Source organism: Neolamprologus brichardi, chromosome 7, assembly GCF_056152115.1.
Source record: "Neolamprologus brichardi isolate AB-2024 chromosome 7, ASM5615211v1, whole genome shotgun sequence".
Lineage (NCBI taxonomy): Eukaryota > Metazoa > Chordata > Actinopteri > Cichliformes > Cichlidae > Neolamprologus > Neolamprologus brichardi.
Genome location: NC_142110.1, coordinates 4,512,530 through 4,656,708, shown reverse-complemented (window position 1 = coordinate 4,656,708; position 144,179 = coordinate 4,512,530). Strand labels below are relative to the sequence as shown.

Below are 144,179 nucleotides of genomic sequence, written 5' to 3'. Positions count from 1 at the left end.
TAGTAAGTTTATTTTATTACTACCTGTAACTTATTGCAGTTTACTTGTATTTGCTTAATTGTTTACTAAATGTCTTTGTGGGGGGGAGGGTGTGTTCCAGACAAAATGCAGCCAACATAGCGTTTGACCACTAATGGAAACATTACACTAAAGTAAGCAATTTTCACTTCCAGAAACAGGTGCTTGCTGTGTTGTGTCATTTTATGATTCTGTAAACTTCTTGCTTTTATGTTGCTTTTATTCTACTGTGTACAACGACCTTGAGTGTGAGGCGCTTTCAAATAAAATGTATTATTATTATTACTTATTAGTAGTATATCATGATTATTATATTTATTATGACTTGTTTCAGACTATAGTGCTACTAGTCTTGTAGGCAACAAATTAGTTGCCTTTAATTCTTTCATCGGAATGATCTGATCAATATTCTTACATTGTAAAAATAGAAGGTCTCTTTAGACCTCTTCTAGCAAACATGGTTAAAACCCAGATGTCATCTCCTAAGTCAAAACTAGTTTTGGTAAAACTGCAAAATCTGCACAACAGACAGATGCATGCTAACCTTAATCCACATAGTATAGTTATGTATTCAGACCGTCTCTTACAAAGTTAGAAATGTCAATTAGACTTTTGAGAGGAAGGAATTGGATGCATTTGTCTTTTAAAAAACAACAACAAAAAAACAACTGATCTGGTTAAAACATGGCTGTGAAAAGGCAGCCACACAATGTTTCCTCCATGTACAAAGACTGCTATTTTTTAGCCTATTTAAAATAATAATAATGCTTTAGGAGCCATTAATAAGGTGGCCCAGAGAGGTCAAATCCCCCACAACTTAAGAAAACACATCAAATAGAAAAATACAGCAAAAGCAAACAAAACACAGTGGATGTTGAATAAAACACAACAGAAATGGAAAAAATGAAAGTTGAATAAGAAAAACAAAAACCCACAACAGACGTTTTTTGAGGTGATAACAACGTGACTGAACAGCTGCGGGGGTGACAGAAACCAAAACGTGAAGGATTGCACACTTAAAAGAAGCAGGGACTCATGTTGTGAGAGGGAAGGGTAATGTATGTTTTAATAATATGATGCATATAATACGCTAGATATATATTTTCCTATTAGCTTATTTTTCCTATTAGTTTCCTTTATCCCTACTGCAACCTGTCTCTTCAATTGCAAATAACTGTGCAATTGAGGCTTTTTATTATTGTTTTGTTTACTCTTCTTGTTGCCTTGCTGCTAACCTAATTTCCCTTTGAGGGGCAATAAAGTATTTGAATTGAACTGAACTGAATTGAAGCTGTTCCTTCACTTTTTTGTTCTTCCCAAAAACTTGTTTGTTTGTTTTTTGTTTTGTATATGTTTTTTTATTTTTATTGAACTCCAAATGTGTCTGTGGATCCGTTTTTGCTGTAGTATGCATTCAGTTTCGACCAGGGAAATGATGTCAGGGTTTCAACTCGGTTTGCTGAGCTGTTGCTTTCTGTATAATTCAAAACAAACGATCTACTGACAGGAGAGTGTCCTCACTGACGTTATTCATTGTTTAATATCACATCACTGCCACGATAAATTTTTCAGGTCATCTGACAATTGAAAAATTAGATAGCTTCAATATTATTGTGTTATACTAGCGCCTTGATTTTTTACATTGGATGTAGCATTAAAGCTAGAACAGGACTTTCTATCAAAAGGGTCTTTGACGATTTCAGTCATAAGTGAAAATTATGTTTGAAAGAAAATATATTTTATCGGATTGCGGTGTGTGATATCCATAGTCATTTCTAGTTAGGAAGAAATTGAAAAGATAAAGGCATAAACTGAAAAAATGTCTAAAAACAGTCTTCTCATGGTAGACAACAGGTGAAAATAGCAACACATTTGATTTATGTACAGATTCTACAGCACAGCATGTGTCAGGTGGATATTAAGCCACCTTGGAGCTATTTTACAAAGGCTATTAAGCAATATCATTCAGATAGAGTTAACTTAGCCAGCTAACAGCATTAACCTAATTTTCCTCGGGATGAATAAAGTATAATCAATCAATCAATCATTGTCTCAGTACCGCCAGGATCCATATCCATTTTTACATACAATGTTGCTTCTCTCTGCAATGGCAAAGGCCTTGCTTTTTTCTTTATTACTATCACTGTAACAATCACTCCAGCTACCACCAGCAGCACCACTACTGCCACCACCACATACGGCGTATGTGGTGGTGGACTGCTGGGTAAATTCAAAGTGATCTCTTGTTTAAAAATGCATTCCAGAGACTCTGTCCACTCTTTGTCCATTTCATCTTCTTCAGTACCTTTGTCATCATCATCCGTATAATCCCCTACAAAATCCAGGGTTTTAACAACAGCGCAAAAGTACTTCCCCCCATCTGACACCTTCAGGTCGTTGATGGTCAGCAAAGTCCCATCCTCAGATAGAGTCACTCTGCCTCGTAGATCTTTAGGGATGGGAACAGTTTGGTCCTGTGAGTCGTGGATGATCTCATAGTGCCCTGAAAGTCCATAGCGGTGCCACTGCACTATATCTGAAACATCTTGGCCAGAATCGCACATCAGGGAGACATTTTCACCTTCATCAGCAACTTTTTCTTGGAGTTTGTTTTTGGGGCAAAGAAACAATGTATAATGCATCTCACGCAAGTGGGAGATGCATGAATAGTCTCCAATGTAGTCTGCAGAGATGGCAGGTATAACCAGTGAGAAGTCATCAGCTGATATGTACATTGGACTGCCCCTCGTGTTACCATCAATTCTCCCCAGTGGAGTTTCCCACGCCTGCTCACTCTCATCAATAGAACAATTTAGAAGCACTCTGTCCCCCAGTGAGACAAAAATGTCCTTGCTTTCACTCTCATCTGGTGGGTGCATGGTTTGGAAACTAAGACAGTTGATACCTTTCATCACAAGACACTTAAAGTGTGTGGTTTTCTGTAACATGTTGTTGAACACGAGCAATGCACCGTTGTCTCTTACATCTACCACACCTGCAAGCTCCTTCACCAGAGGCTTCAGGGACACACTGCTAACCAGGAAGAGTGTGGGCTCATAAGACGGATACATTTCATGGTACCAGCGTACAGATGTTCCCTCAGAGCCAATGGCATTGCTATTGCACAAGATCTCAGTCCCTTTACCGTCTTTACTTACAATTATGTCTTTAGATTCAATCTGCTCCTTACATACAGTGAGCTGCTGTGTCTTCTGGCTGATTATCGTCTGGTTCTTCCAACATTCCCTCCTATAAATCCCAGAGTCCAAGTGAGTGAGGTTACTGATTTGAAACCCGAGCAGGCTGGGATCGTCACTGATGTGGGTACGACCCTGTAGGTCTGCAGGTGGTGTGTTGGGCATGTTCTTGTTTGAAGAGTTGCCAAGCAGTTGGTCTCCCTCTGACGCAGATCTATAAACAACAATATAATCCATTCCGAAACAGTATCCCAGCTGGATAACTTCGCCCTCTGCTCTGACAGCAGGTTCTGGGTTGTCACTGTAGACCTCATGAAGGAGGAGGAGAAGGAAAAGCAGGAGCTCTGCAAACCTGATGCAGGTCATGTTGTGTCTGAGTGACTCTGGAAAGTGTGATTACTGAATGTCGTTTGCGACTTTGGTTCTGCTTAAAGCAGAACAGGAAGTAGCGGGTTTGGTGTGTGTGTGTGTGTGTGTGTGTGTGTGTGTATGAGTGCGAGTGAGGTGTGCATGTTTTTATGATGATAGTGCTTAATAAAAAAAAATCATCTCTGAAAGCATAATTGTCTAAGAAAATATACACAAAACATAGACTTGATACATATCCAGTGACGGGGCACTCAAAGGAAAGAAAGATTTACAAAATCAAACTGGAGAAGCCGACACCATTTACAGCTGACAGAAAATACAACACAGTCTCTGCACTTCACCATTTCTTCACATCTCTTTCTGAGAAGATGTAACTAATACATTTAATTACTGTCATGGTTGTCACTCATTTTGAGTTTATTATGTTGTAATGTTTTAGCTCTCTATAATTCAGTATTGTGTTTTAGTTCCCTTTTTATAGGATATTTGGATTTCCTGTTTTCTTGTTGCGGTCTCATTCCCTGCTTCCAGTTCGAGTCTCTCATGTCCTCCGTGTTGCGTCATTGTGTTTGCCTGTTTACATGTTCCCCTCCTTGTGTGTTATTTCTTGTCTCCCCTGTCTGTAGTGTACTTTCATGTATGTTCTCCCCAGCCAGTAATGCCCCCCTCCCGCATCCCTCTCTCTTTGTCTCGTCAAAAGTAAACTGACTATCACATATTAGTCCCCCCCGCCCCGTCAGCCGTCATGTCTCTCTTTCTCTCTTGATCTCCCCTCTCTGCACCCCCCCACCTTCGCTCTTTGTCACATCTCCCTTTTCCCCTCTCTGTAAACCCCCCCCCCCCTCTCCAGTCCATCCGTTTCCTTGAGCGTTCCTTCCTCCCAGCTCCTGTGTCAACTTGTGTGTTTTAGTCTACATCTTAGTGTTTCCTGTTTTACTTTGACAGTCTCACGTCCTATGTGCAGTGTGTTTTACTTTGCTTCCTCTGTGTCATTGGGCCTTTCTCAATATGCGTACTTGTGCGTACTTGCGTTCTCGTGTACTCGTGATACGTCATCAGTCGGAGACCAAGTACTGTTCCAATTCAAAGTACGCATCAAGCCGAGAACGCGAAAAAGTCCCAGATGTGTTCTCGCTCCGCCCGTTTTATCGAGCACGCATCGGTGGTGACTTGTGTGGACTTGGTACAGCTAAATATCCCAGAATGCATTTTGTCCAAAACTCAAACGCGGCAATGGCGGACGAGCGGGGTTAAAAACTTTTAAATACTCTTTCTGGGTCACAAAATAAACTTTTAAGTTCTTTTCAAGCGAGAATGTAGCTGTGTAAACTTCAAATATCTGCTCGATTTATCAAGATATCATATATTTCCAAACAAGCTCCGACATTTTCGGAGACGTCTGTGACCCGCCAGCTCCATAACAGACAGCGAGGTCGACGATTATTACAGCCGGCGAGAACAGCGGACTCCCGCCACATCGTTTTCAACCCCCCCCGCGGTCTTTTCGCTACTCAGGTTAAACAAACCCCAGTAGCTGTCTATTGTATTGAGTGTCCACTAAAATAAAAATAAAAGCGTTCTAACATCTCACCTGCTTGTTTTTATTAAGGTATGTACACGTATGTACATGTACACTATTTTTATTAATAGAGATTTCACTACTGAGGTTAAACATGATATATAAGTCACTTAGATCACTTCTAAATGTTAATGTTTGGCTTATTTCAGCTTTTTATTTGTTCCTGAGTAAACCGGTTTGGCTGTGATTAAAGTTAAGCTTCATAACATATTACTCACAGTTAAATTAAGAGGGGACGGCAGTAAAAACTCCGGACCTGTGACATCATCAAGTACACTGGTGTTCCAATTGTACAAATCGCGAGTCCGTGCTCGCGATCTCGGCGAGTCCGTACTCCCGTGCGTTCTCAGCCTTAATAAAATGTCTCACTTTTGGTTTCAATTAAGTTCGTTTTCACGCCTGGTTGTTTGTCTGCGTTTGGGTACACTCCACACACCGACCAGACGGCTGTGACAATTACAGCTTAGATATAGATGGTAAAAGGTGATTGATGCACTGGGAATCACTGGATTACCAATGAAGTGTCGTTTGCATGATGTACGTCGGTCATTGGTTTCACTGCCTGCAGCTTAAATGTTTTGGTCCATTCTCATTTCTTTCTTTAATATCTTAACCAGAAGAAGTTGTTTCCAGTAAAAGAAGAAAAATATCCCCACCAGGCCCACTGCACACTATGTGTTCAGCACCAAACAACAAACCAAACAGCATTTAGCTGCTAAAAAGACTGATATTTCCTACAGATTTTGTGAAGAACAGAAAGGAGCAGAGAGGACAATGGATGTTTGACTCATGGTTATCGGGTAGCCAGAAACGTCACATGAGTAGACTTGTAATATATATATTATATGTTTGTTTTAAATACACCACTCTTGCTTAAAAAACAAAAAAGAAAAAGAAAAACTGATGCCCTGCAGAATGTGACAATTACAAGCTACACCTAAGCTATTAGAAGTGGCTTATAGTCAAAGTAGCCATTCATTTTATTTGAATTTCTCCCCTTCCCAATTATGTCCCTCCATCTAAATTATTACCACATTACACCTTCCTCTGTCTCTTGCTCACGTTGTTGTACGTACCTCTTTCTCTTTTCTGGTATTTCTCTGCGACTGCTGCTAGCAACAGCAGCATCCTGTGAATGGGAGGGACTACTCCATAACCCAATGTACACCTCCCAACAAATAATAATAATAATAATGGATTGCATTTATATAGCGCTTTTCGGGACCCCTCAAAGCGCTTTACAATTCCACTATTCATTCACTCTCACATTCATACACTGGTGGAGGCAGCTACAGTTGTAGCCACAGCTGCCCTGGGGCAGACTGACAGAGGTGAGGCTGCCATATCGCGCTATCGGCCCCTCTGGCCAACTCTGTAGATGGTACAAAAGACTAAGAACGTAGGGTTACCTTGTAACCTCGGTTCTCTGAGTAAAGAGTCGATTGTGCCAATTCTAGGGCTGCTTGGAGATCAAATTATCAGTGATTTCACGCCAGCACAGGTGCTCTATAAGTGAGCCAGAGTGTCTGTCCACACACCCTGAATAGCATTGGGTTTATCCTTGTACATATCAAATATGTAACAAATTGAAGATTGAGATCAACACTGCAATCTTTCAGTGTCAAAAATGAAGCAGTATACACATACCCCCACCCTTTTTTTTTAAAAAACATTTATACTAAATGTGTAAAAACACACATCCACACACAGGCTGCTATGTTACAAGAACAAATGCTGTTATTAAAAAGAAAACAGTAGGTGAAGTGTCTTGCCCAAGGACACAACGACCAAGACTGTCCGAGCCGGGGCTCGAACCGGCAACCTTCTGATTACAAGACGAACACCCAATTCTTGAGCCACGATCGCCCAGCCAAATGTAACTAAGCGTCAGGTCGATGCAGCCCACTTCAGTACAGCTGATTTCTTTCATGCATTTCCAAGTACTGTTATGCTGCAGTTTTTAACTTATCAGTGAGAGAACAACAATCATCACCTCAGTGTAAGAAAATTATTATATCATCAGTATATGAATTCACAAATGTCAATAGATTCCTGGAAGGAGAGTGCTGAAACTACTGAAATGGACTTGAGGTAATGTACAAAGAAGAAAAAAACCCTAATTGACAAATATGCCTGCCTTGCCTTTCCCTCATCTTTTTTTCTATTGGCTAGCACTGCACATAAAACACAGAGACACAACCACACACGTAACCACACACAAGCATAAATGAGGGCAAAAACATTGGCCTCTTAAGTAGGTTTCTACAAAGGCTTCCTGAAATAGTTTAAATCAGGCATTAAGGTCTGACTCAGACTTGGTAGAACCTACAATGTAGTAGCCAACATTGCTAAAAGTGACAGTGAGGTGATGGCTGCAAGTCAAACAAGTGAAGTTCATCACTGCAACAAATGAGATGAGAAACGAGACAGAATTTAGAAGTGCAGAAATGTGAATTGTTTAAGAACACTGGAGGGTCGTACTATAAAGTCCTTGGTGTGTTGTTTCATTATTTATTAGTAGTATATCATTATTAATATATTTATTATGAATGATTTCAGACTATAGTGCTAATGTAACCATGTAATCAACAAATTAGCTGCCTTTAATTCTTTCATCGCAATGATCTGATCGATGTTCTTACATTACATTAAGTTAAAAAAATGTCTAAAAACAGTCTTCTCATGGTAGACAACAGGTGAAAATAGCAACACATTTGATTTATCTACAGATTCTACAGCACAGCATGTGTCAGGTGGATATTAAGAGCTTGGAGCTATTTTACAAAGGCTATCAAGCACTAGACAGAGTTAACTTCTCAGTACAGCCAGGATCTGTATTCATTTTTACATTTGATGTCACTTTTCTCAGCAATGGCAAAGGCTTTGCTTTTTTCTTTATCACTATCACTGTAACAATGACTCCAACTACCACCAGCAGCACCACCAGTCCTGCCCCCACAGCATATGCAGTAGCATTACTGCCACCGTTGACTAATATGATCAGACTGATCTCCTGCTTAAAAATGCATATTGGTGGATTGACCCACGGGTGTTTATTGCTGGTTTCATTTTCTCCGCTACCTTTTCCATCATTATCTATATCATCATCCATAGAAGTCATCTCACTGTATTTTAAAACAGCACATATGTACTTCCCTCCATCCTTCACCTTCAGGTCGTTGATGGTCAGCAAAGTCCCATCCTCAGATAGAGTCACTCTGCCTCGTAGATCTTTAGGGATGGGAACAGTTTTGTCCTGCGAGTTGTGGATGATCTCATAGTGCCCAGAAAGTCCATAGCGGTGCCACTGCACACTTTCTGGATCATCTTGGTTAATATTGCACATCAGCGAGACATTTTCACCTTGACCAACAACTTGATAAACAACAGATTCGTCGGGGCAAAGAAACAATGCATAATGCATCTCACGCAAGGGGGAGATGCATGAATAGTCTCCAATGTAGTCTGCAGAGATGGCAGGTATAACCAGTGAGAAGTCATCAGCTGATATGTACATTGGACTGCCCCTCATGTTACCATCAATTCTTCCCAGTGGAGTTTCCCACGCCTGCTCACCCTCATCAATAGAACAATTTAGAAGCACTCTGTCCCCCGGTGAGACAAAAATGTCCTTGCTTTCACTCTCATCTGGTGGGTGCATGGTTTGGAAACTAAGACAGTTGATACCTTTCATCACAAGACACTTAAAGTGTGTGGTTTTCTGTAACATGTTGTTGAACACAAGCAATGCACCGTTGTCTCTTACATCTACCACACCTGCAAGCTCCTTCACCAGAGGCTTCAGCGAAACACTGCTATCCAGGAAGAGTGTGGGCTCATAAGACGGATACATTTCATGGTACCAGCGTACAGATGTTCCCTCAGAGCCAATGGCATTGCTATTGCACAAGATCTCAGTCCCTTTACCGTCTTTACTTACAATTATGTCTTCAGATTCAATCTGCTCCTTACACACAGTGAGCTGCTGTGTCTTCTGGCTGATTATCGTCTGGTTCTTCCAACATTCCCTCCTATAAATCCCAGAGTCCAAGTGAGTGAGGTTACTGATTTGAAACCCGAGCAGGCTGGGATCGTCACTGATGTGGGTACGACCCTGTAGGTCTGCAGGTGGAGTGTTGGTCATGTTCTTCTTTGAAGAATTGCCAAGCAGTTGGTCTCCCTCTGAAGCAGATCTATAAACAACAATATAATCCATTGCGAAACATTTACCCAGCTGGATAACTTCGCCCTCTGCCTTGAAAATGGGTTCTGATTCCTCACTGTAGACCTTGCTGAAGAGGAGGAAAAGCAGGAGCTCTATAAAGCAGGTCATGTTGTGTCTGAGTGTATGGAAATTGTGATCACTGAAAGGCTTCTTCATTGTGGTTTGCCACTTTTGTTCTGCTTACAGCAGCTGCAGAACGGGTAGTAGGGGGGTGGTGTGTGTGTGTGTGTGCATATGTGTGCACTTTTATGATGATAGTCCTTAATAAAAACAATAGTATTCATCTTTGAATGCATAATTGTTTCAGAAATTCTACACAAAATATAGACTTAATACATATCCAGTGATTGAGCACTCAAAGATTTACAAACCTAAACTGGAGAAGCTGACACCATTTTAAAGGTGACAGAAAATGCAACGCCGTCTCTGCACTTAACTATTTCTTAGAACAACCGCTGTACACTTCCTGGAACACAACCCAACACTGATGCTCCATTTTCCACAACTGCTATGTCAGCAGTGCTGCTGGCTGTTATGAGAGTCACTTTTACAAAATATCTCGGAGTGTTGTGATATTCACAGGTAAAGCAAAGGCATCCAATTATCAAATAACACTTAATAAAAGGCATTAATGCTGACTGTATAGTTTTGAGCACAGAAAAAATTGCATAGCAAAAGACTATGACTGCATTAGTCCAATAATAACTAAAGAAACTTAAGCTTGTAACTCTTCAAGACCTCCATAAGGAATTTTTTTTTAAAAATCTACTTGCGATGTTATATTTTGAGTTGAGCTTTTTAACCAGTTACCTAAAGTCCTGCTTTCCCACCATGTAACCGCATTGATAATTTCCATCCATCGCTTGTTTTCATTTAGAGTGCAACTAGTCAATCCAAATAGCGAGTGCAACTAACAAGAACTCCAGTGATAATGACTGTAGTTATCTGTTTACATTTGGGTCTCTTATCACCAACTGCTAGTATCCCCTCTCCCATACCCTGCCTATACTCGAAAATGTAATTTTACTTCAAATGGTGAAACAAGTTAGTAGTTTCCACCATTATCTGGAATTCTTTTTTGCATATATTGCAAAGCCCTGTGGTTTCTTGACGGCTGTTGAAGTAGGTCCCATTTTAAGTACTCAGTCATCAATGGATGCTGACACACAGCTTTTGTGATTGTCTTGTTGCATGCATTAGGGCACATGTGTTAAAGTCAAGGCCCGCGGGCCACATCCGGCCCGCGAGATCATTTATATAGATGTACTATTATTGTTATGCATGGCCCAGCGATATGAGGCGCTAATAATATACAAACTACAGATCCCATAATGCAGCGCTGCAGCCTCCTTGCTGAAAGCTAGGCTAACTGGGAACATTCCCATGTCAATCAAGTCAAACTTCTGCAGTGTTGGGGAGTAACGGAATACATGTACCGCCGTTACGTATTTAAAATACAAAATATGAGTAACTGTATTCTGTTACAGTTACCGTTTAAAAAGGTGGTATTTAGAATACAGTTACTTTGTTGAAATAAATGGATTACACGGCGGTACTTCCGTGTTTCATGTTGTCGCGGGTCAGGCCTGTTTCGGTTTTGTTTGACAGCTACGTTCTGTTGTTCCAGGCGGCAGCGTTACGGTTGCCATGGTTACACAGTGCCTCTCTCTCTCTGCGTGTTCCCTGGGTGAGAGAGGCCTTTTTGTTGTTGTTGTGCTAAGCTAATAGGCAGAATGCTTTAGGTATAGCTCTAAAGAATGTAGCATCATAGGCAGTGTAGTCTGTGCTGCAGGGAGAATGGACTGCCATACTCGTTACGTGTCTGTGAGCGAGGGAGGGAGAAAAAGGAAAAGTACGAGCTGTCATCGAGCAAAAACGGGAGCTGGAAGCATGTAAATATAATAATAACCACTGCAGCCAAGAAGAGAGCCTGACGAGCCCAGTTGTAAGTAAGCTATTAAGACTCGACTGTACACCGTGTTCGTGTTTTCCTCCAAAAACAATAAGTTCTGTTGGAGCAGCCTTTCAACGCCTCTCTCTGTCTCTCGCAAGCAAAGTGACCCAGACAACAAAGTAAAGCTAGTTTTCGGCTACAAGCAGAACCCACCGTATTAGCCAGAGGTCCCTTTACTACGGTTCGGAGCCGCGGACCTTCAGTAACAGTAATAAATCACAGCAATAGTACATTCATGTAGTTGTAAACAGCATGATAATATATTAAGTAATCCAAAGTATTCAGAATACGTTACTCTCATTGAGTAACGTAACGGAATATGTTACAGAATACATTTTGGGGCATGTAATCTGTAATCTGTAATGGAATACATTTTAAAACTAACCTTCCCAACACTGAACTTCTGTTATTGCGAAGCTAGCTGCTCAAAGTTTATTAAAGTTTTTTTTTAAGCTTATTTATTCTGGAATAATATTCCTGTCTGTTTTTATTCATATTTATGTTTTTAAAAAGTTGTTTTAGTGTGTTCAATAAATGTTTATCTTGTTTGACCCGCGACCTAAAGTGTGCTTTGACTTTTGGCCCCCTGTGCAATTGAGTTTGCCACCCCTGCATTAGGGGATGTAAATGGTGTTGGTGGTGTTGCTATCACATTGACGTCACAATATTACATTTTTATATCATTTCAAATTTGTAACGGGATTATTGCAGATTATATGATATTGCACGGCCCTAGGTCAGGGACACTAATTGCCTAAGCAGCTTCAGCCATGGTGGGCTGCCACAAGCCAAAATCATCCTGAGTCATAACGTTGGAGATCAGGTTATAAATGAACAATAGCAAAGTTCTGCCTGCTTCTGCTGGAGGGTCCTTCGTTTTAAAAGGATTTTCCTTCCACATGTTACAGCTACTCATCGAATTCTGTCTGATTGTTGGAGTTTGGTTTTTAATATTGGAAGGTATTTACCTGATAATATAACATGAGTTGAGGCAGCTGTTGTTGTGATTTGGTGCTATATAAATAAAAGTGAATTGAACTACATTGAATTAAACAAAGCACCAACAACACGAGCCTGCAGTACCCGTTCTAACACTACACTTGACACATTACCTTAAACATGAACAACTGTACGACTTTATGCATTATAAATTATCCACAAAGTTGCTACAGTATCTTTTCATGAATCACACTGAAACTTTTCATCGTGCTATTATTAGGAAATAGTTACGAGAGCTGTGATGTGATTTTTTTACTAATACTGTCATGGTCCCTGTGCCTCCCCTGAATTGCAGTTGATCTCTGGCTCTTCTTAAGGCTGGGGCTCTGAGCTATTCGTCGCTGGAATAGTGAGTAACCCTCGTCAGTATTGCCTGGCTTCATTGTGAATCAGTTGTTCCCGTGCTTGCCGCCGACTTGGTTTATCTGGACCCGCCCGTTTTGACTCCTGGACCCCGTGAGTGTGAGTGGGTTGCTCGTGTGAGGAGTGTTTGGACAAGGAGCGGAGCAAGTGTGAAGAAGTGTGTTTCCCCGGCCTATTGATCCCCGGGACCCTGGTGTTTTCCCCCCCTTCACGTGTACATAGCGCACCGGAGTGATTAATAAAGTATTGTTGAACCGTGCTACCTCAGTCTGTGCCTGAGTCCGTCCACCACCGTGACAAATGGTTTTTGATTGTTTTATGCTTTGCATGTTTGTTTGTTTTTTCACTTTTTATTTGCATGCTTTTATTTGGGGAATTATTTGGGATTTCAGTTCACATTGAAGTCTCCCAAGTTAAAGGCAATACGACACACCTGCTCTGTTAAACTTTCTTAATAATAGAGACAAGCCAACAGCAGGAGAGAGCCACAGCAGACCAGGCCAGGGGGATTAAAGAGTGATGTTGGAGTAAGCTACAGCAGACAGAGGACAGATATCTGGACAGATATTTTGAAATCTGGCAGAGGGGTGGCATAGTGGTCTGGGTTTTTCAAGAGAGAGAGACAGTAGTGAGAGCAGGAGGCAGACAGACAGCATCTTAGCCCTTGTGGTATTGTAACAGTAAAGTAAGTGAGGATCACCCGTGGGATCTCTCTTTGACCCTTCATAGTACTAAAGAAGGATTGGTGTTGACTCAGCACTGACTGAGTGACTCAGCACTGCATGCTGACCTTCACTCACAAGTCAGCATGCAGTGCACACAGTGTGGACAGAAGACAAACGGGTACATGAGGGATGACAGGGGACTTTTTTATTGGACTTGTAGCTCTCTTTTAGGGCTTTGGAGGCACTTTACTGCAAAATCTTTTAGTTTTGTGGGGGTTTTCTGTATATATACTGTTTTAGAACTCTTTTTATGTTACTTAGTCTTTTAAACTCTTTAGTTGTTCCTGGCCCAGCCTGGTTTTACAATGTTATTTTATTGTAAATTAATTATTTTTTTGAACTCCTTGAGATTTCAGAGATTATGAGATAATTTTTTTTAGGTGTGATCCACCTAGTCAAAATGGTCTGCTTCTCCTTTCTCTTTTATAAGACCTACTTCCCTCAACCAGGGTCAACGACACCAAGGACAAGGACCAGCAACACCTTATTCAGATGTGTGTGCAAGCGGGTGTGGTGGAACTTTGAACCAGTATGATGGTGGGGATGTGATCGCAAGGAGCTCCAATGAGAAGGGAAAATGTACTACAGCAGAAAATCTCATTTTCTAACATCTGTCCAAAAGCTAGCCTTACCACTGCCAACAACTGGAAAGAGCAAATGGATGAAGCAAACAAAATCATGCCAAGTACCTCGGTACTAGGTAAAAGTACCACTAAGCCTGTAAGCTTGGAAGCTTGCAAGCCTGTGAGGGTGAGCTGGTGAGGTTTTACAGGGCGCAGAGTACAAGCAGTGTTGGGAAGGTTACTTTTAAAATGTATTCCATTACAGATTACAGAATACATGCCCCAAAATGTATTCTGTAACGTATTCCGTTACGTTACTCAATGAGAGTAACGTATTCTTGGGAAATACCCAAAATACTTTGGATTACTTAATATATTATCATGCTGTTTACAACTACATGAATGTACTATTGCTGTGATTTATTACTGTTACTGAAGGTCCGCGGCTCCGAACCGTAGTAAAGGGACCTCTGGCTAATACGGTGGGTTCTGTGTCGGCTCGTAGCCGAAAACTAGCTTTACTTTGTTGTCTGGGTCAACTTTGCTAGCGAGAGACAGAGAGAGGCATTGAAAGGCTGCTCCAACAGAACTTATTGTTTTTGGAGGAAAACACGAACACGGTGTACAGTCGAGTCTTAATAGCTTACTTACAGCTGGGCTCGTCAGGCTCTCTTCTTGGCTGCAGTGGTTATTATTATATTTACATGCTTCCAGCTCCCGTTTTTGCTCGATGACAGCTCGTACTTTTCCTTTTTCTCCCTCCCTCGCTCACAGACACATAACGGGTATGGCACTCCATTCTCCCTGCAGCACGGACTACACTGCCTATGATGCTACATTCTTTAGAGCTATACCGGTAGCATTCTGCCTATTAGCTTAGCACAACAACAACAACAACAGGCGCTCTCTCACCCAGGAAACACGCAGAGAGAGAGCGTCACCCTGTAACCATGGCAACCGTAACGCTGCCGCCTGGAACAACAGAACGTAGCTGTCAAACAAAACCCAAACAGTCCTGACCCGCCACAATATGAAACAGGGAAGTACCGCCGTGTAATCCATTTATTTCAACAAAGTAACTGTATTCTAAATACCACCTTTTTAAACGGTAACTGTAACGGAATACAGTTACTCATATTTTGTATTTTAAATACGTAACGGCGGTACATGTATTCCGTTACTCCCCAACACTGAGTACAAGGCATCACTGGACAAGATAAAAAGAGATTTGTTAGATCCACTACTGAAGCCATAGAGAAAGCCAACAGGTAGGTTTGGATTAAGAAGACAGATTAAGCACCTTTAGGCAGCTGTTGTTGTGATTTGATGTGAAATAAATAAAACTGAATTGAATCCATTGATACCTGCTGCTGGGACATAAGCTGGGGTCTGATTAGCTCCAGAAGACGGCCTGGAAAAAGTCTGATGCTGAAAGACTGCATTACTCCAGGTTACATCACTCATCATGCATCTTTGTGTATCTGTGAGATAAACCCTTCTTCCTCCATGCAAGCTTGATTGCACATTTGTAAATGCATGCAGTTCAAGTTTTGTTTACCATCATAATGATACTAGGTGAGTGGACTAATCTGAGCTAAATCTGCATTAGAAAACTTGTATAAGGTTGTGTTTCTGGTATATTGCACTGTCACTTTTATTTATTTATTTATATTTGTCACTGTGAGAGGACACAAATTATTCATCCGTTGCTTTATCAGTTTAATAATGCAACAACTGAGGAATTTGTACAAGACACAAAAGCTGTGTCCTGTTATATCAAGCTAAGCGACATTCACAGTACATTTACAATATGAATGTGAATAGAAGACGGCGTCCTTATCAGTGTTACTAGAAGCCTTGAAATATGTTTGATTATAAAGTAACTGTCTGTGTCTTGTGTGACCTATTTTTTTGGGTAGCTGTAAAAGATTTTAAATCTGTCAATAATAAACTGCTCGGCTTATTTACTTCGCCAGCCTTCTGCCCAGTTGTTTAATATGACACCAGACTAATTAATAATAATACTGACTTTGACCTGCCATAAAACAACAGGTATCGTATTACTCCACTTTCTCATTCTATGTTGGGTGGGTGGCTGTAGCTCAGGTGGCAGAGCAGATCAACCACTAACCAGAAGGTTGGTGGTTTGATCCCAGGCTGCTCCAGTCTGCATGCCAAATATCCTTGGGCAAGATACTAACCCCATGTTGCTCTCCGATGCATCCATCGCAGTGTGAATGTGTATGAATGGTAGATACTTAGCGCTAAAGACCTCAGAAAAAAGTGCTTGTGTGAATGGGTGAATGAATTAGTTGTATAAAGCGCTTTGAGTGCTCAGAAAGAGTAGAAAAGCGCTATATAAGAACCAGTCCATTTACCATTTATAGCTGATTAATAGTACAACTATGAAAATCAATACTTCTCTCTGATGTTGGGTCCTTGGGTAAATACTTGCTTAACATTAGCAGCATACTTCATACTGTAATATGAAGCGGATTTTCTGTCTTGCAACACTGCAAAGGTAACATAAACAAGGACAGATCTTATCTTCGTGCATGCTATGTAAAATCTGCATGTTCTTCTTGGAACAAAGTAGTCATTCTCTTGGATATCTTTCTTTCATTTTCACAGGTTGTTACTGCCAGAGCTTGCAGTATGTTGAGGAGAGAGGGCAAACAGATAAGGGGGAAACCACATATCTGCACAGGAAACAGGTTAGTTGTTGGTCTAATAAGAGGACTTGGTCAAGATGGATTCATTGGATAAGTTGGATAGGTCAGTAAAACATACTGACTTGAGTCCCATTAGGCGATCTGGCGGAGATGCAAGTCTATGATTAAGAACTAGTCTATTTATAAGCGATAGAATCACATCAAATATGTTGCAATATATTTATGTTTCAGATCTTGCCAAGTCACGCACCAGTTACATCAGTTTAATTATGGAGCTTCTTATTTCAACTTGCTGATTTTCAGTTACACAACAAGGTTGTTGTCTGTTACATTCTGCTATAAAGCCATGCTATGAAAGGTGTCTCTAAAGAGAGGTACACAGTTTGTTGACTTTGCAACTAATGGTACAGCTACACTCCTGTGTAAAAAGCCCTAACATGACTGCCGTTCAATGCATTCATCACAAATTAGACCCTGCAGTCGATGCTGTAAAACATGCTCGAGAAGCCATTTTTACATATTTACTGATGAAACTCAGAAAGTGCACATAATAATCAATAAATGGGCTTGCAGATGTGGGTAAAAGAGGGCCAAATGCCCCAGATCACTGCTCCACAGGAAGCAGAAAAAAATAAATCATCAAGTGCACCCTTAGTGCTTTCATAGGAATTAAGTACCAGCCAGGTGCTGCTAATCAAATGCATTTGATTAACCAAAATATCAGCAGTTGTGGCCACCTCCATAAAAGCAGAGGTTCTGGCAGTTTGCTGGTGTGAAGCATTCAGGTGTGTTTTAATGCAATGCCAAAGACGAAAAACATCAGAAATGATATTACAGAAGCAATTGTGCGGCCCATCAATCTGGGAAGGGTTAGAAGGCCATTTCCAATTCATCATTCTACAGTGAGAAAAATTATTCACCACTGCAAAACATTCAAGACAGCTGCCAGTCTTCCCAAAAGTGGACATCGCAGCAAATTCACCCCAAGGTCAGAAATAATATGCAGTGAAATTGCAAAAAAAAACCAAGAGCTACATCTCAGACAGAACAGGCCTCAGTTAGCAATATTGGATGTTACATTTTATGAAGGTAAAGTTAGACAAACACAAGAAATGTGTCTGTTTGCTTACTAAGAAAAAGCCTCTCCCAGAAGAAGATGGGAGCACAGCTTGGATTTACAAAGTTGGATCTCAACAAACCACAAAACTTTAGAATTAGAAGAATTATGAATTATGTACTATGGACAAAATGCATCATACTACAGCTGATGAAAACCAATCACAGGATATAAGCAAAAACACCTCATACCAAATGTGAAGCGCTGTGGTGAAGAAGTAGGTTTGTTTTGCAGCCACAGGACCTGAGCACCTTGCAGTCATGAAGCTGACCATGACCTCTTTTGTTTACCTGCATTGAAGATTCAAATGTGAAGCCACCTCACAGGGAAATTAGGTTATACAACAGGAAAATGATCTCAAGCACAGATGCTGCGATGAGACCTTGAGTGTATAAACAAAGACCTCAATGAACCTCAATGAACGAAAGCAATGTTAGAACAAAAAGTGGACCAAAATTGCTTTAAAGTGATGTGAGAGACCAATAAAGTCATATATAAAAGCAATAAGAAACCAGCATGAGCTATGGGGGAGTTCACACACTTATTTAGAGTGTAATTTATTGGCAAAAAACAAATATTAAAAGCAAACAAACAACTGATCGAATCGTTTTTTTCTATTTAAATGTAAATTTTTAATTTAAAAGCTCCTTAAATTTACATGGAATCTCTTGACACTTTAAGACATTATATATTAAACACCCAGCATGCCCCTGCGGGCGGTTTATCCTTCAAGCTCGGGTCCTCTACCAGAGGCCTGGGAGCTTGAGGGTCCTGCGCAGTATCTTAGCTGTTCCCAGGACTGCGCTCTTCTGGACAGAGATCTCCGATGTTATTCCCGGGATCTGCTGGAGCCACTCGCCTAGCTTGGGAGTCACCGCACCTAGTGCTCCGATTACCACGGGGACCACCGTTACCTTCACCCTCCACATCCTCTCGAGCTCTTCTCTGAGCCCTTGATATTTCTCCAGCTTCTCGTGTTCCTTCTTTCTGATGTTGCTGTCATTCGGAACCGCTACATCGATCACTACGGCCGTCTTCTTCTGTTTGTCTACCACCACTATGTCCGGTTGGTTAGCCACCACCATTTTGTCCGTCTGTATCTGGAAGTCCCACAGGATCTTAGCTCGGTCATTCTCCACCACCCTTGGGGGCATTTCCCATTTTGACCTCGGGACTTCCAGGTTATACTCGGCACAGATGTTCCTGTACACTATGCCGGCCACTTGGTTATGGCGTTCCATGTATGCCCTGCCTGCTAGCATCTTGCACCCTGCTGTTATGTGCTGGATTGTCTCTGGGGCATCTTTACACAGCCTGCACCTGGGGTCTTGCCTGGTGTGATAGACCCCAGCCTCTATGGATCTTGTACTCAGAGCTTGTTCTTGTGCTGCCATGATTAGTGCCTCTCTGCTATCTTTCAGTCCAGCTTTGTCCAGCCACTGGTAGGATTTCTGGATATCAGCCCCCTCCTCTATCTGCCGGTGGTACATACCGTGCAGGGGCCTGTCCTTCCATGATGGTTCCTCGTCTCCCTCCTCTTTCTTGGGTTTCTGCTGCCTGAGGTATTCGCTGAGCACGCTGTCAGTTGGGGCCATCTTCGTGATGTATTCTTGGATGTTCGTTGTCTCATCCTGGACTGTGGTGCTGACACTCACCAGTCCCCGGCCCCCTTCCTTACATATATATATATATATTAGGGGTGCAACGATACAACAAAATTCACGGTTCGGTTCGGTTCGATACTTTGGTGTCACGGTTCGATATTTTTTCGATACAAAAAAAATGTTCATGCCTTTTTATTAATTTGTCATTTATTAAATTTTCACGGCACATTCTGCACCACATCTCTGTGCGTTCATCATTTGTTTGAAGCCAGCTCACTTCCTGCAACCACTTTTCCGAGAATACGTGCTTCTTTTGTGGTTCGGACTCCTTCTGACATTTCTTTGGAGGTGGAGGAACATCACAGTAATTGCTTAAAGGAGCTTCTTCGACATCTTTAAGAGTTCTAAACAAATGTCTGTCCTCCTCCTGAAAATCTTATGTACGCAAACACGCGTTGCAACTTCTTATCTTGTGCGGGTTTTTATTTTGACAGCGAATGCGCACCTGCGGACCACTTATGTGCAGCCCTGGTTATTTAGCTCGTCATATTGCAGCCACAGAAATTCTTTTGTCCATGAAACCATAAAGCTGCACTTTCTTTTTGCCTTATAGTCTGATTTGTCATAACCTTTCCGTTTTGTCACTTCTTCACGCTGACCTGTCTTATTTGGCTCAGCAGAACTAAAATATATATCCTGCTGCTTTTACACACACACTAACATAACGCTCAGCGATTCTCTGCGCGATCAACCTCTCACATGTTTAAGCTGCGGGAGATTTCACTTGTCATGTTTGCATAGTAAGCTAACGATTGATAAGACGATGTCAGAGGAATTGGTGCGCAAATTATCATCACTCACCAATCAGTACTGTCGCTTTCTATACACAGTTCACGCGATTGCAAAGTGAAAGCAAAAAACAAGCGCAAATTCAAACGCGATTTCAGTATGTCACATATTGACAGTGGCCGATGCCAATGACATAATTACCCAGCTACATTTCCGAAAGAATGCAAAAGCATTGACATATATTTTTCCTTCCTACGATAGGCCGACGGGCAGGGCAGAGATAGATTTTGGTAGCCCGACTGGAAAAAAGCCCCAGGACGTCGGGCTAGCGATTTTGCGAGCCCTGTATCTGATTGAGGAATCACTCATCTTTGGAAAAGAGAGTTTATTATGGAGAAATGTCTCTTTCCAAAATAAAAGCTATACTATACGCTTCTTCTGGGCTATATTCTCAGCAGCATATTAAACATATCAGGTCCCCATAAGGAGAATCATGTGCTAACGGCTGTCTAAATGACTCGGGTAAAGTTTGTAGCATGCGTGCTTGTTTTTGTCTGCTTCCACTTGTCTTTGCACTAGGATGATGTCGGAGTAAATGTGCAGTCATATTGGTTGTGTTCCCACTAGTGCTGTCAGCGTTAATCTGAAATGACGTTAAGGTCACAACACGGCAAATCTCCGTTAACGAGCTACCGCGGATCGCCTCATGAGTGGGGCTGGAAGACGTCAACACATTAACGAGCTAACTGCGCTAACACACTAGTTCCCACCAATTGAGCATTGCTGGCACATCCAACATACTGTTTTACTTTTGTCCATGACACGCTTACCTTCAGGGTCATACGTCACATGAAAACCAAAATAGTTCCAAACGCCAGATCTGAATGAGGGTGGGGGAGGTTCAATTTGCCATGTTGCAACGAGCTTAACTTCTGTCTAGCTAGCTTGCCCTGCGCTCAGTGAATCTGTGTTCGACTACTCCGCCTAGGCTGCACTGTCGAGCGCAGATCCACTGAGCGCTCAACACAGACAGCATCGTCAGAAGGAAAGTTGATAAAATAAATTAAAAATGTTGTATTGTTCGATACATATGCGTACCGAACCGAAAGCACTGTATCGAACGGTTCGATATCGATACGAGTATTGTTGCACCCCTAATATATATATATATATATATATTTTTTTTTTTTTCTTTTTTCTTCAGTGAATATTAACTTCAACCTTGCTTTACATGCAGCAGTAACAGCATTAATTATAACAATGTTTGAAATAAGTATGATGACAGTTCTTGTGATTTCGAGAGTCTGCCTCTGTGTGTGTAACTGTGCTACTGCTATAGATAATGAATGTGCATATGTTGATTCCTGCAGTGACTACTGTTCCTCTGCCAATAAAAGAGATCACAGGCTGCTACGCACGGACTGGAACCAATAAGTGTTTTAATGTTAGTTTTACTTGACTTGTTTATGAGGCTCCTTTTTAAATCAGTGATCATGTCCAGAAACAATCATCTCAAAGATGGACAGATTTGAAGAGGATCTGAAAAGGATCTTTTTTTCTTTCTTTTTTTAACAAAAGCACTGACCTCTTTTCCTTTGAGACGTATCATCTGTTTACTATTATATAAACTATAATGAACCCAGATACTCACTCAGCAGCAGCAGCAGCAGCAGCAGTTCCTGTGCTACTATATGGAACAGCTTGCAGAGCTGGTGATCAAGCATCGTGATTAAGCACCAACTGCGAGGAAACTCTCCGTGCGTTCAGTCCAATTCAGCCCGGCACTGATTACACTCATCAGGGCCCCGTATGCTGCAGGGTTTTGAAAGAGCACCAACTGCTGTTTGAAATACAGATTTTTGTCAAAATTATTTAATTATCGGACATATGGGCTGCAATAAAAAGAGTGCTGCTTTAAAAAAACAGAGAAGTTGGGCAAATTGGTACATCAAATAAAATAACACACTTTTACATCGACTTCTCTGCATTCTGTCTGTAAAATAATTTTTCTATTTAAGGGTCAGTTGAGTTTACAGGTAGCTGCCTTGCTTGCAGTACCAGTCAAGGCCTGTGGGTGTCGCTGTGGAACACCACACGACACAAAGTGTAGACGAAGAAATCGGTTTCATAACAAAACGTCACATCCTCTGACCGCTAACAAAGGTAATTCATTTTTGTTTTGGTTATTTTGCAAAGGTTTCCCCAGTGTTTCTAAAATGTATACATCTTTTGTCAGCAAGAATGAATAAATATTATAATAAATGAGCTGTCAGCTGTATATTGAGTCTATCTCGCATAGTTGTTAGCTCAGCTGACACGCTCTGTACCCGGCATGACTCTTCAAATGAAAATGCTCGGGTCAGTGCAAGAAGGGTTGTATTTTGACATGGTCAAATAAATGCCGTCAGTCATACAAGCAGCTTTTGTGAAGATGTAACGAACATGTTTATTTACAGTGCTGAAATAAAAAGCTTTGAGTAATAACAGGCTGCTTTCAAAGATGCTATCTACAAATAGTCGTCAATAGTGTCAGGTAATCGAGTTGGCTCTTGCTTTTCCCCTATGAAACATATGGCAGCAGCTGTACAGAGAGACCATTAAGTTCCGATAAAAAGCCTCTGTTATGCATGCAAAGATAGGATGAGTGACATTAACTAAAGGAGCATGAAGCAGTGGAGTCAGAGCTGGAAGATGATGGTACAAAATGAGATGAAAGATTTAAAGTGTGTCAGTTTAGAAATAATAAAGGTAGATGAATCAGTACAGGTTGTGCTTTAGAAATATCCCCAAGCTCTGCGTGTCTGGACCTTGTTTTTATTCGCTTAGAATTTATGGAGTTAGAAAAAACATTAATGTTGTTCTGCTGTCATGATGGGCAAAACCTCACAGAGCAAGGGTGACCACAAGTCACCCTTGCTCTGTGAGGTTTTGAAGAGTAACCAGAGCTTACTTACCTATATAAGTAACCAGAGCCTTAAATGTAAGGCTCTGGTTACTTATATAGTTTCTTTTCCTCCTTGTGTTTAGGGGATTGGTGTTAGGAATTTGCATCAATGCTGCGTTCGATCGCGACCTTCCTGTGCCTCCGGTGCCAACCTGTCACAGCTCTACCTTTAAACCTCAGATCACGTGCGACACATAGTGTAGCAGAGAACCAGCAGACTGTAGAAGCTCTTTATGATCTATCTGTGGACATCCAGAAGGTCCGGAAACTTAAAGGATGGGTGCTGCTTCAGAGTCCAGCCTACACAAAAGAAGTAGCTGAACTCCTAAAGAACATGGGGGCCTCGGGCCCCATCATTGCTCATATTTTAACAAGTCATCCTGAGGCTGTCCTCTGTAATCCTGAGCAGATTTGCACTCAAAAGGAGCTGTGGATGTCTGTGTGTCCAAACCAGAGGGAGCTGGTTGGTGTCATTGAGAAATTCCCAGCCTCATTTTTCACCTCCTCCAGTCACCATGACAACCAGCGAAACAACATCTCCTACTTCCAGAGTTTAAACCTGAACAAACGAGTCATCACCAAACTCATGGCCAGCGCTCCTCAAAGCTTCAGCCGGCCAGTAGAGCAGAACGAGCTGATGGTCCACACTCTCCAACACGCCTACCAGGAGCTCGGTGGGGAGGAGGCTAACATGAAAATCTGGCTTCAGAAGTTGCTGAGTCAGAACCCGTTTGTTCTTCTCAAACCTCCAGAGGTGCTGAGGGAGAACTTCCTTTTTTTGAGAGACAAGGGCTTCAGCACACCCCAGCTGCTCCACCTGCTGTCCAGGCTGAAGGGCTTTGTGACTGAGCTGAACCCAGACAGTATGCGTCGCACTCTGCTGTACTCTCAAGACACCATCGGGTGCTCTGAGACAGAGCTGCGGGACATCATCCTCAGGTGCCCAGCTCTTCTGTACTACCCTGAATCTACTCTGGCTGAACGTTTCGAGGGTCTTCTCAGTGCTGGGATCAGCATGTGTCAAATCACAGAGACTCCAACTGTCCTAGAACTAACCACGCAAATAGTAAATTATCGCATCCAGCAACTGAAGGCTCGAGGTTATGACATAAGGACAGGTAGTCTGGAGGTGCTAAATGGCACTAAGAAGGACTTTGAGATGAGCTTTGGAAAACTGCAGCTCCGTAGGGAGAGACCACTTTTTAATCCTGTCGCCCCTTTAAAGGCGGATGATTGACACGGGTTGTATGGACGAACACTAACTGGATCCATGTCGTTCTTATGGGTATTTGTACTTTGTAAAAGATTAAAGTGTCTTCATTACAAATGGGCTTTCACTTCCACTTACATTATAATCATATGTTTGAATTTATTGCTGTAGTTGCTGTAGGGTGGCTGTAGCTCAGGTGGCAGAGCAGGTCAGCCACTAATCAGAAGGTCGGTGGTTCGATCCCAGGCTGCCTCCTGGCTGCAAGATACTAACACCATATTTGCCTACTGGTGGTGGTCAGAGGGCCCGGTGGCGCCTGTGTCCGGCAGCCTCGCCTCTGTCAGTGCGCCCCAGGGCAGCTGTGGCTACAATGTAGCTGCCGTCGCCAGTGTGTGAATGACTGAATGTAGTGTAAAGTGCTTTGGGGTCCTTAAGGACTAGAAAAGCACTATACAAATGCAGGCCATTTACCATTTAAATTGGATTAACTACAATGATGCCATTTAATCTGTACAGTGAATTTTGCCTGTGAAGATGCCTTAAATTTGAATCTGAATACTCTGGAAAACAATCTATTAAAGACTTGCTTCATAATTTATTTATTTTTTACTTGTATGTTTAAAACTGGGTTTTAAAAACAGCTGAAGGTACAATGCAGAGAATGTTTCATAGCCTTTCTCCTGCCAAACTCTCCAACCTCGTGGGATGTAATGTAATTAAAATCCAGTTAACAAGCTATGGTGTGAAGTGTTGTTAATGTTTTTTTTTTCCCAATCTATTTAGGTTGTGTGAATTTTTCCCAATTGTAAAAAAAAAGAGTAAAATTTTCACTTGTAGTTCAGACCAAAGAGAGGTGTGATTGCACCCCAACATTCAGTTTTTACAAGTCTGAGGTGTTACAAAGAAAAAGCAGTGCACTTTCATGTAGGTGTAAATTCACACTGGAAGAGATGAGAGCGGCTATGTGCTGATTTATCAGACTGATATCAGAAAGTGAGACAAATGCAATGGCATCTTAATGTGTCAGTTTTTAGTGAAGATGCAGTCCCTTGTCAAAAAAAACCTCATATAATCACATAAAACTCTGCATGACATGACAGCTCGGTGACAGACGTGCTGATTGGTCTATCAGATGTATCACGGAGAACAAACAAGGCCTTTCAAACCATTTTATTTACTGTCTGTTCAAGTGTCTCACTTTCACACAATGTTCTCGGCTGCACAACTGTTACCCTCAGGGATGAAATCTAACTGCGCCTCAGATTTTTATTGTTACTCTACAGATGGAGACACTTTATTAGAAGCTATTTCACTTCTAAAATGTCACTTCATTATCATTTCAAATGAATTCAAATGCACCCACGCAAGATAAAAAAAAAAAAAAAAAGGAACAAAAGTGATGTGCCTTTGATTTCGGACCGGACCTTTGCAGTAGACTTTCATTTCATTTAGACTAAATCGATTTTCCATAAGGTTTGACTTCATTAATTAAAGGTTTTCATGTCTGTGTGTGTCACGTGGTTCTAAAAAGGCTTTTGGATAAGTGCCCATTTTAGCATAAGCCACAAAATCAATATACAATCATACTAGGCATTGTCTAAACCAAGAGATGGGACCATAAAATGTCTCATTTTGAATGTATCTTAATGTTTCAAAGCCAGCAAAAGCCCTTGAAACATGCTTAAGAGTGCCTTTTAATGGAAGCGAGCATCACAGCTAATGAAGTCATGACTTTATGCCTCAAGGTCCCCTCACTCTTATAATGTAGACGATGGGGGTCACAACAAAGAGACTGAGGACTTGTGTGTCTAGAGGGGCGGGGGTGTACGTTAACAACCTCCCATCTGCTGCTGTCTGAATCACTCACCATGGTCCCGTAGACACGGCCGTAGCCATTGGGCAGATGATTCAAAAAGTGAGTGCATCTGGTAAAGAATTTGCGCTCAGCAGATGGATGTTTGACTAGAGTTTATTTTCCAGTCATTCACAACACAGAAGCCCCGAGGGGCCGCAGCGTTACCTCGAGTAAACTGCAGCTGACGAACTAAAGGTTTCTAACTCTGCACAGCGCTGACATTTGCTTTAATTCATCATGTTGCAAGGTTACGGTGTTCGTCTTTAGCCGATGCTTAGTAATGAATACGAGGGAGTTAATCGGGACGTATCAAGGCGAGGCAGATGAGACGAGGTCTCAGGTGTATAAGTGGAAGTCATCTCGATTTCTTACCCAGTGTCCTATTGTCCTCAGTGGACACCCTCATCCTCCTGTGCTGAGCGCTTGAATTACACGGGCAGGCTAGAGAGGTTAATAAGTAGGAGTATAAATTGTCCTTTTTCATTTCAAACACACCAGTGGTTGAAACTCCCCGTGCTTAACATTATGCTTTTATGGGTCATATCTCACAGGAAACAGATGACATCTGCAATTAGAAGATATGATTTCCAGCTGATGCAGGAGCTCAGACGACCACCGCTGCAGTAAATAGTCCTCATTTGAAGTCAGTGTGAGTTAAGCCCTGGCATTTTCATTTAGAAGTCTATACTTCAAAAGCAGCGAAAGGAGGTGGAAAATGAGCTTTTTGCCACTTAAATATTCCACTAGGAATATTTAAGCGGCAAACAAATCAAAATGTCTTATGTTAACCAGAAAAGAGAACCAAACATTAGAATATTTAAAAAGTAATGTTTGGGTTTTATTCATACTAATGTCACTCGTGGATTTTCAGCTTTAAAATGTGTTTGACTCCATGCTGTGAGTTGTTCTGGTGTATTTACATTTATATCATGAACTGGAGATGCTGCGTGCTCTAATCTCAGTTTCTCTTCCCCCACCTACACTAGAAAGTTTGTTTTCTGTCACCCTGATGACACCGCACAAATATACTTTACATTCTGCAGGAGGGAAATAAATGTCACATTGATGGATGTTCAATAGCAAGAAGTAAATAACTTTCTATATTGAACGTTCCATCTGAGATTCACAACGTTGAAGCAGAGAATCATCTGTCACTTGGTGAAATCTCACCTGTTGAGGGCTGTGGTCTGTTAGACAGCACCATCATTTATTCACTCGTGACTGAATCTATCACTTGATCAACCATTTGAAGCAACAGTTGCCGGTGCCTAAACCTGAGACAAGTTAAAATATGCATGCCTTTAAATAGCAGTCTTTTTTTTAAACTGAGTTTTTACTGTTTCTTCAAATAACTCTTGGGCTAGGGATGCACCGATACCACTTTTTTGGAAACGAGTACGAGTACGAGTACTTGCATTTCAGTACTCACCGATACCGAGTACTTAATAAAAACATGATTTAAATTTACAGGTAACAGCTTTAGTCCTATAATTTAACAAAAACAACAACAACAAGGGACTGGTTTGGAATTAAAAACATTTATTTAAAATGAAAAGCATGTTGTATGCAACATATTACAGAATAAATAATTATAAAAAAACAAAATTTAATTTTAAATTTGTTCGTCTGTTTCTCTGTTTAGAAGTCTCACTAGCACAGTCACAGCTGGGATGACATCAGAGGCTAGTGCATCGTAGCTGCTCACTTTTTTAGTTAGTTCCTCAAAGGGGGCGTGGCAACAGTCGTCTCCATAAAAGCCCATTGGTGAGCGGTGAGATAGTCAGGGAGTTCGTACTCGGACACGCCCAGCACTCGCTTTTGCTCAATGAGGGACTGGAGCATGTAATACGTGCTGTTCCAGCACATCTGTACGTCCTGCTGCAGTCTCTTTATTGGCTGGTTGAGCTGTCCCTGAATGTCCTCGAGGCGGGAGTAGGCTAAGGCGGGATGTTTAAAATGCCCAACTATTTTCCGTCCCACTGCTATAGCATCAGCTATGCTCCTCTGTGCTAATAAGCATGGGTAAATAAGCGTGGGTAAACTCTTTGTACTCATTGTCGTGTTGGGATTTTGGTGCTTGATTAAATTACTTGTGTTAAATGCGCTACCTTTAGAGCCTCCTCCTTGCAGTCCGCCTTTGTTTTCGCGTCTTTGTTCACTTTGAAATAGTTCCACATGGCTGATATGTCTCGCCTCGCCTTCTCCCCGCTCTGAGTAGTGTTGCCAACTTAGCGACTTTGTCGCTATATTTAGCGAGTTTTCAGACCCCCTAGCGACTTTTTTTCTAAAAAAAAAAGTCGCTAAAAAAAGACGTGAAAGACATTACAAAAAACAATAATTGCTAAAAGAAATTTAATTTGTAGTTCTAAATAAATTCTAAATGCATTTAGGACGTTTTTTTGCTCACTTTATGTCTCGTCCACGATGTTATTTCTCTCTCCAGCAGCGTAGGTTACAATTACATTAGCATGACCAATTATGCAAATTAGGTGATGACGTCATTTAGCGACTTCTAGCGACTTTTAGGACAACCAATAGCGATTTTCCTTACTGAGGAGTTGGCAACACTGGCTCTGAGCTGCAGCCGGGGCCTGGGGGCGGGCACTCGGGGCCTGTGATTAACCCCTTACATGCCGCTCAAACATAGACAGGTCTCAGACCGTGGTATCGGTCCTCGGTATCGGGGGACTTTTAACGAGTACTTTAGAAAATGTGGTATCGAGGCCGATACCGGTATCGGTATCGGTGCATCCCTATCTTGGGCAGTATCAAAAATCCATCCATCCATCCATCTTCATCCGCTTTATCCGGGGCCGGGTCGCGGGGGCAGCAGCCTAAGCAAAGAGGCCCAGACCTCCCTCTCCCCAGCCACCCCCTCCAGCTCATCCGGGGGAACACCAAGGCGTTCCCAGGCCAGCCGAGAGATATAATCTCTCCAGCGTGTCCTGGGTCTGCCCCGGGGCCTCCTCCCGGTGGGACATGCCTGGAACACCTCACCCAGGAGGCGCCCAGGGGGCATCCTTACCAGATGCCCAAACCACCTCAACTGGCTCCTTTCGATGTGGAGCAGCAGCGGCTCTACTCTGAGCCCCTCCCGGATGGCCGAACTTCTCACCCTATCTCTAAGGGAGATGCCAGCCACCCTTCGGAGGAAGCTCATTTCCGCCGCTTGTATCCGCGATCTCGTTCTTTCGGTCACTACCCACAGCTCGTGGCCATAGGTGAGGGTAGGGACGTAGATCGACCGGTAAATTGAGAGCTTCGCTTTTACACTCAGCTCCCTCTTCACCACGACGGACCGGTGCAGCGTCTGCATTACTGCAGCTGCAGCCCCAATCCGTCTGTCGATCTCCGGCTCCCTTCTCCCATCACTTGCGAACAAGACCCCGAGATACTTGAACTCCTCCACTTGGGGCAGGACCTCATCCCCGACCCGGAGTGGGCACTCCACCCTTTTCCGGCTGAGAACCATGGCCTCAGATTTGGAGGTGCTGATCCTCATTCCCGCTGCGTCACACTCGGCTGCGAACCGCTCCAGTGCGAGCTGGAGGCCCTCACCCGATGAAGCCAACAGAACCACATCATCCGCAAAGATCAGAGATGAGATCCTGAGGCCACCAAAGCGAAAGCCCTCCGCCACTTGGCTGCGCCTAGAAATCCTGTCCATAAAAATTATGAACAGAACCGGTGACAAAGGGCAGCCCTGGCGGAGCCCATCACCCACCGGGAACGAGTCCGACTTATTGCCGGCAATGCGAACCAAGCTCTTGCAACGGTTGTATAGGGATCGAATGGCCCGTAGCAATGGGCCAGACACCCCATACTCCCGCAACACCTCCCACAGGACACCCCGAGGGACACGGTCGAATGCCTTCTCCAAGTCCACAAAACACATGTAGACTGGTTGGGCAAACTCCCATGCACCCTCAAGTATCCTCGAGAGGATGAAGAGCTGGTCCAGTGTTCCGCGACCAGGACGAAAACCGCATTGTTCCTCCTGCATCAGAGGTTCGACTAACGGACGAACTCTCCTTTCCAGCACCCTGGCATAGACTTTCCCGGGGAGGCTGAGGAGTGTGATCCCCCTGTAGTTGGAACACACCCTCCGGTCCCCCTTCTTAAAGATGGGGACCACCACCCCGGTCTGCCAATCCACGGGTACTGCCCCTGATCTCCACGCAACATTGCAGAGGCGTGTCAGCCAGGACAGCCCTACAACGTCCAGAGCCTTCAGGAACTCGGGGCGGACCTCATCAACACCAGGGGCTCTGCCACCAAGGAGTTGTTTAACTGCCTCAGTGACCTCGCCCCGCGAGAAATTGGCGGGTCATTCCCCTCATCCCCAGACTCTGCTTCCTCCTTGGAAGACGCGTCAGTGGGATTAAGGAGGTCCTCGAAGTATTCCTTCCACCGCCTGACAATTTTCTCAGTCGACGTCAGCAGCGCTCCGCCAGCACTATACACAGTGCAGGTAGAGCACCGCTTTCCCCTCCTGAGACGCCTGACGGTTTGCCAGAACCTCTTCGAGGCAGTCCGAAAGTCTTTTTCCATGGCCTCATCGAACTCCTCCCACACCCGAGTTTTTGCTTCAGCCACTGCCCGAGCCGCATTCCGCTTGGCCTGTCGATACCTGTCGGCTGCCTCCGGAGTCCCACAGGCTAACCAAGCCCGATAGGACTCCTTCTTCAGCCTGGTGGCTCCCTTCACCTCTGGTGTCCACCATTTGGTTCGGGGATTACCACCACGGCAGGCACCAACCACCTTGCGGCCGCAGCTCAATGCAGCAGCTTCGACAATGGAGGCGCTGAACATGGTCCATTCGGACTCGATGTCCCCCGCCTCCCTCGGAATGCTGTTGAAGCTCTGCCGGAGGTGTGCGTTGAAGATCTCGCGGACTGGGGCCTCTGCTAGTCGTTCCCAGCACACCCTCACTACACGTTTAGGTGCACCAGGTCTGTCCAGCGTCCTCCCCCGCCACCTGATCCAACTCACCACCAGGTGGTGATCAGTTGACAGCTCAGCCCCTCTCTTTACCCGAGTGTCCAGAACATATGGTCGCAGGTCTGGTGATACGATTACAAAATCGATCATCGACCTACGGCCTAGAGCGTCCTGGTGCCACGTGCACTTATGGACACTCTTATGTTCGAACAAGGTGTTCGTTATGGCCAAACTGTGATTAGCACAGAAGTCCAATAACAAAGCACCGCTCGGGTTCAGATCAGGGAGGCCGTTCCTCCCAATCACGCCCCTCCAGGTCTCGCTGTCATTACCCACGTGAGCATTGAAGTCTCCCAGCAGGACAACAGAGTCTCCAGGTGGAGCACCTTCCAGCACCCCCCCCAGGGACTCTAAGAAGGCTGGGTACTCCGAACTGCCACTCGGCGCATAAGCGCAGATGACAGTCAGGACCCGTTCCCCGACCCTAAGGCGCAGGGAACAAACCCTCTCGTCCACCGGGAAAAACCCCAACGTACCGGCAGCAAGCCGAGGGGATATTAAAATACCCACCCCAGCCCGCCGCCTCTCACCAGGGGCAACTCCAGACTGAGACAGAGTCCAGCCCCTCTCCAGGAGACTGGTTCCAGAGCCCAAGCCGTGCGTAGAGGTGAGCCCGACTATATCTAGCCGGTACCTCTCAACCTCACGCACTAACTCAGGCTCCTTCCCCACCAGAGAGGTGACATTCCATGTCCCTATTGCCAGTCTTGGCAGCCGGGGGTCAGTCCGCCAGGGCCTCCGCTCCTGGCCGCCACCCGGCACACAATGCACCCGACCCCTATGGCGCCTCCTGCGGGTGGTGGGCCTGCGGGAGGATGGGCCCATGTCTCCTCTTCGGGCTGTGCCCGGCCGGGCCCCATGGACTAAGGCCCGGCCACCAGACGCTCGCCCTCGGGCACCCTCCCCGGGCCTGGCTCCAGGGCGGGGCCCCGGTAACCCTATCCCGGGCACGGTAAACTGTTCCCTCTGTGTTTTTTTCATAGGGGTCTTGCTTTCAAAAATCAAATTTTTGAAAGCAGGAGTAGGTTCGAGTCCTATGCTTCTACTGTTCTTACTAGGACAGCTTATGAAAGAAGATTTCAACCAATCATGTCATCAAGCTCTGCTAAAAAGCAGGGCATGTCATCAAGCCTTGCTTTTTAGCAGGGCTTGATGACATGCCCTGCTTTTTAGCAGGTGACATGCCCTGCTAAAAAGCAGGGCTTGATGACATGCCCTGCTTTTTAGCAGGTGACATGCCCTGCTAAAAAGCAGGGCATGTCATCAAGTTGTATATACAAAAACGTGTGTAGACGTGCTTTGAAAATGAGTTCAGAGGAGAATTGCCAGACAGTAGGAAGGCAACAGTAGCTTAAATAACTACTCATTACAATCAAGGTGTACAGAACAGCATCTCTGACCACACAACAGACCTTGAAGATGGGCTACAGCAGCAGAAGACCACACCAGCTCCCACTCCTGTCAGCTAAGAGCAGCAAACTGAGCTCACCAAAATCAGACAACAGAAGATTGGAAAAATATTGCCTGGTCTGAGTCTCGATTTCTGCTGCAACATTCAAATGGCACAGTCAGAATTTGGTGTAAATAACATGAAAACATGACCCGATCCTGCCTGGATCAACAGTTCAGGCTGCTGATGGTATAACGGTATGGAGGATATTTTCCTGGTTCTCTTTTTGAACCCCTTTCATTTAAATGCCACAGCCTACCTGAGTATTGTTGCTGGCCATATCCAACCCCAGCGTATACCCATATTCTCATGGCTGCTTTCCAGATATTGTGCTGTGTTACAAAGCTCAAATCATCTCAAGGTGATTTCTTGAACATGACGAGGTCAGTGTACCCAAATGGCCTTTAAAGTCACCTGATCTTTTTCCAATAGAGCACCTCTGGAATGTGGTTGAGCAGCAGTTTTGTTTCATGTGCAGCCGACAAATGTGCAGCAACTGAAAAATGTTTTTAATGTTATAAAAACAGAAAAGAGCCGCCCTGACTGTTAAGTAGTTTTCTTATCATTTATTGTTTCTGACATGTGAAAACTGCACACGGATCTTGTCAAAGTTTGTTACTGTGCGAAAGGAAAAAGTGAAAAAACTTTCTTCTAGAGGGATTCAACAATGAATGATCTGTCTTTTCATTTTAAAAGAGAAAAGACTTGGAAGGATGAAGACTGAATGAATGCTTGGTGACCTTTCTCTTGACCCTTTGTGACTTCCCTGCAGGGGATGAGACAATCCAAAGCGTGGGTTGGTCATGCCCTTATTCAGGAATGGGCATTTTGGGCTGCAGACTCTTGCAACAGTAAACTACACATGTGCCAAAAGCCTCCTGTTCTAGTTAAAAATATTTCCTTGGATAAAGACCCCTTTGTATTCCTCATTGTTTTGGGCTTTTTAGCAACAAATGTTCCTCTTGTAATTGGATTAGTGAATAACTGTGCCACTGTGTATCCTGTCCCCGTATGCTCATTTCATTGGCTCTGATTAGATATCTACTCAGGTGGTGGTTGGTTAGAGATAAAGACTACATGAAGTCATCATAACAGAGGTCTAAGCAAAGCAGTGATGGATGCTAGACAGGAAGATAAAAACTCCCACTTAGGTTTGTAGTGAAACACTGATCCATGAAGTCTTTTTGATAGACAGTCATACACCCACAGACAGCCCATGGAGCTTTTTAGTGCTAAAATATATACATAGTTTACTCATAATTGAGGTGTTTTCTTGTTCTGGTTAAGTTAGATTTATTTCCTGAGCAAAAAAAATGCACTGGCTAGAAACAAGAGGTAAAATATTGATAATTAGTTAACAGCAGCGTGCTCATAAGCTTTTGGTCTCTTGCCTCATTGATATATCGCCATCTACTGGCTAAAGGGATCACGTACAGCCAGATAAGAGTAAAGTATTTTATTAAAACTGAGGAAAAACAAACAAACAGTGTCAATTACTTCTCCATTAATAATTCACCATGTACTTATGGTTCCATCTTTAAAAACATCCCAAGAAAAGCCGGTATCAACAAATACGAGTCTCACTATTTTTGAACTACCGTGGATTTAAGCAGTAACGTTTTAAATAAGACATATTATAATGTGAAAGCACACAGGTGGAGTTATTAAATCATCACTTTCTAAACAGGCACCTGTCAAGCTGACTGAAAGGGTAATAGATCTACTGCGATACCTGGAGTACTGGCATCGATGCAGGCTGCTGACTGACTCAAGCACATTTTCTGCGCTGCATTAAAATGACTGAGTGGGAGGACGAGATAGGAATACTGCCAAACGACAGGGCAACAGGAGAAAGTGACATGCCAGATCTGATTAAAGCAGCTTAAAAAAGAGCAGAAACTAAAAAAAAGTAAAATAGTTGAGCAGCAAGCACTGCAGCACCATTGGAGTGTCTGTACTTAAAGTGGCTATGGACTGCAAAGACAAAGAAGTCTCATTTATACTGTTTGAATTATTCATCGACTACATTACTAAAAGTCTTTTTTAAGACATTGGCATTTCTTTAATTAAAAAAGGTATTCTACTCAGAGTCGGCAGTGTCTCTCTTGAATACTTGGTATTTGAAATTAATGCCATTCTCCTCTTGAATTTCACTTGGCACACCGGGAAATCTTATTTGAAAACAAGAGAGAAAAAAAAGGTTAATTAGAACAAAAACAACTGATCATAATTTAATAAAACAATCAAAATGCAAATTGCAGATAGGTAGAGTAGAATTATCCTCGCATTCATTAAACTGGATATTAAGAGGTTGATTATGAAACTCCACGATAATCTCCCCTAAGTAAACATTTGCCAATTTACTAATTCAATTCAGTTTTATTACAGTAACAAAGCTGTTCAAACTCTTGGTAAGCAACCTGTTAAAACCAAATGTCTCAGGCTGACAGATGGTGCTGATGTTGACTTTGTAACAAAAAGCAAAAATCACTTCCTCACTGGCGTCACAGGCTGGCTGGGTGCACATAAAAAAAGAAGCAAACTATTTCATAACAATTTCAGTGCCGGCAAATTCACAAAGAGACACTGAGCCTTTGGGATCAGTGTGCCCTGCACTTCAGATGAGGTGAAAACTTACTCTTCCTGTAGTTGAAATAGATTTTTGTCAAATTCGGGGAAGAAAACATCACAGTCATAGTCAGCCATGACGTCTGTCAGGTAGAGCAGGTCACACCAAGGGTGGTTTAATGCATCCTGGTTAAAAGGAAAAGGAAGAGAAATGCTATTCACATTGAGGATACTAAAATACAGTTTTCCCCAAAGTAGATTTTAGGATGTTGTTGGTGGATCTTATTCCCTATGATAGCCCTGAGAAAGATACTCTAAATATATGCAAATCCTCTGACAACCAGAGAACACAGCTAATTGCTGCAGCCACTGCAACTCTGTTAAACCACTAGAAACAAATGTGTGAAAAGCTGATCAATATATCACCCACTCAATATAATTTAACTTTAATGAGGTGCTGAGGCTTAGAAAACAAGAATGCTGTGAGTTAACATGTCACTTTGGAAATAAGGCACTTTGTTATGCAATGGGAGAAAATCACCATCCACTTAGAGCTGAGTATGTGAATAATGTTCCCAAGGAGCCACATTTAAAGCCTCTTACTTTAAATGTGTGAAACTCTAAGCATGCATTTGAATTTTTCACCTGTAACCAGGATGTAGAGTCAGTAGTTAGCTTCTGGCTCCTCCAGTCTGCAGACTGACATTGTGGTGGACCACTTTCGGTCTCCCTGCTGACATTACCTCAGACAGGGGCCCCCAGTTTGTTTCTGAGCTTTGGTCTGCTATGGCTGACGGCCTGGGGGTCAAGGTCCACTGCACCACAGTATACCACCCGCAAGCTAACGGGATGTGTGAATGGTTTCACCGGTCACTTAAGGCCACGCTCCGGCTTCCTTAACAGGTGGCGACTGGGTCGACCGTGGGTTTTGCTGGGATTGCGTAGTGCAGTTAAAGAAGACCTCGGGGTTTGAACTGGTCCTCGGCCAGCCCCTCCGGGTCCCCGGGGAATTCTTACCTGAGAGCCCTCCCCCATGTTTCCATACCTCTTTATTGCTTTTTCGCCCCCCAAGGAACTCATTTCATGCTCCTGGTCCTGTGCACCCCTGCCTGCCTGACACTTTTGTTCCGAGTTCGTTGGACTCTGCTCGTTTTGTTTTCGTCAGGCACGATGCCCATAGGACTCCGCTGCGTCCACCATATGACGGGCCATACAGGGTTCTTAAACCAGGCAACAAACATTTCATTTTGGACTTTGGGGGTCGGCAGGAGGTTGTCTCTGTGGACAGACTTAAGCCTGCACATGTAATGCAAGAGGATCAGGTGGTCCCGGCCCAGGCCCCTCTCCGCGGCCGCCCACCTGCCACCGGGCTGATGGATTCTGTTTTTTCCCCCAGGAGCGACCCACAATCAACGGAGTCCGGGGCATGTGTGGTGGACTACTAGAGGGCTCCACTCACACCCAGTGTTGAGGAAGTGTGTTCCTGTGTTTTGTGGCGCGATATGTGCAGTTGATGTTGGAGAAGAATAAAGAAGGAGTGAGAACTGAGAGCTCTGTGTCGTTGATGCTTACCTCCACAACATAACCTTAGGTAAGATACAGAAGCCTGAATTGCCCCCAATGCAAATGTGTGTGTGAATGTTAGGCAAAGTGCTTGGATATAGAAAAAAGCCCTGTGTGTTTATATTACTGGGTGAACGAGGCCTCTAGAAAAAAAAAACACTTTGAGTACGTACTTAGACAAGAAAAATGCTATATACATACCAGTCCATTTACAATTTATTCAAGTATCACAGTAAGTTAGGACAGTTCAGACAGGATCCATGTTAAAAACTAGCTGAAAGGTGGATGAATTGAGGGCTTACACCAAAGTAAATATTCTTTTTGACTCCAAATCATGCAAGTCTATTATAGTAGAGTCCAAGAATAAAAATATGGAGCTGTAAATAAGCTCCTGTCTATGGTTTCTAGTGTAAGACCTGTCAATAACAGGTCTTACACTTTAAATACACTGCAGTCTAGGTGGATGTTGCCATACTGGTTTACCTTGTAAAGCTGCACTCCACCAACAATCCAGATGGTCTCTATTAAGTCAGCGAGCGGGGGCTCTGCAGCCAGGCGGATGGCACTGTCAAAGTCTCGACACAGGAAGTGTGCGTGATTGGGAACCGTGCTGAAAGACAAGACCGCAAAAAGAAAAGATGATGAAGAGAAAACGGGGAAAAACAAAACTGATTTCTGGATGATGTGAATTTGTGTGTCTGTGTAACACTCACTCCAGAGTTTTACTCAACACCACATGCAAAATATTGGGAAGCGGAAACAAAGATTCAGGGTGGGAGTTCCAGCAGAGTCTACCCCAAACCATAAAATTCATCCTTCCTGTGTTTTAAAGAATAAAACATAATTAATATCTCGGCCTTTGTAATTTCTGTTTCTTTTTAAATTATTGAACATAATATAGGGCCGGGTATCAAAATGTTCAAATGAATTAAGCCGTCCTCAAAGAATTTACACAACTACAGTAAAACATTGCCAAATCCCTCAGTCCTAATGCCAAACTGAACTGAAATGCGCACATATGAGAAATGTATGATGGGATGTGAAGAATACCTGGTCTTGACACCGTTTTGACAGTGTTCATAAAGTACTGGAATTCAGTCCTGTGAAAGTCACATTTCCAGTGTTAAGTCAGGCAGAAAACAGTTGCATTTCACAGTAAGCTCATTATTCTGAGAAAGCTGACTGCTGCTCACAGAGTACATCTTTTATTATCCCGGTTACTCAAACTCTGACTTCTAGCACTGCTGCCCTCACTGTTACAACTTAATGGCACTGATATTTACAGCACATACTGATTGTTACCTTTGTAACTACTCTTGCTGTTTGAAACATATTAGATAAACAGAAGTAAAACTCACATCAGCTGTCGCCCATGCATAGACTGCTTATTCTATTTGATTTTTTTTTTATTAATTTATTAAAAGTGTCACCACAGCGGTTTAACTCTTACGGTAAATCCCAGGGCAGTTTTCCATCTTTCCCGATCCCCATGTCGTTGCAGGCTGCTGCAATGAGGCGAACGGGTTTCTTTTGCGGTTTTTCGCAGCTCGTTTCCATCTTCAGCAGCACTCAAGCCAAACAAACCAGAAGGGATCAAGCTCTGCATCGAGAAATGCGCCTGTATGGGAACAATTTATTGGGGTTTGGATTCTATCGCCGCCCACCGAGTCTAAGCTCCTTATTGGACACGGTCAGTGCATCCACGAGAGGATTGTTCGCGTTTTTCACAGCAACGTGACTCACGACGTGCCCTCTTCGCTAATGCACAATAATCCCCCAAAATATTCAGACCTTTGTGTGTGAAAACAAAGTGAACAGTTTAGTTCAAAATCTCAACACAGCTGCTGCAGACACGGAAGCTGGTAAGTAAACAAAGATGAACTTTGATTAAATTGCAAAGTAACAAAGTGTGCTGCAGGGTTCAGACAGGAAAGTCAAAAAGACAAAACAACAACAACAACAACAACAACAAAAAAAAGTCTCCAACAAAACATAATCCAACAGAAGAACAATGTGAGGCCAGAAAGACCCCAAAGCACTTTTGGATAAATGCGTAAAGGTAAAACAGGAAACCAAACCAACAGATATGATTGGTTAACTAACTAAAAGGGCGTTATTCCTGCTTTGAGTTACACTGTAAAATGTAATATTGTGTTTAATTAATAGGCTGAACTCAGTTTTTATCAATTTGTTATCAGAACTCGATTTAAATAAGTTACCAGTACTTTTTATGCAAAAATGCTGATAAACTCAATTTATTTGAGTTGTCTTAACTTAGAAAAACTAAGTAAGCTGGAAGTTTTGCTTCTCAGGGCGGAAGGATGAAAGATTTGTTTTGAAAATACCCCATCACTACCATCCTCCTCCCTCTTGGATCAGTCCGCATGTTCACGGTGCCAGCATTTGTTATGGAATATGTTGAGCAAACCTGGAAAAGCGTCAGCTCAAGATATTATTGTTTTCACTGCTCTGAATCTTTACCTGATACACTGACTTGGTGAGTAAATGTTTACTCTTATTCAAACTGATTTTGTGGCTTCTCTTAGTTTAGCACCAGGTTTATCATCTTGCTAGCTACTTAGTGTTAGCCTAGCGTTGCTGCTGCCGCTGGGCTCATGTTACTTAAAAATTAACACCACAACCTTAAAAACCTTACATAAAACTATGTCTGTGAAATTTTCTGTTGATTGTTTGAAATAAAAAAGTGAGATAAGAGCCCAGACAAAATTCTTCGGGAGGTGCAGCCGTTAGGGGTGGGGTGTGGGGGGTATTTTCAATCCATAGCCATAACTAACTAACTGTGTGTATATGTATATATCTATACCTATATCTATATAGATATAGATATATAGATATATATAGATATATATCTATCATGTTTAACCTGAGTAGCAAAAAAGTGCAGGGGGATTGAAAAGAATAAGCCAGGAGTTAGCTGTGCTCCGGGACTCTATCGAGCCTTGACCTCCCGGTCAGCTATCGCGCTGGTGGATAACAGAGCTCTCCGAAAACGTGGAAGCACTTTTGCAAATATGTGATATTTTGATAAATTAAGTAGATATTTGAGCATTACACAGCTACATTCTCGCCTGAAAATATCTTAAAAGGTTATTTTGCGACCCAGAAAGGGTAGTCTGGGGAAAAGGATGATCGCATTTGTCGGCTGGTTGTCGGAGCACGGCAATGGCGGAGGAGCGCGGCTGAAAAACTTATTACTTTTTCTGGGTCACAAAATAAACTTTTAAGATATTTTCGAGCGACAATGTAGCTGTGTAAAGTTCAAATATATGCTCAATTTATCAAGACATCACATATTTGCAAAAATGCTCAGACGTTTTCAGAGACTTCCATTTTTTTTTCATGCTTTGTGGCAGCTTTTGAACATCTATGGCATCTTTTAATGTCAAATCTAGACTTTATTTAACAACATAAGCAAACTCTATGTTACAATAATTGCACAGCCATTAAGGATCAAATCAGTTTCTAAAAAATGTTCTGCTTTTTCTCCCTCTGCTTGCTTCTTACTGTCTTTGAGGCTCGGGACCAGCACTCCTGCTGTTGGACAGAAAGACATCAACTCAGTGGTAAGTATTTTGGTTTTCCAATATATTAGCAACTGTCGGTGACATTTATATTAATCAGCCTGTTTTACTTATTGTTTTATTTGTGCTTTGGTTTGGGGAAGTTGTTTCTTTACTGATCTTTTCCTGTCTTCTGTTATTAGACTTGAGATATGACTGCACTATGCTGTTGCTGTTGACTCCAGTTAATTCTACAAGACATGCTGTGTAAGTAAACAAACAACAACAGTTTGGTCTGCATTTCTTGAAAGATCACATCCCCCAAACTTAGTTTAGAGGGTCTACACTGTAAATAGTGAAGTCTGCAAGTTTTCTAACAGCAAAATTTGTTTTGTGCCCAAATCATTTTGCACATCATTAGAATGAAAGTTATTGGCCATGTTTGCATAGCCCTTTTTAAAATGATGCTTTCATGACATTATTGTGTGTTGGGTGGTGGTCACGGCTATCCAGACTGACAGTGGGACATTGAATGTCACCTCTCCGGTGGGGAGGGGGCCTGAGATTGTCTAAATTGGAGTCTGTTTTATGCCAAATGCAGAAAAAAATGTTTTAAGAAAGCAATTCAGTTCATGTTCCAAAAAATGATTGTTTGCTTGCAGGACAACAGGAGAGATGAGTCCTCCGTCACAGATGGTGTGGTCAGTGAAGATGGTCGCCTGCAGGTTCAAGCTCATTGCATCTCCAACCCACATCCACTGCCACTGTACTTAAGGGAAGTTAAAGACTTTCTTCTGCACCTACATTTGGATCACCTGGATCCATAACAGTCATTGAGGCAGTAATGCCTGGACTGGAAACAAGCCATCCTTAAAATAATACAACATTCCAGCTCATGTGTTGGAATGAAAAACAAATGTGTTGTTTAAATTAGAGACTGCACTTGTGACAGAACAACAAATATTTTATTTTGATTATATAAGTAATGTAAGTACAAAACAAACTTGTGGTAGGCCTAAACTTATTTTCAGAATAATTACATCTGAGACTTTGTTTCATTGTGAGATTATAACAGTGATGGCAATATAACTGTTTGTTGTTCAGCAGAACAGTGTCCAGTATGTTGGCTGTTATACTTTGTTGTGTTTGAAAATAAAAGTTGGGCTGATTTTAACATCATTACAAAAAGTATTGTTAATTATTTTTAAATCATATTCAGGTTACCACAAATTGTTTTTTCATTTAGTTGAACTTGAAATGTTTGTCAGTAAGTAAACAATTAGTATTGTACAGTCAGAAATATCAAGTTATTCTTAATACTGCAGACTTGCAATGTATAAGTTGTCCTAACAGTCATCTTAAGTAAGCTTTACTTTGTTTTTTTGAGGCAACGAGTTTCCTCAATTTTTTTGGGAACTAACAAGGCCGTACAGTTTACTCAATGAGTAAGTTGCCCTAACTTGGTCATCTTACGTAAACTTGATCCAATTTTCTTGAGTTCTGGGAACAAATGAGCTTGTACAGAGTACTCAAAATAAATAAGTTATCCTAATTTAGTCATTTTTAGCTAAGCTTTACTCAATTTTTTTGAGTTCTGGGAACGAATTCGATTTTTACAGTGTACAGGGATTCTTAATTGGATAAGCGGAAAAAAATAGATGGGTGGAAATAAACAATAACGAAAAATCCTAAACACATGGATCCCATAATAGACTTAATGTTGGTGGTTATTGTTCAATTTAGAGATGTAGACTATAAACATACTTTGCAGCAATGTGCAAACGTCTTGAGCCACCTTTTCTTTTTCTTTTGTAAAAGTGAGCAATGGTTCTCCAGCTGTTCTAAATGTCTTTCAGTTTTTCTTTGGACAATATAGGTGGTTTTTCAGTCACTTTCTGTACAGTCCTTGGACCTGACTATTTTCAAAGAAATTTCGGGGGTTTTTTGTCCACTTAGCACTGACATCTCAACCATCAAGCTTAAAAAAAAAGGTATCCAACTCCAGGGATAAACTAGGCTTGTGTGTTGATTCCCAAATGGCTACAAGCTGAAAACATGGTGTGGTGTGCAACACATCCTTAAAAGAAACAAAACAAATAAAATAAATGTCCTCCAAGAAGCCTGGAAACCCATTCCTGAAGTCTCCTTGGCTAAGCTTTCTTATTCAAGTTTTCAGGCTGTGTTGGCTTATACACCATGTATAATGTATACATACACGTTTCAACAAATCAACTATTTTCCTGTAAAATGAAGAAATGAGCCTCACAGTTCTATATTCTAAATAAACACAACTGCTGGGATAGTTTCAGTCTTTCACAATATCTGTTGCAACATTTACAGCCTGAGTTTAAAGGTGGAAAGACTTCATAAAGGATGCCGAGTGAACAAACTCTGGTTCAGACCAATATATAACTTCTGCTTAAGTGTTTTAATGCAGGTACCTGTTTTATCGGTAAAGGAGGGCCCGACATCATTTCTTACTCGTAGGTTTCAGACAAGTTTAGTGCAGATTCAGTAGGTCAGTGAATAAAGGGAAAGGCCTTTTGGCTAATCTGTCACCATGTAAATTGGATTTAAATGGTGGCTGGATAACTCCAACTTAGCACCAAACACACATGACTTTTCATAGACAAGTTGAAGTTGCACAGCAGGAAAAGCAGGTGTGTTAATGACAGCTTCATTCCTCTTAGGGGAGGTGTTGCCGGTATCCATACGGTTCCCTGGGACACTTGGAAGTGAATCATCGTGGTTAAAATGCCACAAATGCTTAATTTATCAAGTCAACATGTCTGCTGTGAAACAAATTTGAGTACGTGTCTACTTCAGGTTGGAATATTGAAGAAGGCAAACAGTGAATAAAATTAGCATGAAATGAGTTACAGGAACAAACATCTGAGGTATTACAGCACATAAGAAACGAGAATGCAATAATATTTCATCCTTTATTTCAATACAATTGTAATTTGGTAATTGATACAAAAATAACAGATTTATGATCAAATGGGAGAAGGGGGGGGGGGGGGGGGGGGTTTGCACATTTTCAGAGAACATTTTTCCCCCGGAGTTTTTTTTGTAGCTGTATTTACAAAGGAATTTAGAGATCCTGTTACCAAATATACAAAAGTTGGAAATTAAAAAGAAATATTTACAAAACGTATGACGCCTTTTGTATGGCCTGCTTTAACAATGTGCTAACCTTATTTACAATCAATATTGTATGGATGCAATAATGATGCTAAAGATACAGAGGGCTGTTAAAAAATAAAAAGAAAGTTTATCCAGGTCAGTTTAATAAAAGTGAGTGATAGTGTCAGCTTAACACAAAAACACTACGGTTCTGTCACTCTAATGGGAATAGTTTTTTTATTCTGACATTTTTACATATAGTGTGGAAGCTGAAGCATCAAATCAGGCTGTCTGAAAATCACTGATTGTGTTTCACCTTCCAATTAGAGCCTGATCATGTTCTGACCTCATTAATGTGGAGTGTAGGGCGGGTAAAGCGCACTGGCTACTAGGTTCAGCATTTGTACAATTACATATTGTAGTGGAAGACAATAGGTAGCTTCACAACATCCTGATGTGAAGATTTTATACTCAGCTTTATTTGCTGCTTTACCCCTTTTGCAGATTCCTTCTGTTAACTTTTCATCTGTTCCTGAGATCTATAATGTGTCCGATCGAGTCATGTTAACAGCTGACTGTTCCAAGTCCTGATAATTTGAATGTCATGTACTAAAGAGTTTTTAAGACTAAAAGTCAAAAGATAGAAGATAAATCCAGTTCCCCTCTCCCTTTCACACTCTACAATGGTTGGTACTTTTAGCTATTACTGTTCGTTATTTGGGGCAATGCTACCCAGATGATACAGACAGACTGAGGAATCCTTGTTCTGTCTTCAGCACCCTATTTACTCTGCTTCCAGCATTTAGAGCTGCTTTCAAGGGGAGTCTCTTCATGACGACGCTTCTGCACAGACTGTGCTCTTTCTGTTTTAAAAACATAACATACAATTAATTTGCAAACAAACCGCATATATGCCTTATGCGCAAAATGTACAAAAATGCTAAATGTTCATTTTTTTCAGTCCACAATTTCAGCTTGAAAGGTTTCCAGTAGCTTCTTGAGAACAACAGTAATTCAGCTGTCCTCTGTAATAAAGCCCAATCCTCAGTTTCTAGTTCTCAACAGTTATCAAAAAGCCTACATGTAGGGAATTCATATATTAAAATTACACTTCCTACCACTGCAGTCTCATGAGTATTTATTTTAGTGTGAGTCTGATGACTCTCAGAAATTGTATTTTGCAATAAATCAAGATTTTCAATGTTGTAGGTGTGACTATAAATAAATATTCAATACGTACCTGTTTGAGACATTCCCACCTGCACAGAAGGGTCTTTAGAGGACCCTCCTGCACCTTCATTGGTCACTGTGCCGACTGCTCTGGGATTAGTGCCATTTCCACCAAAGTTGGAGTTGGCAGGGACTGTTGCCAGCAGACCTGTGAGACAACAAAAGGATTTCAAATTAAAATAGTTAAAATATTAACGATTGGGCTATTTTATTAAAAACAAATAAACAAACAACAACAATTATATTTATTATTATTAGCCCTTCAACAGACTGATGATGAGTGTCCAGGGTGATAGGCTCCAGCCCACTTGCGAAAATTGGAAGAAAATGAATGGGATGGATATTATTATTGTTATTATTATTACTTCTGGGTTCAAACTGTTACCATGTGTCAAACATATTCTCTGTGTGTGGAGTTGCAGATGTAATTTAATACGATGGTAGGAGTATCATGGAGATTCCAGCAGTCACCTGTACTTATGAGTTAGAATTTATCCTAATACATCCTAATGAAGGTATAATAAGGTTCTGTGCATTTATCAGGAGAAAAAAAAAGTCATAGGACAAGATCAGTCATCCTCACAAACAGCAGATAAAATGTTTATCTGAATGGTACACTTAGCAAAATGAATAATGCCATGACATTTAATTAGTATCTAGCTGGCATCCATACCCAGTCCTCTGTAGCAGGAAAGCTGCTGGTAAATCTGCTTCATTCTCTCAATGTTGATGCGACTGGCCTCAGCATGGTTCACCATGGGTTTGGGGTAGTGGACTCCTATGATGCACTTGGCTGCCTTTTGTACTTCATCTGGGGCATTCCAAGGGTCATAGATATATTTGGCTGGAAAACCCCTCAATATCGGCAAATAGCGCCTGCAAGCAGACACAAAAATCAGACACAAAATCAAACGAAGATGACACAATGTAATGTAGACTAATGTAAGAGACTGGTCTAAGTTCCTGGATGTACTGCATTTCATGTTACATTAGCTGCCACACATGCAGTTAATACTGTGGCTCAAAATGCATTCTTTTTGTCTCATGACAAATTTTCATCAGTCTTTAATGATAATGGATTGGATTTATATAGCGCTTTACAATGCCACTATTCATTCACTCTCACATTCACACACTGGTGGAGGCAGCTACAGATGTAGCTACAGCTGCCCTGGGGCAGACTGACAGAAGCGAGACTGCCATATCGCGCCATCGGCCCCTCGGGCCAACACCAGTAGGAAGTAGGGTAAAGTGTCTTGCCCAAGGACACAACGACCCGGGGATCAAACCGGCGACCTTCCGGTTACAGATGCGCTTCCCAACCCCCTGAGGCACGGTCGCCCCCGTCTTCTAGTTTACCAATTACACCACATGACTGTATCACATTTCATATTCAGGAGAACTTCTGTGCAACACAGGCCACATTATCCCAAATACATGAACAATTATATAAAGTGCCATACAAAGTTCAATGTTCACTTATGTAATCTCGATGCAACCGAGACGAATTATTCCTCCCATGTGAGGCTACAAAAAAACCCCCAAAGAACAAAACCCTCCCCACAAGTTAACCATGAGATTGTACTTAGTCACTAAAATGACTGTAGGGATACACAAATACCCGCACTATTGTTTCTATTTTCATGTGATACTTCATAAAATGTCTCGCTGACCGTATAAAGTCGCCATTTGGGTCGGTGCGTCGTCCAAATCCCACGGGGCAGTAGCAGTGAAAAAACTGCTGGAAAAATGAACTGCAAGAAAGCCACATCCAGCTGCCAGCATTTACACTCCAGTCTGCATCCAAAAGCAACTCTTCAAAAACCTGTTTTATAAAACAAACAAACATACAGAAAACGGTCAACAACAAATGAGAGAAAGAAGACAACAGCAAGGTACCCAATTTACTCTGACTCTTCTTTAAGTGCACTTTTAAACAATGAATAATAACCAGAGTGACTCATATGCACTTAAATCTGGTGCAGGAAACATGATTTTGCCTTCACTGGACATAAAAATCTCTAATAACCTTTCAGGATATTGTTCTTCAATAAGGCTGGGAATAAACCTGACTCCTGTACATCTTCAGATTTATTTATTTTTTTGGCTTTAGAAAATCAAGCCTCACGTAAGCACTTGTTCCCTTTTCTCCATTCTTACCTTCATGCCTTCTTCCCAGCTGATCCAGAGGTCTCCCCTGGTGAGGAAACAAGCAACACCGTGCCTTGCCAAATGATGGATCCACCCCTCCTGCCTCAGCTGGGTCATAATAGCATCTATCCAAGGAAAGCCCGTTCGTCCTTCTGCCCACTTGGCCAGTGCCTCTGGGTTTCGGTCCCAGGGTATCTGGACACAAATGGGGTTGCCATCCATCTTGTCAAAGCAGGGGTTGTTGGTGGCAGTTGTATAGAAGAACTCTCTCCACAGCAGCTGGCCGTATAAGGACAGTGGTGGTGTGTGGTTCTTCTTGACCTGATGGGATGATTGACAGCAGATTTAGGCTTATGAAAGAGAAAAATACAAATTTGAAAACAGACGCTAAAGCCTCTAAGCCCAACAGACATAATACTAATACTATGGTATTAGTACTTTTCTGTAGAGATCAGTAAGTTTGAAGTAGAAGAGCCGGCATGAGAGACATCCAAAGCGCAGGTAGGGGCTGAGGCCTGTTGGACTGGCCAGCAGAGAGTTGGCGTTCATACGTGGACGCTCAAAGTTTGCAACCCAGGCCTGTTTAAAAAAAAAAAAAAAGTTAGTCAGCTTCATCTGAATAACTGACAATAAATGAGATGTTACATTTCTGAGTCTCCGACAGCAAAATTTAACCTTCAATAAAGTCACTACTGAAGATCATTAATGACGACAAATGACAGATATTACACTCTTGTTGCAGCTCAGTACAAAAAAAATAAATTAATAATAATTAAGCGCAAAATAATGCAAGAGGAACTAAGCTGGTTTGATACTGGAAGTAATGTGAGGAAAAAAGAGAAAACCTCTATGCACATGGTGTACTATGTTAAGAGCAATAAAGAAATGTAGTCAAAAATCTGAGAAATAGCTTATCCAGTTCAAGTGCATATTTCTCTTACACCTGTATATACACTGAACAATTCACTGCACATGTAAGGAAGACGTTTCTTTTTTTAAGACATAAAACCTGAGGAAGTTTCTAAATTAGTTTTTCACTTTGTTCTCAGTAAGATGTATTTTTACCTTCCGCTCGAGATGCCGCTCTAGCCTCATGAGGGCTTCAGTCTCTCCTCCAGGCCACACTGCTGTGGTTAAACCCTCTGTCTCAAAACCTGAAAAAGTACCACATTCAACTTAAAAACTGCAGTTTGCCCCCAGCTCTGACACTGATAGATGATAGAAAAGGCAACAATGTATTAACGTGTACATAAACATAAAAACTTACCAAGCTCTTCAAGGGAGGGCACCCCAAACTTTTCATCATGCTCTTCGCTGATTGGTGTGACACAGTTTTTGAGAACCTCAGATGTGATCGTCTCCGCTGGCATCTCGACGGCATTCATTCGATTTATTACAGCCTGGAAGCGTTTGTAGGTGAGTGGAGGCTGATTGCCATTGAGTTCTATAATCCTATGAAAGAGAAAAATGTATTAAAAGGCAGTCCCTGCAGAGACAGAGTAGGTGGCCACAATCTGCCTTAAAACTGGTTCATTACTATGAGACTTTCAGCTTAATTACTCTATACAGTCACTCACTTGTCCAGATTGTAGAGGGTGTGTGAAATCCGCACCGTGACCTCCACCCCAGCCTCGTTGGCTAGTTTTTGGATGGCAGCGTCACGTTCCTTGCCAAAAGGCTCAGAGTCATATTCATAAGATAAACGGTTTATCTGCCATTCCTAGGTAACAACGAAAAACAGTAGTGTTTACACATCTGCTGCATTTTATTGAATGCAAGCAACATTTGAAAGTCATTGACAGCAAAATGAAACGTGATTAACCTAAAATCGCATACAGTTCATTTCATACACAACTAGAAACTTGTTTTTCTAACAAATATATATACATTGATATTTGGGAAATACAGATTTTTCAGTCTGAACATCCATTATTTTATTTTTTTTTTAAATCCCTTTCATTATATTAGGTTTATTTGAAGTAAAAGTAAAGTGCAGGACTGCATTTTCTACTCCAAAACTCGTACCTTAAACAGACGAGGGAAGACATCTGTAGGCTGGCCTCTAATGACAAACAAGCGGGAGTTGAGTTTGCGCAGGCTGGCATCCAAGTCTTCTAAACAATGCAGCAAAAACCTATTTATTAAAAAAAGCAAACAAAAAGATTAAAAGAAAAACCCCAGAAGGATCAAATATTGGCTACAATTGATCGATTAAGTAAAACCGTATCAGTCTCATATGACCACTGATAACAGGCACAAGGAATGGAAAAGTTGTAATAGATTACAATTAATAAATTCAGTATAGAAATAGCTTTTTAGTAGATTAACCATTTCTCCTATAAAACAACATGCAACAAGCTCTCTGCTACCCTCACTCATGACTTTTGATACCTGAATATAGATGTTTTCTGATGACTATGAGAGTTTCCATTTTTTCAAGGGCAGAGATCACCTTCACTAATTTCTGCTATCATTTTGGGTCATCTTAGCAGGTTCTAAGGTCTAAAGAGCTAAATATGTGACAATATGGAGCCAGAAGTTTTTAAAAGTGGAAAGGTTCAAATGCACCATGTTGCACTGTTGCATGTCCAACAATGCATTGGATTGCCAAAACTTGAGTATTTTGCATTTGTGGACAGAAAACACACAAAAAAACTAACATATTTCCATTTCATTACCACCATCATCAGAAAAAATAATAATAATTTTAGAACATCACTGATGACATCATGAGATATGGACAAAACACAATAAATAAACAGCAGACTCTTTCTTTCAGCAACATAGACACTGCAGTGTATTAATGTGAACATGCAGCCCTCTTCTGGTGAAACTGCTGTATATATTACTGGCAAAAAAGCAGAACATGTATACTGTAGGAGCACTCATGACTTATGCCTTTAAACAAACATTTTCTCAACAATTTATCTACAAACCCAGCAGCAAAACAAAACTTAAAAAAAAATTGTTTGTTTTTGTTTTTTTGTTAACTGTATGGAAGTAATGAAGTAATGATACATTATGGAAGTAATGTATCATAATATTCCCACAGATTACAGTATTTCTTAATTTCCCATTGTTACACTGGTCTTCCCTTCTGACACTCCCTCGATATTCCTTTCTGGGTCACAGTGACCTATAATCACTTCTGGAGTGGCTTCCCCTCCTCCCTCTGTGTGCGGTGTGCGTCTGCTGTATTGTGGCAGTTGAAATGGGTGTGTTTGATGGTTAGTGGAGTCAACGATGTGTCAGAGCTGAGCTTGAAGAGACTTGAAAACTGACTAATGTGCAGCTGGTGAAGTTCTGCTCCAGTTTAGTGTCTCTCTACGCATGTGTGCAGTATTAGAAATTGTGCCGTCTTCCATTTACCTTGCAAATCTTCCTGCTCACTGCAGTTTTCTGCTACTAGATTTAGCTTAACACTCTGGCACTGCTTGCCCAGATCAGCTTAACTCCCTACTTTCTGAATTCTGTCTGGTCAGCTTCCCTCAGTAAACCTCTGCTCCACTAACCCCAGTATGCTTCTCTGTCTCACCACTCCAGCTCCCATTCAGACCAATCTGAGGTCACAATAATCACCTTTTATTTACAACCAGCTTTTTCTCTGTGCCTAATTTTCCCTTTCAGTTTAGTGCTTTGTGTAACAGAGTGTATCAAGGTTAAAACGGGTTTTCTTCAGCATTTATTGAAAAGAAATAATCCATCATTTTTTCCATTAAGGTTCACAAGCTACAAAGCACAAATTACTGACCAGTTTGTATTATTTCAGCATGAAAATTGAGACAAGACAGGGAGAGCACTTCCATAAGAACTCAAAGATATTCCATTCAATCTAAATCAGTGTACCAGTGTGTAGTAAAACTAAGCAGTTGTAGTTGCTTGCAACATTGTGAACAAATGCGGCTGTACGTATGGGATAAGCTAAAAATAGCGTGCACGTAATAACACAAATGACATGGTGTAGCTGACTAAAGGGGTGTGTGTGTTTAATATAGGTCAAAGCAGTGAGGATGGATGATGCAATGACCATAACAACATACTGACCCAGATTTGCAGCCCCTGATTCAGGTTTGAACAGCAGAGTCAGTAAGCAGGAAAAAATAGCTTGTCAGAGTGGCTGGGCAGCAAGCTTACTGCCTGCAACCTTTATATGTCCTTCTTTGGATATAAATGGTGAAAGCCCACTCTCTCACACAGACTCAGTAATAAAGAAATAAGTAATAAATATTTTTTTAACCACAGTGAACTGATTTTAAAGACAAAAAGAGCTGGACACTGGTGCAACATGTGACTGGTAATGTAATGTAACATATGAACATCTGCAATAAATACCTGCTCTACCTCCTGGCTGTAGCTCAGGAGGTAGAGCAGGTCACCTACTGATCGGAAGGTCGGTGGTTCGATCCCTGGCTCCTCCAGTCTGCATGTCAAGTATCCTTGGGCAAGATACTAACCCCAACTTGCTCTCCGATGCATCCATCGGAGTATGAATGTGTATGAATGTCATTAGAAAGCACTAAGTATAGATAAAGTGCTTGTGAGAATGGGTGTGATTGGGTGAATGAGGCATGTTGTATAGAGCGCTTTGAGTACTCCGGGAGAGTAGAAAAGCGCTATATAAGAATCAGTCCATTTACCATAAATATAGCAAAAATAATTCACTCACTGCTATCTTGTAACATATGCACTGTGTGCAGATTTCCCCAATATCCACTGACTATCAAACTCAAACTGTAATGTCAAAGGGTGGGTTTAAAGACAATGACTAGTTTTGTAGATTTTTACAATTAATCATCAACAATATCATCATTTATTTTTAAATTACTAAATCTGATGAAAATTATTTGAGGATTCTGGGAAGAAAAAAAAATACTATAAAACAAGAAAAAAAATATTACCAACTAGTTGGAATTGGTCAAGATCTTGGTCACTAAAGCAGCTCAAGGTGAAAACAGTTGTTGTTTCAAGACAAACTGCCACAGCTGACATATCCTCTACAAAATACCCTGTGTAGATGAGTTAGTGAAACAGACTGATCAGCCATCTTATCGCTTCTTGTCGTGCAACATACATCCTCTTTATTGTGGGTGCGAGAGTGTAGCCATTGGTACCCATGCATCTGCTTATTGCCAGCGTGTATTTTCTACAAATCTTGCCAACTCTTCCAGGTTTGTGCGTTTTTTTCCTTCTGGCCAGATGCAGCTTTCTGCACCATCTTTTCCAACTTGTCTACAAAAGGCATTTTGTAGAGAAAAAGTCAGCCTTGGCAGTTTGTCTTGAAACAGTAATGTCCACACTTTGAAATTTTACTCAAAATAGTATGTAGTAATAGCGGCAGGCTTAAAAAAAACAACAACAACATTAATCATAATGTTATAGTTCATTCATACGTCTGTCTTAATGCAGTGTTACTCATCCACAAAGCACCCAGGAAACTTCAAGCTGCATGGTGCAGAAAACAGGTGTGACTGGCACATGCAGGTGCTGATTGAGGCTCGATTTAGACTTCTGCAGGGGATCCTTGCAGAGCCTACAACATGACCTATGTAAGTGGCTGAGGACGTTGCCGTGTGCATTATGTATTAATTGTCATATGGGCGTGTACTGGTGTTTTAGCCAGTAGAGACAGATAAAATGATGGGACTTTTCACCTCCTGGGTCCCCTACTGTTTTTCAAGATTCTAGATTCCCTCACATCGATTCCTACAGTTTCAGCAATTTCACTCCAGGAATTTTAAAGCTATGATTATTATCCCTTGTACTGAGATGATGATGATGATGGTGTGACTGTCATCCTCTCACTGAGGTTCAAAAAGCATTGGAAAAAAAATTAAAGCACCTGGAGATGCACAGCAGAAATCAACAATAAATTTCCTGCTGAAATATAAAACCCCATTAGGTAGCATTTTATTTGTTCTGAATTCTATTAACACAAATTTTTAATATTGGTTGGGGCTAAAATTGTGATCAATATTAAAATTTGATTAATGTCCAGCCTTACAAGGGAAACTAGTCGGGCAGATTTATGCTTTAAGGGGACACATTCAATATTTTGTCCATGACACAATATGGTCCTCTCTCAATGTTGTACTCATTTTCCAATTACATGTACCTTTGCTGTTGGAAGAGGACCAAATAATAGGCATAAAATTATAATATTGCAGCAAATCAATGCTTAAAAAACAGCTGCAAAGTACCACCCCCTAAAGAATGAATGTAAATATTTTAAAACTACTATTTTAACGACTTGTCTGCCTGATCAAAATGAGCACTTTTTTGTTCAATCAAATTCCCATCATCTATGGAAAGATGTGCAATTACATAATTCTCCATTCTGAATTGGATAAGTGCTTCAGAAAACAAACCAAATGTTTTTTAATAAAACAGTACGCTAGTTAGTTAATGTTAGAGAGCCACAGCAGAGAGCCCTGCTTCTCGCCTCTAACTCTTCTACAAAACGTGCTGGAGTAACACCTTGCTAGTACTGTGTTGGCTCCCCCTTTGCCTTCAGAACTTTCTTAATTTTGTGCCAGTTTAAACAAGGTGCTAGAAACATTCCCGAGGGATTTCCATATTAACATGACAGCGTCGCACAACTGTTGCAGACTGGGTAACTCCACATCCATCATGCAAATCTCCCATTCCACCACATCCCCAAGGTGCTCTACTGGATAGAGATCTAGTACATGTGGATGGCAACTGAGCACGGTGAACTCATGTGATGTTCAAGAAACCAGTTTGAGATCATCTGAGCTTTGTCACTTGGTGGAAGCAGCCATCATAAGATGATCATAAAAGGATTGACACGGTCAGCAACAATACTGAGATAGGCTGTGGCATTTAAACAATGGTCAGGTACTAAGGGATCCAAACTGTATGAAGAAAATACCCTCCAGGATAAACTCATGCTTTTATGTTGTTTACACCAATCTTTGCGTAGCTTGAGTTTCTCATTTTTAAGCTTAGGGTTGTGGCACCTGCTGAAGTCTTTTGTTGTTACAGTCCATCTGCTTCAAGGTTTGACATGTTGTGTGTTCAGAAATGCTCTTCTACATACCTTGGGTGTAATGACTGGTCATCTGACTTGTTGTTACAATACCCACAAGTGTGGTCATTCTCCTCTGATCTACGCAACTCACCCTAACTGGGTATTTTCTCTTTTTCAAACAACTGTCTGTAACTAAGGATAGCTGTACTGGAAAATCACAGTAGATCAGCATTTTCTGAACTACTCAGACCAGCCCATCTGGTCTCATTAAAAGTCACTTAAATCATGTTTCTTTCCCATTCTGACGAGTCACTTAAACTTAAACTTAAACAGGGTCATCTTGACCCTGTCTATATGCCTAAAAGCATTAGGTTGCAGCCATGCAATTGTCTGATTAGATATTTGTGTTAAAAAGCAGCTGAACGAGTGTAAGCAACAACGTGAAGAGAGAGTGCATGCAGTTAGTGAAGATAAAGGTTACATCTAAAACAATATTAAGTTTTGATTGGGTGATTGCTAAAATACCACAGGTCTTGATACTAAGCAACTATAACCAGGGATTAAGTTTGACCTAAACACCCTTTGACAATTGAAAGCACACCATATTGTGTGGAGATGGAGCTCTCCACAGGTCTTAAGAATCTAAATAATATGAACTTTGTGACAGGCGCTTAAGAATTAAGTGACCAATTGTTATGATTAGGTTTATAAAGTAAATGAAGATGTTTGCCTCAAAGTCCATGTTATCTAGATTCAAGCTTAAACTACGAATACCAAGAACAAACCTTTAACCCACATAACACTCCTATATACCCATACTTAAAAGCTAAAGCAGCATGTGACCCATCTTACCTCCACCTGTTGATGCCCACATTGGAGGATCCAGCGAACCAGGGGTCTAGGATATAAATACAACGAAGGGTGTCCGATCCCTGGATAGAGTCTTTCAGAGACGGGTTGTCATGCAGCCGTAGTCCCTTCCTGAACCAGTGGATGGTATTGATCACCATGTCGCCTCCCTTATTTTTTAACCACTAGTGGGGTGAAAAACAACAAACCACAAACAACAAACGACGCCCTCTAACGTTGTTCTGTGGCAAAAACAAAGTCACAAATACACATCCAAGGCCTTGGTAGCTTTAAAGCTGCTCTGTGTTCCTGGATGGCGATAAAGGTTTGTCGGACCTTAACCAAGCTCCATGAATTTATCCACAGCGTTGGGTCTGCTGACCAGCAATGAATGCATGTGTAGAAAGGTGGAAACCGCAGCTGACGCAGAAAGGGGCTGCAACTCTTCTCTCAATTAGCAGCAACGCTGAAATGGAATAATTCAACATGATTAAGTTCGAAAACGGAACATTAACAGCATCAAACGATGTTTCAAACGGATTGTTTTGATGAGCTAACACACAGCGCTTGCGCGAAGGCCATATAAAATATGCTAGTAGTTAGCAAAACGTACAAACGCGTACATACTTACGTTTTGTTGCCACAAACGGGATTAGTCTGCACAAATTCAACGCTCTCTCGACCTTACTAACATATTAAACACTGTACATAAACTACATCACCAGCCTAAGTCGGCCATGCAAGATGTCCTCGCTATCAACATCTCCACCCACAGGAATACGCAGGGCTGAAAGGAGCGACGTGATTGGCCAGAATTAAACGTTATGCAAGGTCTTCCCCGTCACGTTTCCATAATGTGCTTTCTTACCTCTGCTTACGCGTCATCTGCGGTTATTTTTAAATCTTCCACCATCGATTTCGATGTTTTCTCGATACAATCTCTGGCAAACTCCGTTTTTAAGCGAAAACCCCGAAAATATCATCTAAACTGGGAGATTAAAGGCAGCTAATGGACTTCGGTTTCAGTTATGTGGTATACCCACAAGTACCCGGATGATCACATGCCGCGCGGCAAGGCCAGCTTCTGAATAGGTGTGCTCGATTGTTGTTCGTGACCGCCCCGCAACTGCGCGTTTGGTCGGACATAACTAACCCCGCCCATTGTCATCATCAGCGGTAATCTCTAACCAATGTGTACCCCGTGAGCCACGTTAAATTACATAAAAACTTAAGATGTGACATGACATCAGCAGTTGTTAATACATAACATTTGCTGCAGAGTTAGGTACTACTATTACTATTGCACAGAGCTTCTCTAATTGGTTTGGACATGAATTAGATTGTTTTTGTGTGACAACTTTGATTACAATAAATAAATTGCAAGTTTTATTTGAATTTTGTCTTAATTTCATGGCAGTTGTGTCTAAAGTCTGTAAAATGACACTGGCATTACATGAAAACTGGGCAAATAAGTTGAACATACCCTTTAAATAATACTGGCGATTTACAGTCTGGCAAAAGCAATGTAGCTGTTGGTCACGTGGGTTGCTAATGCCACATTAGAGGGCACAGTGAAATTTTGTTGATATCACACATTTGACTTGACAAGCTGTTCATTTCACAGTGAGCAAAACTTGACGTACGTTATCAGTTTTTAATGATAAAGTACAAACTTACACAATACTTGTGATTTAATTGATTTAAATGACACTTTTATTAAATAACCAAAACTGGACCCACATAGATCGTACTCCTAGCAGGGCTCTGGTGTACATTTGTCATAACTGGGTATCCTTTGGCTCTGAGTGAGGTACAGGGTTACTATATCAAGACTAGATTAAAATAAGGTGTTAAGAGGTATTCATTTCTAAGTTTTTGATAGTCTATCTGGTAGATTTTAAAATGTTATACGTTATGTAATTACTTTTTTTTTTATTGTAACCCTGTTTGTAATTATATGAAGAGTCAGCCTCATACATTTGTTAGAGTGTCATTAATGGTAAATTACATTTTGTTATTATCAATTGGAAAAATCAGAAGGATCATTTTGACCTTTGGTTTAATGATGGAATGATTATCGAAGGATATTTCACTCATAAACAATTATGAATGCGCAGGTTATTGAATTTTAGGTGTAAATTCAAGCAATAGAAGTTTAATGTAACTTGTTAACAGGAAGTTATAAATAAATCTTTTGAATAAATAATTTCTGTGGGATATATTGCATCCCACAGAAATGTCAGGGTTGGAGCAAAGATAGCACACTGTGCTCAGTAAGAAGAGCATGTTGTATCACCCTGGGGCAGAATGACAAGTTATATCATTGTCGCACAACCAGATCTGTGAAGCTGTGCAATATGCCTCCTTTTTTTCCCTAAGTATCGTGCATGCATGATAAGATTAAAAGCCACGGCTTTTAAAGTACATTACACATGAGCATTTCTGTTTCTGCTTTCTAAGGGAAAAACAGCTTGAAAAATCCTGCTCAGTGAAACAGAAAATAAAAAAGAAAGTAAAGCTTAATGTAAGGGAGCAAAGTCTGGACTTTAGCTGTTCTGTTATAGGTGTGGATATGAGAGGAATTTCTGTCCCTTTCTGACCGTTTGTTTTTCTGTCTGCTTGCTTTAGAAGTCCTCGATTGCACATCTCTGTCTTCTGGAGAAAATTACAGTAGATGTGCAGGAAAACCACAGGAGTGTGGTTAAGGCGTGCAATGCTTGTCACAATTATACAGTCAAAGTATTTGTTTGTTTTTTGCTTGTCTGTCTGTATTTTTTGCTGAGTGCATTGAAAAGTAATTGTTTCCGATGTCTGATGGCTTTTTCCACTGTGACCTTCTGGCTTCTCAAGGATATGCGTCAAACATTCCTGAAAAAAAGTCATTTTCCATCATTTATTCTCTGCTAATATTTGAAAAATTACTGTAAAATCAGAGAAGCCTAAAGATTTCTCTGGCTATAAGAAAGTTAGGTTACTCTAATAATTATGTTGAAAAGGGTGGTGGGGATGCAGTCAAAAACATCCTATTACACTTATACAAATTGCCACTAGATGGCAGAATTAACCAGAAATTGTTTTTGTAGAGGATCAAAGTGCACTTTAACGTTTTTGCCTTTGAGTCAGTTTTCACAAACTTTGAGGTTTTTCTGTCTTAATCTTCCTTTTTGTTTTATTAGAGCTATCTGAGCCTGTGATAATCCATTTAACTGGACATGAATGAGCAATGCAGCTTTTTCCCTTTGTAGAGCAGCTATAGACCAATCATGAAGGTTATAGTGCAGACACAAATCAATCAGCCTTTTGCTCTGTTTTTCTCAGTGAACCTGAAGAAAGAGGACATATACTGCAGTAAACATTTAATGTGTGTGCAGCCTTCCAAAATGTGTGACAGGATGAAGAAGAAGAAGAAGGGCATGCATACTTGAAGGCAGATCTTAATCTACATCAGGCCACATCACAGTGGCCCAAGAGCACAAGACCTCATTGTTACTGATACAGACGCTTCTCATTTCGGTTACATTAAAGTGTTTCTAAATCATCTCAACCAGTTTGCTTTTCTTCTGGGCTGTTGAACATTTTTTAAAACCTCTCTATATAAGGATATTATTCTATTTACCCCATTTACATGAGGACCAGAGAGAGATCATAAGACAGCTTTAACGTGTGGTTTTGTAGAAATATGACTTTGTTTGCTCACATCCCATAATCACAGAATAAAGGATTATGCTTTTCAGAAATATCTGCATGTATCATATGCTTGTATATACTGTATTTACCTTAATAAAATATATATTTTAACTGAGCACTGATTTTATTAATTATTAATAATGACTTTGCATAATATTGACTTGAAAATATGTGCTAAAATGCTGTGACATGCAGTTATGTGTTGGCAAAGACACAAAAACGAAATCAGAATGCCTCAGAAGAAGGTTTTACTTTATAATAACAAGTTAAAGTACTATAATAATAATCAGAAAGTCAGTTCTGTGTGCATCAGGGTAGCTTATTAACAAAGCTCCTTCATCTCTTTAAATGGAAAAGCTTTTGGCCCCACATTAATAAGGGATTTTGCAAACTAGGTGTACTTAATAATATAGATTGGGAGTGTCCGTGTTATCCTGCCAAATGGAGCATGGTGCATTTTAATGTGCACCACTATGCAGCACAGGTTTATGTTCAGTGCCACATTAATTGTACAAAGCAGTCATCGTCCAATCCTAGTTGTGTGATGAAGTTGTTGTTGGAGCTTGTGATTGTTTTAAAATGTCAATGTCAATAAACTGAAGTTTTATTAGCTAACACCAGGGTTCACTGTTGCTCCAAGCTGCTGTCCAGTGCAGAAAGTACTGCAACTAAAATGTAAATACCACCAGTTTAGGTTAATTACACTCAGCCATTTTTTGTTCCACTGAACCCAAAAGTTATTTGCACCAACCTTATTTTTTGTCAGCCTTACATTTCTTTCATTAGCCTACAGTGTTACTGTAAATGCACGATCATTGTTACTCCAAAGTAAAGAATACTTCTACAGTGTATCGCTCGGTGTTGCTTTATTTAATGTATTCATGCAGATCCTGCAAAGCCGTGATGGCCCATGGGAAGGGCAAAAAACTAAACGCAGAAACTAACGTTAGACCCTGAGGGATCCTAGATAATGACCTTGAAAGTAATTCCGATCTTTTCAACGAGTTCTCCTCCAGAGGAACAGAGAAGGATACATTATGCATGCAATCTATTATTAATGGTCTTGAGTCATGTTACGATCAGACATGGGCCCTCAGAAAATAACTGAAAAGTCTGTGCCTCTGGCGGGTTTGTCCTCTAAACACAGTTACATAAAAGCAGTCGCTTTTATATTAAAATATAGATTATTCAGTGCAATTTGTGTCTTTTGTCTGACTGGTCATTTTACAGGATGTGCGGTTCAAGAGTTTTGAGGAAGCAAACTTTTATAAGGAGTAGACGACAGAAAGGGGGGAAATGAGCGGAGTACTCCCGTCCTTTACTGTTTGTATTCATATTAACAATCTTTATCAGAAGCTATATCGATGGGTTTTTTTATTGATCCAATTAAAACGCTTTGCTGATTCTTCCCGAGAGTCCATTGGTTGACAGCTGCGCTCTGTTTTCTCCGGTCCCGCCTCCATCTGTCAGCCTCTGCGCTTGAACGGCACTGTGTGACTGTTGATGCACTGTAGGGAGATACTACTCTTAACTTTATGCCTGCATGGACAGTTCCAAAAGAAAACAAAAGACAAGGGAAAAGAATAAAACATTTCAGTTGACAAGCTCGTGGAAGGCGCTTGTGTATCCACACTGCGTCTTCGTCGGTATTTTCCCCCACTTTTTCCAAGCCCTCTTTTTACAGTATGAAGCGCAGTTATGGCAAGGAGTAGCAAGTCAGTAGCAAGGACCCTGGAGGATTTGACGCTAGACTCGGGTTATGGTGGAGCCGCCGACTCCTTCAGGTCTTCCAGTGCGTCGCTGTGCTGCTCAGAGGCACATGGAGGGAATTACTGGCATTTAACCGACTCGATGCACAGTCGACACAACAGTCTGGACACTGTTAACACGGTCCTGGTCGAAGACGCCGAGATCCTGGAGTGCACCGTGCAATGCGCTAAACTACCCGAGCTTGAGGATGTGCCGTGGAGCCTCGGGGAAGTGGCGAGCGCTCTGAGCAAGGACGAGGAGATGAGCCTGCCGACACCACAGCAGGACGTCCTGCACAGGCTCTCGGTTCTGGTCAGCCGGGCCCTGGTCAGGGTCGCCAAGGAGGCACAGCGCTTGAGTTTGCGCTACGCCAAATGTACCAAATATGAGATCCAAAGTGCCACAAAGATGGTCCTGGCGTGGACCGTGTCGATGAACTGCATCAGCGGGGCCCTCAGTGCATTGTCACTGTACAACATGAGCACAGAGGACGACAAGTTCACCCGCGGCAAGTCGGCGCGATGCGGACTCATCTTTAACGTGGGGAAGTTCTTCAGGTGGATGGTCGATAGCAGGGTAGCAGTCAGGATCCATGAGCACGCGGCGATCTACCTGGCCGCGTGCATGGAAAACCTCTTCCGCGATGTGTACGCGCGGGTGCTGCGCAGTGCGCTGCTGGAGCGGGATAACGGGATCCCCAAGTTTACTGTGGAGATCCTGGAGCAGGCCGTTAACAGTGATGCAGAGATATGGGGCTCTTTGCAACCCTGGCAACACCTGATCTGCGGGAAGAATGCAAATGGTAAGTTAAGGATAAAGCAGGTCAATTTAACAAGAACCCCCTCTCCACTTTGCATTCATACATGTACACATTTTAAATTATGCCACTTGCAGAGTTACTTCTCTCTCCCCACAGCAGGTTTTAAAACCAATAACAGGCTGCACAAATGTCAGAACATTGAAGATTTATATAAATAAGTAGGCTGCATTCTCTCAGGTTCACTTTCTGCAGGATTCCTGCAGCTCCTGCCTCCTCAAAGAACTGTGAAACTTTAAATGACAGGAGGAAGGGATTCCTGCAGCTAGAATAGTGCTTTTCAAGAGTACAGGCGCTGCAAGCAATTGAACACTGACCAGTTGGTCTTTGTGTGAATCTGATCCCCTTTTATCCAGATTGCCTCGTTTGTCCTCTGTGCAAAGTTAGACTGGAGCTGCTGTTCTCTCATACTGTATGTGGCTGTTTTGTTCAAAATGGGTGAGCACAGCATCCCTCATCCCTGGGTTGAGTTATTCACTCTGAGGGCTTTCAGTAAAGGGGGCTCTGCCTGCAGTGATGCTATGCAGAGATGACTTTCTGTTCTTTTCACCCAGAGAGAGGATTTTTATTTTCTGGGTATAGCAGCTGATTCTATTACAGAGTACCCAGACTTTTCAAGTGTTAATAATACTTTTTGTTCGGTGTCTTTGAAAATATCTGAATTCAAAGGACAAGTCTAATAGTATTCTGACCACTCTAAGACATTCTTGCCCCTGTTTTGATGGATGTTGTAAAAGCGCTGCTGTGACTCCTCTTGCAACAGGTTTACGTAATAAAAAAAGGCCCCGGGGACGTATGTGCTGTTGTGCATTATGCAGAGTGATGCAAATAAAACTGAGTTATAGAAAGAGAGGGAGACAGAGAGACAAAGTTAGAAAGACTGTGACTGTATTGATGAATCACCCACAGAAGAGAATAGTGCTTCATTTTACTGTGCCTCTTGTTTTAAGTGCATGTCAGTTGCTTTGCAATTTCCTTGCTTATTTGTTTACAGAGGTACAGGATTGTAGTTATTTAGTGAGACTCGTTTAGAGACATGTGACAAATTACTAGAAAAACAAAGTACCTCAGTATGGTGTAAGGCCACCACGTGCCACAAGAACAGCTGCACTGTACCTGGTTCTCCAGTTTTCTTGGAACTCTGCTTTAGGACTGAAACGTCATTCTTCCAGCATTCCCTAATTTGGTATTTTGATTAATTGCCACGAGGTGTGAGTGAATGTGAGTGTGAATGGTTGTCTGTCCCTGTGTGTTGGCCCTGCGACAGACTGGCGACCTGTCCAGGGTGTACCCCGCCTCTTGCCCTATGACAGCTGGGATAGGCTCCAGCACCCCCCGCGACCCTGAAAAGGATAAGCGGAAGTGAATGGATGGATGGATGGATTATCTAACTTGTTTAGAATCTTCCATAAATGTTCAATTGTATGGTTATGAGGTGACTGCAAAGGCTATAGCAAACAATCCCCATTTTCATACTCATCAAACCATTTGATGACCCTATGTGATCTATGGATGGGGCACTATCATCCTGGAAAAGAGCGCTCACCTTAAAGATAATTTTTCGGTGTAGGGGTCAAGCGTTCAGGCCTGCCACAAACGCTCTCGCTCACTCAAGAACACAATGAAGATTAATTCATCTGGATGTAGCCACATCTCTGTAGACCAGTGCCTAAGCTTTTTTTTTTTGCACCACTGAACTGTCAAATGTGCATTCATCTTTGTAATGAGGGGTTTATACGCTGCAACCCATCTAATATCCCTCTCTATGTAATTGTCAGGGCTGTTCTTGCTGACAGTCCGATCACGTCCTGCAAACATATTCTCAGTCACCTGAGGAAGAGATCTTCTGCTTTCATTCTGCTACACACCACACTCACGCAAGCATCATGTTGATCACATATGCTCTATGCTCAACACTGATTACTGATGTCTTTCTGATAGTTGTAATGCAGACTGAATTTCTTAATGAAACTCTACTCAGTTGGATATTCTTTGTGACTCCTGCCATCTGTGCTCCCTCTTTAAGTCCCTTAGTTTTTATGCTATCTTGACACAGAATCAGAATCACTTGAGCATGCTCAGCAGTTTTATACATGCTACGTTGCATGATTGGATGATAATTGCTTAATTGTACCATGTAGTGCACCTGTGTGGAAGCATCTGCATTCTTGCTGTGTTTATCTACTCATTTATAAAAGCTTTTTTGCATAGCGTGTGCATTTATTCGTAGTGATTGCGACACACACTGAACCTACACGTGCAACAATGCCAGAATCGCCACATACAATTAAAAGTAGCACAATAGAACGTCAGAGCTTAGAGTATGAAGACACAGCGCGCAGTACTAAATATCAGGATTGACTCAGAAGGCACACTCAGGCCACTTGGCATGCGGTGAGGCTCCAGCTGTGGAAGAGGTGTGATGAGTGCTGACTGGTGTATCGGATTAGTGAATTGGATAAGATGCAAATAAAATATCTGGAGCATATGGAATATTGACATAAAGCTCAAGGCTTGGAAAATAACGTAGTGAATGAAATCATGCAATACCGTGTAATATAGCATTTTGTTAAAGGGTTAGGTAGCAATTATTAAACCACTAGCATAAAAATAAACATCAAAACACTAAAAATCAATATTTTAGATATGAATGTTTGAAAAGGTTTACAGCTTTACAGAGCTTATTGGTTCACCTACCTGTATTAGTGCATTTTTTGTAAGTTTTCAAATACTTTTAGCCTAGCACCTCAGCAGATACATGTTAGCGGCAAGCTAATGAACGCAGTGAATCATTTAACAGCTACAGAGAGGAAAAAACAATCTATAGCTTAATTAAATTTAGAGGCAAAAGCAGTCTTAAAAGGAAAGTAAGAATAGACCTACAATGAGGAGGTGGCAGGAAATTTGACTCCAAAATGAAGACATATTTCTGTATCTACAAGATAGGAACTTGCTAGCAAACAGTTGCCTAAGAGGTGATAATATAACAGAGTTCAAAAGCTCATCCCTTACCACATTTTTATTATTTTATTTTATTTATTAATTGTGTTTTTTGTAAGGTGACCTTGGGTTTCTGAAAGGCGCCCTCAAATAAAATGTATTATTATTATTATTATTATTATTATTATTATTATTATTATTATTATTATTATTATTATTATTATTTTCTGTTCTAATGGCAAGATCTCTAAACCTTAAAGCATCCTACAGAGACAGAGAAAGCTGAAACACAACATCATTTGTTTTCTTCCTACTAAAACCAAACAGCCATCCAGTCTGAGGGAGGTTTGACCTTACCAGAGTCGCTGCCTGCCAAACTGAACTTCTATATCGCTCTATCCATTCTCTCTGTCTTACTCAGCCAAGTGGGAGTAATTTAGGTGATTTATCCATATTATGCTAAAGCTAGTGACCCAGCTTTATGAAGAGGACTTTATGAATATCTCGAGCCGAAACTTATTTCTGTTTCTTTGTTGTCACAAATTCAATAAGGTGTTTTTCTTTTTTTAAGATTTAGGTTCAAATACCTTAAGTCGTTTTTAGAAGGGGGCTTCAGTTTCACAGCAGCTTATAAAAGCTACACAGTTTGCTTTCTTGCAGCCAAATATACGAAAGGCCTGCTTGACATCTATATAGTCAGTTTTAAACTTTATCTAAAATCTCATATATATATATATATATATATATATATATATATATATATATATATATATATATATATATATATATATAAATTCCCAGCTCGCCCCTCCGGGCGGTCTATCCTTCAAGCTCGGTTCCTCTACTAGAGGCCTGGGAGCTTGAGGGTCCTGCGCAGTATCTTAACTGTTCCTAGGACTGCGCTCTTCTGGACAGAATCGTGGGCGATCGTGGCTCAAGAGTTGGGAGTTCGCCTTGTAATCGGAAGGTTGCCGGTTCGAGCCCCGGCTTGGACAGTCTCGGTTGTTGTGTCCTTGGGCAAGACACTTCACCCGTTGCCTACTGGTGGTGGTCAGAGGGCCCGGTGGCGCCAGTGTCCGGCAGCCTCAGTCAGTGCGCCCCAGGGTGGCTGTGGCTACAATGTAGCTTGCTATCACCAGTGTGTGGATGACTGGATATGTAAAGCGCTTTGGGGTCCTTAGGGACTAGTAAAGCGCTATATAAATACAGGCCATTTACCATTTACCAAGAGGTCTCCGATGTTGTTCCTGGGATCGGTTGGAGCCACTCGCCTAGCTTGGGAGTCACTGCACCTAGTGCTTCGATTACCACTGGGACCACTGTTACCTTCACATCTTCTAGAGCTCTTCTCTGAGCCCTTGGTATTCTGAACCACTACATCTATCACTACGGCCGTCTTCTTCTGTTTGTCTGCCACCACCGGTTTGTCCGTCTGTATCTGGAAGTCCCACAGGATCTTAGCTCGGTCATTCTTCACCACCCTTGGGGGCGTCTCCCATTTTGACCTCGGGACTTCCAGGAACAGCTAAGATACTGAGCGGGACCCTCAAGCTCCCAGGCCCAGGCCTCTGATAGCAAACCCAAACATATATATATATATATATATGTATATATATATATATATATATATATATATATATATATATATACACATATTCATCGAGATCTCAGGGCCTCCTCTCACCATGTGTGACTGTGTGTTATTTGCATTTGCAGGTGGGTGTTGGGTTTCCCTCCTTCAGCTGTGGTATCTTGTCAGAACAGGAAACTATTCTATATGGTGGGATATGTCTTATGGCTCCCGCTAGAGCTAGGACACAGTGATTCTTTGATTACCTTAATGACGTGTGCATGTCAGAAAATGTCTAGTGGAACGTGATATCCACCACGCAGGGATATTTTCCACCCTGGGGACCAGTTTGTAACCACACTTTATGTGTGAAATGACTTTCAAGTCTGGGCAAATCTCATTTGGTTTTTCAAAGGAAAGTTTCACCCTAAAGACATTTAAATAGTTGTTGTTAGTGCACCTTGATATACTTGATCTGCTCTATTTGTATATTTGTGGCATTTCTCTTACTCTTACTCAAATAATTATTAATGGCATACAAATTGGACCAAGTATTCATAACCTCATGGCTAAATAGCAACCATTTACAGCTGCTATAATCAGCTACTCTTTACTGTGTGTATATAAATGTCTTTAAGATCATTTCTTTGGTTTAATGGGTGGAAACTGTCAATGTTGTGGAAATAGAGTAGTCGAGAAATTGCAGCCGAGAATGAAACAGAGTTTGGTGCAAAGCAGAATACAATGCAAGAGTACTGTGCTTATTTTATAGATTTCCAGTAGCCCGACTTCGAAAACGTCAATAGGTGATAACATTAGGGGTGTTGTCTTACAGCTGAATCTGCTTCTACTTTATAAGCATGATTATGTAATTGATTAATAACAAATAGACCTTTTATACATTCAGCTAATGATTACTTAATGATCTTAACAGATGGAAAAAGACAGAACATCTTCTTATGGTTAGTATATAGAGTAACCAGAGATGCAAAATGATGTAACATTGGATTTATCAACAGAAATTCAATGCAGCAACACCGTGCATCTTTGTGGAAGTGTTGCCAGGTGCTTGGGAAATACAACACTCTTGAGAGGTAATTTGAGATCATTTGAACAACAGGCGTGCTGCTCTGTGGTATTGTTCTGTATGCATCCTTACTTTTTCTACCATGATTAAAAAAATAAAAAAAACAAACCTTTGTATTAACCAATGCACACTGTTTTTAACCACACCAAAAATAATACAACTTTCTCAGTAGGGCATACTGGAAAAATGTGTGAAATCACCAACTGAAAAGACAAATACAGAAAAAAGGGTTGTACAAAAAAAGTAAATTACAGCACTGAAGCACACCCCTTGGAGAGCATTCTGCCATTACAGTGTGAAGTGCATAACAGAGGTGGGGGTTTCCTTTTAACGTCTTAACAGCAGACCCTTCACTTAAAATTTAACATTTACATTTACAAAATTTTGGTCATCATGAGTCTACAGTATGTGTGCTTTACTGCTGTACGTTCAGATGTTTTAATTACGTTGGATCTCATCGCTGAAGTGCAAGAGCACTGGTCCAGCTACATTCCAGGTTTTTTGTTTCTTATTCACTTGCTGGTGTAGTTGTGCAAGGCTGGTGCCTGGTGCACATGTGTGTGTGGCGAAGGCAGGGAGACAGGAATGACTGCGGTTAGCAGCCGTACCACTCTGTACCGGTGGAGACCAGTCCCAATTATGTCTGGAAGAAAGATATAATATATCTGTACTAGGGAAACCCTGACACAGCAGCATAGACTTGGTCATGTAAGGCAGCAACAGACACTGGCGAGAATTGAAACACACGCTCAAAGAGCCACACATGGCCAGGGGTAGATCAGGTTTTAATTGCAAGTTTTTGGGAGGGAATGAGGAATGCTGATGTGACATGGTGTCTGGCACAATGAGGGGGAGCTTCAGCCAAGTTAGCTTCAGTTGATTAAGAGGAGACAAGTGATAAAATGTAGTTAATTCTGTACCCAGCTGGCGGTGCCTGCAATGGGCTGTGCATCATTTTTTTTTGTTCTTTAGCAGCCATCCTTTTTTCTTATGCACTTCACTGGATTGTATAAACTTTCCATTGCCCGTGCGTGCATGTGTGTGTGTGTGTGTGCGTACATACGTGTGTTGGTGCATTCGGCTAGTGAGCTGCCATTAAACTGCAGTCACTGCACACTGAAAAGGAGACACAAAATAATCGTAATACTGTTAATGTTGGCCCCTATGACTTTTCAGTGATGAATTGATGAAACTGCGCCTTGTTATTGTTATTTTTTATGAAGAACAAGAGCAGAACAGAACAATACAATCTCCTCCAAAATAATCAATATTTATGAAAAATCACTTCGAGGGTAAAACCCCCTGAGCCACTGAGTGATGAAATTTAAGAAAACACTACTGGAGCTGCGGCAGCATTGACTAATTTAGCTCATTTTTATGCTTGACCTTTCCTACCAAAAAGAGATTTACTCCATTACAGCCCTGGCAGTGTTAACCCAGAAAGTGTGCACTTATTGCTATAAACTCACTCAGCATAATGTTTTTAGTTTCATGTTTACTGTCCGTGGAAGAGCTTTGCTATTTTTTCATGCCGGGATGACAATATCAAGGGAGCTTTAGCCGTTTTATTTCTGTCTTTGGGGTAAATTTGTTTCCCTCTGGACCAAATTGTCTGAGTGTTTTTTAGTAGGTTTTCCCAAAGCACAGATGGAAAGTTTACCTTTTGCAGTGTAGACACTAAAAATATGCCACTGCTGCGCAAGAATAGTTTGATAATTACTCTGCATCCAGTAAATCTGTGGCTAAGAATGAATTGTTCAAGATGTCGACTTTGGAAGAAAAGCAATGAGAGAGGAAGCGGCACAGATGGCAAGGATCAAAACAGGAAAATCCATAAGAGAAGCTGTGGGTGACAGATGAGACCTATACAAGCGATGTCTCCTGCTTATTATAGCAGGAAGAAAAGTCTGCGCAAACAAGTACCAGCAAGTGGATTAGCTAAGGTGAAGCATCAGTATCTATTACATTTTTTTGCAGCTCTGAATTCCTTTTGCTGTATAGAGGGAAATGATCCTTTTTAAGTAACATCCAGTCTGACTGGAAAATATGAAGAAAATACTGGTAAACAAGCTTTGAACTTGTTTTCCCTCTTTGATGTGAGCCGAGCAAAACTCGAAGAAATTGTCTTGTCACTGGTGGAAAAAGTGATTTGTGTGTTAAAGACAGCTGCATGTCAGGACATACCGGATTCACAGTTGGTGAACTGTGAACCAAATTCCAAGATATTTACATAAACAGATTCATGCATGCATCGCACACACACAAATACACACATACAACACTTCCATCGTATCCCATCAGATAAATGCTGCAATCAGCAGAGCGTGCTTTCGGCTAACACAATGCGCCATCCCGTGTTGTGAGCAGCACCAGTAACAAGCTTCGCTGTGCTAATACGTTTATGTCCGTATCATCTAACCTGTTATTGTTTGATCACAGTAAGACAACGATGAGAGGCAGCAAATGTTGCAGATCATTTCATTGTGAGAAATCCATTTGCAGTGACAGTTAGCTTCCTCTAGATGGGTGTGGTTAATGTTTAGCTGATAATATTAAAGACAGTTCAGCCATGCAGAAAAAGTCAGTTAGTTTATTTGCTCAGAGGACCTAGTGACACCTGTTTAACAAATGTTTAGATGATTCCTTTGATTTAAATGCACACACTTAGAGATAAACACCCAGTTTTTCTACTACCTCCCCCACTCATGACACTTTGTGTTGTTTCCCACTAAATGTCAGAACTGTAAATAAAGACGTCTTGATGCATGCTCAATCATCCAGGTAAGTAAATCTCCAAAAGTTGATTCTGTTCATCTGGACGTAGCGTTTTGTGGGCTGGTTTCAGTCATTATGCAAATGTACTGTTTATAAGATTGGGGAAACCTGCAAACCCGGTGCGCCTAAACACGCAGTGAGGGTGTGCTGGAAACGCCTAGCAGAGGCCCCAGTCTGCAGTCCGTGAGATCAGAGTTGAGCAGAGCTTCAACAGCATTCCGAGGGAGACTGGGGACATTGAGTCCGAATGGACCATGTTCAGCATTTCCATTGCCGAAGCTGCTGCATTGAGTTGCGGCCACAAGGTGGTTGGTGCCTGTTGTGGTGGTAATCCCGAACCAAATGGTGGACACCAGAGGTGAAGGGAGCCACCAGGCTGGAGAAGGAGTCCTATCGGGACTGGTTAGCCTGTGGGACTTTGGAAGCAGCTGACAGGTACCGACAGGCCAAGCGGAATGCGGCTCGGGCAGTGGCTGAAGCAAAAACTCGGGTGTGGGAGGAGTTCGGAGAGGCCATGGAAAAAGACTTTCGGACTGCATCGAAGAGATTCTGGCAAACCAACAGGCGTCTCAGGAGGGGAAAGCGGTGCTCTACCTGCACTGTGTATAGTGTTGGTGGAGCGCTGCTGACGTCGACTGAGAAAATTGTCGGGCGGTGGAAGGAATACTTCGAGGACCTCCTTAATCCCACTGACACGTCTTCCGAGGAGGAAGCAGAGTCTGGGGATGAGGGGGATTACCCGCCAATTTCTGGGGGCGAGGTCACTGAGGCAGTTAAACAACTCCTTGGTGTGGATGAGGTCCACTCCGAGTTCCTGAAGGCTCTGGACGTTGTAGGGCTTTCCTGGTTGACACACCTCTACAATGTTGCATGGAGATCAGGGGCAGTACCCCTGGACTGGCAGACCGGGTTGGTGGTCCCCATCTTTAAGAAGGGGGACCGGAGTTTGTGTTCCAACTACAGGGGGATCACACTCCTCAGCCTCCCTGGGAAAGTCTATGCCAGCGTGCTGGAAAGGAGAGTTCGTCCGCTAGTCGAACCTCGGATACAGGAGGAACAGTGCGGTTTTCGTCCTGGTCGCGGAACACTGGACCAGCTCTTCATCCTCTCGAGGATACTTGAGGGTGCATGGGAGTTTGCCCAACCAGTCTACATGTGTTTTGTGGACTTGGAGAAGACATTCGACCGTGTCCCTCTGGGTGTCCTGTGGGAGGTGCTACTGAGTATGGGGTGTCTGGCCCGTTGCTATGGGCCATTCGATCCCTATACAACCGTTGCAAAAGCTTAGTTTGCATTGCCGGCAATAAGTCGGACTCGTTCCCGGTGGGTGATGGGCTCCACCAGGGCTGCCCTTTGTCACCGGTTCTGTTCATAATTTTTATGGACAGGATTTCTAGGTGCAGCCAAGTGGCAGAGGGCTTTCGCTTTGGTGGCCTCAGAATCTCATCTCTGATCTTTGCAGATGATGTGGTTCTATTTGCTTCATCGGGTGAGGGCCTCTAGCTCGCACTGGAACGGTTCGCAGCTGAGTGTGAAGCAGCGGGAATGAGGATCAGCACCTCCAAATCTGAGGCCATGGTTCTCAGCCGGAAAAGGGTGGAGTGCCCACTCCGGGTCGGGGATGAGTTCCTGCCTTAAGTGCAGGAGTTCAAGTATCTCGGGGTCTTGTTCGCAAGTGATGGGAGAAGGGAGCCGGAGATCGACAGACGGATTGGTGCTGCGGCCGCAGTGATGCGGATGCTGCACCGGTCTGTCGTAGTGAAGAGAGAGCTGAGTGTAAAAGCGAAGCTCTCAATTTACCGGTCGATCTTCGTCCCTACCCTCATCTATGGTCACGAGCTGTGGGTAGTGACCAAGAACGAGATCACGGATACAAGCAGCAGAAATGAGCTTCCTCCCAAGGGTGGCTGGCCTCTCCCTTAGAGATAGGGTGAGAAGTTCAGCCATCCAGGAGGGGCTCAGAGTAGAGCCGCTGCTCCTCCACGTCGAAAGGAGCCAGCTGAGGTGGTTCGGGCATCTGACAAGGATGCCACCTGGGTGAGGTTTTCCAGGCATGTCCCACTGGGAGAAGGCCTGAACCAGGACACGCTGGAGAGATTATATCTCTCGGCTGGCCTGGGAATGCCTTGGTGTTTCCCCGGATAAGCTAGAGGAGGTGGCTGGGGAGAGGGAGGTCTGGGCTTCTCTGCTTAGGCTGCTGCCCCCGCGACCCAGCCCCGGATAAAGCGGAAGAAGATGGATGGATGGATGGAAACCTGCAGTCAGCTGAGACTGAAGAAGTCACTTGGATGAGTGACGAAACATTTCTCCCACAAAACGCTACGTCCAGATGAACAGAATCAACTTTTGGAGATGTAAATAAAGATGGAAAAAAATGTTGTGTTTATTCTTTTTTGTCTTGGAAGTTAGATGAAAAATATCCAAGTTCATATACCTTTTGCAGGGTAAATGTAAAGACAGCTTGTGGACTGGAAGCGTCACATAATAATAGAAAAGGAAAGGAGCTTTGCCTGCCTGTCTAAGGAAACCACATTCATATATTATCAATTTTACAGCTTGCTTAGCAACAAAAACTGTGTTATTGTAGGGTCTACCTTATTATATAAAGCACCTTAAGGCCACTGTTGTTGTGATTTGCTGCATATAAATAACGTTGAATTGAATTGAATGGAAGAAAATAGGTTGGCTGTGTTTTTACTTATGCTAGACATTGCTTAGTTGCAGTCTGGATACCAAAACGAACAAATGAACAAACATAAGACCACTTGTATCCTTTCAGAAATAATCATCTTATTGTATCCCCCAAAGTTGTCAGTGTCCTGAACATTTACTAGGGATTATTCATAGTGGACACACTTTTGCAGTGACTGAGTCATTAGGGTGAAACTGACTTTGAATTTCTGAATTAGCATACTAACAGTATTCTGACCTTTGATCAAGAAACTAAGCTGCAAAGTTGGAAATTTTCCACTCCTGTGAAAGAGGAAATACATAGGACGCTACATGTTAGCAACACTGATGCTTGTTTTTATTTACACTTTTTCATATACAGAATTTTTAGCTTACGTTTTGATGTGACAGAACCAATTACTCATTCAAAGTTACATTGAATGTAAAAGCACTGGATACAACTCAACAAGCCTTTATCTGAACTGCAAGATTTGTTATGTAATATTTGAGGCCAAAGGGTTATATTGGATTATACTTTTTTCCCTTTGATATCCATTTCTGTAACTTGGGTCTGTATTGACTGATGCTGAAAATTAGTTTTGATTCAGTACGTCACATGCGCACTCTGCTGGGTTAAACACTTTAAATACTGTAAACAGGTTCCACACTGATTTGCACCAGTTGTCGTGTAAGAACATAACTTTGCATGCTGATAAGTAGTTTGCTATCAAAATGCAGTGGGGCCCTTAAAATCGGAGAAAACAACCAAACTTGATTACATCAACCTCAAAATGCCCACTTTCAATCAACCTGCTTCACTGGGAGTACTTGTAAATCAGTGACCGTTTTTCTTAGACTTAAACTCTGCAATCACCTGCATGGGTCTTAATTCAGTTCAATTCAATTTTATTTATATAGCACCAAATTACAACAACAGTCATCTGAAGGCGGTTTATATTATAAGGTAGAGACCTACAATAATGGAGAGAAAAACCCAACAATCAAGATGTCTATGTTCTAATCTTATATGGACAGATTAGGTAGAAATGTAACTTTCTGGGGAAATAACACACTGGACTATAGGTTTGCAACAAAACATTGTCTCAGCTTTGAAGCATGGTAGAGGGAGCGTAATGTTTTGTGGCTCTCTGTTTGTTCAACAGTGCCTTCCAATTATTGGAGTAACTAGGAATTCCAACCAAATCAATTTTACTCAGGAGAGGTTAAACAAAATGACAAGACAATAATTAAAAGCACAGAAGTAAGTCAACAACAGAATTAATGATAGTTTGATGTTGTGGAATAATCTGATCTTAATGTAGTTAATGGCCTGAAGAGCTCTTTAATCAAGGTGTTTATTGTCCTTGACGATATATTTCCCTTCTGCTGTTATTTTTCTTTGTATGTACTGACTCTATTGTACTTTTTAGTCATTTTTTAATGAAGTGTGTACAGTTGTCTTTGAACATTAAATTGACTACAAGAGAGCTACACATTGGGGCTTAGTAGTCCTCAAACAGGCAGTAGATTTGCTGATACAGTACCGATTTTCTGCAGGACCAGTATCCTATTACCACCCATTTGAGCTCATACCATTGACCTTCAGAGTATGCGTGTGTCACTGCATATACTGTCAATGTATACCTGTTTGCACAAAGTGAATGCACTGTTTCTCATTCTGTTTTTCTCTGTGAAATTGCCTCAATCATAGTATGTTGCATAAGCGATTTATCCAGCTGATTTTCCTAATCAAGATGTGAATGAACTGATGTCTTCTACTTGTCTGTCCTCACTTATTTCTCTGTCTTTTATCCTTTTGTCTCATTTATGCTGCTGCCCGATTTCTCATTCTCTCTGTTTTGCTTCTTCAATTTCCCCTGTCTGTTTCAGTCCGGCTTTCTCATTCAGTGCAGAGTTTGTGTGATAACAAATCACACAAACTCTGCCACTGCCTAGAAGGAGAACTGGTGCCGAGCTGAGGTAACCTTGTCCCGTCCTACATATCTGGCAGGGCTCTTATAGTTCTGTCAGTGTAGACATGGAAGGCCCCATTGGGGAGCCCGGGGTGAGCACACGCTACACATGCAGACATATGTGTCTGAACCGTGACAGATCTCCTCCAAATTGAACTGCAGTCTGTAACTACAGTCTGTACTGTGGAGTGGAGTGGATGGTGGCATGTGTTGGTGATGTAAGCGAATTGGAAAAGTGTCAGACATCAACAACAAAATAAGCTCCACACATACAACACCAAACAGTTGGTTTTTGCTCGAAATGTGTTGAACATCTTTTTAGTCCTTCAGTCCAGCTGAATGAGTTTGCTCAACCCCCGACTGAACCAGCAACATGTGGTACAGATTACCACAGGAGAAGGTACATGTCGATTTTGCTCATGACATTTTTTATTACTAACATATGCTGGTTCCTGCTTTACTCCCACAGCATTGTCAAAGCGGATCAGAGACTGGCAGGACAACCGCAGTGAAAAGACAGATGCCAACAGTGACTGTAATGTCTACTCTTTACTGAAAAAAAGAAAGAAAGAAACACTGAAACACCACACTGTACCTTTTGTTATTGCCGGCATTAGCGGTGAACAGTACCTAAACCCATATGATAAATATAACCGGGCACTAATGTGTCTAAGTCAGAGTTCTGCGTATTGTAATCATCATTCCTCTAACTTTCCTGTGAATAAATTATTTTCATTGCCATGTTATGCTCCGTTAAACCCACTTTGTCCTATTTTCAAAAACTTTAATAGTTTAGTAGTTTAATAGTTTAATTATTTATATAGCACATTTAATTACAACAAGAGCGTTGACCAAAGTGCTGTACAGGAATACAACATACATAATAAAACAACTTAGAGTATTAAAAGCAAACACCAAATATGAATTAACAAATAACTCTCATGCTGTATTAAAAGCCAGTAAATAAAAATGTGTTTTAAGATAAGATTTAAAAAGATTGACAGTGGGAGCCTGTCTGATGTGTAGGGGTAAATTATTCCACAGCTTGGGCGCTACGGCTGCAAATGCTCGATCACCTCCATGAACCAGCCTCGACCTTGGTACAGCTAAAAGCAAAAGATCACTTGATCTAAGAGATCTAAGGGGGGTATAAGTCTGCAGGAGTTCAGATAAACACCCGGGAGCCTGTCCATTCAGGGCTTTGTAAGTCAACAATAAAATTTTAAAATTAATTCTGAAGCGGACAGGGAGCCAATGAAGGGAGGCAAGTACCGGGGAAATGTGTTTGCATCTTTTAGTACGTGTCAGAAGACGAGCTGCAGCATTCTGGACCAACTGCAGCCTTTAGAGAAATTGGTAATTAATGACACACTTATGTGATGGCTACACATGAAGAAGATCTTTCAGAAATCTCTGTGTGTGATGGGCCGAGTTGAAAAACAGGAGGAGTCCCAGGAATTATTAGAAAAATATAGTTTCCATTTATTTAACCCCCAAAAAATTATATTTACAAAAGTAATAAATGTTGAGCTCATAAAAGATGTCAAAGAAACAAAACTGAACTCAGACAAAGACTGCAAACTTAACGAACCAAATGACTGCTACAAACAAACCTAACTGACCTAAACATGAAATGACCCCGTTCTCACTCCCGAGGCGTAACATGCCGACGTTTTGTCACGTCCCGGGGCGTTCCTGAGGAACGCAAAAGGAGACCTTCGGCGTTCTTATGGTACGCGGCGGGTTATGGCGGAAATCCAGTGCAATGACGCTCCCGTGGTAATAGACGTTCCAGTCCTGTATTCCAGCCCTAAACCTAACCTTATCCCTAGCCCTAACCATAACCTTTTTCCTGAGGTTAACCAGGACTTTAATAATGTTAAATAGCGTGTTTCTAAGCGATTTGAAGAAAAAGAGCGAACATGTATAGATTGAGTCCATACGGTTCTCATATTTCGTCATTTTTATGAGGTTGTCATTTAGGAACTTGGTGGGTAGCCGAAAACGTAATATGTTGACGATTTGTCACCTAGCATAAAATGTTACGCTTTGGGAGTGAGAACGTGTTGGAATAACATACAAGGGTATATATAATGGCTGATCAGACCATTGTGACACATGAGGGGTAACAAACAAAACACAATCATAAATCACAAACGATGCAGTACAATCTAGTTTGTTAATAAACTAAACACCAAAGAAGAAAATCAAAACCCCCATTAAACCCTAAACTCAAATATTTAATTAAACACAAATACTTTGTTTTTAAAGTAAAGAAAACACACATTCTCCCCCAGCAGGAAGTGGTGGTGTGGTCCAATTATCTTCCTTTTCATTTAATGGTTTCAAACCCTGGCTACCATCTTTTGTCCAGCAACTCCCAGGGATGATGGCAGGTAAGAAATAAAAAGACAAATGTTAGTCAGGAATCAAAGAAATGAAGTAGCATGAATACATAAGTAAACTAAATGTGCTTACAAATAGAACAAATGTATCCAATAAAGTTATTGGTAACTAAAAAGTATTACTATGTTCAAATGAAGAATGAAAATACAAAAGTTACCAACTTTAGAGTGTGGCCACGGGTTTGGCCATCACAATGTGGCAAATCATTTAGACAAAGACTTAAAGTAAAATACTGCGAAAGGGTTAAATATCCTTTTTTTACCCCTTTTTGACAGCCTCTTTGCAGTTCAGCTTTATGTCTTCTTAGCCATATAAAACAGTGCAACATAAGACAGCTTGTGTTTATACACGCACTAAATTATTATCTTTTACAATACGCACTCACGTGAGAAACTATAATTATGTCTTCGGGTTAGAGTCAGTTTAAAGCAGCTGTTGATTGTGTCGTTTAATAAAGCCTACTTCCCAATTAAGGAGTTCAGTGTAACAGAATTTATTGTGAACTTATCGACAAAGTGTAGAAACACTTTCAGACGATACTCAGCTCATTTTCTCTGCACCGCTAATTACGTCATTGCTCACAGCTAAAACCTGACAGAACACCTGCTGAAAAAAGTTAATGTGGCATGCTTTTTTTATTATACTGAGTGTGATTTCTCGATTAATTCTTAAAATGATCTTAGAATAGTTCATGTTATGATATGCTCCTCTCTTTCCTCATTCCGCTGTTTTTTTCCATTGTTGGAATACATGATGGTATGTAGTAACATTTATTATTTGGACAAAAAGTATTGGACCGTATCTCTTAATCTCTCACTTCAGTTGTTTTTAGTCCCATTGCCAAAGTTGTATACAATCAAGCACCTGGCTATGCACTTTACAAACATTTGGGAAGGAATGAGTCGTTCTAAAGAGCTCATTTAATTCAAGTGTGGTGCTCTAAAAGGACGCATGCACAAGTCAGTCTGTGAAATGTATTTCCTCCTGGTATTATTGAAAAGTGTTTAGAAACCACAGCAACTCAGCCACAAAGTAGCAGACCATCTAAAATCACAGAGCATGGGCAAGTAGTGTGTAAAAGTCGCCAGCGTGGCTAAGTCAATAACTACAGAATTACAAGCTTCCTCTGGCATTAACGTTAGCGCCAAAACTGTGCACCAGGAGCTTCGTGGTTTCTATGTCTGAACAGCTCCTTCATGTGTAATGTGTAGGTGGCCCACTACTTTTGTCAGAGTAATGTATTTGGTTAGCATCCAGTAGTTTTCATCAAGCATTGTGGGATACTTTGACTCCGCTATCCATGGGGCATGGAGTCAGTTCAAGTAAGGCGAGCTGCTTTTAAATCTCTACACAAATTAATAAAAATTAAAAGGTATAATGACAACCACTGTACTACACTAGAAAATGACAAAGTGTCTGACACAGTTGATGTCTTGTTTCAGTAACAAGCTGTATAAAGGATAGTGTTTGGCGATCGTGGCTCAAGAGTTGGGAGTTCGCCTTGTAATCGGAAGGTTGCCGTTGTGTCCTTGGGCAAGACACTTCACCCGTTGCCTACTGGTGGTGGTCAGAGGGCCCGGTGGCGCCAGTGTCCGGCAGCCTCGCCTCTGTCAGTGCGCCCCAGGGTGGCTGTGGCTACAATGTAGCTGCCATCACCAGTGTGTGAATGGGTGGATGACTGGATATGTAAAGCGCTATACAAATACAGGCCATTTACCATTTAAGTTTTAATAATACTGTAAATACTGTACGTTAGCACTGTTCTGATAATCTGATGGTCAGGAATGAGCTGAACGTAATTAAACACCATAATAACAACAATGGCGCTTCTGAGGTGCTGCTACAATCAGCTGTTGCTGCTTTTCAAACACATTGTCTTGGCATGAAGCTTTAAACTTGCAAGTCATATAATTCGTTTCAGTGCAAAATACTGAAACATTTACAGACATTTTTGTTAAGAGAGTTTTTGACCACAGGGTGCCTTTAATAATTAAAGCTAATTTCTGGGATACACTCACACTGCTACCACAGTACAATAGTGATAAAAAGCCTCTAAAATGAGTCAACGTCATTATTATACTCTGTTGTTTTAGCTTAGCTGTTGTCGCTTGTTGGACAGACAGGTTGGGTGCAGTATCTGACTCACGGGATAGAAAGGAGTTAAGAGGATGACACGATGCTGCTGAGACAGGTGTGTCTGTCAGTTTTATACCTAGCATGATGTACCAGCTCTGATGCACACATTCACACATATGACTAGAAGTCTGTTTTACTTTTACTGACTAGAAGGCTGCTCACGTTCAGATTATCTCCAAACCTAATGAAAGATGCATAGATTGGTGAATTTTAACGATTTCCAAGAATCACATGACTATTTTGTATTTGAGCATCTGGAGCTGAATCAACTCTGATGCCTCAGAGTTAAAGTATCTACACTTTCTTACTCATCTCATTTTGTAGCTCGAGGCTTCTGTTTTCTTATGGGAAACATCCCGAATGTGATAATTCAAACATTTTTTCATCCTCCGCTGGAAGAAATTCAATTCAATTCAATTCAATTTTATTTATATAGCGCCAAATCACAACAAAAGTCGCCTCAAGGCGCTTCATAGATACAGAGAAAAACCCAACAATCATATGACCCCCTATGAGCAAGCACTTTGGCGACAGTGGGAAGGAAAAACTCCCTTTTAACAGGAAGAAACCTCCGACAGAACCAGGCTCAGGGAGGGGCGGCCATCTGCTGCGACCGGTTGGGGTGAGAGAAGGAAGACAGGATAAAAGACATGCCGTGGATATATGCAGATATGATTCAATGCAGAGATGTCTATTAACACATAGTGAGTGAGAAAGGTGACTGGAAAGGAAAAACTCAATGCATCATGGGAATCCCCGGCAGCCTACGTCTATTGCAGAATAACTAAGGGAGGATTCAGGGTCACCTGGTCCAGCCCTAACTATATGCTTTAGCAAAAAGGAAAGTTTGAAGCCTAAAAAGTAGAGATAGTGTCTGTCTCCTGAATCCAAACTGGAAGCTGGTTCCACAGAAGAGGGGCCTGAAAACTGAAGGCTCTGCCTCCCATTCTACTTTTAAAAATATGACGTGGTTTATCCTGTATCTGATTACGAAGATAAGACCTTCGTCATTGGGGTTGAAGGAGATTCATGCAACAGTTGCACCATTAGTTAGATCCCCATATGCCGTTCCAAACATAAGTCTTCGATACATGGTGTACACGAACGGAGGAATGTAGCCCCAAAGAGTTTTGAAATAAGGCTTACTGGCATACAAAGGCCCAACTCAGAAAATTTCAAAATCAGACTCCTTCTTCTTCCAGGATATAAATTATTGATGATGACTGCAAAACCGATTTCTGCTGGTGTAACCTTTCGCACACCTGCAGAACATATTGTGAATGAAGTGATAACTTCAGCTGGCTGCACTAGCACAAAGACGCCAAGCATAATTTTCAAGCGTGTGCTGTGTACTTCGTGATATCATACGGCGTTATTGAAAAAGAGAAGAGTAGCAGATACAAAGTAACAGTAGAGAACACAGGCAGTGTAATAGTGGCTATGTGAGCGTGTTTGTTTGGTTAAAGATACATAGATACATAAAAACACTGGGACCGAGGGCTGGAAAACAGAAGACTGCACATTTTGTATGTCAGATGACAGAGGGCTGAGTCGAGATCTGAAGTGAACTATTAGGGCTGACACTGCTGGCAGGGAAAGCTGCATCCATCCAATTTTGTCTCCCTGCTTGCCTGTCAGTGGCTTGAACCAAGCAGTCTAAGCGCCATCGAAAAAGGCGCCGCCACAGTGACAGTAAAGTCCAGCACTCAACAAAGATGCATGACAACTACTCAGAGAGGGAGGCAGGAGCTGCAGCAGTACAATGAACTACTGATGAATGGACTTATTCAAAAGGAGACAGCTGGACGTATAAGAGGATGTCCTTTTACGTAGCAGCTGTAATAACAACACAGCAAAGATTTGATTTTTATGTTTTTCATCTCAAACACGCTCCTGATAACGACCCCTAATTAGTAGGCTTCATATTCTATCAGTCCGCGCTTCTGCCTCACAACGTTACGAAACCGAGATCAAAACTGCGATACAGATGTCCGCAGTATCCTGTCTTGGCTCCATTTTTCTGTACCGTGATTCCCATGTAGAGCTGTTAATGCTTTGGGATGGTTAAATGGTAATAATCTCTCTGGCAGCAAGTGAACTGGAATTGCTCTAAAGTAATAGAGATAATTTTTTGTTCATGATCCAATCATAATGGAGCAATCAGGCTTGTGGTAAAATTTGTAATCCATTCCTTCTAAAGAGAAAAACGAGTTACGAACTAAACCATGGTTTTGGAAAATTGTTACACCCCTAATCTGTGCTGCTCCTTTGCACTTTACAAATGGTCCGGTGTATACATCGCGTGCCTTACATAATTACGTTGCATTTCTGTGCAGAAGTGAGACAAACTTAACAGCACTGCCAAATAATTTCTTTAAGCACCAGTGTTGTCTTGGCCTTTTATCTTGATGATGCGCTCTCACACCCAAACGCTCAGCACAGTTTTAAGTTGTAGGGAAAATTCCTCTGTAAGAAATGGGTTGCAGGCACTGGAGATAAAGACCCTGCCCTTTGGCCTCTGCTGCCACTTCTGGCTGTTTGATAACAAAAACAAAGGCGGAGAGAAAAAAGCTCCTCGGGGGTTGACGAGTGATGTCGACCCCAGCGTGACCCTCTGTGGGGGCAAAGAGATTATCAGATAGACATCATAGTGTCTGTTTTAACTGGTGCAGCTGAGGAGGCGATGCTTTATCTCGAACATCAGAAACCGAATACTCTGCTTCTTCGTGCTAAGCACACTGTATATAAGTAGCGCTGATTTTCAGACTGATTGTGGCTTTAATGGATGAAATGAAGCCGGATTCACGCTGATCAAAAAGAGTGGGAGCATTCTTCTTGTCAATGTTTGGAAATTGCAGTGACTTTAGTGAGTTTAATGCTATATACCGCTGTAGACCTACATATTTAGATTTAGCCTTGTGGGCTTAGCCATGCCTTACAGTGACTGATTTGAGTGATAGCGCAGCATATTGTTCTGAAGAAGAACATTCTCGCCGCTGCTCTAATGTCAGAGCGTGTACTTGGATCAGTCAAGGATCTAAGTGTATACTGTGATATGATTTTCTCCATGGACAAGGATTACTGCTGAAGATTCAAAAGAGATACGAGTTATTTGCATATTAATTCTGACAGGATGAGAGTGACTGGAGTTTAGGTTTGAGGGATAACTGACTTGCTTGTACCCAGATTCATGTTGAGCACAGATATTGTGAAGGTTACGAGCAAACAGATGCTTGACAGAAAGGGTTATTTTATGTATAATCGAAGTCAGGTAACCATGAGTGTATAATTTGTGTGCAGAGATTTGAAATGTGTCCCCTTTGTGATGCAGACTCATGCAAATAAATCATGTCTAACTTGATGAGGTCTGCCTCTCAAGGCCTGATTGTCAGCAGGAGAAAAACGAGAGCATTGCAAGGATGAATTTGATCTGCTCAGAGACCTGGGACAGATGAATCTTTCAGTTACTTCCAGATGACAAAGTCACATTTTCAAGATTTTATATTTCTTACCAGAAATCAAGTATCATATCATATATTGGGATCAAGTAGATGGGTGTGATAAGCTTCGTGATAAGCACTTATATAGAGCAGCTAATGGTTTGAAATTCAATTCAATTCAATTTTATTTATATAGCACCAAATCACAACAAAAGTCGCCTCAAGGCGCTTCATAGATACAGAGAAAAACCCAACAATCATATGACCCCCTATGAGCAAGCACTTTGGCGACAGTGGGAAGGAAAAACTCCCTTTTAACAGGAAGAAACCTCCGGCAGAACCAGACTCAGGGAGGGGCGGGGCCATCTGCTGCGACCGGTTGGGGTTGGAAATGACTCCTAGGAGTTAAAGGTCAAACAGTTATGACTTAAAGCAGAATTTGGATATCTCAGTATAAAACAGGTTTACATAGTATATCGAGTCACACCTAAACAGACCAGTCATAATTTTTAGATTTATTGGGAAATGAGAGTTCAGCCTGTCATGTAATATTTGACTTCAGATTCAGAAGTGTAAGAGCTCTAGTATGACTCCTTGAAACTGTCAGAAAAGACTTAAAATCTAAGGCAAACCATTTATGCATCTCATCTTTGAAGCAAAACGCTTTTGTTTTTTTTAAGTGTCCACCATTTTTGAATTTCTGAGTGATGTTGGATGCATGGATTTGATGCAGCTTCCCTCAAAACCCTATAAAATTCACACATAAGTACAAATCATGATCAGAGGAGAAGTAACTCTAGATATATCTAGTGGATTCACTCTGCACCGCTGGCAGGGTCTCAGTGGAATTTAAACCTCATTAAGAAACCATGAAAATATGCTTTACTTTGAAAATCAAACCTACTATATTTATGTACACATGGAAACTGCATAACACAGCTAGCACTCTGATTTGTTGAGCTCTTCTCGTGTATTGCAAAAAAATTATGAGGTGGCAATAATACTTACTCTGTACCAAGGCGGCTGACTTCAACAGTCGAATTCAGTGGTAAAAAAATATCCTCAGTCTGTGTACAAGCCAGAAATTCTGCATTTAATATCCTAAAAAAAGCAGTTTTAACCAAACAAACACACTTACATAGCTACTATTACACTGCCTGTGTTCTCTACTGTTACTTTGTATTTGCTAGAAATGTTAGCTATATGAGGACTTTGTCTGGATCGTCAAATGTGCTTTTGATTTGTAGTCGATGGCCCCGAGGCCCATAATGATGTGTCTTTAACAGCGTACAACAGCTGAACTCTGAGGGCCCGAAACCACTGCAGTGATATCACTATGTTGCAGCTCAGGATGAAGGAAGCTTTAAAAAACATCTTTTAAAAAAAATAAAAGCAAGCCACATCATATTATCTGTTCTGTGTTTATGAAATGAGCTCCACTTAATTAGTTGATTCTGTCCTTGTAAGTAAACACAAGCTGCTCCTTCACAGTATCAGTGCTGCCTGCAGGGGACATTTTCTCATTTCTAATCATTAATTGCTCATCTGCGTCTGATTCGTATGGGTTTCACATGTTCACTTGGAGTTTTGCTAATAAAAAATTGCCCCATGACATCACAGCACAGCGCGCCTCTCCGGATCCATTTGGATGAGACAGCATACCGAACAGAGAGGACCCACATGCTTGAGTTGTGGTTGTGTTGGTTTTGGGGGTTTTTGTCCCATGGTGTAATGAGGGAAAAATGGCAAAGCTCCACATGAAGAAAGATTTGTCATGAGAACAACATTCAATGATCCACAAGCAAGAAGCCCCCCAAGCACGCTTTGCGATGACAACATTCAATTTGCTCATACGGAGGTCTTTTCTTTCTTTCTTTAGTGAGTCATTCAAGAAATGCATCTTATAGGAAAGCAAGATGAATTTCCTGTCCTTGATCATGCCTTTTGTGTGCATGAGATCAAGAGCGACTCGTTACCCCTCCTGATCTGTTATTAACGTTTCTAAGAGGAATATTGTGGCAACATAGGACAACAAGAAACTGCACAGACCCATCAATTATTTTTAATAGTTCTGTTTGACAGAGAGATGATTTCTGTCATGATCAGGCTGTGTGCAGGCAGGAGAGGACCCAAACGCAAACTCACGGGAAAACACGACTGAACTCAAAATACAGCTTTATTGCTGACAGAGGGTAAAGGCGATACAAAATAATATGAAACTAAACTGGGAAGTACTAAGGAACTGACTCACGAGGAAACACACGGAGGGGCACACAGTCACGAGGGAGAACGCGACCCAGAACTGAGGGAGACGCAGACATAAATACACAGAGGGTTAATGAGGAAAGTGGGAGCACACGGGGAATACAGGTGACGCTGATAATCATAACAAGACACGGCAGGAGTAAATGCAACACTGACGGGAGACTGTCAAAGTAAAACAGGAAGTACACAGAGGTTCAGACAGGAGGAGAGAGAGCACGGACATAACGGGCTGGGGAAAACATGGAATAAAACACAAGGAGGGGAAACAAGGGTTCACAGATACACAGAGGGGCACACAGGGGGTAACCAAATAAGGAACATCTTAACTAAACAACCTAGGAACCAAGGCACAAATAAAGAACAAAATACAAAACACACGAAAACTAAGAATACTGGGCCATCATGGCCCAGGACCATGACAATTTCTGACACTGTATTATTTAGCATTATAGGCACTCTTAGATTAATTGCCTCTCCTCATGTTTCATGTGAGATTATTTAGGGTCATATTAACAGGCAGACACAAAACTGACATACATCTGCTTCAAGGTTGTTAAAAAAAGCAAAATTAAGAATATGTCGAGACCTATTCCAAACAATAAATTTGAACATTTACTACAACAATGAGCAGTGTTGGGGAGTAACGGAATACATGTACCGCCGTTACATATTTATAATACAAAATATGAGTAACTGTATTCCGTTACAGTTACCGTTTAAAAAGGTGGTATTTAGAATACAGTTACTTTGTTGAAATAAATGGATTACACGCGGTACTATCCTGTTTCATATTGTGGCGGGTCAGGCCTGTTTGGGTTTTGTTTGACAGCTACGTTCTGTTGTTCCAGGCGGCAGCGTTACGGTTGCCATGGTTACAGGGTGACGCTCTCTCCGTGTGTTTCCTGGGTGAGAGAGCGCCTGTTGTTGTTGTGCTAAGCTAATAGGCAGAATGCTACAGGTATAGCTCTAAAGAATGTAGCATCATAGGCAGTGTAGTCCGTGCTGCAGGGAGAATGGACTGCCATACACGTTATGTGTCTGTGAGCGAGGGAGGGAGAAAAAGGAAAAGTACGAGCTGTCATCGAGCAAAAACGGGAGCTGGAAGCATGTAAATATAATAATAACCACTGCAGCCAAGAAGAGTGCCTGACGAGCCCAGTTGTAAGTAAGCTATTAAGACTCGACTGTACACCGTGTTCGTGTTTTCCTCCAAAAACAATAAGTTCTGTTGGAGCAGCCTTTCAACGCCTCTCTCTGTCTCTGCTAGCAAAGTTGACCCAGACAACAAAGTAAAGCTAGTTTTCAGCTACGAGCCCGACACAGAACCCACCGTATTAGCCAGAGGTCCCTTTACTACGGTTCAGAGCCGCGGACCTTCAGTAACAGTAATAAATCACAGCAATAGTACATTCATGTAGTTGTAAACAGCATGATAATATATTAAGTAATCCAAAGTATTCAGAATACGTTACTCTCATTGAGTAACGTAACGGAATACGTTACAGAATACATTTTGGGGCATGTAATCTGTATTCTGTAATGGAATACATTTTAAAAGTAACCTTCCCAACACTGACAATAAGGTCAGGGACTAAATTGCTTGCCTGGCTTACACTGATGATAGAAGGGGAGCTGATATGGTTGAGCAGGTGAATCATAAGCCTGTTGCAGAGCCTGCTTTGAATCTTCCCGTATGCCATTCCCTGAGTGTCTTCCCTGCTCTCTCTCCCAGCTCTCCAAAAAGTGCCCCAAAAATAATAATGGTAGATGGGGAAAGGGACAGATCTGAGATTTGGCAACAAGGCCTGTGCTGATGACCGCAAAGTGAATTTTCTGTCTTACCTGTTCTGTTCTGCTAGTGTCAGGTTCCTCGAGGGGGAAGGAGATTAATATGTCATACTGTGTCTCTGATCCTTCTCCCTGTGTGCACTTTTTAAAAGTCTATGCTGTATTACCTATCCCCATATCCTCAATTTGATCCAGCTTTTAACTGAACTTAACAAGTGCAAAATTGCACTGAAGTAAGAGTACAAAAAAGCTTCATCACTCCTCTTCCACAAAAAAAGAAAGATGTTCTGTTAGAGCCATCTTCGTTGTTGTGTGCTACGACACATGTTCCTAGAGAAAAGGGAGAAAGAGAGGCCTTATGAGACACTCGCACATGCCTTAACATAATGGAATAGTCCATGTTTGTATGACCTTTGCACAAAATACAGACAGCTAATCAGTTTCTGTTCTTTTCTTTTCTTATTGTGAACTTTAATCATCCTAAAATAATAACGTGATCAGTAAAGTCAATCCTCCAACTCTTCAAGTAGCTACACCGTGGTGTTTGATCAGCATGTGTGGGATCAATGAAAATCGCCCTGTGAGTATTCAGCTGTGTGCGGATTTGCAAAATGATGACAGCGTACTGGCTATGTATGTCAGACTGACTCGTTATTGGGGCTACACAGATTCAACACACAGGAACACAATATCAGGAACACAAAAGTCCAGTGCAATTTCATTTTGGCAACGTGCAGACACCAAAATTGGCATATGTTCACACACAGAATCTGTCACTAAACATAGCCGCAAGACCCTTCATAGAGGCAGTATTTACTGTAGAGCTATTTTATTGCATTGCCTCATATTGTATTTGTTTTGTTTTTGGGTTGACTCCCCATGGAGGCAGCTGTTTATTTGTGGCAAGTGTCATTACAGATATATGGAACAGAGAAAGGGCTGAGAGAGATTTCCATGCTCTGCCTTTGTGCTAAGCTGAGTGTCTATTGGCTATTTATCCTACATATGGAACAATAGTGGCATCGAATCCCAAAAGAGAAAAGGCGGAAGAATATTTCCCTCAAACATTTCCGTTAATTGCACGGTTCCATTTTTTAAACTAAAATCCGTATTGTAGTTTGTATTATATTAGATAGTGTGTTGAAAAACCAATGTTAGCTCAATTTTTTTCCATGCCTATTTTTGTGTAATGCTTCCAAAATATCAGAACACAGAAATATACTATATGTTTCCAATAAGTGCCCATATTCAATTCAATTTTATTTATATAGCGCCAAATCACAACAAAAGTCGCCTCAAGGCGCTTCATAGATACAGAGAAAAACCCAACAATCATATGACCCCCTATGAGCAAGCACTTTGGCGACAGTGGGAAGGAAAAACTCCCTTTTAACAGGAAGAAACCTCCGGCAGAACCAGGCTCAGGGAGGGGCGGGGCCATCTGCTGTGATTGGTTGGGGTGAGAGAAGGAAGACAGGATAAAGACATGCTGTGGAAGAGAGACAGAGGTTAATAACAGATATGATTCAATGCAGAGAGGTCTGTTAATACATAGTGAGTGAGTACATATGGTGATTACAGTTTAACTTCATACTTTGAGTGACTATCTCTGTTGAAACATGACTATTATATGATGTAAAAAATTACATTCATGCCACATAAAACACAGAAGTAGCAAGAAGTATCCAAAATCATTCCCGATTATGCGGTGATGCTGAAGTATGATTTTTAAGAGAGAAGTCTCCCACCTGCTTCAAACACTTTCTGTAGTGTCATAGCCTCTCCTCAACAGCCGAGGCCTGTGGGACAGTATATATTTGGACAAGGACAAACAGGCTTTTCACACCTGAACACCTGCAGGTTAGAAACTGTACACACCTGCAGAGAAAATCAGCGTGTGACCTTTTGAACTATACTTCATTCTTCATTGCTGCTCTGGCGGTGTTGTTTCTTGTTGTCTTCACCTGGTCACATGGCAAGTGCGGGTTGGCAGGTGTTATGGGCGGTATCAGATATAACTCTCCCCGCTGAGGACCTTAGACAAACCACTCAATTAAATTTTGAGATGAAAAGTGAACCAGAGAAAAGTCATCCCTGCTCATTAACCGCTGTAGCTTATAAATCTGCATTAGCATAATACTGTTGACTTTGACGTGACAAGGACATTAACATTGTGACTTTTGTAAAGGTTGGATCAGGTTCCAAAAAGTGCAAACAGAATAACTTTGTGTTCACTGTAACTTCCATAAATGACAGCTTTGTCCTTTTTGTTTTTTTGTCAAGAGATGTGGTTTTTCCCAAGGACTATGCAGAAAGAGGGAGAAAGAAAAAAGGGGGGAAGGAGGGACTGTGCCCAGCAGTTTGCATGCTGTAGTCATTAGTTGGTGTGGTGGGAAGTTTTATTGCTTCCCACTTTTGTCAAGTCAATCCAACAATTTACTCTGCTGCACTCGTTCCCTTTCCCCTGTCGATTTCATGTACAACTCTTTCTTCTGTGGACATTTCTGGTCAATCAGTGTAATGTTCTGGATGGGTGACCCAGTGGTCTGTCAGCCCTCCGGCCGAGGCTGCGCAATTCCTCGAGGCAACATGAGGGCGGGTGGAGTTCTTAACTGGATGGCTGCAGGCCAGTGGCTAGGATAACCTCCAGCAATTGATGTCATTGTGGCTTTTCTGGTATCAACGCCCTCTGGATGTGTGCTCAGCCACGGTAGTTTGTTTTTGCAGGGCAACAGAAAGTAGAAACACCATCCGAGCATTTTTTCGAGGCTTCCTTTGTCCCTGTCTTCTTATTTCATCCCACATGTAGCCGCTGTTTTCTAAACACATGCAAAGCTAGATGGGAGAAAAAAAGCTACATGAAGTCAAATGTGGACTGTGGACTTTAAAACACTGATTACAGGGGTTGACAACAAAGACCTATTTTGGTGCTGTAAAACTTGCTGACCTGGAGCTGACGGGGAACGATTGTGTTTCACATTCTCCTGCAGGCTGTTCTGCCCTGCTCGCACAGGCCAGGGGCAGACACACTATCGCTTTTTCCAACCAAAGAGCACTGGCTACTGAGCCCCAACCTTCAGGATGTATTTTTGTCACTTCTGCATGTGGACTTGGACATCACAAGGTCATTGCAAGAGACAGCAGAAGCCTTTTTACGGGTGATTGATAGTCCCATCTTGGCAGGTTGTATCTCCACGATACGTCAGGGGAAGTGACTGTCAGTAGCTGGCTGTACTGTCTCCAGATCCTCTCAGGTCTATTGACTGTCAATCACTGTCTCCCTGTTTTCATTGATTTCCTCTCCACTCTTCCTATAGCCAACCCATCACTCCTCACATTGTGATCTAGCTCTTTACTGGTTTAAATATGAGTCAGGAGGGTAATGGCCTCATTTCAAACACCTTTTTCTCAAAAGAGGAAACAGGCTCTTCTAATTACTGCTGACCTGAATGTGTAATTCAAGCCCCTGAATGTCAGCACGTTTCACATGTAATTCCTGCAATTTTGGATTACATTCATCACACTTCCTGTGTTATTAATGCTTTATTATCCTCTTCGTCCCTGTTTTAATACAGGACAACAGAGTCTTGTTCATTTAGCCAGAGTGTGTTACACAGCTAAAGTAGAGAAAACACACACTTATCCCTTGCATGTTCATGCATGCGTGCACAGTCACATGCACGCCTGCACAAATCCACAAGTGTGGAAGCCGTCTGGTGTGAAGGCGTGACTGTGGAGTCACATTACCTGTCATGCAGGCGATTGTTGTTTGATGAGCTGAATCCTGCTTCTCAGCTCTCTGCTTGTTATTTTCTACTCATGGACCCAAGGTGCTTCGTGCATCTGCGACTCATATCTTCTTATCTCCCAGTGCTACGGCGACTGTATCACAGACTTTTCTCTGTCTTGACCTAGAGTAAATAACTGGATCACCGGCTCCATCCCCTCAGGGAGGATATGAATGGCTTGCCAGTCATTCATTGGCAAATAAACATTCTCTGGCAAATATAAATTCGCTGCAGGGGTGAAGAAGCACCGGTGTGACACAAGCTGCTATCCACTGGCTCTTTTTCCATTCACAAGCTGACAGTAGAGTCAAATGAATCCCATCATTTTCTTCTTATATTCAGTGAAGTACTTCCTGTAATAAAGTCCACTTCTTTTATTCACTAAACTCAGTATTTAGGCCATTAAACTATCGTGCTTTAAAGATCAGGCTCTTTGTTCTCTCATTGCATTAGCGTAGCAGCGAATAGCACTGTCTTTCTTCATCTAAATGAACTTTATTGATCATTTGAGCACAACAGAAAATAAAGCAATATTAGTTAAGCATGCTTACACGTCACCAGTGCCCTTGATGCTTCTGTTCCATTTAAAATCACAGATGGATGATTAGCAGTGTAATTGTTATGCAGCATTTTCTTGTAATTTGTTGTCCTTGTTTTGCTGTGTCTGTGGATATTGAACTTTTGTCTGTGTAGGTAGTTTTCATTATAGTTGCCCCAAAATCGAAACTTAATTAAAAACAGGTACTTAAGCTACTTAGGTTTGCTCAGTTTTTTTCTCTTTTATTAGTTCAATAGGCTGCCAAGCATACATCTTGAATAGCTCCCATTAATTATATGAGATTCAGTATAAATGCATGGAAATGATTCTACATTATGAGCATTCTGCAACTCCTTTAAATGTGAAAATATAGCCTTTGAATGTGCATGCAATGTTTTATTTGCACATATTTAGTTTTAGCTTCAACATTAATAGGTAATGAGTCAGTGTGGAGTTATTTAAATGCCACTCGTATTATTTAAAATTTAAACAAACCTGAGCATTATTTGTTTTCTGTCCAAGCATTTCCTGGATTGAGAGGATTTGTTAAGTACCTTCGTTAGTTTCTTGGTACAAATATGAAGCTTGTCACTCATATTAAGGGGGAAAATGTAACAAAGAAGTAATGGATTACTTCAATCCCTCAGCCTTAATCGTGTGTGCTTCTTCTTGTCTGAGATGACAGTGTATGTGGTGTAAATCAATACGTTTCAATTTGTTCTCTTTGTAATGGTGACTGGCTGTTTGTCCTTCTCGCACTGAGGCGTTTTTTTATTGGGTGTGTGGAAGGGACTGTGACACTGGAAATAAAGGATCAATGAATGACTTAATTCAACAAACAATAGCTATATATTTCAGCAGCCTGCTTCACATTTGGAGACGAAGGTATTAGTGACCGCATACACAGGTATTCAGGCTTTCTGTGATAATAAGGATTTGGAGAAAACACCACTCCTGTTTCTTTTATGCTTAAACAGGATCATGCACACCACTTGCAACTGGACTGAGCAGAGTCAAATGGCACCGTGCTTTATTAGGTTAAGGTTCCTACTTTCTTTGCAAATCTTGCACGCTGCCACTCTATACTTTCAGGTTTGTCAGGAGTTAGGGGTCCCAGTCATACCTGGGGCCTCAATCAGTTGTTTGCCTTGCCTGATGAGAAGTGGTACCTCAGCTTCTAAGTATTCTTTTTGGTTGTGTTGGATGTGTTTAGCTGAATTTAGTGAAGGAGGTGCAGGACACGGACTTTGTGAAAAACCAGAGTTTAGTCAGAGCAAATGGGAATTTCACACTAAAGATATTGTGCAGGATTTTAGAGGTAGTTGTGTTACCTTCAGGGACACACCAGCTGTTTTGTTTTACCAGTTAACACTTGATTTAGACATCCGGGTTTTGGTTTGATAACATGTACCTACTTTATAATAGGGAGTGCTTTTCCCAAGAAATCCCTTTAAAGACTGATCCACTTACCTGTGAGTAATTGTGGTCTCCACCCAATCTGCTACATTGTGCAACCATAAAACACCTCAATGCAATCTACATATCGCAGCATAAATCACTATATATTGTGCATGCCAGCAATGCGTATGCAAACATATAACTGCCAAAGAGGCAATCTCACACCATTATCTCTTAAGGAAGTGTCTCTAGTGCCCTTTTCACTCCAGCAAACTGCTCCAACACTGCTTCTGCTCCCTCAGGCACACCATATGCTTTAACGTCCTCTCAAGAGTTTCTAAGTCATCGGCTGGTGCTCTTGAGTTTGATTTTATAACAAAGTGTTGCTATTCAACTGCGACTTAATCTTTCAAGCCTTGCTGCTTCACCTCGACTTTCAACTCATTCAGTACACCTAAGTATTTTCTTGTCACACACCCCCTCTGTGTACGCGCCCATCCCAAAGTGAGCTCCTCAGAATCCACCACGATCGACAGGTCTCACCAACACAAATGAGCCTTTCCCTTGCAATCTACCTGCACACTTTTATGTTTAATTAGTGACCTCGTCAAAGTGATGGTTTTCTTTCTGGGAGCTAACAAATTAGTTTCATTTCCTCTCAGTTCTAGCTTGTTACACTGTTGTTGCTTGGTGTCATGAGACAGACAAATTTCCATCTAAACCAGCTGTATTGCTACATTTACACACACAGCTGCTAAAGACACGTTTCTCTGCTGATGGCACCTGACGTATTGAAACGTTGTTTAGTTGTCAATCATCCTTTTACTTTGAGGTGACTGGGGGAGTGAGAGAACCACATAGAGAACATAAATTAGAAAATGTAGAAATGCATGAAGTGGTTAATATAAACTATTACTACCCTTACAAAGAACCTTACATGAAAGAAGTCATGTTAGCAGACTGTGTGCAATCAGACATGCTAATCTCTAGAAACCCCACCCCTACCTTTTTAAGGTGCTCACACGCTTCGTTGACACGGCATGTTTTTTGTCCCTTCTACCAAATCTACACAGAATAACTGAAGACCACGAGTGTGACTGATCGAGCAGCGGTTTAAGTTTGATCTTCTCTCTAATTGGAACAGGCAGCTGAGTATTTTGGAAAACTCTAAAAGGCGGATTTCAGTAGAAGGCGTTGGTCCTTCATGCTTACACTCTCCATCAACTCCTTGGCTGTAATACCCCTGGCTGCCAAGTCAGCATTATATAATGCATATGAGAGTGTGTACTGTGAAAACACAGGAGACTGCTCTTGTTAGCTTAATGGCAGTAAGTAATGCAAACAGAGAAAATCATTTACAAAAGTCGTTACTTTTCAAGCAGTGCAACATGACTGAAGAATGGATGGGAAAATCAAAAGTCTATTAATACCAGACTTTTGCCACAAGACTGTTCAATTCAATTCAATTCAATTTTATTTATATAGCGCCAAATCACAACAAAAGTCGCCTCAAGGCGCTTCATAGATACAGAGAAAAACCCAACAATCATATGACCCCCTTTGAGCAAGCACTTTGGCGACAGTGGGAAGGAAAAACTCCCTTTTAACAGGAAGAAACCTCCAGCAGAACCAGGCTCAGGGAGGGGCGGGGCCATCTGCTGCGACTGGTTGGGGTGAGAGAAGGAAGATAGGATAAAAGACATGCTGTGGAAGAGAGACAGAGATTAATAACAGATATGATTCAATACAGAGAAGTCTATTAACACATAGTGAGTGAGAAAGGTGACTGGAAAGGAAAAACTCAATGCATCATGGGAATCCCCGGCAGCCTACATCTATTGCAGCATAACTAAGGGAGGATTCAGGGTCACCTGGTCCAGCCCTAACTATATGCTTTAGCAAAAAAGGGTCAACAACTGTTGACAGCATGATATTAAACTGTGACAGGCCCTTGGGTGTTTCTACTCTCATTTTTGCTGAAGAAGATATAGGACTCATAAGCATTCCACAAGGCTTATAAGTAAATGGTAAATGGCCTGTATTTATATAGCGCTTTACTAGGACCTCAAAGCGCTTTTTACACAACCAGTCATCCACACACTGGTGATGGCAGCTACATTGTAGCCCCAGCTACCCTGGGGCGCACTGACAGAGGCGAGGCTGCCGGACACTGGCGCCACCGGGCCCTCTGACCACCACCAGTAGGCAACGGGTGAAGTGTCTTGCCCAAGGACACAACGACCTACACTACTTGCCCATGCCCATTTGGGATCATTCGTTGTTCTTCTTCATGCGTAGCTTCTCCAATATACCTTGACATGGATACTTTCTGTTAATGCCGTTAAGGGGGGTTAATGCAAGTAGCTGCAATTTTCAAAACGTGTCCAGTGTGCAGCCCTTCTCAGGCCGATTCACTTCAAAGTCACGCTATCATTCTCCGTGAAGAAACCCACACATATGCAGATTTAATTTCACTTTTAAAAGGTCAGTTTAAGAAAAAAAAAATCAAGCTCTTGGGGTTTGGCCCTTTTCCATTTCTGGCTGCGCAGCCAAGTGTATTAAGCTGCACAGATGAAGTGCCACAGTCAACCAAGCAGAAAAATAACTTGTGCTTGCCTCTGTTAGCTAGGGCGGGGTCGGTCCGGGTCAGCTTTGGACTCTCTAGTGCCTGGGGCGGCTTGGACCTGAAGACTGTTAATTACCACTGATGAGTTGAGTGTGAGTGACCTGATGATGATGGACTATATATCTTCCTCACAGAAAATGGAATGATATGGGAATCAGTGCTTTGATGGGACATGTGGGGAAATGTGGCTGCACTGGTTAGAGGGGTGCAGCAGCAGATATGCATTTTGATGATGTATAAATAATTACTGAGGGAAGAAGAGTTTTGCACTGATGAAGAGAAAGGGGAACGACTCCATAGCTCCCACAAGTGCTAGTTTCTGTTGCTGTATATTTTATTTCTCAAAAAAACACATAGACCTTTAAATAAGTTTAATGCACTCTTTGAACTACACAGTGCACTCCTGTTTGTGTCTTTGAAAGACGCCAGTATCCTTGTTTTGCTGTTTTAAACTTTTGAGTGAACCCCACCTCATAAACTAAGTTAAATGCTGCACTTGGCCATTTCAACAATGACTCCCTTTTTTGCATTTATATTCCTGGCACGCAATGGGTATGAATCTACAGGGTGAAGCTGGAACAGAGGAAAAGTGTGCATTTGCACGTGCGCATGCTACAGATGTGTATGTAGGCAGGGGTGTGTTTGTATGTGAGCGTGGCGTGCACATTCCAGCTCCACGTCTGTGTGTTTGGATTTGAAGCGGGTGCTCTCTGCCAGCTGTTTTTCCCCACCCTTTTTTTCCTTCTCACAGCAGAGCTAGTGTACCTGAGAGAGAGGATGAGAAAACTTGTGGGGGAGAACTTGATGGAGCAGACGGGAGACCCAGCCTACCAACTGCCTGCAGCTAACTGGAGTCAGTTGATGCAGGGGAGTCACCCAAAATACGATAGGCTCAATATTTACTTTGGCCTGGTTTCCCTGTTTTGGTAAAATATGGACTGTTGGCATGAGCTGTGACAGTTTTAACCTGCAATAACAACTACTTAGGGAGCACATCCTTGGTTGAAACTTTACCTTTCCTGCTAAGGCCTGCATGCGATGCACAAAGTAGCAGCACAGTTTGTAGCTCTTTTGTGTTTAGTGTGCTTTTGAAAGATGGCCGATTTAGTGGGCGATATTGCAAATTGCTCAATTATAGTTTGGCCGATGTTCATCCATATGTATGAGTGCGCTCGTTCATGCACAAGACTTAACAAAAAGCCCACTGTTTTCCTGTCAGACTTTCCACATTTTCCATAATAACCAATACAGCCGAGGCAACCAGGGCTCTTCCCCCGAGGTTCTAATATTGTTGAAAATTGAATGATTACATGTCAGACACGAGTGCTCTCCCCATTATAAAATTGACAGGAATATTTGAAGCCTTGTGAGGGTCATCCCTCGATGGAGGGTCAGAGGGAAGTGTAGAAGCAGCAGGAAGTGACACACAGCCCCAGGCCTCATCATTCTCTGCCAGGCATGGCCCACTTCCATGCTGTGCCTGTGCTACAAGCAGCCACTTTGTGGAGTCAGAGTGATAGATTACGCTAGGTGAGTTAAACAATTATGGAGTAATTTGGAACTCAGTGCCTCATAAATTGTTAGTCCCCCACCCTGAAACAAGTCTTGCAAGAGTAATGATTCAGTATTCTCAAAAGAAAGTCAGATTAGTCACTCAAGCTAAGCTTTGATGCTAATAATGACAGCATTTGGGGCGTGTCAGGGACTCCTGTGCTGTTTTAATGGATTGCATTTATATAGCGCTTTTCGGGGCCCTCAAAGCGCTTTACAATTCCACTATTCATTCACTCTCACATTCACACACTGGTGGAGGCAGCTACAGTTGTAGCCACAGCTGCCCTGGGGCAGACTGACAGAAGCGAGGCTGCCATATCGCCTACTGGCCAGAGGGGCCATCACCAGTAGGCGGTAGGTGAAGTGTCTTGCCCAAGGACACAACGACCGAGACTGTCCGAGCCGGGGCTCAAACCGGCAACCTTCCAGTTACAAGACAAACTGCCAGCTCTTTGAGCCACGATCACCCGATTGCCATAGCTGCTGTGTTGGAAGGTTTTAAAAGAAGGCTTGCAAAACCATAAACATTCAAACTTACACACTTGTGCCAAGAGATAAAGTTAAACACACACACACACACACCACTGTGACATTGCATTTTTATCCTCAGAAGAATAAGAGCAGAGTAAGAAGACCGCCGTAGTGTGCACTGTGCAGGATGTTATCATGCAGGTGGCTGATAACTGACTCATCTGTCGACCGTAAATATAATAAACTGGCATTTAGAAAGTAAATCGGGAATGAGAGAACAGGACATGCCATAGACGTGTCTCTGTAGTGACGCACAAGATGGCAGGGGTCTAGCTTGTCTGCTGGGATGGCAGCAGTTATCAGATTATTTCCGCCAGTTTTCAGACACGAGACTCCTGGGAGGAGCAAGGGATAAAAATAGAGATAAATTTTGTGGCCAGCAGTTCCGTGGTGGTAATGATTGGACATCACACATAGAGTAGCCTTTAGGTGTAAATTTGTGTCTTAACATTTAAGATGTCGACACAAACAACAACAAAATAAACCTAACCAATCACTGGATTCAGATGACCAAGTGATGGTCTGTGTTGGAAGCATAAAACAAGCTGTGAGGAAGCATAACGCAGGTGTTATTCTGTATTATTCACATTGTTAATAAAACCCAAAAAAGGCCAAAACTGACAACATATTATTCAGCCTCAAAATATGTTCTGACTTCACCAGACTGTGGCCCTCAGCTTCAAGCTTATTTGTTTCAACAGTGGCCTGTAAAATATACCTTCAAAAACCTCTGCAATGGCAGCAGCCCTGCCTCACAACAAGTAAGAAATATGAAATTTCTATGATTAAAAAATATGACAATTGCACAAAGATTGTTATATGGTATTATCTGCACTTTGAGAGCCAAGGATTGTGTGAAAATAATATTTGTAAACGTTGAAGGGGTTACTTGTAACGCGTTACTGTAATCCGATTACTTTTTTCAAGTAACGAGTAAATTAAGGGATTACTATTGCAAAAACGGTAATTAGATTACGTTACTTTCCCGTAGGAACGCTGCGTTACTGCGTTACTAAAACCCTGATTTTTTGCGAGAATGTCTCATGACAGTGACGTAAGCGAGTGCGACGTTCGTGACAACAGCTGTGTGCAGATCAACAATGGATCATATATCGAGTGCAGAGAGAGTATGAGTGTGCAGCGTTTAAAGCGTGGAAGTACTGACCTTACTTTGAGTTTGATTCCATAAAAAGTGACAAAAACATTAGTGTCCGCTGTGCGTGGGAAGAAAACTTCTTTTTACAGCGAAAAAAAACCCCTAAACTTCCGAGCAAGCACCGAGTAGCTATGACGTAATGGGAAACTCACAGAGAAACTTGCGGATTCTTCCACTGACCGCTGCGGCACACCTGCACCAGGATAAACCTCCGCCTACCCCACTCCTGCTTTACAGGTGAAAATAGAGCAAAAGGACCGCTAGTCTTTGACTTTATTTATTTTCTGCTGTGTTTTACTTGCATCTATTTGAAAGACTGAGTGTAAACACACAAAATATTTTATTTTATGAGCTGGAATGTGCAGAAAATAGGTTTAAATATTAAACAAATTTCATCCAGTCAGAGAATGTTGCATATAATTACATTTTTGCTTGATGCATAAAGTTAAACGATTAAAACTAATAAAACAAGTTTTAAAAAGAGACTTTTCCATTTGATTACATTTTGTATGATGGATTATGCAGAAAAAGTAGAATTGGGCTGAAAGATCTATCGCTTTATCACCTATTCAGGTTGTAAATAGTGTTTTTAAAAAGTAACTAAGTAATTAATTACTTTTGAAAATAAGTAATCCGTAAAGTAACGGGATTACTTTTTGGGGGAGGTAATCAGTAATTAGTTACTGATTACTTTTTTCAAGTAACTTGACCAACACTGGTACCTACACACCTAAACTAGAATTACTCATTATGAAGTGACGTCATGTGTTCCACATGTTATCAAACGAGAGGACTGTACTGCAAAGTAAGGTTTCATCTTACCCAGTTAACTTCAGGGTTCACCCTGTGACTTCAGTAGTACTAATGCTGTCTTGCTACTTGCTACGAATCTAACTGTGGAGCAGGTTATCTATTAGAGATCAACAGGCATGAAATCACTACCTGTTGACCAATCAGTTTTCTGGAATTGAGCACCATATTTGAATTCTGTTTTTTGAACCATTAAAGAGCACAAAGGCTGAAGCTGAAATAATTTTTTAAGTCTTTTAACCAGCAAAATTATAACCAGTTTAGTCTGACTGCTGATGTTAGAGTAAGTGAATCCGGACCATGGAAAGATACCCCAGGTACACTGAAGTCACTTTGTAGTACAGTGCTTCTGTCTTCTGTCTGTAATACCGACTAAGAAAGTAAGGAGACATCAGTCACCATTATATCTTGACAAGCCTCATCTCACTATTGGACACTTTTGATAATGAGGGAATTGATGAAGTGGCTCTAGTTGTATAAACAACTCACTTTGGAGATGATCAACAATCCTGCTTCTTTCATAAACTCACATCATCTCTGCTGAGGGTGGGCTAGTTACAATCACAGGAAACCCTGTGATAGTGTAATGAGCAGTCAAACAATAAAAGTACTGTAACTTTGTAGAAAGCCCTCCAAAAACATTTCAAAGGAAAATGACCCAAATGAAAGACTCAAAGGTAAAGCTAAAAATTCAAAATCCAAATCTGTATTTTGAGAGGTCAAAAGCATGAAGCTACCAGCGAGGAACATGATTGCAAAAAAGGAACAGGCCGTGAAACAATCCAAAAGATCTAACACAAAGAGATCAACAGTAATGAAACAGGTGGAGAACACAGGTGATGCAGGCAAAACAAACAACGATGGAAGATTACTAAAGGAAATGAAACTGACAAATGGACGAACCAAAAATTACAAAATAGGAAAGGAAATATTTTAAAGTAAAACATGACAACAATGCAAAAACCATGACGGGCTGTGGGGCTAGAGCTGGGCGATAGAACGATAACATGTATTGCGAAATAACTTTTCCTCGATAGAAAAGTTAAACTATTGCGATAAGCCTCATCTCGCTTGTCCTCTTAAAAAAAAGAAAAAAGAAGAACAGCCAATCCAAATTAACTAGCGCAGAGCCGAACCAATCACAGCCGCAGCGTCACGTCAGGTGACTTGTTAGGTACAGCACAAGTGCCAAGCCGCACATGTGTATTTGTTTGGGAAGCAGCCAGCCGCCGTGCCGCCGGGTAATGGAGGAAATGAGTGTGCCGACTGGAGAAAAATCAACCGAGCGTGACCGAAGGTTACCGAAGAGAAAACAGATGATGGTTCCAATGCCGGAGAGATTGTCGAACGGAAGAGCCACAGAAGTTCGGTAGTGTGAAGGTATTTCGGCTATTTCAAGTCTGACAAAAACAGAGTAGCGCGCACTGTAAATTGTGCCCAAAGCAAGTCTGGAAATACAGTAAACCAGTGCATGCTCAATCTCTGACTGGAAGCGCTAATTCGTCATTCGGCTTTTGTCAGACTAAAGTAACTGTTAAAACTGTTTGAAAAGCGAAGCTATACAACAAGGAGAGATTGAGAATTTCCTTTTAGTTCTCAGTTTATTTGATATTGACAAAAGTTAGTCAATTTTGTTCTTCTGTAAAACAAACTAAGATTTATTTTTAGAATTAATATTTTGTTTCTAAGTGGAATTGACAATTTAGTCTGTTTCGTTTGTTCTGTTTTAAAACTTAAACGCTTTAGCGGCTGCCTTTTGTGTAGTTTGCAATATTTGCCTTTATTTATCTGAAAAAGTCTCATGTTCCTTAAGTACATCTACCCTGTTGAGCTTATTATGGGAAATAAATATTTAAATCAAAACAAGCTGCTGATTATTTCACATTTTACTTGTGAGCAACGGCACATTTAAATCTTACAAATATAGTTATTTGGCTTAAATCGTGATATATATCGTTATCGCCTGAAATGGAAAAAACATATCGTGATATGAAAAAATCTTATATCGCCCAGCTCTATGTGGGGCTAAAAAAAAAAAATCACAAACATATAGTTTAAAATGAGGCTTAATATTTTCCTTTTAACCACTGTGAACTGTAGTTGTCATCAAGTGTTACTCAGGCAGGTGTAAAAGTGCATTGGAGGGGGAATGTTTTCACATTTGAAATGTTCACGTTCTGTTTTATAGCAGCTGAACCTCTCTGTTGAGTCCAAATAAACTGCTCGTTTTCAGCGGGATGATTGTTGACAGTAAAAATATTACCACAGCTCCCCCGTGTCTCCGTGATGACATTTCAAATATAATTTCTCCTACACATCATCCACTGATGTATACAGCGTCCCTGTGGATTACAAATCCCGATGTCATCATTCGTCACTTGTCATTACATCCATCGCCGTGTCTAATGTATTGCCTAGAATACGTTGAATCATGCTCTCTGCCTCCTTATTGGGAATGCCATGTTTGTTGCGTGTTACTGGGATTAAGTGTAGATTCAGATCTGCAAACAGAGTTGAGTTCCTTCTGTCCTGACCAGTAATCTAAATATGTGCCAAGCACTTCCTGGAAAACCTTCATCTCATAGGTACACGCACAAAACAGACACATGCAGTCAGACTGAGACACACACATGTGATGCAGACACTCACGGACAGAAATAAACATTGAACCGTGCATATATTGCACACAGGCAGTGACTGCACCTTTGCTGCCTGAAGCACTTACTGTCTACTTTGGGCTTTGCTTCACATTTATGAAATTTAATGTCCAAGAGCCTTTTTCACTTAAAAGCTCCAAATGTTTACAAGCAGCTCCATATGATATCATCCCATTTAAAAATGACCCAAAGGGAAAAATCCCCTCGCAGCAAATCTCATTTTATGACATTAGTCATATCCTTTAATTACTCCAGTGCCCTCGGTGCTAAATGAGCAATTAATTTAGAACACTGTTGCATTTAGCATGACTGCTTCATGTATTTGTATAAAAGAGTCTTCTCTTTTTTTTCTGCATAATTCCCATGCGCTCTCTTTTTTTATTTTGACTGCATGCAGGAGATTTCATTTTCCCCCCCTTAAATTCCTACCTACATCAGATTATGTGAGGTAACGGCAAGAAGGAAAATACCATTGCACTTATTTTTAGGACTCTCCCAAAAGCTTGTAGAGAAGCAGTGCAGGACGAGCGGAGAGATTACGGCTCAGTGACTTCAGATTTTTCCCTGCTGCTGTTTGCCAGTGTTGTCTGGAAAGCATCCTGCGGGAAGCGTGCAACTCACGGATATTACACACAGACTTATTACCCTTGACAGAAGAAATGAGATGAAAAGAGAGAAATAATAGTGAAAGCACCACTACCTCGGGGTGGAATAACACACAGCCAGCAGGCAGTGCTGGTTTCTCTTTGATTGGAGAAGATTGCATAATTCTAGTTGTGCCCTTGTTGTGTGTCGGTCACCCGTCACAAGTCCTCTGTGTGTGTGTGTGTGTGTGACTTTGGGTGTAGGGTTTGTGATTTTTTTTGTTTACTTCTATGGTATGTTACTCTGTTTCCTTTTTTAGCTCTTAGTTCCTGTGTGTTGCTATTTGCAGCAATTTTGCAGGCACTATCTTGACAAAGCCGGCATTTATTCCTTCAAAATTGCAGATTTATTATCCATAGTTCATTCAGCTTTTGTTATGCTGCTCAATTAAGTTTACTGTTTACAAGACATGTGAGATTTCTACAATTTTGATGTCTAAATTGTAAAAACAAAAAGCAAAAAGAAGATACTTACTACCAGATACTACTAATAAAGGAGAGTCTTACAAAAGCTAGCCCAGTTAATGGCTGAATAGTCAGTATAAGAGCTTAACGAGCTGTGGAAAATAAATGTGGAAAATATTAGTGAGAAATTTGAAATTCAGATTATCTGTGTTTAAGTGAATTTATATTAAAAAATTGACATCCATTTTTTTCCAGTATTTCTTTCAATGGCGCCCAACATGAGAGATAGATTTGAATTAATTTGCATTAATGTGCAATTTCTTCATTAAATGATACGTAATTATAGTGGAAAAATGCACTACAGCTGAGAAAAACACTTTATAGCTATAAACTTAAAAGATATTGCATTTACAATTAAAAGTTTTAGCGAATGGTTGCCCATTTGTACTTTTAAAAGACCTGGTTTCATTTCGACCACTTGCAAACTTAAGTTCACTATTCTGTCTCCATTAGAGTCAATTTTTGGGGTCTATTTTTCTGTCCGTTAGCTCCAGAGGAAAATATCTAGGCCTTTATCTTCAAAAATCTCCCTTTTTTCTCATTTTCTTTTAGAGATTTACAGAAAGCATCCAACAAGTTATCAGAGTGTACCCGCAGCAGCCTAGGCTAGAGGTTTTCAGGTTGGCCTGTAGGCCAAATGTTCCTTTATTGTAAATGCAATATGGTAAATGGCCTGCATTTGTATAGCACTTTACTCAGTCCCCAAGGACCCCAAAGCTACATTCAGTCAGTCACCCCTTCATTCACACACTGGTGATGGCAGCTACATTGTAGCCACAGCTGCTTTGGGGCGCACTGACAGAGGCGAGGCTGCCAGACACTGGCGCCACCGGGCCCTCTGACCACCACCACTAGGCAACGGGTGAAGTGTCTTGCCCAAGGACACAACGACCGAGATTGTCAGAGCCGGGTCTCGAACCGGCAACCTTCAGATTACAAGGCGAACTGCCAACTCTTGAGCCACGATCGCCCCGAGTTCTTCCCTTGAACAACTTGAGAACATTTCTTCAAAACTGATTAAAATTTGATTTAACTTAAGTGACTTAAAGATTCATTTGCTAACTGTGAACAATTGCCATAATCTCGGAAGAGAAGGAGTGATGATAGATATCACCATTCATTTAAGGGAAGCATGCAAACGTGTGGTGGTTATTCATTGGGAATGAAAACAGTTGTGGGGAGCGAATGAACCATTAAAACTGTGACATGTAAAACCAAAACAATTAGCAACAAAGATTCTCAAAAGGGTAAAATATATATAGAGTGCAGAGTAGATTAAGGACCAATTTAAGTGCTTCCCTCAGACACTAGTCTACATAAATAAATAAATAAATAAAATTTTATTTATATAGCACCTTTCAAGATAAAATCACAAAGTGCTTTACAGAGGCAGAAAACAGACATTAAAATCTAAAACAAAAAAAAAATCAACCAAAAGTGAGTTTAAACAGATTTTAACTGCTTTTTAAAAGACATGACTGAGTCCACAGATCTCAAACTCAAAGGGAGCGAGTTCCAGAGTCTCGGAGCCACTGATACAAACGCCCTGTCACCTTTTGTTTTTAACCTCGTATGCGGGACAGCCAGCAACCCCTGGTCACAAGACCTCAGCGACCTGCTGGGGTGATAGGAAAGAAGAAGATTACTTAAGTAAGTTGGAGCTACACCGTGCAGGGCCCTATAAGTCATGATTATAATCTTAAATTGGACGCTGAACTTGACAGGGCGCCAATGCAGGGGAGTGGCATGGGAGTATATGACTCATGCATTTAACATGCATGGCATGTTAAATGCAGAATGCACTGAATTGATTGTAATCTGTCTATTTGCTTCCCGATTTGTCAGTGTGTAATGGACTTGCTTCAAACAAGGTCAATGATGAGGTGTGACCTCAATCAAAAGAATCTAATCTAAGACGAGAGCGAATCGCGCTAACAACCGAAGCAGAAACACTGTAAAGGGCAAGGTGAAAAAAACGGTTGCCACGTTGTCGAAGCTTCAGAAAGCAGGAGCTAATTGTGTCCCTGAAGGTGTGAGACAGTGACTCTATCAGCTTGTAGTGGCATCATTGTTGTATGACCTCTGTGTGGAGGAGGGGTGTCAATAAAGGATCAATGTAATGCTGTATTCATTTTTAGATTCATTATATGAAACAGTGGGCTCTTTCTTCTGATCATGTGCAAACACAAACAAACCTAAACCCACAGTTGGAACGTGTTTCCTTCGGCGTTTTACTCATACTTGTATAAGAACACATCGGGAGGCTTGTGTGTTTCCTTCGGAACAACACATCACGTAAACCATTCTGCATTCTGGATCATCAGCAGACTGTATCTTGAACGTGACTACAGAAGAGGAAATATTCAGTTTGGGTTTAGCTGAACACATTGTTCTACCAGCAGATCACATCCCATGAAGTGTCTGGGATTAAGACTTTTTAATTACTGATAATAATGTGTGTGTGTCTGCTTCTGTGTGCACGCTCTTCAGCGTTGCATACAGCGTGACTTGTTATCAACTTGTTTGCAGCTCCTGACTGTAAATGAGCATTTGTGTGAATGTATGTGTGTGTGCGTGGTTCCCTCTGCCAGTTTCCTAATTTTACCAGACATTTTGAAGGGTACATTTACTTTTTCGCAGAACTCCTTCACACCCGTGTGGTGAGCACAGGTCTAAAAAATTGAAAGCTTGTGGCTACCTCAGACCATACTGTGGTTACCTGAGAACCCAAGCCAAAACCATACCTCTGGAGATTTACAGTCTACCCATGCATACCTGGTCTGTAATAAAAAAAATATATATACACTAGCTTTATATTTACGCCCCTTTTCTTTCTGCAGTTCAATTAATCTTGATGGCAGCCTTCAGGAGTAAGAAATGAATTTTAACACATTTCACCGCTCTGTTTTCTGCTTTCTGTCGTGCTATGTCTCCCTCTATGATCACTTGCTCAGTATACATATGGTGGCCATCTGGCCTGGCAGAACAGTCATGGAGCCTAGCGTGGGGCAGCACTACTGTGATCCATGTACAGTAACAACATGATTAACCCTTTACAGCCAAAAAGATGTTTATGTCAGGCCTGTATGATTTTTTTGACTGTCTGCGCTTCTGCTTTCTTTTTCTCACTCTGCTATTTAAATAATCAGATCATCTTGTACATTTGCATTGCTTAAAGTGCTTTTTTTTTCTAAAACAAAGCCCCACTCTGCTTTCTCTGTACCTTATCTGCATGTAAAAAACTGAAGCCAGCGTTCCTGCAGAGCTAAAGTATGTTTAGAGAAGTGCACTTCCCTGTGCGTCCCTCCAAAATAGATTTTAAATGCAGGGTAGGAGCCACATCGAGGTCAGCATTCCTGCCCCACTGCTCTAGTCAACCCTGAGAAGAGTCAGCAGATCCATACTACTACTACTACTGCTAATCAAATCAACAAACATTGCAGTTTTTTTAAATTCATATACAGACTCACAGTTTAGGTAACATTTAGTGATGTTTTGGGGAAATCCTTCTAGCTGAAACGTTAAGAAAAGAAGACTAAAGTGTCATGCTTGTACATTTCTGTGATTTTAAAGGATTTGTGGTTGGAGCGCATCCAAGTTGTCACTGGGTGAGAAGTGCAGGTTGCCAGTCCATTTCACTGGGAAGATTAAAATATGTTTATTATTGTTAGGGATGCACCGATACTGTAAAATGTGTGTGTACTCATACTCATAAAAGTTAACCGATACCATGAACCGATACCAACTTATTTCATTAATCAGAGGGTGGCTTGTCATTTCTGTTGTAGTTTTTTAGATTGGCCACTAGGGGGACATCCCGCGCTAAACAGGCACAGGGTTAGGCGAGTGAGACTGGCAGCTCCAGATAAAAAAGAGAAACTGGAGGCTGCTGTAGCTAGGCTAAACAAAATGTCAGCAGTGTGGACCGGAACAGCCAACTTTAACTCAGGTTTTGGAAAAGCGATGAAAAATGTCAAGAGAAAATCCACGGGCAGTTAAAATAACAGAGGCTCTGGATGACCAGCCAATGCCGGCCGTGGAAAACATAGGATTGCACCGTCTTCTCAGCATACTAGAGTTGCGATATGAAATTCCCAACCGCCTATACATCAGGGAGATAATGGTGCCAAAACTTTCTGAAGAGGTAAAGAAGTGTTTATTTATTATTCTGAAAGCTCGAGACAGTGCCAATAGTTCAGTGATATTTTGTTAAATTACAATGAGGAGACTCTGCAATAATTTAACAGAAGTGCTTATTTTTCACTTCAAAATTTTTTGTGGTCATTTTTATTTAGATTTTATTTTTTATCGGCAGCAAATAAAATAAAACCTGTCTTCCAATTCATTGCATTTGTGTGTGTGTGTGTGTGTGTGTGTGGTAGAAGTATCGGTTTTTGTACTCTGTATCGGCAAGTACTCAGATCCAAGTATCGGTATCGTATCGGTTTGAAAAAAATTGGTATCGATGCATCCCTAATTATTGTATAAAGATTTATTTTAACCCAGACTATGAAAAAATATGAATTCACCAGGCAGGAGTGCAATAGTACACATCTATCCAAAAGTTAGTTTTGTAAAATCTAAAAAAAAAAAAAAACACACAAAAAAACTGTGATTTAAGAGTTTGTAACACACGTCTTATCTCAATATATTTTAGTGGCAAACATGAAATACCGTGCAGTGGGTCTATGCAGCTGTCTATCACTGAATATGACTAAGGTGCATTCTGTGACATCCTAATGGGAACTCCTGCACGCGTTACTTCTTCTTCGTTGACACCGTCTTGCCTGGAGGATCATCCAGCCTCATCTCTTCAGCAACACTGAATAGCTGCCATATGGCAAACGCAACCGGCCCACTTAAAGAGAGGCAGGTGCCCGATAGGATATCTCAGTATTATATAACCTAGTGTGATTGCCAACTATTATTTCTTTATGATTATGCGCAATAATAAACTTAAAACATTATGTGAGGTAACTGAAAAACCTGAGAGCATTTCCCAGGAGATTCAAAGTGTAAAGACAGAGTGACATCTGGAGGAAGATACTCACGCAAACATAGACACACAGAGAGCAGCCGCAGTGGCTGCCTGGCATGTAAGAGCTCCATCAGTGCCTGCCTGAGGTTAGACAGTGCCTTGCATTAGGAGGCAAAGAGCCAGTGAGTCACCTTGCCTCAGTCTATACTCAGAGCAACCACCATCACTGTCAGCTGGTTCTGCTATTTCCCTGAACAAGATTAAGGAGCATGACAGTTGAAAGATCAAATGTAATGTATGTTTGGTAGTTTGTTTGTTTTTTACTTCTATGTTTATACACAAGTTAAAAAAAGCCAGAATGATGGATCTCATTGCTTATTTACTTTTACAAACTAGTTGGCAACTTATCACGGAGGCAAAGTCTGACAAACACTTGTTCTGCTGTGATGAATGTAGTGTAAATAATACAGTCAGAGCAGCCATGATAATACAATTTCAGAGTTTAGTGACATTCACTAAAATTTTGTTGTTTCTTTTGTTGGTGAATATCTAACAATAGATATGTGTGATAAAGCCAGTAATACTGCAAACAGTCCAGGGTGTACCGCACCTCTTGACCAACGACAGCTGGAATAGGCTCTGCCCTTGCTGCAACACTGAATTACATATATGTTTAAGAAGATGGATGGACGGATGGACAGGTGGATGGACGGACGGACAGACGGATGGATGGATGGATGGATGGATGGATGGACGGATGAACAGGTGGATGGATGGACGGACGGACGGACAGACGGATGGATGGATGGACGGATGGACGGACGGACGGACAGATGGATGGATGGACGGACGGATGGATGGACGGACAGATGGATGGACGGACGGACGGACGGATGGATGGACGGACGGATGGATGGACGGACGGACGAATGGATGACAGATGGATGGACGGACGGACGGATGGATGGACGGACGGACGGACGGACGGATGGACGGACGGACGGATGGATGGACGGACAGATGGACGGACAGACGGATGGATGGACGGACGGACGGACGGATGGATGGATGGATGGATGGAACGAATAATAGGAAGTTATGCCATAAAGGGTTATTTACGACCTGAGAAGATTTATTTATTTAGAAGTAAATGAAAGACTGTCAATGGACCAAAGCCTACTGCATCCATAAACATAGATTTTTCCATCACTGTGCTATGGGGATGATATGGTGACCACTTTGGTATAATAAACAGGTTGCTGTAATATTTTGTACAAATATTGTACAGTTCCTGTTATTTTTGCTGACTTGATGATAAATTGGCTGCATCACTTGCGGTTTATTTCAGAACTTTTGTATAACTTTACTGTGAAGACTAATTTACAGCCATCCAAATGATGGCTGTAAATTGATGAATTTCAAGAAGAAAATGTAGTTGTAATATTTCTGTAATACCAGATTTATTTATTACTACAAACTATTTTTGGTGTAGTAAACCTAATATTGATGGTAAGTAGGTGTTATGTAACTTGCCTTTAAACAGCTGTATTCTTTTTTTAGAGAAAAAAGATATATAAATAATATGTTATGTATGTTTATCATTATCATAACTTTTTTGACAAAACGTATCAAATTGAATTCTTTAGCCTTTTCTATTAATCTTCACAAGATGAACAAATAAATAAATAAAATTAATAATGAAAGATTTACTGGTTTAAAATAAATTAGGCTTTTTTTGAAATCATTTTATTATAATTGTTGTATGTGTAGTGCATTATTGTGCTAGATCACAACTGGATGCCTTTAGTCTGGGCACATCAAAGGAAGTAGGTCATGAGTCCTGTAGGCACACTGAATGGGCTATTTACTCTGATGTATAATTGTTTGAAAGGAAAGTTAGAGGCTGGAAGGTGCCAGGGTATCCCTCCTGCTGGTTTAAATGGTTTAAGATGGATTTCCAGCAGTTTGCACAACCGCATGTCAAAGAAGGCACGTTGTGAGCAATAAAAGCAATAACAAAGGTGTTTTAAAGAAATCCCTGTAGACAGGTTCCTTATGCAGAAACAGAAAGTAAGTTTCTTTTCTTTATACTCCGTCTTGCTGGTTCACGTTGGACTCTGACTGAAAATGGAAGCGAGTAAGAACACCTGACACTGGTGCAGCAGATGATGACAGCTTGTCTCTCAGGCTGACAGCAGCTCTCTGGTTTTACAAAGATATAGATTAGATAGTGCCAAGACTGCTGCTCTCTAGGTTTACAGGATAAGTTACTGTGACTTATTGACTGTTTTTGCACCAGGATTTTTTATTCCTTGTATAATGCATAGTGAACAACAATCATAAATAATGTATGAATACAGGTATTAACTTAAGGAAGTTCCGTCGCTTTTTTTCCAAGCTCCTTAGCTCACCATGACCTGAATGACCGAGAACCTACAGACACTACGATTACAAGTATCTTTTTATAAACCAGCACATTTAAAGAACTTCTTTGAGTTGATTATTATGGCTGTTTGTGTTTTTATCTCTAGGTGTTAGTAGTGCTACATTTGATCTTTCTATTTGCAAATGTAAGTGAACATGTGCTCATATGTTAGAAAACATTTTTGAAAAAGTAATATTCCATGAACAGTGCATTAATTTGATAATCATTTAGATTGTCCAGTCAGTGTGGACATAAACTATTCATGTCAGCCTTTTGCATGCATTTTTTCCTGCCTCGTGAAAGTAAAAAGAATCACTTTATAAGTAGCCGCCTGCTTCCTGCACAACAGAATAACGAGTGCCACATGTACATGTGCATTTAACTTGGAAGAATATTCGAATAGACATTAAAACCAAAGCTAATTTTCCATCAGTGATTAGAAGGCTAAGCAGAGAGTCGCAGCCTTTAGTCATTTCATAAGTTGACACCCTGCGAACATTGAGAAGGCTGCAGCACAAAAGCTGCAGAGGAATCGGAAACTGTCAGCAGAGCGAAATAGAGAATCTGCCTCATCACTCACAGAGCGAGGAAGAGCTGTGAATAATGAAACCACATTTTAAATATTACACGTTATTACCTTTGGGAGAAGTGTCTGACAGGTGTAGCTAGGAGGCAGAAATACTACATTGTATTGGTTCCATTGTTTTCACAATCAAACTCTCACTCTGGATATAAATAATTATGCGCGCAGTTTCTAATATCCTGAACCTTTGTGTTCTTTCCATTTATATGATAGGAGGAGATTATGAGATATTAATGACATTTTAGAATGAATCTACCAGTTTTAATCCTTCAAGAATATGAGAAAACAACGCAGCATATTTATTGTATTTAGCAGGGACGTTTCTCCAGAAACAAATAGTACAATTGCTAAAAAGCAGTTTTTGCACAGGGGGACTCCATGCAAAGATAGAAGATACCATTGGTGTAAAAATCAAACCTGTAAACATTAAAAATGTAGCCACGATAAAAACACAAAAACTGTGTCCGATACATAGTTTAAATGATCCCTTTTTAGAGCGTGCACACCTGCCTGTGCTATAGCACGAGTCCCACATGTACATGTGATATTCCTGTTTTTCTCTCGCTCTCAGGTGTGCTCAGCCTACCCGAGGGTCTAACTCTTCAAAGGGACCAGCAGCAGCAGCGAGCTGGGAAGAGTGGAGAGGGAAACGCCTACAGTCAGTCCGAACTGCGCTCCATTGAACAGTGCTTACTGGCCACGAGAGTGGGCAGCATCTCTGAACTGAGTAAGTCGTATATGTGTGTGTGAGTGCATGCATGTGGAAAAGTGGAGAAAACTATTATATGCCCCTCCCCTCCAGAGCCACTATGCATTTGAGCAAGGCGTTTAGTTATTCGGCTCTTTCTTTGGAGCCGTTTGTGTCCCATAAAAATATTACAGGGCTTGTGATGCTTATTCAACATGCTTTTCTGTTTCTGTGCACAGAGCCAGAGAAAGCTGTTTCCCAGCTTTGGTTTTGACAGTTGACTGAGATGTTTTTTAAAAAAAAAACCTCAAGTAAAAAAGTCTCAGTCTCCACCAACGCCTGTGGGATAAATTTGCAAGTGAGGTCTTATCATCCGACATTTTTCACAGCAGACATTTTGACTTGTTACAGCATAAACCTTACTGATGACTCTGTTCTACACAAATGTCCCAGTAAGCCATGCAAATGTGACCGTGAGACAGCATCCCCAAAACTCTTACTGCTTGAATTTAGCTGTTATTATTAAAATTATGTTGGAGCGAAGCAGGACAGCTGCATTTCAATATCTTGTCAAAAGACTTTGCAGAACAGTACGGCTTTTATAGCATCACATTCGTGTTCAAAAGTCACAACTGCAGCTGTGATATTTATAAGTCTGCACTTTATATGTTAGCACAGTTTTGGATACCTGCTTCATATAACACGACGAGACATTGCTTGAGACGAGTACTTTAGTTCTTTTTAGAGGCCTGAACTTTAAAAATACAGTGTGTGCATCAGTCTTTAATCACTGAGGTTTGAAAGCCTGCAGAAATCTTGCAGGCGATTTTCAAAACAATTCCAAAAAACAAGGGGAGAAAAAGGAAATTCTCTTATCGCTTACAGCTATTGTAGAAAAATCTCCATCCTTGAGGTGATGGACATGTCAAAATTCAAGTTTTATCTTTGTGATTCCTGCTGCTTTTACTTATGACATTATCTAGCAGCAACTTAAGGATGGAGATCAAGAACTGGTTCCTTCCTACAGCACAAGTTCCCACTTCAACCCCTAAGATCCCATGGTGATCCACCGCCCCTTTGCACACTGAGGAAAGTTGCTGTTAAAGTTTCCCACACTTTTGCTGACAATAAAAATGGTGCTGGGCTCTAATGGGTTAATCATGACATGATCAAATTTATGTCATAACATCAAAACTCAAATCTGTGTAGCCAACTTTAAAAAAAATCAAATGTCATGAAGGGAATTTTTTAAAAAAGCAAACAAACAAAAAAATATGGCAGGCCCAAGACGTGACATTTATATTAGTAGACCTTTAACCATATTATCCATCTTTGATTCAATTATCATGTGTAGATCTAACATGCCCTTGCTTCATACAAACAGTACTGTGCAAAAGGCTTAAGCTGGTCCTCATTTCTTTATATTTTGCTTACAAGGAGCCAGGCTTTACTGTAATTTTTTAAAGCAGTCTTGAGCAATAGTTCTCCAGGATCAAAGTTTTTTTTCTTTGGAGAAAATGAATTGTATCTTTAGGCACTTTTTACTTGCTGTCTGTTGCAAAAAAACAAACAAACCCTCAAACATCATATGCCAATGGTAACACAGGTATAAAACAGTACTTTTGCACAAAGAGCTATTAGCCAACACTATAAGCCAAACAGAAGTGTCAGGCCTAAAAACAGATGAACGGTATCTGAAAGGCATGCCATTGACAAAAAAATAAGAAATCTAGCAAAGACCTGACTCTGTACCTGCAGGATGCATCTGATCATTTCAGTTGATTCTTCTACTGTTCACTGAAGCCTCATCAGAAATGGTCTGAGTAGAAGGGTAGCTGTCAGGAAGCCATTCTTAAGGAAGGGAAACAGGGAGGAAAGGCTGAGGTATGCCAAACTGGACTGAAAATAGGTGGCAACAGGTCTAATTAAGTGATGAATCCAAATTTGCCATTTTTGGTTTAAAGCATTGTTGGTATGGAAGGTGTCAGGAGAGAGGTACAACAGTGAGTGTCTACAGCCATCTGTAAAACATGGTGTTTCTGTCATGGTTTAGGTTGCATTACAACCAGTAAAGTTTTCAATCTTGTCTAAACTGATGCAATTAAAAATACCATAAGATTTTGATCCACCATGCAATACTATACGGAAAGCATCTGATTGGCAGCAGCCTTATTTCTCAGCATGGCAATGATCCCAAACATTAGAGCAGGGCGATATGACCAAAAATATCTATCACGATATGCATTTGAAAATTTGCGATAACGATATAACTGACGATATAATTGACACTAGACAAAATATTTTACAACTCCTCAACTTTATTAGTGCAAAAAAAACCCATCAATGTATTTTCACTTACACAAGCAGCTTTTTATGTGCATTAAAGTTATATAAAAAAAAATTAACAGTGCAAATGCAAATTCCTTGCTGACAGTTTAACCAAAAGGCATTTCCAGTGGAAATTGGCCAACATATCCTCAGCATAACCATGTATAACATCCACAAAACTTAAACAGAGGTTATACACACACAATACGGTAATATTATGTTGAAGCACAGTACGTATCACTCCGCGAGGCTCCGCCTACGATAGCCGTAATGCTCCGACAATCCATCAAGCGGTGCGGCTTCGTAGCTTAGCAAAGTCGCACTGAAACATTTGACAGATTTTCGTGTACGACATAAAATCGTTTCAAGGTCAGTAAACACAACCACAGTTCATACATTAGGCACACGGGATTATAAGGGGCACTGTCGACTTTCAGAAAAATCAAAGGATTGACTTTAAGTGTGCCGTATTTTCCAAACAACACGGTAATAACGACGGCCCGCTAGCATGCTAGCTACCAAAAATAGTGCTTTGTTGTGTATCTGATGGACGAAAGCTAAACCAGTTCCACACCACTGAAGCTGCAGCAGTTCAACCAGTTCTGGTTCATCCGTTTCATTCAACGATCCACTTTCGCTCTTCTCAATCTGCGTCGCCGCCATGTGCGTATGTAAACATAGGCACTGCGCATGCGCGTTTTACCCATATTCTATCGCGATATTTCATTTTCTTATCATTGCCCAACATTACACCGGTATTACCGTGAACGGTATGATATAGCCCAGCCCTACAAAACAGAGTACCAATGCATTAAAAACATGCCTGGATAGAAAAACACACTGTAACACTAGTGAAGCAGCGTGGGATCATCTTGAGAATGGAACAAAAAGTAGCCAACGTTCCTGAAACATTCAACGTTCCTGAAACAGAAACATTCCTGAAGACTGCCTAAAGAAAAGACAAGAAAGCTTGCCTGGGAGAGTTCAGACTGTGTTAAGGAATAACGGTTTTCAAGCTTGTTAGAATTGCACAAACTGCATTATATGTGTATTTCCATGTATGTTTGCACACTTTTCAATAATCACTGTGTCAACTTCCCGACTTGCACAAAGAAATGAAAGAAATTTACACACTACTGTATCTTACTCTTATTCTTTTTAGTGAAGGTGTTCAGCTCTGGAAAATCTTCACATTCCAGCTAGATGACATTATCATCTAATGTGATAATCTGATGTGTGATAGAGCAAGAATATTGTCCCGCTCTATCAGTAAATCACTATATCATAATCTGACCGCAAGTGTGCTTATTTAAATAAATGTGTGGGAGTTACACTGTCAATGGGAGCAATTCTAATGAACCACAGCCATTCATTAAAATAAATGGTTTTAGCTTATAAGTTTGACAAGTCCTCCAAAAGTTAATTGAATGCATGCCCACTTACAATGTACTCATTATTTAAAGAATAATGTGCGTCACAATGCCGTCTGCTTACGCTTATACAACATAAAGTCATTTACATAAGCCTTAGTTGTCAGTTTTCTCTAATTGTAATAGGTTTTCAGCATTACATACTGGTTGTATTTGACATTTTTGTCTTAGCTCACAAAAATTGGACAATATGCTATAGAACTCAAACAAGGTCCAGTATAAAGCTTTCATAACAGTTTCTACTTTGGGTTCTGTTTTAAGGGGAAACTTTACAACAAATGATAATGGCGGTTGAAGACGTCTGCAAGCTGTGCTGCGAACCACTGACTACACAGCGGCACATATTCCCATTTGATTTGATCAGATATAATCACAGAATCGGGATGTTCCTTTCCAAGTGCTGAACAGTTGCGTCTTTAGTTGCAGCTCTGCAAGACAGAAAGGACAGCAGTGTCAAGAAGAATAATGGTGCATACGCCGAAAAAAGCACAGATTGTGTCCTAATGTGCGTGACAAAAAAAATTAAAAAATAAATCAATCCCCAAGCCAAATAATCTGGGAAGGGTCTGTTTCTGTTGCTATAGCATCAGCGTACTAAGAAAAGACTCAGAAAGTATTTTTTGTATATGCAGCGTAAATATTTATCATCACAATAAAAACTGAGACATTTCTCTTCACTCTATGCTGTTCCCAGCACTGCAGGGCAGCTTCAGTGATGAGCCACATCGCAGGGCCTCTGTCCGTGTTGTATTGATGAGGTCAAGCAAGGACTTGTACTGTTATGTTGACACTGCAAACACACTGTGAGACAACAGAGCCGCTCATGTCTAATAGGACAGCTTAGTCCAGTGGTAATGTTATCAGCTCTGGAGAGCAATTCTGTAAATAACTAGAGGATTTGCAGCCAGTCGCTCAGCTCAAGCTGAAACAAAATTAATAACTGTGAAAAGCAGCAGTGATTGCACTGTCAGGCTGTCACAAAGTCCATTTTTTTTGAAAGAGACTAAGATATGAATGAAGGAGTAAAAGATTAAAAGAACAGTAAGAGTTTCTGAAACAAGTTTCCTGGAATAAACCAACTTTGGCTCTTCCAGCACAGTAAAAATATGAATCCTGCAGTGTGAGTTTTTCACACTGGCATTTAGACTCAATTTAAGAGGTTTCTCGCTGATTTACCTCTTTGTATTTCCTCATCTCTTCTAGCAAAAGGCCATATTAGCATATTTGAAATGATGGCTCCACAAATGCTGCAGTTATTAGGACTATGGGTGTGTCATGATCACTCAGTCATGCTGTCCTGCTTCAGATATTTTCCACATATTGCTGTGTCTGTTGCTAAATCTGAACTAGTCTTTTGGCAGAAGTGGCAATGGATGAAGGATGCGTGTCCGTGGAAACGCTTTACTCTTTACACCGCAAAGAGCAGACGTATGTTTTCTGTGCAAACTCCTTAAACATAAATTTGAAAGAATTCGTTTAATATACTGGGAAATATACAAGAGTTACGTGAGCCAAGCTTGTCCGTGGTATTTAAGCTAGATTAAGGTAACAGTGTGCTGTCTGTTGCTTCAAAGACTATTTTTTTCTCTTTGAATTTTACTATATGAAACGTTACACTTCCTTCCATAAATCAGTTTTAATAATAAACTGAATCAATCCTAAAGCCTCAAGGTTCTCAAATTCTCCCTAAGTGAGTTCCCCATTTTTTAATAAGTCAGCCTGAATCTCTCCATCTTTTCTATCTTTTTGCTGAATGCCATTAATTTGGAAATAATGAGACTGACCAATTAACAAACTGTTGGAGTTGTTTCCAGAATGTTAACTAATATGATGCTGTGTAGAAAAGAGTTAGGCGGCACGGTAGTTAGCACTGTTGCCGCACAGCAAGAAGGTCCTGAGTTCAATTCCACCATCAGGCCTTCAGGGTCTTTCTGTGTGGAGTTTGCATGTTCTCCCCGTGTTTGCGTGGGTTCCCTCCGGGTACTCCGGCTTCCTCCCACCGTCCAAAGACATGCAGCTTGTGGGGATAGGTTAATTGGATAATCCAAATTGCCACTAGGTGTGAATGTGCGAGTGAATGTGAGTGCGAATGGTTGTCTGTCCCTGTGTGTTGGCCCTGCGACAGACTGGCGACCTGTCCAGGGTGTACCCTGCCTCTCGCCCTATGACAGCTGGGATAGGCTCCAGCGCCCCCCGCGACCCTGAAAAGGATAAGCAGAAGCGAATGGATGGATGGATGGATGGATAGAAAAGAGTTATTATAAAGAGTATTTGAGCAAATACTTTGCCTTATTAGACCACATAGTGCGAAATGCAAACATTTGAAATCTCTCCAGCACCAAGCTGGAACTCGGGTAAAGGTCAAGATGTCTTACAGTTTTCCAAAATTCATTAACTCAAGTAATTTCAATAGTATCCTTCAGTGGTGTTTAAAAATGACTATATATAAACCATACCATCAATTTTATATATACTAAACACAATTTAGAAACAGAGAAACAAGAGTGAGGCAGTCACAGATATATGTATTATATGTCACTAAAATAATAATGCCTGTATTATCCATTCATGATTCAAAGCTAGCCTTAATTTCCTCTGTCGGTACTCAGTCCTTTATTATTAGTTAATGTCACTGATTTAAAAAAAACATGCTTCAAATGTCATTATTCATTATTATTATTATTAGACTTTTGTCTCATCTCTTTCTGTTCATCATAAAATTTATGTCGAGCGTGATTGTTTTTCTATTCTCCACCAAGAACTTACAGCAGGTGCTGCTAATCAGCCACTGATGTTTAAAGATCATTTTATTACTGTAGCTGTGAAAATGTCTTGATTTTTTCATTTATCTCCTCTGGGGTTGTGGTTATTTATTTATTTATTTATTTATTTTACCACATTTCAAATAAAAAATAAAAATTATTTTTTTGTGTTTTTCTTTGCACAAAGTGTTAAAAGTGTTTTGCTCTGTGGTCAGCTCAACACTTGGAATTATGTCTTTACAGCCTCGATGCTAAATGATACCAAAGGAGGTTAATAAGTGTCTGTGTGATGGTTCAGCTCTTGTTCACCATTCCTCTCAAAGCTATTCTATATCTACAACTATGTATGTCAAACCTCTGCATATATATTTCCTTCTTTACCAAAAATTCTCAAGTCCTCTAACAGCAAGAAATATTACTTTCTGAATTTGTCCAAACTAACCCGACTAGATTGAAAGACGGCAGAGTTCAGACTCACACAGATTACTGCAGGGACACTATGTGCTGTGATGGCTGCTCAAAAGTACAGCAGAGGTAGTTAAAGAGAAGAAGTTCCACTCACAGACAGTTTGTGCCCTCCATGCTATCCGCTATGTGTGGCAGAGCGTGCCTGAGAGTTTAGCATCTTAGCTTAGCATCTTGTTCAGTCAGGACGGCCACACGCGGCTGTTATAATCACGACGTAGTGGCAAATAACTGAAACACAGAACGTGTGATGATGGCAGCAGCTGCACAGCGAGAATTTCTACATTTAGTCTGTTCCTTCCCATTCCATGCAAGGCCACCTGGGTTGGCTGGAAGACTGTTAGCCTAGCAGGGCGAAGGACACCGTCTCAGCTGAACTCTGGACACGCACACACATATAGGCTGTATCCCAATTCAGGGTCTGCAGCCTTAAAGTACGCAGCCTCAACGATCCTCAAGGGCGGCGTACTTAAAGACCGCCAAGGCCGGAAGTGCGAGGCTTGTGAAATGGGACGTTCTAGCCTCCGTTGCGCTGCCCAGGTTGCCTAGCAACCATGATACTAACAGCTGGAAACGTTTCATACAGCTTTGTTTGACAGAAATGAAGGAGAAAATCTTTTGTTCATTTGTTTGTTTGTTTCTACATGAGCTTTGATCATTCTCTGATTAAGCTCAGCTATTGAACGGCGTATATTTGAAAGTAAAGGCTTTAAAACCAAGTTAGTACAAACGTCACTAATGTCACATAACTTTGCCGACATGTGGCCAACAGTAATGTTTTAATGTTCTTCGTTATTAAACATTTGCACATAAATAAGTGACATAACATTCAGTACTTAGTTTACTAAGTTACTCTTCGGGCGCCCCTCATCCGCCGTTTTTTTTATTATAAATTATCCACACCCACCGCCGCGCTATGCATTCTGGGATATGTTGGGCCACGAAGTCTACACCGCCACGTCCTTAAAATTCAGGGAAATGAAGGACGCATTTGAGGGCCGCATTTCGAGCAGCCTTCGAATTGGGACAGCCTTCGTCGCGTCGCTGTGACATAATCGGCCTTAAAATGCGGCCTTTAAGGATGCAGTCCCTAAATTGGGATACAGCCATTGGGTCACAGGGTAAGATGGCGCCGCCATTGCGTGCAATAGGTCAGCAGCCTTATGAAATTTCCCCTTGTGGGACTAATAAAGGTATATCAATTCAGTTCAATTCAATACATTTATCTCACTCACTGTTGAACATTACACTGCCTTCAGACTCTGCAGTAATGAGCAGGGTGCTTGTTATGTGGGTCCTGCATTGCTGTTTACTGACCTTAAGCCAGCTCTCATAAAACCCCTTCTAATTTAAAGCAGCACCATTATACTCTGTAAACTGTTCGATTTGTGTGATTTTGCTATTCGAGGATGGTTATAAAGCTCTGAAAACATGGAGAGCATGACCCCACTGCTAAAAGGTAATTACTGAGAACCTGAGAAGCAGGATCTGCTGCGTGTGTCCTCCACCTCTCCTCTTCTTGTTGGTATAAAGAATTAATCACCAAGGATGAGGTATTGATTAAAAGCTTGGATCTTGTAATTAAAAGTCTATTGACATTTTAGCTTATTAAACTGTCACACTTCTGAATGACCTTCCAAAGAGAAATCTTACCACTTTGTGCTGCACCTACACCTGCAACAGTGATCTCACGTGAAGCTGCGCTACCGTTGGACTTTTTCAGCTTTGAAATAATCTACATTCTTAACCTCGTGAGCCTTCTCAGCCAGGAAAGGAAATGTCACAGAGCAGCATAAATAAGACATGAAAACTGCCTGCTGCTGACCACCTTGGCTCCCTTACTGAACTTCAAAGGGAACTGTTACCAGCTCATCTGTATTCCCATTGGTACAATTAAGAGAAAGGAGTAACAGAGAGTAACTGGAACAGCAAAGCTTAAGCTAAAAGTCTACAAGAGGTGGTCATTCCCGGCATAATTTCCCCTGCTCGTTGCATCACAACATGATTTCTCTATCAGTGCAGCGCCACTGTTCCCAAAGGACCGTTGACTGTTTTATTGCATGAATGCTCCTCCCTCATTCAGGCATCCTTTTCACACTTGCCTCTCACATTGTCAAGGCTAAATGGAGTCTTGGCAAGCGCCAAATAGATGCTAAACAAACCCTTTTGTATATGAGAATGGCTGTTTGTTCCCTCTCTGTATCGAATAGTCACACATACAATATAGTCCATTGGAAACAGGGAACCAAGTGTCATCATGCTCTATTGCTTTTGTGCCTTCAACAGTATCAAACTGGCCAGGACAATATGTCACAGTGTGTCTTTCTTTCCTTCTTTTTTTTTTTTTTAAGAGCGACCCTGCTTCACAATTTCATCACATTTTCTCATCACGCGGTGGGTCTAGACAGGAAGGGAGAAGCGACGGTAACCTGACAGCATTCAGCAAAATGGGATTTGAGTCCAGCTGTAATAAAACAGGGTTGTTTTTCAAGTAAGCATTCAATAACTAACCAACCGCAGTGACACGAAAGAATTGGGCTGTCTGTTAAAGAAACTTCTAGGCCAGCTCTTGATTTCTGATTAACTGAATTTGCTCTACAAAAAGGCCATCTGTCTGGTCCCCACGGCATAAAAAGCTGGCTTGAACATACTTTTCCAAGAACTATTTACTTTTTTTCTAAACCAGCAAAACCCTCTCGAGTTTGGAGTTTTGAAGCCCAACTGGATGACCTTAAAGTACTGACAAATTATGCAGGGGAAATAGCTTGGAGTAGCTATGTTTATCCATAAATATTCATTCTTCATCCATTGCAGTCCTGGGCATGCTTTTTCTCTCACTCTCCTCCTGTGAGCTGTACAGAAAGAACTGGGATGAACCCTGTCTTTTTCCTGATTGTGGTGCATGGAAACTCTCGATTTCCCCTGACAGAGTGAGCTCCGAGGGGGCTGGGAGGAATAAAGATAATTCCCAGATGTCTTTTTAAAGGCCATGTGCTTAAAATATTTCGGTCTCATCTCTCTCATCTACTGAGTGAACCCGTGAATTCGTTTCTCACTGTCTGTGTTCCTTTTGTGTTTTCCTGTTTGTATTGTCTGTGTAGGTGACTTGGTGTCACGGGCTATGCACCACCTACAGCCACTGTATATGAAGAACCACAACAATGGGACACCGATGCACCAGAAAAGCGGCGTGATACTCTGGGCGCCGGAAGCTATCTACACGCTGTGCTACTTCATGCACTGCCCTCAGATGGAGTGGGAAAACCCCAACGTTGAACCCTCCAAGGTTACCTTACAAACCGAGAGGTTAGAAGCAAACACGCAAAATAAAGGAAATGCACGTTCACATTTCTCATCAGCAACACTCAGCAGTAAAAGAAAAAAGTCAGAGTAACAGAGCGTCACTGCATCTAGTGGCTCACAGAGCCAGTGAACCACAACAGTTAGTCTGCTTTTCTTATTCACGCTTGATTTCCTATATTTTTTAAAAAGAAAAGAAACGTCTAAACATGTCTTTACAGCGTCAAAACACACAAAGCCTTTAGCTACGGGAAGCTGTTTACAAGATTTGTACCTCAAGAATTAGCAGACAGCATCGATTTTATAGAACAAGAGGGTTATAGCTGAACTGATTTCACCTTTTGGTTTGTGGGCTACCATTTCGAAGTCATATTGTTTGTATGATAACTGGCAAAAAAAAGAAACCAGCACCACACAGATGGTTGAGAGCTCCTGCCAGAGTACAGAGCACCAGAGTCCCCCACCTGTCACCCAAAGGTTCAAGGTTCTTTATTTGTGACATGCATAGTTATACAAGTATAATACACAGTGAAATGTAGCCTGACACGCTCCTCGACATGTGCAAAAATTGGGGGGGGGTGGAGGAAGAACACATATATATATATATATATATATATATATATATATATATATATATATATATATGTATATATATATATATATATATATATATATATATATATATATATGTATATATATATATATGTATATGTATATATATATATGTATATGTATATATATATATATATGTATATGTGTGTATATATATATATATATATATATATATATGTGTATATATATATACATATATACATACATGTATGTATATATATATATATATATATATATATATATATACATACACACACATACATACATATATATATATATATATGTGTGTATATATATGTGTGTGTATATATGTATGTGTGTATATATGTATATGTGTATATATAGTATATGTGTATATATGTATGTGTGTATATATGTATATGTGTATATATAGTATATGTGTATATGTAGTATATATGTGAATAGGGTGAATGTGCAGTAGTAGCAGCAAGCAGGTGAATCCTGTACATTAATATGAATAGCATCACAATATTGGTAAATTATAGGAAATTCCTCCACTTCATTGAGTCATGAAAGGGAAACTTTCTTCTGCTTTTGTTCATTTCTGTCCGTGGCTGTTTAAGGGACTGCAGTTTTTTTACACTTGACATTAGATTTATTTTTGAGCCCCTGCGATCGACGCTTTATCAAGACGAAAACTGAGTGAATGTTTATCTTACCTTCATCAGAAGGACATATATCCATTAGATGTTGGATGGCTGGAAACTTTCTTCAACTAAATGAGGAGAAGACTGAAGTTCTCGTTTGTACCTAGTGTTATGGAAAACTTGGGTCCACTTGCTACATTTGCAAAACCGTCTATCAGGAGCCTTGGTGTTAGTATTGACTCAGCTCTGACTTTGGATGCCCATGTAAAATCTTTGGTTTGCTCCTGTTTTTATCACTTGAGAAACATTGCTAAGCTGAGTCCCATTGTATCGCGCTCCGAATTAGAAATTGTCATTCGTGCATTTGTTTCATCTCGTCTGGACTATTGTAACTCTTTGTTTACTTGTTTATGTAAAGCCTCTTTGGAGCGTCTGCAAGTCGTTCAGAACGCTGCTGCAAAGCTTCTGACCAAGTCCTCCAAGCTGATTCAGCTGCACTGGCTCCCCGTTAAATTCAGAATCCAGTTTAAGGTTTTGACCTTGACTTTCAGGGCTCTGCATGGACAAGCACCAACATATATAAGTGAACTTTTACATCCATACATTCCCAGCAGGTCCCTGAGGTCATGTGACCAGAGCTTGCTTGCTGTCCGACACACGAGGCTGAAAACAAAAGGCGACAAAACTCTTTCCCTTTGAGCCTGAGATCTGTGGACTCAGTGGTCGCTTTTAAAAAACAGCTAAAAACTCATCTTTTTAAACTTGCTTTTGGTTGATTTTGATTTTTAGGTTTTAGCTTCTGTGAAGCACTTTGTGATTTTTATCTTGAAAGGTGCTATATAAATAAAGTTTTACTTACTTACATATACAAAATTCCCAATCTCCTCGATACCTGTAAAGGTTGTCAGCTTAATTTGAAGAAAATCTATGTGCTATAACAAACTATGGAACTGAGATTCAGTTTCAGTCATCCTGCATCAAGACCTGAAAACAAGTCAGGTGAGCAGCACAATGTTAAGCCTTTATTTGTCTACAAAAAAATAAAGCACTACATTATGGAGGTAAAACAGGAAACAGGAAAGCTCATAAATATTACAATTTATTAGTTTAGTAGTAATAATAAAGGCACACCACAAGTTACTGGGACAAAAAGTGGAAACTGCCTTTGGTTATACACAATCAAAGCTTCTGCATGTCTCTTCCTCCTCCTCCTCACCTTATAACACCGTCCAGTGGTGATGCTGCTTCTGCAGAGATCATTCTGCTGCAACTGTACACCTCTGCTGACTGGTTTTTCTTTTTTATTGTATTTCTGGCTCTCTGTGCTAAGCCGGGAAATGGCAGACCAGATGTTTTCCTCTGGAAGGAAAGTACAGTGAAGTGTCAACGTCTTGGCTACTTGAGCGAGCCCTCTGGGTGACCCGAGTCGTGGAAGGAAGGGGCAGTTGGAGCAGCCGTGAACAGACTCGCATTGAGAATTACCACCACTGCCCTATTGGGAAATTATATTCAGGAAGCTGTGGGACTCTGACGGTGACACATGTGACATGAAAATTAGGCAGTGTTTCCATAGTGTTCGGATAAATGTTCCCACAGTGTTCGCTTTATTTGCCACTTCTACTCACGAAACATTTATTCGCTGTATGTTCAGTATTTCCTCTGCTTTGGTGGAAACCTCTGTGGAATACAGAGCTGACAGTTGAGCCTGAGCAGTCCAGACTTTCATCGCCTGTCGTGGAGCAATTTATCAGTTAATGTGTGTCCCAGATATCCAACTTATGTCTGCTTTAGCTCCACCGTTTGTAACCAACATCACATTTATATTTTTTTAGGTCATTTTAAATCCAATTCTGGACCCAACATTAAGGAAATCCCTCTGATTTCAACTGTTTCCTTGCAGAATGTCTGCACTTTTAAAGAGCACTGCATGGAAACAGGGCGACCTTGAACTGCTCGTGAACCAAAGTTTCCATTGGGCTTGTGAAGGAATGCATTGGCGTTATACGTTCCCTGACTCTTGATTAGGTGTCGTGCAGAGCTTTAATGAAATCTGCAGAAGTAATAATGTCACGTGGCTGTAGGTCGGGCTCCTTTGAAGTGAGTAAAACACAAACACAAGGGTTTGCATTTCTTAGCATATCAAACTAATATTGAGTGACCCTCCTGTCAGCTTAAAGTAGCAGAGATGAGAGAGTTGTGCACTCAGCGTGTGTGTCAAGGGAAGCCGAGCCATTAAGACATCCTTTGTAAAGCGACATACTGATTAATAAATCCGCGAAGAGCACACAAACACAAACACATAACCAGCTTCTGGATTTGGCAACAGTCAAATAATCTGCCTGAGGTTTTTTTTAAAGAAACTAAACAAATTGGTACTACTGTCGTCCAAATGCTGTTATATAATTAAAATGATACATCGGCTGTGTGAAGGCAGCAAAAAGGTGGACCCAAGAGCAGGACTCACAGAGGCACAGGTGAACTCAAAACCCTCAGCTTTATTGAGGAAACGCAGACTGAACAAAGAACTAACTAGACTGGAATTCAAATAAACTAGCAGGCATGCAAACAGAACACACAGGGGGGGTAAGAGGATGAACAGACGTTAACGACGCGACATCAAGTAGGGGAAGACACAGAGGCTGTATCCCAATTCAGGGTCTGCAGCCTTAAAGTACGCAGCCTCAACGATCCTCAAGGGCCGCGTACTTAAAGACCACTAAGGCCGGAAGTGCGAGGCTTGTGAAATGGGACGGTCTAGCCTCCGTTGCGCTGCCCAGGTTGCCTAGCAACCATGATACTAACAGCTGGAAACGTTTCATACAGCTTTGTTTGACAGAAATGAAGGAGAAAATCTTTTGTTCATTTGTTTGTTTGTTTCTACATGAGCTTTGATCATTCTCTGATTAAGGTCAGCTATTGAACGGCGTATATTTTAAAGTAAAGGCTTTAAAACCAAGTTAGTACAAACGTCACTAATGTCACATAACTTTGCCGACATGTGGCCAACAGTAATGTTTTCATGTTCTTCGTTAGTAAACATTTGCACATAAATAAGTGACATAATATTCAGTACTTACTTAAAGTTTACTCTTTGGGCGCGCCTCGTCCGCCGTTTTTTTTTCCGGCAAAATTATCCACACCCACCGCCGCGCTATGCATTCTGGGATATGTTGGGCCACGAAGTCTACACCGCCACATCCTTAAATTTCAGGGAAATGAAGGACTCATTTGAGGGCCACATTTCGAGCAGCCTTCGAATTGGGACAGCCTTCGTCGCGTCGCTGTGACGTAATCGGCCTTAAAATGCGGCCTTTAAGGCTGCAGACCCTGAATTGGGATACAACCAGACACTAAATACACATAGCAGCAATCAAGGGATAAGCAACAGGAGGGGAATACACCTGGGAGAAATCAAAGCTGACGGGACAGGGGAAACGTAAACTGAACACACTCACATGAGACAGAGACCTTCAGAATAAAACAGGAAACTCACAGACACAGAACCAGGCAAGACACTGAACTAAACAGACAGATTCACAAGCAGAAAGTGTGACACCATAGACCAGGGGTCGGCAACCTGCGGCTCCAGAGCCGCATGCGGCTCTTTAGTCCTTATACTGCGGCTCCGCGTGGTTTGGGAAAATAAATTAGTATTTAGCTGAAGTGTATTTTATTTGTGTTTAGTTCTTTTTTTAACTTGTAGTTCTAAATTGGAAGATTATTGTGATATTGAAATATAAAAATAAAATTCTATTCTATTATTTTTTTCATCGCTCAAAATAAGAGTCACACTCGCGGAAGCCGGTGTACCCGCCGAAACGCCGTGCATTTATCGAGACTTTCAACCCCAGGTAGGCCAATTATGGATCTTCGGATCCACATTATGTCAGCAGCTATTCTCCACCATGAACTATGTTAAAGACAAACACCGCTCACGCCTGACAGATGACAGCTTACAGTCCTGCGTAAACTGACTTCGTACAGCCCCGATTAGCAGACGCTGTGCGCAGAGGTTGGGGACCATAAGTCTTATTGTAAACATATCACGGCAGACCGACGATGTTTGCATGAACACGCTTTTCAGCATCTCTTTATTGACCACTTTTCACACACTGTTGCTGTACGCATACAGCCGGCTGTAGCTTTTCAGCTCACAGCCCGACATACACCACCAACAACACAACAGCACAGATAGCGCAGACGTAAAGGCAGCGAGGCATGATTGCGGGTGTGGCTCAGGTGCGTCCGCCCCCCTGCAGCAGCGCTGCAGACCACGCCCCACCGCACACATTAACCTGGTAAAATACATATTTAGGCAGAATTTTGCAAATATCTACTTTTAATTTTTCAGCAGCATAGTGCTTTTTTATTTTTTAAAAGTCAGGTCAAGGCTCCAACAGCCCAAAGGCGATATAAGGGTGGTGGCTGAGAACAGTTTTTGTTTGCTACATGGATCATTTTAGTTCAGGTTGGTGTCTTTCCTTTTGTTATATTTAAGAGTTCAAAATGTGTTGATTACATAAATAAAATGTAATTTTCTCTGTAGCACTTCATGGATTTCATAAGCAACACACCTTAGTTGTTCACACAAAGCATAAAGGTAAAAAACAATATATACAGTGTTATCTTCATTTTAGATGTCAAAAAGTATTTGCGGCTCCGAGTGTTTTCTTTTGCGTGGAAACCGAGTCCAAATGGCTCTTTGGGTGTAAAAGGTTGCAGACCCCTGCCATAGACAGACGGAGGGAACCTAAACTAAACATGAGGGCAAGATAACAAAACCTAAACCAGAAATAATAATAATCATCATCATCATCATCATCATCATCATCGGATAGCTAAAGAATCAGAATATAATTATAATCAAAACAGTATCACCAGAGAATAAGAGCTAATCCATAATGCAAAAATAAACCAAAACATAAGAAACTCAAAATGCTGGGTCAAACCGACCCAGGACCGTGACAAAAAGTGAATATCAGTTTGTTTAAAACATTTTTGTTTGCATTACAATAGCATGTGTCAGACTTTTGTCCTATTATATTACATAATAAGGTCTTGAAAAGTCATTGTTCTTCTGTAGTTATAAAGCACAAAGGTGAACACACATATTGTTTATGTATTTCCATTCATATGGATTCCATATGGCTGTTGTAAACACTGATGCAGGATGAGTGGATTAGAGAAGGCCAGAGGTAGAGGTTTGAATTCTTCTATTTTACATAATTAAAACCAGAACACGGCTTCAGGGATTAATGATGGACATCTCTTGTTAATACTGACATTTTATACGCTGAGCAATCAAGCTGTTATAAATGAAAATGATTGCCACATGTATTGATAATAAAAAAAAGTTACAGGCTTTGGGTGATGGTGGAATAATAATACGACCTCGCCTGAGGTTTTCTCTGTGCTGTTTACTGATTACATGCAAAGAGGACAACTTTAATAAAGGTGAGCTCAATATAAACTGAAGCATTTGCGGTCCTGGCGCTGGGTTTTGATTCTTTCTCAGCTGTGGTCAACACGGAGCATGAAGGAGCTAGACTCATTTGAAATGAATCTAATTACATAAGCCCAGATGATATGTAGTAAACATAGCTTGTTTGAGAGCCCATGGGGGTTTTGCCTGGTTGGTAATGCAACCTAGATTGTTTGCTCTGTGCAAACGCAGCTTTAAACGCCTGCGTGCTCTCTCAGTCTTCTCTGTCAGAGAACAGGATGTATGATGTATGATGGTTGTTACCTGCTGCCGTCTGAACATTTCCAAGGAAGCAAACACACGATCAGTTTACCTTAACTGATAATGATCTTTTATAATTACTGAAATACATTACACGGAGCATTATAGGAAAACATGAGGAGGAACTGCAGTACTTGATCTTGTGAAGTGAAAATGATGACACGTGTAATTCCTGGCAGCATTATGACATCACGATTCTTTTAAAGGCATATAAGTCTTATAATGCATCATCCCCAATTTGCAGTGCATTGTGTTGGTTTATATGCTACATTGTGGCATATGGGTTTATGTTCTATTAAACAATAAGCAACAGCGTGGCAGTATTTTATGGTATTATGACAGACTTTAGATCATTAAACAAGAGCAGAGCAGATTAAAATGATAATTTTCATTCAGTTATATATGGTCTACAACCTCTCTACATCTAAACACCTCTTTTATGTTCTGATTTAGGGTCTTCAAAGTGAGTTAATCTTTTTTCTCAATAATTAACAGGCAAAAAAATAACATGCAAATTCCGTTTTAGTGAAATGCCTGCGCACACCAAGTGACTTCACTGTGTTTATGGTGGCAACTACGTGTGCTTCTACCTCCCTCTATAGGCCATTTCTGGTGTTGCCGCCTCTGATGGAGTGGGTGCGCGTAGCTGTGGTTCACACCGAGCACAGGCGCAGCTTCACTGTGGACAGCGATGATGTGCGGCAGGCTGCCAGGCTGCTGCTGCCTGGAGTGGACTGTGAGCCCCGCCAGCTCCGGTAGGCCCGGGAGTGAGTGGGCTCGCGCTTGAGCTGCAGAACATGTGTGCAGTCAACTTCTTCATCTGAACCCACAAAAAGCATACACGCACATATGTCAATTATATATGCAGGGAAAGATGTGCGTGTTTCACGTCCTCCCTGTAGTGTCAAGAAGTAAAGCCTGCAAGGTGTTTAGGGAAAACACTGCACGTAGCAAACAGCAATACTTGTCAGCTTGCACTCACTTTGTGTGCTATGCTTTTCAGAACGGATGACTGCTTCTGTGCCTCAAGGAAACTGGATGCTGCCTCTACTGAGGCAAAGTTCCTGCAGGATTTGGGCTTCCGCATGCTCAGCTGTGGACGCACAGACTTGGTAAAGCAGGCTGTCAACCTGCTAGGGCCGGATGGTATCAACAGCATGAGTGAGCAGGTTAGAAACACAGTCAACATCTTTAATAATGCATATACCGGCACATTTGTTCTCATGAACACATCAACACACACACAGCCTGTGGAAGTGTTTATCTTGTTTGTTTGGTAAACTGAGGTTCCTCCGCTTCTGAGCACAGTGCTGACTCTTGAGCTAAAAGGCAGTTATGCATATTAAATCTTATTTTGACATGTATTTTCCTGCATTAGAGCTCTGCACTATATCATGACTTCCACCTCAAGTACAGTAAATCATCAGGGGAATACTGCAAGTGTAGCTCCTGATTTTCCTCGGGAAAAATCAACATTCAGTTCAGGGCTGAGCTTAGCAGAAGCTTTCACATACAGAGCGCTGTACTGCATGTGTCCGTCAGACTGCCTCGGGTAGTGTCCCAGATGGCCCAGAGGAGATCTTAATTCATGTGGTATCCTTTAAAATGTTCATCAGAAGCAGAATATCGCTGCCATCGAACTCTAGCCTGAATTTGAGCTGTCGAGAAGACAAGCAGACCAAGCATTAAGTAGCTTGTTCTGTAGCTAAAAACAAATGGTATAACTCAAGTTCACATTACTCAGTGGGGGGATAAGAAACGTGACATTCACCTGAGAAAAGTGCTTGAAAAAGGTGTCCTGGAGCAAATTTTTAGGATTTGGTTATGCTATTGAGTGTTTCAAGAAAATGAAAGATTAAATCACAGCTGCTTTCGTTCTCTGTGCATCTACTTGTGTAGGGTATGACCCCGCTGATGTACGCTTGTGTCCGTGGAGACGAGGCCATGGTGCAGATGCTGCTGGATGCAGGAGCAGATATTAACAGCGAGGTCAGTGGTTAAAAAGAAAGAAAGAAAACGTTTATGTCTGCTGTTCTGCTTTTGACATTGAGCAGAAGTCAGCAGAACTGAACCAGGCTGCTTTGATTAGAGAATAGAAATGTCGTTTACCTTTTCTGTATTATAAGATTGAGCTGCTGAGTATAACTGAAGTCTGTTTGTCAGACGTTAGCACTCTTTATGCCCATTTTATATGTAGACAATTTAAATTAATAGTACTGAAATAACGGTACGCATTAATGTAACAAATGTATTTGTATACTTGTTCTTCCTTTAAATTGGAGAAAACCCAACACGTCATCCGTCATTTCCTCTCGTTTTCTCCCATGTGTCGTGCGGCTAAATGTATAAGAGGTGAAGATCATGAGGCGCTCGCTGCTGTGCTCTTATACGCTGAAATCTATTTGCATTTCAGCAGTTAGAGTGTGAAACGTGACACAGAGGTTTCCTGCTGACTCATTCTTCTCTACGTCCGGGAAAAAATAGAGATCAGCTGACGTAAAGCAAGCAGGATTCCTCCACAGAGTCTGCAGAGAATCGTGACGGCATCCTTTGACTCTGCGCAGACATGAGCGAGGTCATTCAGTTGAGGTCTCATGATCCTGATCTCCGTTAGTCACTTCAGCAACAACGTGTCCCATCAGCTATTGTGTCAGAGTTGATTTGCAGCCCACTGCATTCATGACAGCTGGCCAAAGCACAAAGCACTGTCCACGACTAAAACCTAAAGACCCACTTTAATATTCATTTCAGGCATGTGTATTTCCATTATTAGAAATGTATTATGGATGAATTTTGTTTAAAAATGTATCGTGTACTTTCATTGCATGAATCGGGTACCAATGATAAATAGTTCCTGCTGGTTTCTAAATCAAAGGACATAAGAAAAAAAAAAAAAGACCCTGCGGACTAATACTACAGGTTCCAGTAGTGGGAAAAGTTTAAGTGAACTAATAATTTTCCGATCCAAAATGATCCATAATTACTTACTAATTATGGAATATTGAATAAGCCAAAATAGCAAAGTGGAACTTTGGGATTATCTCCCCAAACTCAGAGGATGGTGTTCTCGAGGGACATGTAGAAGATAAGGGTTATGTCCCCAAAGTGCTGACAGGTGGACTCATGTAAGGATGAAGGACCTGTCATACTTAAGGGGAATTTCCATAATGTGGTTCAGTGTTGGTTCGAGTGCTATTACCTTATTATGTAAGAGTGCTCCAACAGAGAATCTCTTCTCAGTCTGATAGTAGACCAGGGGTGGGCGATCTCAGTCCACGGGGGCCGGTGTCCCTGCAGGTTTTAGATCTCACCTTGGGTCAACACACCCTGAATCTCATGATTAGGCAAGGCAAGTTTATTTGTATAGCACAATTCAACAACAAGGTGATTCAAAGTGCTTTACAGAGACATTAGAAACAAAAACAAATAAAAAGCATGATTTAAAATTGATTAAAACAAGCAAACAAACAAACTAACTAATTAACAAACAAACAAATAAAACAGTATATAAAATCAAAACAGATAAAATCAGAACAGTAGATAAAATCAGTAGTTAAAATGTAAGTTTTAAAATTTAAGCTTAAGTGTGGATTTGGTGCTTTATTCAAATGCAGCTGAGAACAGGTGAGTCTTCAACCTGGATTTAAATAAACTGAGTGTTTCAGCTGATCTGAGGCTTTCTGGGAGTTTGTTCCAGATATAAGGAGCATAAAAGCTGAATGCAGCTTCTCCGTGTCTGGTTCTGACTCTGGGAACTGATAAAAGACCGGATCCAGATGACCTGAGGGATTAGTTTGTTACCAGGCCTCTGGAGAACTTCAGGACATGTTGAGGAGCTAATTTAGCCATTTAAATCAGCTGTGTTGGTCCGAGGACACATCTAAAACCTGCAGGGACACCGGCCCTCGTGGACTGAGATTGCCCACCCCTGCTATAGACTGTAGCTCTTGCAGAGGAAAACCTTGGCCAGCTTACACAATATACAGTAACTACAATAAGTAATAAAAAATACTATTATTGTTTCATTGCACTTCACATGCCCCCCTCATGTGTATTTCCCCTCTTCTGTATTCAGCTGGTACCTGATTCATACAACAAATGAAACTATTAAGTACCAATTCATAAAATCTAATGGACATCGCAGCCTCGTTTTCTCCCAGAGCAGTTTAAGTAAAAACATGTCCCTTTGTGCTTTGTTCATGCTCCTGTGTCTCGTGTATGTCACATTTTTAGTTTTTAAACCTGACCAACGAGCTGAGCACTTGAAGAGGTCAATTCAGAGCGCTGTCAGAAAACGCCGAAGCAGAGGGTGAAAAGTGAGGGTGAAACCATTAGGACAAGGCCTAACTAGACAGATCAATTCATCGTGTTCATTAGGAGGCAAACACAGTGGCAGGATGTCCTCTGCAGCCCCATGATTCCTGGTTAATTACTCTAGTTTCTCCTGTAGAGCTTGCTCTCTCCCCGTCTCCCCTCCCTTCAGCTGCTTGTCTTGTGCCTCGTAGGCCATGCAGTAGATTTAATGGCTTCGTATCTCTCTCCCTCACCTTTGTCCCTCCTACCTACCCAACCCGCCTACCTGTGTCCCTTCCCCAGGTGCCAAACTCAGTGCACAAGCACCCCTCAGTCTTTCCCGAAACACGGCAGGCGACGCCCCTCACTTTCGCTGTGTTACACGGACATGTGCCTGTGGTGCAGGTAGTGACATTTTCTCTCACCTGTGATTCTCTCATCGTGACCTTTTGTTGTGCTTCAGCTCATGGTTGGTCATCATTGCCATTTCTGCCATCAAAGCTTCTCAGTGGTGATGATGACGGCTCTCCACTAAGAGTTTTCTCCTCTCTCTCTCTTTCTCTCTTTATTTTCCGTTTGTGAAAAGGACCTAGTTGCTAAATATATACAACATGAGCTTTATACATTTAAAGAGGGCAATTGTGCAGCCATGCTTTAGGTCAGCACATGGCTACCTCCAGTCAATTTGCACTTTTGAGCAAATGGATCAAACTGAGTTTAGCAAGTGGAAAATGGAAACACAGCAGCCTAATTGTTATCGAACTCATTTAACTATTTCTGTTTGCCCTCTGAGGGATCTGATTTTGAATCATTAAAGTCCAGCGGAAAATGTTTTGGTAGTGCTACAGTTTGGTCTTTCAGGGCATCAGAAAACTGAAACCCTGAAGTTAAAAAAAGAGTCAATTTGGTGTAAAGTCATAGAAAGTGTTACCATTAAAATGTAACAAATTCATGAACTATCTTTAAGGAGATGGTCTAGATCATTATCTCATTAAAAATAAATAAATAAATGAACAATTTTAATAAAATGGATTTATTATCATCAAAGTCAGTGTCATTTTAAGTCTTCTGTTTATTTCTGATAGGATCTGTTTATATGAAGAACTTGAAGAGCAGTTTATTTTCGTTGAAAATAAGTCTTCCTAGAAGTATAGTACAGGTGTATTATCTGAATGTTGATGAAGGAAAGTTAAACTGGCCTGAAAGGGTCCTGAATGTAGGCTGGTTCAATTCTTATCATAATCATACACATCTTAAAATGGCTAGAAATATAACAGGCAACCTGCACATTTCTGTGTGTTCTCTGGTTTTTGGGGAAGAGGTACTGAAAGACACTTGAAGAGTGCCTCAAAGAACCTATAACAGCATCCCATAAGTGTATGTGCCAGGCGCTAAATCTTTCATGCCTTCAGAGCATGCTAAAGCAGAATTTGGGCCGACAGTAACAGATTTTGCTGCAGCAGCCAGGTTTCTTTTATATCGCTGAAAGAACCTACATAAAGTTAAGAACATGTCTTTAGGTGTGGAACATTGTCTGTATGTATTTAAAAATATTCAAGAAAAAAGGATTCAGTTCCTGAATTGTCTGTAGTTGAGTTTTTCCAGCTTTTTTGGTTGTGGTTTCGCTTCTTATTTTTTATATATATATATATATAGATATATATATATATATATATATATATATAGAGAGAGAGAGAGAGAGAGAGAGAGAGAGAGAGAGATATAGAGAGAGAGATATATAGATATTTATATATATATATATATATATAGAGAGAGAGAGAGATATAGAGAGTGAGATATATATAGATAGATATATATATATATATATATATATATATATATATATATATATATAGAGAGAGAGAGAGAGAGAGATAGATATATATATATATATATATAGAGAGAGAGAGAGAGAGAGAGAGATAGATAGATATATATATATATATATAGAGAGAGAGAGAGAGAGAGAGAGATATAGATATATATATATATATAGAGAGAGAGAGAGAGAGAGAGAGATATAGATATATATATATATATATATAGAGAGAGAGAGAGGTATATATAGAGATATATATATATATATAGAGAGAGAGAGAGAGAGAGAGAGATAGAGAGAGAGAGAGATATATATATATAGATATATATCTCTCTCTCTCTCTCTATATATATATATATAGAGAGAGATATATAGATATATATATATATATAGAGAGAGAGAGAGAGAGAGAGATATAGATATATATATATATATATATAGAGAGAGAGAGAGAGAGATAGATATATATATATATATATATATATATATAGAGAGAGAGAGAGAGATATATATATATATATATATAGAGAGAGAGAGAGAGAGAGAGAGAGAGAGAGATATAGAGAGAGAGAGAGATATATATATATAGATATCTCTCTCTCTCTCTCTCTCTCTATATATATATATATATATATATATATATATATAGAGAGAGAGATATAGATATATATATATATAGAGAGAGATAGAGAGAGAGAGAGATATAGATATATATATATATAGAGAGAGAGAGAGAGGTATATATAGAGATATATATATATAGAGAGAGAGAGAGATAGAGAGATAGATAGATAGATAGATTTTTTTTGTACAATTTTGTAATGTGAAAATAAAGAAACTAATGGAAAATTAGCAACCTTTAACATTTAATAGCAAACAACACTACTGTATATGGGACTTGTAAAATGCATTTTTTTAAAAAAACAAAGCAGACAAACTAAACTTAAAAGTTGGCCAAAATTGACATTCATACATTTGACTTTCATCTATTTAGTTTATTTCTCCAAAAGTAGCACTTCTGTTTTAAAGAGATAAAATAATAGGCAGTGTTTTAAACTAGCCAGTTTTAAACTAACCATCCTGACATCAAATTAGACTCATTAGCAAATGACTCTTCCTCTTCCCCTCACTCTGCTCTCTTGTCTTCTTCTTTGTCTCTCTCTCTTTGTCAATCATGCTCACCTGCATCCTCACCTGCAGCTGCTGCTCGATGCCAAAGCCAACGTGGAAGGCTCCCTGCAGGATGGGATGGAGAACTACACGGAGACACCGCTGCAGCTGGCTGCTGCTGCAGGTACTAAGACACAGCAGGACTCCCATCTTCCACCTCCTGCCCAACTGTATCACACCATGCTGCCAGCAGCAGCTGGCCATCTATACTCAGCTGATAACAACACCTGAGTGTCAGCATGATCAGTGGCTGAATTACAAGTTTAGAAGCTTGCTTCTCCTGGGGGCTGGAAGAATAAAGACAAATAGAGGCATGAATGTGGAACAAATGATGAAACGTGTGCTTCTCTCTCATCTTTCTCTCGGTCTCATTTTCATTTAATCTGATTATTTCCGTGTGTGTGTGCGTGTTTAAACTGAGCCAGTCATTTTTCATGTGCAGGTAACTTTGAGCTGGTGAGTTTGCTGCTGGAGCGAGGCGCTGACCCCATGGTGGGAACTATGTACCGCAATGGAATTTCTACTGCACCACAAGGCGATATGAACTCCTATAGCCTGGCAGCAGCACATGGGCACAGGTAGGTGACGAATGCATTCATGTTCCCTTCAACAGCAAACATACAAGCACTGTGTACTCAGCGTATAATCTTATTTATGTACAAACACAACTTCCTTAGAGGACGTCTGTAAAATTAGCACCACAGGTCTTCAGTTTCCTGCATGAGTAACCTCCTGTTGTCTTTTTGTTGTTTTCAAAGTATTGTTAAGACTTAAAACTCTGCAAAACTATTTTAAAAGTTTGGCTTAACAAAATGGCAAAACTGAGAGGGTTACACTGCAAACAGTGTACAATACTGTATTGTCTTTTAATAATCGATCCAGAATAGTTTCTGTTAATGCTTTGCTTTACAAGCTTATCTGTATAAACGGTCTCTGTTTTTGTGTCTTTGCCTTTCTTGCTGCCAGTAGGCAAAAATTGTAATTAGCAGAGAATTTTCCATTTGAATTATATGTTTCCACTTCATGTGTCAAATTATGTGGTTGTTCAGAAATCATTCTGAAATATAGACCTGTAAAATATAGCATTATGTCAAACCAGTAGTTTTGTTGTTTGTTTTTGGTTTTTGCTAGTTATTTTTCAGGCTAGACAGCTGTATTTTTGGATTTTAAAACTAAAAGCATCTTTAGTCAGGTGGATTTTGCATAAAATTGTATAAAAGCCCATGTGTGTAATTGCTGTTTACCACTGAATATAGTATACTTTACATGCCACAAATATAAAGCTCTTTGTATAAACCCTCTGGGTTTTTGTTTCTTCTTATGGGCTCATTGGTCTGTGGTCTGTATTTGTATAGCGCTTTACTTGGTCCTAAGGACCCCAAAGCGCTTTACACAATACATACTATACACAATCATCCACACATTCACACACTGGTGATGGCAGCTACATTGTAGCCACAGCCACCCTGGGGCGCACTGACAGATGCGAGGCTGCCAGACACTGGCGCCACCGGACCCTCTGACCACCACCAGTAGGCAACAGGTGAAGTGTCTTGCCCAAGGACACAACGACCGAGACTGTCGGAGCCGGGGCTCGAACCAGCAACCTTCCAATTACAAGACGAACGCCCAACTCTTGAGCCACGATCGCCCACATTCATCAAGATGCAGCTATTTCCATTGAGCCGATTTATTTTAACTTGCCAGCAGACTACAACAGTAACGACCCCCAATCACTATCATATCATGTTCAAGTCCTTCCATTTAAATAAAAAAATCTAGCCCACTTCTGATTCAGGGCCGGAGATGCAAACTTATTTTTGGTAAAAAACCAGTCAAATAGAGTCCTGAAATCCGTTCAGTCTAATCACAGTTTTTTTCTCTGCTTTTGTTCTTTTGCCTTTTTTGATTTGTAGAAATGTGTTTCGCAAGCTGTTGTCCCACACAGAGAAAGGGAAAGGAGATGTCTTGTCATTGGAAGAGATTCTCGCAGAAGGCTCAGAGCTGGAAGGCAGAAGCATGTCTCAGATGGATCTGATCAGAACTGGAAAAGCCAAACTTAAAGCTCTGAAGGAAGCCATGTACCACAGTGCTGAACACGGGCATGTAGACATCACCATAGATATACGGAGTCTCGGTGGGTTTTCTGGAAATGCATGCATGCGACTTCTACACTATCTCATTTTGTATGAAATGGCACATTCTTTATTTCATATTGGTGTACTTGTGAAACTTAGGAGTCCCGTGGACTTTGCACACTTGGCTGGAGTCTCTGCGCACATGTTTCCATCAGCACCGCCGACCTCTGATCCAGGGTCTTCTGAAAGAGTTCAGCTGCATTGAGGAAGAGGAGTACACCGAGGAGCTCATTACGCATGGCCTGCCTCTTATGTTCCAGATTCTCAGAGCCAGCAAGGTACTGCCCTGTGTGTGTTTCCTGTTAACATAAAACACAGGCAAGTGTCACGACATATTGGATCATTACCATAAAAGTAAGAACATTTTCTTCAGAGCTACACTTTAGTCTCCATCCTCTTAAGTGTCTGCTCTTCACTAAACCACAGTCATGTCCTCCTCTTTTTTTGTAGTAATGCTATTACATAGTCAGGTCATCAGCTTCACAGTGACCGACAGAGCCCCAGTGGCTTACTCAATATCTATTACGTAAAATGATAATGATTTCTGGTAGACGCCCGTTCCTCTCTGTTGCAGTTTATCATATTAGGCCCTCGTCTCATTACTTCAGCTTAGGATCCCTTGGTAGGCAATGTTAGAGTTCACCCAGCTCATTGTTGTCCTTGTCCTGGCACTCATCTTAGCTTTGTCTACTGTGACTTAAGCTTGATAATGCCCTGATGGCATGATAGGTTAGCTGTCATTGCTGATATGAGAAAAAAACACTGCACAGTTTCAGAGTGTGAGTGTGCATACACTCATATAAATGAAATACACAAGCAGAGCCACAGAGACTCACGTGCATGGGTCTGATACCAGCAGCGTACCTCTCTCACATGCACACACGCACATACTCATATACTCGCACACTCCAAACATGCTATGCTTCGCTGGATTGCTGCACCGTCAGTCCTTGTTTCTGTCTTGGTTGATGTATGGCTCGGGCCACTGGCCCTCATCTCTGAGAGAGGCTCTGCTTGCATCACCTTGAGGTCCGCAGACATCAAGGTACAGGCCGTTTGTCTTTTCTGTACCAGACTCTCTGTTGCCATGTTCCTCTGAAGCATTCATTCAGCCTCTTAGTGTTTAGTTCATTTTAGATGACGTTGATTAAATGTATATCTGTATATCTCTACCTCGCTGCTTCTCTCTTGTCAGCATAGAAAATTTTGAAGACAATGCAGAAATATTATTTGTTAGACGTTTGTTGCATTCAAGCAGGATGACTGCACACATGAGGCTTGTGCTGTATTGTGCCTCTACCCCTCCTTACCTTCACTTTGCCTCTGCACACACACAAGTGAAAAGTTTAGAAGGGTAAGAAAATCTTCTGTCTTTTCCTCTTAATCTCACTCCTACAGTAGCTCAGCCTGTCGCTGTATTTCCCACCACAGCAACCTCTAAGGACGTGTGGGTGTGAAAAATAAGTCTGAAATCTACCTGATGCCCTTGTAATGTGTGAAATATCCATAAATACAAGTTTTACTGGAACGACTGCTTGAATGAAGTGGATGCTAAGCCTGCTGCAGAAGTTTAACCTCTCTTGGTATTTGCGTCGGGGCTGTTTGTGTGGGAGAGGCGCGCCGTGCAGTATGTGCTTATGCTCTTACATAACATAGACTCCTGGATGCTGGCTTAGCATGATGCATCCAAGGTGAGCTCTGCTTACCCTCTTCTGTCACTCTGTCTGTGTTTTGTCAGAATGAAGTGATCAGCCAGCAGCTGGCTGCGATCTTCACTCAGTGTTACGGCCCTTACCCCATCCCCAAACTGGCAGAGATCAAGAAGAAGCAGTCATCACGTTTGGGTGAGCATATTTCTTCATCATTTAATTTAATTATTAAAGTGTATTCACATACATACAGGCAGCAGGAGCATCAGAATCATTTGTCTTATCTTTTTTAATCTGCCCTTACTAGTAAATGCAGAGTAGAAAGTGTGCATGACACCATCTAGTGTTCAGAAACTGGAATAGAACTTTTCAGGTCAATACAATAGGGCTGCCACAAACGATTATTTTGATAGTCGACTAGTCACCGATTTTTGCCATTAGTCGACTAATCAGATCATCATCCATTGGACGTACAGCTTATTGCACCAGCAGCATCTGCTCTTATATAACTATCATTAGCTTACAGCTTTAAGTGTTTAAGGTATGTGCTAACTAAAAATAAAGACAAGATGATAGTTTATTAAATTTTAATGAAATTTGCAGATTGTTTCGGTGAAGTTTAATAAACTCCTTGCTATCTAAAATATAACAGGACACCGGAGTAAATTCTTGAGCATCTCACACTTCTGATAATCAGCTGTCTGCTTGACGTTTATTCAGCTGTATAAAAACTATAACTTTAATCTCAGCCAAACCGATTTACTCAGGAACAAATAAAATACTAAAAAAAAGCCAAACAATAACATTTTTAAGTTATCTAAGTGACTTATATATGTTTAACCTGAGTAGCGAAAGACAGTGGTGGGTTTGAAAATGATTTGCCGGGAGTCCGGTGTTCTCACGGCTCTAGTGAGCCTAGCTCCCGGCTAGCTATCGAGCTAGTGGCTAACAGGCGTCTCCGAAAACGTCGGAGCGCTTTTGAAAATATGTGGTGTCTTGATAAACTGAGCAGATATTTGAGGTTTACACAGCTACATTCTCGCCTGAAAATATGTTAAACGTTTATTTTGTGACCCAGAAAGAATAATAAGAGTAATATTAAAACTAACTAGCTGCCGCCATTGTTGGAAACTGAGCTGGGCTGTGCTATGAATTCAGGGGCAGAGCTTCTTCTTCTTCTTCTTCGGGGTTTAACGGCAGCTGGCATCCTTGTACATGCAGTGCTGCCATCTTCTGTTTCAGTCCGTTATTACACTCTTAAATCCTACTACTTATTCCTGCGTCTTTTGTGATCTTACAAAGCTTCAAACGACCCGTCGACTATTAAATCAATCGTCGACGATTCTGATAGTCGACGTAATCGTGACTAGTCGACTAATCGTGGCAGCCCCACAATACAATCAACTGCATGGAGCTGAAATGGGTCTAGAACGAGGAACAAGGCTAGGTTGAACACTCCATTTGCTCTTTTTATGAAAATCAGAAAAACATAAAGTTTTTCTGGTCATGTGTCTTTCAGATCCCCACTTCCTGAACAATAAAGAAATGTCTGATGTGACCTTTTTGGTGGAGGGGAAACCTTTTTACGCCCACAAAGTTCTGCTTTTCACAGCTTCCAACAGGTATTTAAACCTCTGCCTTTAAAATGCACTTGTAGAATGTTTACACAGTATATTTTGTAACCTGAAGGTCCTGCTAAATACGATTACCCCAACTCTGACTTGTTTTTAATATAGCAAAATACTTTTGATTTAATGTGTTTGTGAGTTCTGATGTTTTGAACTTTATCAGGTGAATCTCTAGTCTTTTTTTCTTCTTCTGTAATCTTGAAGGGATTTTTAACTCTATTTTATTTATTTATTTATACCAAAGTAGTGTATAAGTAAAGGCACATAAGGCAAATTACAATATTATAGAAAGAAGTAATAGAATACCAGTTAATTTGGTCTCCACTCTTGTGTATTCTCCCTGCTGTTGTATGTTAGTAGTGTTTATTTCCATTCAGTGAGTTCTTAAAACATGACCAAGTTAATCAACCCGTGATATTTCTCTCCTTTTGTCTCTTTATCATTCTCTACAGATTCAAAACTCTTCTAGCTAACAGACCATGTGGTGAAAACACGTGCATTGAAATCAGCAATGTCAAATTTCAAATATTTCAGGTAGTGTTATTATGTTTTGACGAGGCAGACATTTTAAGTAAATGTTAGCCACACGTTCCTTTAAATATATATGTTGTGTTTTCTTTTCTATGTGCACTCTGTAAATTATGGATCTTATCTCATCAGCTTGTCATGCAGTATCTGTACTGTGGAGGGACAGACGCTCTGCACATCAGGAACACTGATGTTATGGAGGTTAGATCATTAGTGTCTTGAGTAACGAATCATAAACATGTCTATCATCATTTGGTTTTAGTTAAATAAAAAAGCTACAATTTGAACTTGAATTTTGAGTTGTTTTGTTGTTGTTTTTTCAGCTTCTGTCAGCAGCAAAGTTTTTCCAGTTGGAGGCGCTGCAAAGGCATTGTGAGATCATCTGCTCTAAGAACATCAACACAGACACTTGTGTTGAGATCTACAATCACACCAAGGTAAAAATTAATACTGTGCTGTGAGGCATTTTGAGGTGTCGCAGTGGTGCTCAAGTGACGTAAAATCAGTGATATTCTGAAAAAGCTGATATATATTCTCCCTCTCCTTCAGTTTCTCGATGCTCCAGATCTAGCATCCTACATAGAGGGTTACTTTCTGAAGAATATGGTAATCCTGATTGAGTTGGAGCCCTTCAAACAGCTGCTGTATGACGCACCACCCGACAGCCCCGGCTGTGACATCCTGCGAGACTTGGAGAAAACCTTGGCTATTCGCATCCAGTCCATCCACCTGTCCTCCTCCAAGGGATCAATTGTCTGAACTTCTGAGTTTCCTAAACCCAGAAACTAAGAAGATTTAGCAGAGAGCAATCAGAGCTGTGACACTATATTTATATGCATCTGAGCGATGAATGATTTCGAGGTGAAATCAGGTGACGCCATGACGCTCATCAGTTGCTAAAATGCTTCTTGTTAGCACAGATGGTTAAAACATCTGTCTGTCTGCCTTGTCGATATATGTCTACTAACATGACATTCATACGATAGCTGTACAGTATTATGCCACAACTTGCCAATAACATATATGACTGTAACGCTGTCCCTTATTCAGCATAAATCTATCAGCTACGTAGTGTTACACTCTGTTACATGTCAAACTGATCAGGATCAGCTGAGGCTACAGAAACTCAGAGAACATTCAACCGATGTAATGAGGTAATAAACAACATCAGCATAATGTGATAAGCCATCAGTTTATCCCTGGATATGAGGAAGGAAGTTCAGCCTCACGTTTTTATTTGCCTACACATGTGGCCCCTGTACAGACAAGTTCATTTGTATATTTGTCCGTCACTTACTGTAGACCTGAGATGATTAATCCCTAAAGCCAAACAAGACAACCAGCTGTAATGTGACTGAAGCACGTGACTTTAGGCAACTTGGTGGGAAAGAGGACTTGTTCTTTTACCGTAACTCTGTAAATATTGTTCATAAAAACAGAGGTATTGATAATGTAAGTTAATGTATATATCCACAGATGTTTTCTCATGTGTCTTACTGTTACTGTATTGCTGTAAAAACAAAAAAGCTCATCTTTTAAATATCTATGCTTAAATGTTGCATGTCAGAGGAGTGGCTTGTTTTTATGTTTGAACTGTTGGACGATTACATCGAGGACCTGTTTCCACACTACCTGCGTCCTCAGCATGGGTCACTATAAATGTGTTGCGGTCAAACGGTGTCATCATTGTGTGCGCAAGAGGCGTTGGGTCTGTTTAGTCCTAAAACTGAGAACGTTACGATATCAAATGTTCTCCAAGGATTGTGAAACCACATTACTTGTATGTGTGTGTGATCTTTCCTCTATAAAGATTAATATCTATGTATTTGCTTTCGGATTTATTTGATGTAGTCTCTGGCCTAAAAATCTGAGCATGGGTACATCTATAATTCTGTCAGATGTAAAATTTAAAGGTTCCCCTGTTAGTATTTTGTTCTCAATTCAATTCAATTCAATTCAATTTTATTTATATAGCGCCAAATCACAACAAAAGTCGCCTCAAGGCGCTTCATAGATACAGAGAAAAACCCAACAATCATATGACCCCCTATGAGCAAGCACTTTGGCAACAGTGGGAAGGAAAAACTCCCTTTTAACAGGAAGAAACCTCCGGCAGAACCAGGCTCAGGGAGGGGCGGGGCCATCTGCTGCGACTGGTTGGGGTGAGAGAAGGAAGACAGGATAAAGACATGCTGTGGAAGAGAGACAGAGGTTAATAACAGATATGATTCAATGCAGAGAGGTCTATTAATACATAGTGAGTGAGTCATTCTCCACGCCTAGAAGGTTAGATCACAGCTGGTAGGCATCACAAACATGTGCAAATAAATGAAAAGACACACGCAAAACATGTTAATTCCTCACAACACGCTTAATTCATGGATTCTCTCAGCTGACTGTAAAACGTAAATTAATGTTCATACACTGCATCAGTCATGTTAACCATCACTATATTTAAAATAGCTGTATAATTACTTTATTAACTAAAGCTTCATAATTGTAGCATCCATACGTTTTCTTAACCGCTTGTCAGTTCGGGGTATCTGGAGCCTGTAGGCTGTCATAGTGGGAAAAGCAGACTACACCTTGGAAAATTTGTAACTGATAAAAAAAAAGACAACATTTCAGGGTCACATTCCAATCAACCTAATATACTTGTCTTTGGATTATGGGAGGAAACATTGAGAATCATAAAGTCAAAGGGAGAACATGCAAACTGCACGCAGGAAAGGCCACAGGACTTGAATACAACAGTGCCAACCATTACAGCACCAGCTGCCAACCTATTGGAACCCATCCAATTAATTTGCTAATGTGAGGTTTCTAAGCACCATGCTTCTGTTTTAACAGCACTTTAAATGCTGGCTGTACATATTTGAGTCACCCCCAGGTCAGTGGTATCCCTGAGGGCCAAAAAAAACTCTTAAAGAGG

The 144,179-nt window shown here is 41.1% G+C and overlaps 6 protein-coding genes and 1 long non-coding RNA gene across 10 annotated transcripts; 3 read left to right on the top strand and 4 right to left on the bottom strand.

The window, feature by feature from the left end:
- Nucleotides 1-2,054: 2,054 nt before the first annotated feature.
- Nucleotides 2,055-3,581, bottom strand: LOC148101902 (uncharacterized). The gene has a single exon (XM_087844590.1). The coding sequence runs from the start codon at nucleotides 3,579-3,581 to the stop codon at nucleotides 2,055-2,057; it is 1,527 nt and encodes a 508-aa protein (XP_087700716.1).
- Nucleotides 3,582-7,954: 4,373 nt separating this feature from the next.
- Nucleotides 7,955-9,544, bottom strand: LOC148101901 (uncharacterized). Its single transcript, XM_087844329.1, has one exon. The coding sequence runs from the start codon at nucleotides 9,542-9,544 to the stop codon at nucleotides 7,955-7,957; it is 1,590 nt and encodes a 529-aa protein (XP_087700455.1).
- A 12,741-nt stretch (nucleotides 9,545-22,285) lies between these two features.
- On the top strand, nucleotides 22,286-24,567 carry mterf2 (mitochondrial transcription termination factor 2). The gene is made up of 2 exons (XM_006795746.3): nucleotides 22,286-22,337; nucleotides 23,202-24,567. The coding sequence occupies exon 2, from the start codon at nucleotides 23,228-23,230 to the stop codon at nucleotides 24,353-24,355; it is 1,128 nt and encodes a 375-aa protein (XP_006795809.2). The 5' UTR covers nucleotides 22,286-22,337; nucleotides 23,202-23,227; the 3' UTR covers nucleotides 24,356-24,567.
- Nucleotides 24,568-34,075: 9,508 nt separating this feature from the next.
- Nucleotides 34,076-38,431, bottom strand: LOC148101900 (dihydrofolate reductase). The gene is made up of 6 exons (XM_087842900.1): nucleotides 38,216-38,431; nucleotides 37,816-37,865; nucleotides 37,479-37,584; nucleotides 37,249-37,375; nucleotides 35,273-35,388; nucleotides 34,076-34,805 (listed from the first exon to the last, which is right to left on the bottom strand). The coding sequence occupies exons 1-6, from the start codon at nucleotides 38,320-38,322 to the stop codon at nucleotides 34,715-34,717; spliced, it is 597 nt and encodes a 198-aa protein (XP_087699026.1). The 5' UTR covers nucleotides 38,323-38,431; the 3' UTR covers nucleotides 34,076-34,714.
- Nucleotides 38,432-39,157: 726 nt separating this feature from the next.
- LOC148101899 (uncharacterized) lies at nucleotides 39,158-41,443 on the top strand. Its single transcript, XR_015719337.1, has 4 exons — nucleotides 39,158-39,262; nucleotides 40,301-40,349; nucleotides 40,490-40,553; nucleotides 40,949-41,443. It is a non-coding gene; the product is annotated as an uncharacterized LOC148101899 (long non-coding RNA).
- Nucleotides 41,444-43,214: 1,771 nt separating this feature from the next.
- Nucleotides 43,215-55,713, bottom strand: cry1b (cryptochrome circadian regulator 1b). Of its 3 annotated transcripts, none has more exons than XM_087842898.1 (12): nucleotides 55,499-55,713; nucleotides 54,634-55,096; nucleotides 48,819-48,927; nucleotides 48,371-48,513; nucleotides 48,061-48,245; nucleotides 47,859-47,947; nucleotides 47,232-47,372; nucleotides 46,803-47,114; nucleotides 46,316-46,467; nucleotides 45,316-45,518; nucleotides 44,653-44,790; nucleotides 43,215-44,275 (listed from the first exon to the last, which is right to left on the bottom strand). In XM_087842898.1, the coding sequence occupies exons 2-12, from the start codon at nucleotides 54,789-54,791 to the stop codon at nucleotides 44,193-44,195; spliced, it is 1,713 nt and encodes a 570-aa protein (XP_087699024.1). In that variant the 5' UTR covers nucleotides 54,792-55,096; nucleotides 55,499-55,713; the 3' UTR covers nucleotides 43,215-44,192. The 3 variants fall into 3 exon arrangements, with proteins under 3 accessions (XP_087699024.1, XP_087699025.1, XP_087699023.1); XM_087842899.1 differs by lacking the exon at nucleotides 55,499-55,713 and adding an exon at nucleotides 55,258-55,413; XM_087842897.1 differs by lacking the exon at nucleotides 55,499-55,713 and adding an exon at nucleotides 55,262-55,413.
- A 4,076-nt stretch (nucleotides 55,714-59,789) lies between these two features.
- On the top strand, nucleotides 59,790-143,037 carry abtb3b (ankyrin repeat and BTB domain containing 3b). 2 transcript variants are annotated; one of them, XM_087842895.1, is made up of 17 exons: nucleotides 59,790-60,868; nucleotides 110,658-110,813; nucleotides 120,861-121,065; nucleotides 128,625-128,777; nucleotides 129,026-129,191; nucleotides 129,922-130,011; nucleotides 132,619-132,720; nucleotides 135,335-135,428; nucleotides 135,747-135,882; nucleotides 137,221-137,441; nucleotides 137,542-137,720; nucleotides 139,181-139,286; nucleotides 140,611-140,713; nucleotides 141,172-141,253; nucleotides 141,380-141,448; nucleotides 141,571-141,684; nucleotides 141,797-143,037. In XM_087842895.1, the coding sequence occupies exons 1-17, from the start codon at nucleotides 60,016-60,018 to the stop codon at nucleotides 142,004-142,006; spliced, it is 3,039 nt and encodes a 1,012-aa protein (XP_087699021.1). In that variant the 5' UTR covers nucleotides 59,790-60,015; the 3' UTR covers nucleotides 142,007-143,037. The 2 variants fall into 2 exon arrangements, with proteins under 2 accessions (XP_087699021.1, XP_087699022.1); XM_087842896.1 differs by lacking the exon at nucleotides 132,619-132,720.
- Nucleotides 143,038-144,179: the final 1,142 nt, after the last annotated feature.

Coding starts and splice junctions, on each gene's coding strand:
- LOC148101902 (XM_087844590.1), bottom strand. CDS start 3,581: ATGACCTGCATCAGGTTTGCAGAGCTCCTGCTTTTCCTTCTCCTCCTC.
- LOC148101901 (XM_087844329.1), bottom strand. CDS start 9,544: ATGAAGAAGCCTTTCAGTGATCACAATTTCCATACACTCAGACACAAC.
- mterf2 (XM_006795746.3), top strand. CDS start 23,228: ATGCTGCGTTCGATCGCGACCTTCCTGTGCCTCCGGTGCCAACCTGTC.
- LOC148101900 (XM_087842900.1), bottom strand. CDS start 38,322: ATGGAAACGAGCTGCGAAAAACCGCAAAAGAAACCCGTTCGCCTCATT. Junction 37,866..38,215: donor AAACTGCCCTGGGATTTACC/GTAAGAGTTAAA, acceptor TGACTTTCACAG/GACTGAATTCCAGTACTTTA. Junction 37,585..37,815: donor CAAAACGGTGTCAAGACCAG/GTATTCTTCACA, acceptor TTTAAAACACAG/GAAGGATGAATTTTATGGTT.
- cry1b (XM_087842898.1), bottom strand. CDS start 54,791: ATGGTGATCAATACCATCCACTGGTTCAGGAAGGGACTACGGCTGCAT. Junction 48,928..54,633: donor GTGGGCATCAACAGGTGGAG/GTAAGATGGGTC, acceptor TTTAATAAATAG/GTTTTTGCTGCATTGTTTAG. Junction 44,791..45,315: donor TTCCTGCTACAGAGGACTGG/GTATGGATGCCA, acceptor GTTGTCTCACAG/GTCTGCTGGCAACAGTCCCT.
- abtb3b (XM_087842895.1), top strand. CDS start 60,016: ATGGCAAGGAGTAGCAAGTCAGTAGCAAGGACCCTGGAGGATTTGACG. Junction 129,192..129,921: donor TCAACAGCATGAGTGAGCAG/GTTAGAAACACA, acceptor CTACTTGTGTAG/GGTATGACCCCGCTGATGTA. Junction 132,721..135,334: donor GACATGTGCCTGTGGTGCAG/GTAGTGACATTT, acceptor CCTCACCTGCAG/CTGCTGCTCGATGCCAAAGC.